Raw genomic sequence first — 129,111 nt, 5'->3', positions numbered from 1 at the left:
CAACCTGAGGAAGGCAGTAAGCACTCCTAAGGTTTACTCCAGAGAGGAGAGGCCCAGCCTGGCACCGCTCCTTCTCCCGCCACCCCGGGAGGCTCCGCAAGTGGCACCAGCCCAGGGCAGGCAGAGGGGCCCGGCTGCAGTTTACAACTGCCGCAGGAGCCGATGGAACCGTTTGGCCTAGCACCTTCCCAGCATCCCGGCTGTCGGTTTGTCGGTTACCCCCCAGTTTCTGTGAAAGGGCTGTGGGGAGCCTGTCTGAGTGGCCTGTGGGAAGCCCCGTTCCTCGGCCCATCAACGTCCCCACTCTAGAGCTCGCTGCTCTCTGTTGGGGGTCCTTTTGTGTCACATTGAGTAGTGTCGACGGGGAATTTTCCAGCGTTTGGCCCCTGGTTATTCTCCCCTTGGCATTGGGACAACCCTGACCTGTCTTTCCTCTTGACGGACCACCCTCTCTGGGGTTCCCAGAAAGGCTGTGCGGTTCTGCAGCCCTTGGGCTGTTCCCGTCATGGGCTCCACCATCTAACACTCGAGGCCCCTCGGTCCCCCAGTGCTGCATTCTGCAACACTTGGCTGTTCCCTCCCGCTGTTGCTATCATGGGCATCGTGTCCTGGGCTACAACGCCGCCTCCGCTAAGGACATCCCGGGCAGCCAGTCGGAAAGCTCGTCCAAAGGATTCCAGGGATGGGGAGGGTTAGAACCCCGTCTTCCTGGCAGCTGCCTAACAGCAGGGAGTATTGGGAGGGGGTCAGGGTGGCAGGAGCATTCCCTGGGGGGTGCTGGAGGCTCCCAAGGGGTTCCTGAGAGATGGGGCTGGGGAGTGGGCATCCCAGGATGCTTGGGGGGTTTCTCATGCTGCTGGAAATGGCTTCTAAAGCTAAGCAGAAACGGCAATTTTCCCATTAGCTTTGTATGATGGTAGGCACCTTAGGTGGGACCATCCCCCACGCATCCAGTGCTGTAATAAAGAGAATGCCTGCTTCTCGATGCTACATGGGTGTGAAGAGGTTGATTCCCCATTTCGGTGACAGTTTGGGCGACCCAGATGGGACTCTGCTTCTGAATCTCGATGGATCCGTGGGATCGCAGGACCCCCAGCCGGCACCGAGGGATTCTCGGGAAGAACCTCCGAAGCCCGGACCGAAGAGCTCTGAGCAGGACCTCTGGGAAGGTAAAAGCATCCCTTTTCTCATTAAAAGGGCAGTTGCCTGCCCGTCAGGCGCGGCGAAGGCCTCGCAGGGTTGGGCTGTAAAGGTACCTAAGGGAAGGATTGGATCCTATCGGGCCGAAGTCCCTAGGACACCTGTGTCTGGAAACCTTTGGCCGAAGGGGTGGGTTGGAGCCCCACTGAAGGTAATCTAGGGGTTCGAGTCCCCTTCTGGGGAATGCCTCTGACTATTTTGTGCAAAGTTATTGTTTCTCTGTTTGGTGTTGCTGTGTCTTTTGTGGTGGGTACTAAGCCCTCTGCGGAAGGGGGGATTCGGAAAAGATCTCCCCTAGGACGTATCGTGAAACGTTGGAGGAAATTGGGAGGGGAGCCAGGGATTTGGGAAAGATGTTAGAGGTAGCGTGGATGATTTTTCATAGGAGAGAGAAGGAAAAAGAGGCACGACAGGTTCAAAGGGAACACCTAAGAGAGGGGAGATGGATTGCTGCTTTAACAGGGGCTCCTAGAGGAACCGATAGAGAAGGGAGGCACAGGAAGGGGTTACCGGGAAGAAGCAGGGGAAGGGGAAAATCAGCTCCTTTCGCACAGCCCTGTGGCGCGCGGGGAAGGAGCCCACGGCTGCCGTGTGGCTCTTGCCCTGGGCAGGCGCGCTCCTGCAAAAGCAGCAAGAGCTTTTGGTCCTGGCACCTTTGGGGTGGGAGGAATCCCTGGACGTTCGCAGTTTTCTTTCTGGACTTTGGCTGTACTCAGCAGGCCAGGGAGAGAGACTCCATTCAACACTGGGAGGCTCCAGAAACAGAGAGTGTCTGTTCCCTTGCTCTGTGTCCCACTCTCTGCCCCTGCCTCTCCCCTTCCCTCTCCCCTTTCTTTTCCCTCTCACCCTTTGCCTTCTGGCCTTCTGTCCTGTTCCCTGCCCCACTTCTCTGTCACTCTGCCCTCCTGCTGACTCTTCTGTCTCTCCACCCCCTTGTCCCGTGCCCTTGCCCTTTCTGTGTCTGTCCATCCCTCTGTTCTCCCTCCTGCCCCTCTTCTCTCTCTGTCCCTCTGTCCTGCTGCTTAGCACTACTTTTCTTCCTGCGCCATGTTCTTCACTTGCCCTCCATCTCCTTCCTTCTCTGTCCCTGTTTCTGCTCCTCACCACTATTTTTCCTTTCTCCACTCCCTGCCCAGCTACCCCTTTTTCCCACCATCCCTCTGTCCATCTCCTGTCCCTCTGTCCTGCTCCTGTCCCTCTCCGGCCACCCCACCGCCCTGCCCCACCCTTCTCCGCCGCTCTGTCCCCCTCTCCCCCTCCTCCTCCCTCTCCACCGGGGCTCTGGGGCCAGCGCAGCCCCGCGCAGGCAGCCATGGGGCCTGCTCGTGGGGCAGGGCCCAGCCGGGGCGGGGGACGGTGGCCGCGCAGGGTCAGACAGCAGGGCAGTTGCGCCCCGTGGCATGCCGGGAGCTGTAGTCCTGGGGCACATGGCTGCCAGGTGGCCATGTTGGTTAGCACGGCATGCCGGGAGCTGTAGTCCTGAGACATGGGGCTGCCGGGCGGCCATGTTGGTTACCGGGGCATGCCCGGAGCCGTCATGGCCCCACGCTCACCTTCCCGGCAGCCGTGTTGGTCTCGGGAGGTGCAGCTCCAGCTGCGGCCCGGCTGAGGTGAGGCCTGGGGCTGCCCGTGAGGTGAGTGAGGCCCTTGGGCGGGCGCGGGGGTGTCTCCTGCCTGCTGGCCCCCCACGGGTGGCGGGGGGAGCTCCAAGCTGGAGCCGGGCCCGGCCGGGGCAGCCCCGGGAGTGACCCGAGAGCTGGGGAGGCGAAGGAGACGCAGACGGACCCCCCCGGGCACAGGCACCGGGCAGCCCGACTCCCAGAGCGCCCCCGGAGCCTCCCCAGCCCCGCTCAGCCCCTGCAGCTGCCCTGGCCCCAGCACCTCCCCTGAGGCTTGTCCCGCAGCCCCAGGCCCCCACGGCCTGTCCTGGCAGCAGCGAGCCGGGCCTGGGGCGCGCTCAATCCTCCGTCACCGCGGGTGCATCAGCGGCAGCGCGGGGAGGGAGCGGTGTCTGCAGGAGCTCCTGCAGCAGGAGCTTACAAGCTTCTTAAAATTGGTTAATTCCAGTGTCTCTTATGATACTTCTGTGGTAATAACTCCACAGCCATCTTCCAGCATTTCTAAGATGCTTTTGCATGCTTAAACGGTCAGTTATACTGTCAGTTGAGCAATGTAATACTTTGTATAGTTCCTCTTGATAACAGTCTGTTTCTTGAAATTCACTGCTAAGTCCTTTAAAGAGTAAGACAAATACCAGCGCACTGAATTGTTTCAGTTCATTTTACAGCGCCCAAGAAGGAAAGTGCCAGAGCCATGTGGTAGTAGGCAGGAATTGTGTTCTGTGCTGCAAGATGCAGTCTTGGTAAGGGCTTGTGGCTGCTGGCTTTTCCTTACCCATCAAAGAAGAACTTGAGCAGGTGCCAGGAAACAAGCTCATGGACACCGCTAAAACGTGCGGTTCAGCAGTAGCTCACTGATGATCAGTAGTTAGACATGCATGTTGGCCAGTCTTACTTTTCAAGGATGTTCAGCAGCCTGGAGTGAGGCTGCACCTAAACAGTGCGTGGCAGGTATGTGTGTCAATGGCAAAGCAATTGGTACTGTACCTAGGTCTAACATTAATCAGGGGTGTCATTTGCAACAAAAATAACTGACACAAGTTGAACAGTATAAAAGGCAGTTCCCTTGGTGTCTGGGATGGATCTGGTATCTCTTCTTAAAGTACCTGCACCGGTTGTGCCCCTGCCCACACTTACCTTCCGTGCTAAGTAGCAATTTGTGCTCTATCAGTGTCCTTCTTGTAGTGAGGGGCCCAACACTGAACACAGGATTCAAGGTGTGGCCTCACCAGTGCCCAGTATGGGGGGACAATCACTTCCCTAGTCCTGCTGGCCACGCTATTTCTGATACAAGCCAGGATGCTATTGGCCTCTTGGCCACCTGGGCACACTGCTGCCTCATATTCAGCTGGCTGTCCACCAATACCCCCTCCTTTTGCCCCGGGCAGCTCTCCAGCCCCTCTTCCCCCAGCCTGTAGCGTTGCATGGGGTTGTTGTGACCCAAGCGCAGGACCCGGCACTGAGCCTTGTTGAACCTCACACAGTTGGCCTTGGCCCATCAATCCAGCCTGGCCAGGTCCCTCCGTAGGGCCTTCCTGCCCTCCAGGAGACCAACGCTCCCACCCAACTTGGCGTCATCTGCAAACTTACTGAGGGTGTACTTGATCCCCTCATCCTGATCATTGAGAAAGACATTAAACAGGACTGGCCCCAATGCTGAGCCCTGGGGAACACCACTTGTGACCAGCCACCGGCTGCATTTAACTCCATTCACCACAACTCTTTGGGCCCGGCCATTCAGCCAGTTTTTTACCCAGCAAAGAGCACGCCCATCCAAGCCATAAGCAGCTTTTTTTTCTCCCTTCCTTTCAGTCTTTCCTGTGTGCCACTGAGCTATTTTCTCTGTTCATTTAAGACCTAGATCTCATCAAGTACTTCCCAGTTGTCAAGGCCTGAGCCAGTAAAGCACTGTAGGAATTTGGCACTCTTCCAGCTGGCAGAGGTAAAGTTCTACCTGTTAGCGTCACAATGGGAAGATGTGTGTATCTTTTCCCCCCAAAAGTATGAACTGTGTAAGGGTTGCGCTCGTATCAAATTTAGTATCCCTAGAGGCATATATTAGTAACTAATGGAATAGTAAGAGAATTAGGCAGTGGCAATGGCCGCAGGGACCTAGCTTTTCTTCATGTACTTGTTAATCTGCATAGTTTCTTGAAGACCACACCTGAAAAATATGCTTCTTTTTAGAAAAATTAGCCTTAGAACTATAATAAAAACAATGCTCAGGACAATAGCAAAATGTCCTGGTTTCAGCTGGGCTAGAGTTCATTTTCTTCCTAGTAGCTGGTGTAGTGCTGTGTTTTGGATTTCGTATGAGAATAATGTTGATAACACACTGATGTTTTAGTTCTTGCTAAGTAGTGCTTACACCAGTCAAGGACTGTTCAGCTTCCCCTACCCTGACAGTGAGAAGCTGGGAGGGAGCACAGCCAGGACAGGTGACCCCGACTGGCCAAAGGGCTCTTCCATACCGTATGGCGTCATGCTCAGTATATAAACTGAGGGGAGTTGGCTGGGGGGCAGCGATCGCTGCTCGAGGACAGGCTGGGCATCAGTCGGCAGGTGGTGAGCAGTTGTATCGTGCATCACTTGCTTTGTATATTACTATATTATTATTACTATTATTATTACTACTACTACTACTAGTACTACTACTACTTCTATTTTACTTTATTTCCATTATTGAAATGTTCTTATCACAACCCACGAGTTTTTCCCCCTTTTACCCTTCCGATTCTTTCCCTCATCACACTGGAGAGGGGGGAGTGAGTGAGCGGCTGCGTGGCGCTTAGTTGCTGACTGGGGTTAAACCATGACACAGGCCCACAAACACTGGGCCTCTGCGCTTGCCTGCCCTCCTAAAAGTCCAAAACTCTCTCTGTCTCCCGCTCATTGTAGCCAGAGCCCAGCTCTGAAGTTGCAAATAGACGGCAATTTCACCCACACCAAAGGTGCCAGGACTAAAAGCTGTTTCTGACCCTAACCTTCCCTTGGGAGCACTTCACAGCCCCACAGACACTGGGGCTCTAAACATGACTAGACGCTTAACGGTCCCAACACCCTCTCTCACTTCATTGCTCTCAGGTTCTGACTGAGGCCGCATGCCTCCCCCAGTGTGATGTCAGAGCCACCAGTGTGAGGTCAGAGCTGGCCGCCCGCACAGCCCTGTGGCGCGTGGGGAAGGAGCCCACAGCTGCCGTGTGGCTCTTACCTTGGGCAGGCGCGCTCCTGCTGTGGGGCAGCGTGGGGCTGCTGCCGGAGCTGTTTTTGCCTGGGCAGGCCACACTGCTGGGGCTGAGAGGGAAGAGCAGAGCGGGGAGCCTGCCTTTGCCCAGAGATGGCGAGGAGAAAGGCCCCCGAGAGAAGACGCCAAGGGCCCTCCCAAGGCTCCTTGGGGAACGAGGCTGGCCAACAGCCGGCAGGGGAGGCAGCGGGGCCGAGCCGCTGCCAGACGAGTAGGTACGAAGCCTGGCATGTGCCCGGGGCATCAGGTTGGGCTGGTAGCACGGACGTGGCCTAGCACGGTCAGTGGGGTGCGGAGCAGCCTGGGGAAGCCGACAGAAGTTTTCTGAAGAAGAGCCCCGTGGTTTGCGAAGCCCCCCTTCTGTGAGGACGGGTCTCGGTGGAAAGCCTGGCTCACTCTCGCAGCCAAAAGGCAGTGTGCAGCAGGGGCTTTTGGGGAGGCGGTAGCCTCGTGCTGCAGGGTCGGAGCCCAGCCCTGCTGCACGGGGCGGTTTTGCTGTACGGGGAGGCCAAGCCCCTGGGGCCTGAGACTGGTCCCCTCGGGACGCTGAGGCGCGATCCTGCCTGGCTGATGGGAGCAGCTGTGCGGGGCAGAGAGGGGTCGGGAGACCTGGGAGTGCCCAGGGAAGAGGTGGGGGGGCTGGGGGGGGGGGGCAGCAGCCTGTGCCCCCTCCCCAAATGGCCACTGGGAGGTGTCTGCCGTGGGGCAGGGTGGTGCCAGGGGCCAGGGAGGGACGGGCTGAGAATCGGGCTGTGCTGCCGGGTGGGCTTCCCGAGGCAGGGGTCTGCTGCTGCCAGCTTGCTCCCACTGCAGGCCTGTAAAGCAAAGGATGGGGAAGGGGGGGGGGGGGGGGGCCCGCTGGGAGCAGCCCAGCTGTGCTGGCCTCTGTCGCTGCTGCTGGGAAGGCCCGTCCTCTGGCAAGGGCCGCCGCTCAGGCTACTCCTGCCCGCCTCGGCTCCCACGGCGTGGGGATGGTGGGCAACGGGCATTTGTCTTTTTCCTCCGACAGGAACCTCCGCATGCAGGTGGAGCTGGGGATACTCTCTTCGATGTCAGCTCCCGGCTCAGCCACTCAAGGGCCTGCCAAGTGGCGTGACAAGGCCACGGAAATTGCAAGTAAGCTCAGCACTGCTGCTTGCTGTGACCTCCTCGGGGGTGAACTTGGAGAGCTGCGCTGCGCTGGAGCTCTGGCCAAACGTCACAGGCGGCAGGAGAAGTGCAGGCTGCCCTGCTCTTTGCCCCAGGGAGGGAGTGTGTAGGACACGGTGCCCGCCTCCCCGCAGGCAGCTGAGACACGTGGGGCTGGGCATCCTAGAGAGGAGACCTCAAGAGACAGGCCTAACTTTTCTCTGCTTTCCTTGCGCAGGGACAGTCTTCAGCCTTACGTGCTGTCCGGCAGGCGCCCTTGTCTCCCCGCGGAGACGTCTGCTGAGGACGTGCATCTCCGCCGTGTACGTATTACACCACGTTTCTGCTGTGGACGGGGGAGAGAAAGGGGATGTCTGAGGGCCGGTGCAAGCAAAGGGGAGAGCAGAGGGTGTTCCCCAGCCAGCAGCCCAGGGCTCCCAGTCGGGAGCCCAAGCTGGGGCGCTGCTCGTGCTGTGGCCATTCTCAGGGAGAGCCAAGAGCAAAGCCCCTCGGCAGTCTCACTCCCACGCGTTTGCCAGAGCCCCACACTTTGGCTACGGTAGGGCAAACTGCCGCGTAGCCAGACGCTCGGGTGCAGAGCCAAGCCTCCGCAGGGGAAGGCTTTTCCCCAGCTCTGGCAAGTGACCGCGCAGGTCTGGGAGGGCTCTGGGAGGAAAGGCAGACAAGGCTCCTGCGCTTCCCAGCTCTGCGGAAAAACACCCCTAAGAGATCTGTGTGATCGCAAGTGAGAACAGGCCTGCTTTCTCAGCCAAAGGGAGAGCAAGGTCCCCACCAGAAAGACGGCTGAAAAGCAGTCTTCGTTTGCTCGGCCTCTTTACTTCCCTGCATAATTTTCATTCCCTTTGGGATGGTGCTTCTGGAGGCCTTCCTCTGGGGAAGATCTGCCGGCAGTGTTGAACGGTGTGGACAGAAATCGTCTTCCTCCTGGGCGCTGCTCTGGCAGCTCTCTGGCAGCAGGAGGCTTCCAAAAGGCTGGCTTTCTGGCCTGAAAAGGGAACTCCACCGGTGGAGGGCTTTGCCCAAGACTTGGATCATGGGCAGCCACAGGACTCCCTCTTTTTCAGGCAAAAGGTGGCCCTGCAGAAGAAGAGGATCTTCCAAGCTGTCTTCTTGTTGCTCCCCGTGGCTCTTGGTGAGTTTGCATGAGCAGACACCTGAGAGCGACAGCCAGGCTGTGCTGGATGCCAGCTTTCAGCTGCCCGGCTTTCCTTTTGGGCCAGTATGGGCGGAAACTCCCATGACCCAAGCGCTTCCCGAGTACGTCCCGGACTGGGACTGCCTTTTGGCCTGCCAGTAAGACTGGGAGTCTCCCAGCCATGCTGCTGCTCTGGCCACTGGACCACATGGCTTGCTTCGTCTGCAAGTCCGCGAGAGAAGGGCGTAGCTACTTCCAAGCCTGAACTGGGCATTCCCAGAGGGGAGGGGCCGTGCAGGGGGACCCATGGGGAGGTACCTCTCCTAGCCCATGCAGCCTGGTCTCGGGGCTCCCTGAAGCAGCGAGGGGAAGCGGGGAATAGCTCTGGGGCACTGAGCACACCTGAGGCCCACGGCTGCGCAGTCCCCTCAAGCCTGGGCCGATGGCTTCTGGGCAGAGGCGCGTCCTCTCTCCGCACCCCACGTTCCCCACCTCCTCAGCTCACCTGCTGCCCCACCCCTAAGGCAACAGGCTGGAGACAACGCGACGGCAGGCATCGCTAGCGACCTCAGTAAAATAACTCTCTCTTGATGATGTGAATTGCAGCCGGTGTTTACTGCGGGACCTCACTGCCAGGGTGGACAATGCGGACAAAGGCACTGCTAGAGGTCGGTGACTCCTGTGGCACAGGCACCTCCTGCAACAGAGCATTGCTGAGAGCGGCTGGATAAATCACGGGCTCTCCTGCTGCCACGCAGGGTGACCCAAAGAAGCAGCAGCTTGTGCCGAGTCTTCCTAGGGAAGCCTCTCCTGGGAAGCCCCGGCGGCTCTGGTAGCGGATGCTCGAACCGAGCGTTTTTCCCTTTCAGGAGCTGGCACTTGTGTCTGCAGAAGACCTGAAGACCCTGCGGTAAGAGACGTTTCCTGAGCTGGCATTGGTTCTGTGCAGAAGCGTCAGCCGACCTCGTGCTACCTGCACTCGTTTTGCTAACAGCCAGGGCTCCCATACCTCCTACCTGCCTTTGCCTTCTGCTCAAACTGGTGTGGAAGGGAAGCACTCGCAAAGCAGGGAAAGCACACGTGTCTCTCCTTCTTGCCGAGCTGAGACGCTCCCCAGAGGGGACGGGCCGCTCTCTGACAAGATCTGCTTTCGTGCTTTCATGCAGGAACTTTCGCGTTTTGTTGGCGGAGCACAGCCAAAAGATGCAGCTTCTGATGGAGGAGGTGGCTCAACTGAGGGCAGAGATCAGCAGTGAAAAGGTGATGCTGCGTTTTGGGGAAGGAGGCTTGGCTGGGCAGAACCCCTGAGAAAGCACTCCTTGGGCTTGTTGGTGGGGTCGGACTGCTGACTGCAGCAAGCCAGCCTTTGCCCCAGGGGCTTGCTGGGTGAGCTTCTGCGCTGCACAGGCCCTTCTCCAGGCCCAGTTCAAGCAGGCTGCTTGAGGCAGCAGAGGACTCCTGAGAGCCTTCCCTTGGCACGCCGGCACTCTGGCTCCTCTGGCTGGGCTCCTGAGGCAGGGATGAGACCCAGGCACGCTCACGGGGCCAGCCGTCGCTTGCAGGGCCCGAGCCCATCTCCCCGCTTACCTGCAGAGCGTGGAGGGTGGGGACGAGGGTGTGGGGACCCTCGTCAACCCACCTCGCGGCCATGGCCGTCAGCACGTCAGCAGCAGAGAGTCTTGCAGCTCTGTGGACTAGGCTTGCCTTGCCTTTCTGACACTGACCCTTTGCCTCTGCCGGCGCTAGTAGCCATGCTGAACTGCCCGCTGATGTGGTCCTTTTCTGTGTTCGTTTATGGCGTTCCCAGGAAGTGAACCAGGCAGCGTCCCAGATGGCTTCGGAAGTCTACGTCGAGATGTCTGACTGGGCCCTGAAAAGCTCTGGTATGGACACGAGCAGCCCAGTCTCCTTGCCCTGCGCTTGTCTGCAGCACTCCCCAAAGAAGCCTGTGCTCCGGGCGCTGCTCTCCAAAGGGGGGGAGCTTCAATGCTTCATGGGGTCCAAGAGCAAGGCTGTGGCACAGTGGCTCTCCCAGACTCCCTCCCAGTCCTGCCCTCCGCCTCCGCACGGGGGCCTCCGCACGGGGGGCCTCCGCCGCTGCCCCCGCACGTGTTCCTGTGCTGTTGGAAGGGCTCTCTTCCTCTCCACTGCATTGGAAGAGGGAATGGCTGGGCCACCCTTTGCTGCCCATGCCGCAAGCCCTCAGTTTTGGTGTGCTGTCATTGACGTGGGCGCCTGCTGTCTCCCAGAACGCTCACACCTTCTCCTCGTGGCGCTGTGAGAGAAGCAGTCACCACCAGGCACGTGGCGGCCGTCATTCCCTTGTGCAGCTGGGCACCCCCAGCAGCGTGGGGAGGAGGAGAGGACTGACAGACGTGGAGCTGGCCGGCAGCATCAGAAATGCTGTCTGAGCACCGAGTCCTCCTAGAATGTGGCCTCTTCCAGTAGTCACCTGCTCTCCCTCCCTTCCAGGTGCCACCATCGACATGCAGAGAACTTCCGAGACCTACATCTGCAAAGAGAATTGGGGCTGCAGGCTTTTATGGCTCTTTCGCACTGCCAACCCTCCCGACACTATTTTGCAGGTATCGTAGCGGAACTCCTCCGGGAAGGTTGCCTGCCTCCCGCTGAAGTTGGGGACCGACCTCAGGGGCTCTCCCCTCGCTCCAGTGGCACTGCTCAAGCCCACAGTGTTGATCAGGTTCCTGAAAGCAAAGCTCGAACACAGGGCTGGGCTTGCTAGCAATCAGCGCTTCCCCTCAGGAGGGGAATGGAGCTGAACGGAGCCAAACTGCTGCATCTCGCCCACAGTGCTCTGCCCCAGCTGGGTGAAAGACTTTCTCCCTGGTGGGGGGTGCCCTGCAGAGCCACTGGGCAGAGAGGTGTTTCTGCTAGGCCCTGACTGGGACGGTTTCATAACTGCTAGTCTCCTCTGCCCCATAATCCTGAGAGCCCCCTTTCGGTCAGGCAGGGACGAAGGCCTCCTGCTTCTGTCCATTTCCTCCCACGCGCCTCATTTTCAAGCCAAAATAGACCCCGCGGACACAACGGCGCCTACGCTTCAAGCTACGCGGGCCGCTGTGTTGGCCCCAACACTCTCTCACTCTTCCTTGCTCTCGCGTTCTGCTTGCAGCCGGATGTTTCCCCAGGAAACTGCTGGCCTTTACAAGGGGATCAGGGCCAGGTGGTCATCAGGCTGCCAGCACGAGTCCATCTGACTGCCATCACTGTGCAGCACATCTTCAAAGAAGTCTCTCCATCTGGGACTGTCATCAGCGCCCCCAGAGACGTCGCTGTCTTTGTGAGTCTCTGCTGGGCGCTTCTGGCGGGGATCTGGCCCTGGGGGAAAGCCATGGCAGGGTCTTGCTTGCTTTTGTGCGTCCTCTGAGGTTTACGTCCTGCTCTCTCCTGAGCACCGCAGTGCCCTAGCGGGACACTTCAAGGGCTCTAGGGGTTTCATCCCTCTTGAGACTTGTTCGGGACACGCACCTCAGGGTTCCTGAGCACAAGTCAAGGCCGAGACTGAGCTCCACCATGGCGAGTGCTAGCCTACTGCTAGAGCCCCAGGAGAGGGTGGGGAGATAGCAGGGCTGATCCAGCACGTAGGTTCCCTCTTTGTGGGGACGAGTCTGAGCTGCTCTCCTTGTGCTTTGCCCCTGAGGGAGTGGGTGCGGACGGAGAAGAGGAAACTCTCCTTGGGACGTTCACGTACAACGTGGCAAAGGAGGCCATTCAGACCTTCCCTCTGAAGGTACGGTCCACGCGCAGGGGCAAGGTGCCGGGGAGCAAACCAGGTTTGCCTGCAAGTCCATGGCAGGAAGAGCGTGAATGCTTTCTCCCTGGGCCGAGGGGCCCGGACCACCGCCGAGAGAGACCTGGTGGGGTTGGGAGGGCTGAGTAGCACGCAGTGGTGGTAGCAAAAGGATAGCAAGACAGGGTCAGGCCTGTGGGAGCACAAGTCCCGAGAGATCCCTGGCTGCACGCACTGCCTTCAGCAGAGCCAGCCGCACACGCGGCCGCTCCACACAAGCAACGTCTTTGTGTTGTGGAGAAACAGGGATGCCCGGTGGCGAAAGGCGTCGGGCAGCACTGTCGCTCCGTCCTGTGGCCTGCTGGCAGGCTGGGCAGTGTCCTCTCCTCCCAGCACAGCGTGCCCCTTCTCTCCCCGTGCTCTCACGCCTGCCAGGAGGAAAGCAGGCAGAGCAGACAGCGGGAGCTTGGTGGGGTTGCACAGCAGCCGCCCCCCGCACAGGAGCACCTCCCCGGCCTCTCTGCCAGCACAGAGCAAGCAGCAGAGGGAAGGGGCAGGGGGGAGGGAGACTGAGCCCCAGCAGGGCCGGCATGCAGAGGATGCCAGCTGCCTTCCCCCTTCCCGTGTCCCCAGCCTCCCCAGCAGCCCCGGTACCAGCAGCGAGCCTCAGATTGCCACAGCCGCTCCCACCCACTTGCAGGAGCTCGCTCCTGAGCAGGAGCAGGGCTGGCAGGGGGAGACACCTTCCTTGCATTGTCGCTCCTAACACCCCCGCTTCCTTTTCCCGCTTTTCTTCCCAGAACGCGCCGCTTCCCAGAGCCTTTGCACGTGTCAAACTTCTGGTGAAGAGCAACTGGGGAAACCCAGCGTACACCTGCATTTATCGAGTGCAGGTTCACGGGAAGATGGCAAAACCAGAAAGCCTCGACTGAAACCAGAGGAAAAAGAGAAGGGCATACAGAAAAAGAGCAGCAGAAGGGGAAGGAACAAAAAAATAAAAAAGATGTGGCAATTGAGATTGGTGCAGAAGCTCTGTCTCCAAAGTGGGGTGCGCAAGAAGGCCCTTTGGGGGGAGGGCGGGAGCGTGCGGGAACCGTTAGGACCTCTCCTTAATTTTTTCTTCAACCTGAGGAAGGCAGTAAGCACTCCTAAGGTTTACTCCAGAGAGGAGAGGCCCAGCCTGGCACCGCTCCTTCTCCCGCCACCCCGGGAGGCTCCGCAAGTGGCACCAGCCCAGGGCAGGCAGAGGGGCCCGGCTGCAGTTTACAACTGCCGCAGGAGCCGATGGAACCGTTTGGCCTAGCACCTTCCCAGCATCCCGGCTGTCGGTTTGTCGGTTACCCCCCAGTTTCTGTGAAAGGGCTGTGGGGAGCCTGTCTGAGTGGCCTGTGGGAAGCCCCGTTCCTCGGCCCATCAACGTCCCCACTCTAGAGCTCGCTGCTCTCTGTTGGGGGTCCTTTTGTGTCACATTGAGTAGTGTCGACGGGGAATTTTCCAGCGTTTGGCCCCTGGTTATTCTCCCCTTGGCATTGGGACAACCCTGACCTGTCTTTCTTCTTGACGGACCACCCTCTCTGGGGTTCCCAGAAAGGCTGTGCGGTTCTGCAGCCCTTGGGCTGTTCCCGTCATGGGCTCCACCATCTAACACTCGAGGCCCCTCGGTCCCCCAGTGCTGCATTCTGCAACACTTGGCTGTTCCCTCCCGCTGTTGCTATCATGGGCATCGTGTCCTGGGCTACAACGCCGCCTCCGCTAAGGACATCCCGGGCAGCCAGTCGGAAAGCTCGTCCAAAGGATTCCAGGGATGGGGAGGGTTAGAACCCCGTCTTCCTGGCAGCTGCCTAACAGCAGGGAGTATTGGGAGGGGGTCAGGGTGGCAGGAGCATTCCCTGGGGGGTGCTGGAGGCTCCCAAGGGGTTCCTGAGAGATGGGGCTGGGGAGTGGGCATCCCAGGATGCTTGGGGGGTCTCTCATGCTGCTGGAAATGGCTTCTAAAGCTAAGCAGAAACGGCAATTTTCCCATTAGCTTTGTATGATGGTAGGCACCTTAGGTGGGACCATCCCCCACGCATCCAGTGCTGTAATAAAGAGAATGCCTGCTTCTCGATGCTACATGGGTGTGAAGAGGTTGATTCCCCATTTCGGTGACAGTTTGGGCGACCCAGATGGGACTCTGCTTCTGAATCTCGATGGATCCGTGGGATCGCAGGACCCCCAGCCGGCACCGAGGGATTCTCGGGAAGAACCTCCGAAGCCCGGACCGAAGAGCTCTGAGCAGGACCTCTGGGAAGGTAAAAGCATCCCTTTTCTCATTAAAAGGGCAGTTGCCTGCCCGTCAGGCGCGGCGAAGGCCTCGCAGGGTTGGGCTGTAAAGGTACCTAAGGGAAGGATTGGATCCTATCGGGCCGAAGTCCCTAGGACACCTGTGTCTGGAAACCTTTGGCCGAAGGGGTGGGTTGGAGCCCCACTGAAGGTAATCTAGGGGTTCGAGTCCCCTTCTGGGGAATGCCTCTGACTATTTTGTGCAAAGTTATTGTTTCTCTGTTTGGTGTTGCTGTGTCTTTTGTGGTGGGTACTAAGCCCTCTGCGGAAGGGGGGATTCGGAAAAGATCTCCCCTAGGACGTATCGTGAAACGTTGGAGGAAATTGGGAGGGGAGCCAGGGATTTGGGAAAGATGTTAGAGGTAGCGTGGATGATTTTTCATAGGAGAGAGAAGGAAAAAGAGGCACGACAGGTTCAAAGGGAACACCTAAGAGAGGGGAGATGGATTGCTGCTTTAACAGGGGCTCCTAGAGGAACCGATAGAGAAGGGAGGCACAGGAAGGGGTTACCGGGAAGAAGCAGGGGAAGGGGAAAATCAGCTCCTTTCGCACAGCCCTGTGGCGCGCGGGGAAGGAGCCCACGGCTGCCGTGTGGCTCTTGCCCTGGGCAGGCGCGCTCCTGCAAAAGCAGCAAGAGCTTTTGGTCCTGGCACCTTTGGGGTGGGAGGAATCCCTGGACGTTCGCAGTTTTCTTTCTGGACTTTGGCTGTACTCAGCAGGCCAGGGAGAGAGACTCCATTCAACACTGGGAGGCTCCAGAAACAGAGAGTGTCTGTTCCCTTGCTCTGTGTCCCACTCTCTGCCCCTGCCTCTCCCCTTCCCTCTCCCCTTTCTTTTCCCTCTCACCCTTTGCCTTCTGGCCTTCTGTCCTGTTCCCTGCCCCACTTCTCTGTCACTCTGCCCTCCTGCTGACTCTTCTGTCTCTCCACCCCCTTGTCCCGTGCCCTTGCCCTTTCTGTGTCTGTCCATCCCTCTGTTCTCCCTCCTGCCCCTCTTCTCTCTCTGTCCCTCTGTCCTGCTGCTTAGCACTACTTTTCTTCCTGCGCCATGTTCTTCACTTGCCCTCCATCTCCTTCCTTCTCTGTCCCTGTTTCTGCTCCTCACCACTATTTTTCCTTTCTCCACTCCCTGCCCAGCTACCCCTTTTTCCCACCATCCCTCTGTCCATCTCCTGTCCCTCTGTCCTGCTCCTGTCCCTCTCCGGCCACCCCACCGCCCTGCCCCACCCTTCTCCGCCGCTCTGTCCCCCTCTCCCCCTCCTCCTCCCTCTCCACCGGGGCTCTGGGGCCAGCGCAGCCCCGCGCAGGCAGCCATGGGGCCTGCTCGTGGGGCAGGGCCCAGCCGGGGCGGGGGACGGTGGCCGCGCAGGGTCAGGCAGCAGGGCAGTTGCGCCCCGTGGCATGCCGGGAGCTGTAGTCCTGGGGCACATGGCTGCCAGGTGGCCATGTTGGTTAGCACGGCATGCCGGGAGCTGTAGTCCTGAGACATGGGGCTGCCGGGCGGCCATGTTGGTTACCGGGGCATGCCCGGAGCCGTCATGGCCCCACGCTCACCTTCCCGGCAGCCGTGTTGGTCTCGGGAGGTGCAGCTCCAGCTGCGGCCCGGCTGAGGTGAGGCCTGGGGCTGCCCGTGAGGTGAGTGAGGCCCTTGGGCGGGCGCGGGGGTGTCTCCTGCCTGCTGGCCCCCCATGGGTGGCGGGGGGAGCTCCAAGCTGGAGCCGGGCCCGGCCGGGGCAGCCCCGGGAGTGACCCGAGAGCTGGGGAGGCGAAGGAGACGCAGACGGACCCCCCCGGGCACAGGCACCGGGCAGCCCGACTCCCAGAGCGCCCCCGGAGCCTCCCCAGCCCCGCTCAGCCCCTGCAGCTGCCCTGGCCCCAGCACCTCCCCTGAGGCTTGTCCCGCAGCCCCAGGCCCCCACGGCCTGTCCTGGCAGCAGCGAGCCGGGCCTGGGGCGCGCTCAATCCTCCGTCACCGCGGGTGCATCAGCGGCAGCGCGGGGAGGGAGCGGTGTCTGCAGGAGCTCCTGCAGCAGGAGCTTACAAGCTTCTTAAAATTGGTTAATTCCAGTGTCTCTTATGATACTTCTGTGGTAATAACTCCACAGCCATCTTCCAGCATTTCTAAGATGCTTTTGCATGCTTAAACGGTCAGTTATACTGTCAGTTGAGCAATGTAATACTTTGTATAGTTCCTCTTGATAACAGTCTGTTTCTTGAAATTCACTGCTAAGTCCTTTAAAGAGTAAGACAAATACCAGCGCACTGAATTGTTTCAGTTCATTTTACAGCGCCCAAGAAGGAAAGTGCCAGAGCCATGTGGTAGTAGGCAGGAATTGTGTTCTGTGCTGCAAGATGCAGTCTTGGTAAGGGCTTGTGGCTGCTGGCTTTTCCTTACCCATCAAAGAAGAACTTGAGTAGGTGCCAGGAAACAAGCTCATGGACACCGCTAAAATGTGCGGTTCAGCAGTAGCTCACTGATGATCAGTAGTTAGACATGCATGTTGGCCAGTCTTACTTTTCAAGGATGTTCAGCAGCCTGGAGTGAGGCTGCACCTAAACAGTGCGTGGCAGGTATGTGTGTCAATGGCAAAGCAATTGGTACTGTACCTAGGTCTAACATTAATCAGGGGTGTCATTTGCAACAAAAATAACTGACACAAGTTGAACAGTATAAAAGGCAGTTCCCTTGGTGTCTGGGATGGATCTGGTATCTCTTCTTAAAGTACCTGCACCGGTTGTGCCCCTGCCCACACTTACCTTCCGTGCTAAGTAGCAATTTGTGCTCTATCAGTGTCCTTCTTGTAGTGAGGGGCCCAACACTGAACACAGGATTCAAGGTGTGGCCTCACCAGTGCCCAGTATGGGGGGACGATCACTTCCCTAGTCCTGCTGGCCACGCTATTTCTGATACAAGCCAGGATGCTATTGGCCTCTTGGCCACCTGGGCACACTGCTGCCTCATATTCAGCTGGCTGTCCACCAATACCCCCTCCTTTTGCCCCGGGCAGCTCTCCAGCCCCTCTTCCCCCAGCCTGTAGCGTTGCATGGGGTTGTTGTGACCCAAGCGCAGGACCCGGCACTGAGCCTTGTTGAACCTCACACAGTTGGCCTTGGCCCATCAATCCAGCCTGGCCAGGTCCCTCCGTAGGGCCTTCCTGCCCTCCAGGAGACCAACGCTCCCACCCAACTTGGCGTCATCTGCAAACTTACTGAGGGTGTACTTGATCCCCTCATCCTGATCATTGAGAAAGACATTAAACAGGACTGGCCCCAATGCTGAGCCCTGGGGAACACCACTTGTGACCAGCCACCGGCTGCATTTAACTCCATTCACCACAACTCTTTGGGCCCGGCCATTCAGCCAGTTTTTTACCCAGCAAAGAGCACGCCCATCCAAGCCATAAGCAGCTTTTTTTTCTCCCTTCCTTTCAGTCTTTCCTGTGTGCCACTGAGCTATTTTCTCTGTTCATTTAAGACCTAGATCTCATCAAGTACTTCCCAGTTGTCAAGGCCTGAGCCAGTAAAGCACTGTAGGAATTTGGCACTCTTCCAGCTGGCAGAGGTAAAGTTCTACCTGTTAGCGTCACAATGGGAAGATGTGTGTATCTTTTCCCCCCAAAAGTATGAACTGTGTAAGGGTTGCGCTCGTATCAAATTTAGTATCCCTAGAGGCATATATTAGTAACTAATGGAATAGTAAGAGAATTAGGCAGTGGCAATGGCCGCAGGGACCTAGCTTTTCTTCATGTACTTGTTAATCTGCATAGTTTCTTGAAGACCACACCTGAAAAATATGCTTCTTTTTAGAAAAATTAGCCTTAGAACTATAATAAAAACAATGCTCAGGACAATAGCAAAATGTCCTGGTTTCAGCTGGGCTAGAGTTCATTTTCTTCCTAGTAGCTGGTGTAGTGCTGTGTTTTGGATTTCGTATGAGAATAATGTTGATAACACACTGATGTTTTAGTTCTTGCTAAGTAGTGCTTACACCAGTCAAGGACTGTTCAGCTTCCCCTACCCTGACAGTGAGAAGCTGGGAGGGAGCACAGCCAGGACAGGTGACCCCGACTGGCCAAAGGGCTCTTCCATACCGTATGGCGTCATGCTCAGTATATAAACTGAGGGGAGTTGGCTGGGGGGCAGCGATCGCTGCTCGAGGACAGGCTGGGCATCAGTCGGCAGGTGGTGAGCAGTTGTATCGTGCATCACTTGCTTTGTATATTACTATATTATTATTACTATTATTATTACTACTACTACTACTAGTACTACTACTACTTCTATTTTACTTTATTTCCATTATTGAAATGTTCTTATCACAACCCACGAGTTTTTCCCCCTTTTACCCTTCCGATTCTTTCCCTCATCACACTGGAGAGGGGGGAGTGAGTGAGCGGCTGCGTGGCGCTTAGTTGCTGACTGGGGTTAAACCATGACACAGGCCCACAAACACTGGGCCTCTGCGCTTGCCTGCCCTCCTAAAAGTCCAAAACTCTCTCTGTCTCCCGCTCATTGTAGCCAGAGCCCAGCTCTGAAGTTGCAAATAGACGGCAATTTCACCCACACCAAAGGTGCCAGGACTAAAAGCTGTTTCTGACCCTAACCTTCCCTTGGGAGCACTTCACAGCCCCACAGACACTGGGGCTCTAAACATGACTAGACGCTTAACGGTCCCAACACCCTCTCTCACTTCATTGCTCTCAGGTTCTGACTGAGGCCGCATGCCTCCCCCAGTGTGATGTCAGAGCCACCAGTGTGAGGTCAGAGCTGGCCGCCCGCACAGCCCTGTGGCGCGTGGGGAAGGAGCCCACAGCTGCCGTGTGGCTCTTACCTTGGGCAGGCGCGCTCCTGCTGTGGGGCAGCGTGGGGCTGCTGCCGGAGCTGTTTTTGCCTGGGCAGGCCACACTGCTGGGGCTGAGAGGGAAGAGCAGAGCGGGGAGCCTGCCTTTGCCCAGAGATGGCGAGGAGAAAGGCCCCCGAGAGAAGACGCCAAGGGCCCTCCCAAGGCTCCTTGGGGAACGAGGCTGGCCAACAGCCGGCAGGGGAGGCAGCGGGGCCGAGCCGCTGCCAGACGAGTAGGTACGAAGCCTGGCATGTGCCCGGGGCATCAGGTTGGGCTGGTAGCACGGACGTGGCCTAGCACGGTCAGTGGGGTGCGGAGCAGCCTGGGGAAGCCGACAGAAGTTTTCTGAAGAAGAGCCCCGTGGTTTGCGAAGCCCCCCTTCTGTGAGGACGGGTCTCGGTGGAAAGCCTGGCTCACTCTCGCAGCCAAAAGGCAGTGTGCAGCAGGGGCTTTTGGGGAGGCGGTAGCCTCGTGCTGCAGGGTCGGAGCCCAGCCCTGCTGCACGGGGCGGTTTTGCTGTACGGGGAGGCCAAGCCCCTGGGGCCTGAGACTGGTCCCCTCGGGACGCTGAGGCGCGATCCTGCCTGGCTGATGGGAGCAGCTGTGCGGGGCAGAGAGGGGTCGGGAGACCTGGGAGTGCCCAGGGAAGAGGTTGGGGGGCTGGGGGGGGGGGGCAGCAGCCTGTGCCCCCTCCCCAAATGGCCACTGGGAGGTGTCTGCCGTGGGGCAGGGTGGTGCCAGGGGCCAGGGAGGGACGGGCTGAGAATCGGGCTGTGCTGCCGGGTGGGCTTCCCGAGGCAGGGGTCTGCTGCTGCCAGCTTGCTCCCACTGCAGGCCTGTAAAGCAAAGGATGGGGAAGGGGGGGGGGGGGGGGGGGGCCCGCTGGGAGCAGCCCAGCTGTGCTGGCCTCTGTCGCTGCTGCTGGGAAGGCCCGTCCTCTGGCAAGGGCCGCCGCTCAGGCTACTCCTGCCCGCCTCGGCTCCCACGGCGTGGGGATGGTGGGCAACGGGCATTTGTCTTTTTCCTCCGACAGGAACCTCCGCATGCAGGTGGAGCTGGGGATACTCTCTTCGATGTCAGCTCCCGGCTCAGCCACTCAAGGGCCTGCCAAGTGGCGTGACAAGGCCACGGAAATTGCAAGTAAGCTCAGCACTGCTGCTTGCTGTGACCTCCTCGGGGGTGAACTTGGAGAGCTGCGCTGCGCTGGAGCTCTGGCCAAACGTCACAGGCGGCAGGAGAAGTGCAGGCTGCCCTGCTCTTTGCCCCAGGGAGGGAGTGTGTAGGACACGGTGCCCGCCTCCCCGCAGGCAGCTGAGACACGTGGGGCTGGGCATCCTAGAGAGGAGACCTCAAGAGACAGGCCTAACTTTTCTCTGCTTTCCTTGCGCAGGGACAGTCTTCAGCCTTACGTGCTGTCCGGCAGGCGCCCTTGTCTCCCCGCGGAGACGTCTGCTGAGGACGTGCATCTCCGCCGTGTACGTATTACACCACGTTTCTGCTGTGGACGGGGGAGAGAAAGGGGATGTCTGAGGGCCGGTGCAAGCAAAGGGGAGAGCAGAGGGTGTTCCCCAGCCAGCAGCCCAGGGCTCCCAGTCGGGAGCCCAAGCTGGGGCGCTGCTCGTGCTGTGGCCATTCTCAGGGAGAGCCAAGAGCAAAGCCCCTCGGCAGTCTCACTCCCACGCGTTTGCCAGAGCCCCACACTTTGGCTACGGTAGGGCAAACTGCCGCGTAGCCAGACGCTCGGGTGCAGAGCCAAGCCTCCGCAGGGGAAGGCTTTTCCCCAGCTCTGGCAAGTGACCGCGCAGGTCTGGGAGGGCTCTGGGAGGAAAGGCAGACAAGGCTCCTGCGCTTCCCAGCTCTGCGGAAAAACACCCCTAAGAGATCTGTGTGATCGCAAGTGAGAACAGGCCTGCTTTCTCAGCCAAAGGGAGAGCAAGGTCCCCACCAGAAAGACGGCTGAAAAGCAGTCTTCGTTTGCTCGGCCTCTTTACTTCCCTGCATAATTTTCATTCCCTTTGGGATGGTGCTTCTGGAGGCCTTCCTCTGGGGAAGATCTGCCGGCAGTGTTGAACGGTGTGGACAGAAATCGTCTTCCTCCTGGGCGCTGCTCTGGCAGCTCTCTGGCAGCAGGAGGCTTCCAAAAGGCTGGCTTTCTGGCCTGAAAAGGGAACTCCACCGGTGGAGGGCTTTGCCCAAGACTTGGATCATGGGCAGCCACAGGACTCCCTCTTTTTCAGGCAAAAGGTGGCCCTGCAGAAGAAGAGGATCTTCCAAGCTGTCTTCTTGTTGCTCCCCGTGGCTCTTGGTGAGTTTGCATGAGCAGACACCTGAGAGCGACAGCCAGGCTGTGCTGGATGCCAGCTTTCAGCTGCCCGGCTTTCCTTTTGGGCCAGTATGGGCGGAAACTCCCATGACCCAAGCGCTTCCCGAGTACGTCCCGGACTGGGCCTGCCTTTTGGCCTGCCAGTAAGACTGGGAGTCTCCCAGCCATGCTGCTGCTCTGGCCACTGGACCACATGGCTTGCTTCGTCTGCAAGTCCGCGAGAGAAGGGCGTAGCTACTTCCAAGCCTGAACTGGGCATTCCCAGAGGGGAGGGGCCGTGCAGGGGGACCCATGGGGAGGTACCTCTCCTAGCCCATGCAGCCTGGTGTCGGGGCTCCCTGAAGCAGCGAGGGGAAGCGGGGAATAGCTCTGGGGCACTGAGCACACCTGAGGCCCACGGCTGCGCAGTCCCCTCAAGCCTGGGCCGATGGCTTCTGGGCAGAGGCGCGTCCTCTCTCCGCACCCCACGTTCCCCACCTCCTCAGCTCACCTGCTGCCCCACCCCTAAGGCAACAGGCTGGAGACAACGCGACGGCAGGCATCGCTAGCGACCTCAGTAAAATAACTCTCTCTTGATGATGTGAATTGCAGCCGGTGTTTACTGCGGGACCTCACTGCCAGGGTGGACAATGCGGACAAAGGCACTGCTAGAGGTCGGTGACTCCTGTGGCACAGGCACCTCCTGCAACAGAGCATTGCTGAGAGCGGCTGGATAAATCACGGGCTCTCCTGCTGCCACGCAGGGTGACCCAAAGAAGCAGCAGCTTGTGCCGAGTCTTCCTAGGGAAGCCTCTCCTGGGAAGCCCCGGCGGCTCTGGTAGCGGATGCTCGAACCGAGCGTTTTTCCCTTTCAGGAGCTGGCACTTGTGTCTGCAGAAGACCTGAAGACCCTGCGGTAAGAGACGTTTCCTGAGCTGGCATTGGTTCTGTGCAGAAGCGTCAGCCGACCTCGTGCTACCTGCACTCGTTTTGCTAACAGCCAGGGCTCCCATACCTCCTACCTGCCTTTGCCTTCTGCTCAAACTGGTGTGGAAGGGAAGCACTCGCAAAGCAGGGAAAGCACACGTGTCTCTCCTTCTTGCCGAGCTGAGACGCTCCCCAGAGGGGACGGGCCGCTCTCTGACAAGATCTGCTTTCGTGCTTTCATGCAGGAACTTTCGCGTTTTGTTGGCGGAGCACAGCCAAAAGATGCAGCTTCTGATGGAGGAGGTGGCTCAACTGAGGGCAGAGATCAGCAGTGAAAAGGTGATGCTGCGTTTTGGGGAAGGAGGCTTGGCTGGGCAGAACCCCTGAGAAAGCACTCCTTGGGCTTGTTGGTGGGGTCGGACTGCTGACTGCAGCAAGCCAGCCTTTGCCCCAGGGGCTTGCTGGGTGAGCTTCTGCGCTGCACAGGCCCTTCTCCAGGCCCAGTTCAAGCAGGCTGCTTGAGGCAGCAGAGGACTCCTGAGAGCCTTCCCTTGGCACGCCGGCACTCTGGCTCCTCTGGCTGGGCTCCTGAGGCAGGGATGAGACCCAGGCACGCTCACGGGGCCAGCCGTCGCTTGCAGGGCCCGAGCCCATCTCCCCGCTTACCTGCAGAGCGTGGAGGGTGGGGACGAGGGTGTGGGGACCCTCGTCAACCCACCTCGCGGCCATGGCCGTCAGCACGTCAGCAGCAGAGAGTCTTGCAGCTCTGTGGACTAGGCTTGCCTTGCCTTTCTGACACTGACCCTTTGCCTCTGCCGGCGCTAGTAGCCATGCTGAACTGCCCGCTGATGTGGTCCTTTTCTGTGTTCGTTTATGGCGTTCCCAGGAAGTGAACCAGGCAGCGTCCCAGATGGCTTCGGAAGTCTACGTCGAGATGTCTGACTGGGCCCTGAAAAGCTCTGGTATGGACACGAGCAGCCCAGTCTCCTTGCCCTGCGCTTGTCTGCAGCACTCCCCAAAGAAGCCTGTGCTCCGGGCGCTGCTCTCCAAAGGGGGGGAGCTTCAATGCTTCATGGGGTCCAAGAGCAAGGCTGTGGCACAGTGGCTCTCCCAGACTCCCTCCCAGTCCTGCCCTCCGCCTCCGCACGGGGGCCTCCGCACGGGGGGCCTCCGCCGCTGCCCCCGCACGTGTTCCTGTGCTGTTGGAAGGGCTCTCTTCCTCTCCACTGCATTGGAAGAGGGAATGGCTGGGCCACCCTTTGCTGCCCATGCCGCAAGCCCTCAGTTTTGGTGTGCTGTCATTGACGTGGGCGCCTGCTGTCTCCCAGAACGCTCACACCTTCTCCTCGTGGCGCTGTGAGAGAAGCAGTCACCACCAGGCACGTGGCGGCCGTCATTCCCTTGTGCAGCTGGGCACCCCCAGCAGCGTGGGGAGGAGGAGAGGACTGACAGACGTGGAGCTGGCCGGCAGCATCAGAAATGCTGTCTGAGCACCGAGTCCTCCTAGAATGTGGCCTCTTCCAGTAGTCACCTGCTCTCCCTCCCTTCCAGGTGCCACCATCGACATGCAGAGAACTTCCGAGACCTACATCTGCAAAGAGAATTGGGGCTGCAGGCTTTTATGGCTCTTTCGCACTGCCAACCCTCCCGACACTATTTTGCAGGTATCGTAGCGGAACTCCTCCGGGAAGGTTGCCTGCCTCCCGCTGAAGTTGGGGACCGACCTCAGGGGCTCTCCCCTCGCTCCAGTGGCACTGCTCAAGCCCACAGTGTTGATCAGGTTCCTGAAAGCAAAGCTCGAACACAGGGCTGGGCTTGCTAGCAATCAGCGCTTCCCCTCAGGAGGGGAATGGAGCTGAACGGAGCCAAACTGCTGCATCTCGCCCACAGTGCTCTGCCCCAGCTGGGTGAAAGACTTTCTCCCTGGTGGGGGGTGCCCTGCAGAGCCACTGGGCAGAGAGGTGTTTCTGCTAGGCCCTGACTGGGACGGTTTCATAACTGCTAGTCTCCTCTGCCCCATAATCCTGAGAGCCCCCTTTCGGTCAGGCAGGGACGAAGGCCTCCTGCTTCTGTCCATTTCCTCCCACGCGCCTCATTTTCAAGCCAAAATAGACCCCGCGGACACAACGGCGCCTACGCTTCAAGCTACGCGGGCCGCTGTGTTGGCCCCAACACTCTCTCACTCTTCCTTGCTCTCGCGTTCTGCTTGCAGCCGGATGTTTCCCCAGGAAACTGCTGGCCTTTACAAGGGGATCAGGGCCAGGTGGTCATCAGGCTGCCAGCACGAGTCCATCTGACTGCCATCACTGTGCAGCACATCTTCAAAGAAGTCTCTCCATCTGGGACTGTCATCAGCGCCCCCAGAGACGTCGCTGTCTTTGTGAGTCTCTGCTGGGCGCTTCTGGCGGGGATCTGGCCCTGGGGGAAAGCCATGGCAGGGTCTTGCTTGCTTTTGTGCGTCCTCTGAGGTTTACGTCCTGCTCTCTCCTGAGCACCGCAGTGCCCTAGCGGGACACTTCAAGGGCTCTAGGGGTTTCATCCCTCTTGAGACTTGTTCGGGACACGCACCTCAGGGTTCCTGAGCACAAGTCAAGGCCGAGACTGAGCTCCACCATGGCGAGTGCTAGCCTACTGCTAGAGCCCCAGGAGAGGGTGGGGAGACAGCAGGGCTGATCCAGCACGTAGGTTCCCTCTTTGTGGGGACGAGTCTGAGCTGCTCTCCTTGTGCTTTGCCCCTGAGGGAGTGGGTGCGGACGGAGAAGAGGAAACTCTCCTTGGGACGTTCACGTACAACGTGGCAAAGGAGGCCATTCAGACCTTCCCTCTGAAGGTACGGTCCACGCGCAGGGGCAAGGTGCCGGGGAGCAAACCAGGTTTGCCTGCAAGTCCATGGCAGGAAGAGCGTGAATGCTTTCTCCCTGGGCCGAGGGGCCCGGACCACCGCCGAGAGAGACCTGGTGGGGTTGGGAGGGCTGAGTAGCACGCAGTGGTGGTAGCAAAAGGATAGCAAGACAGGGTCAGGCCTGTGGGAGCACAAGTCCCGAGAGATCCCTGGCTGCACGCACTGCCTTCAGCAGAGCCAGCCGCACACGCGGCCGCTCCACACAAGCAACGTCTTTGTGTTGTGGAGAAACAGGGATGCCCGGTGGCGAAAGGCGTCGGGCAGCACTGTCGCTCCGTCCTGTGGCCTGCTGGCAGGCTGGGCAGTGTCCTCTCCTCCCAGCACAGCGTGCCCCTTCTCTCCCCGTGCTCTCACGCCTGCCAGGAGGAAAGCAGGCAGAGCAGACAGCGGGAGCTTGGTGGGGTTGCACAGCAGCCGCCCCCCGCACAGGAGCACCTCCCCGGCCTCTCTGCCAGCACAGAGCAAGCAGCAGAGGGAAGGGGCAGAGGGGAGGGAGACTGAGCCCCAGCAGGGCCGGCATGCAGAGGATGCCAGCTGCCTTCCCCCTTCCCGTGTCCCCAGCCTCCCCAGCAGCCCCGGTACCAGCAGCGAGCCTCAGATTGCCACAGCCGCTCCCACCCACTTGCAGGAGCTCGCTCCTGAGCAGGAGCAGGGCTGGCAGGGGGAGACACCTTCCTTGCATTGTCGCTCCTAACACCCCCGCTTCCTTTTCCCGCTTTTCTTCCCAGAACGCGCCGCTTCCCAGAGCCTTTGCACGTGTCAAACTTCTGGTGAAGAGCAACTGGGGAAACCCAGCGTACACCTGCATTTATCGAGTGCAGGTTCACGGGAAGATGGCAAAACCAGAAAGCCTCGACTGAAACCAGAGGAAAAAGAGAAGGGCATACAGAAAAAGAGCAGCAGAAGGGGAAGGAACAAAAAAATAAAAAAGATGTGGCAATTGAGATTGGTGCAGAAGCTCTGTCTCCAAAGTGGGGTGCGCAAGAAGGCCCTTTGGGGGGAGGGCGGGAGCGTGCGGGAACCGTTAGGACCTCTCCTTAATTTTTTCTGCAACCTGAGGAAGGCAGTAAGCACTCCTAAGGTTTACTCCAGAGAGGAGAGGCCCAGCCTGGCACCGCTCCTTCTCCCGCCACCCCGGGAGGCTCCGCAAGTGGCACCAGCCCAGGGCAGGCAGAGGGGCCCGGCTGCAGTTTACAACTGCCGCAGGAGCCGATGGAACCGTTTGGCCTAGCACCTTCCCAGCATCCCGGCTGTCGGTTTGTCGGTTACCCCCCAGTTTCTGTGAAAGGGGGGTGGGGAGCCTGTCTGAGTGGCCTGTGGGAAGCCCCGTTCCTCGGCCCATCAACGTCCCCACTCTAGAGCTCGCTGCTCTCTGTTGGGGGTCCTTTTGTGTCACATTGAGTAGTGTCGACGGGGAATTTTCCAGCGTTTGGCCCCTGGTTATTCTCCCCTTGGCATTGGGACAACCCTGACCTGTCTTTCTTCTTGACGGACCACCCTCTCTGGGGTTCCCAGAAAGGCTGTGCGGTTCTGCAGCCCTTGGGCTGTTCCCGTCATGGGCTCCACCATCTAACACTCGAGGCCCCTCGGTCCCCCAGTGCTGCATTCTGCAACACTTGGCTGTTCCCTCCCGCTGTTGCTATCATGGGCATCGTGTCCTGGGCTACAACGCCGCCTCCGCTAAGGACATCCCGGGCAGCCAGTCGGAAAGCTCGTCCAAAGGATTCCAGGGATGGGGAGGGTTAGAACCCCGTCTTCCTGGCAGCTGCCTAACAGCAGGGAGTATTGGGAGGGGGTCAGGGTGGCAGGAGCATTCCCTGGGGGGTGCTGGAGGCTCCCAAGGGGTTCCTGAGAGATGGGGCTGGGGAGTGGGCATCCCAGGATGCTTGGGGGGTTTCTCATGCTGCTGGAAATGGCTTCTAAAGCTAAGCAGAAACGGCAATTTTCCCATTAGCTTTGTATGATGGTAGGCACCTTAGGTGGGACCATCCCCCACGCATCCAGTGCTGTAATAAAGAGAATGCCTGCTTCTCGATGCTACATGGGTGTGAAGAGGTTGATTCCCCATTTCGGTGACAGTTTGGGCGACCCAGATGGGACTCTGCTTCTGAATCTCGATGGATCCGTGGGATCGCAGGACCCCCAGCCGGCACCGAGGGATTCTCGGGAAGAACCTCCGAAGCCCGGACCGAAGAGCTCTGAGCAGGACCTCTGGGAAGGTAAAAGCATCCCTTTTCTCATTAAAAGGGCAGTTGCCTGCCCGTCAGGCGCGGCGAAGGCCTCGCAGGGTTGGGCTGTAAAGGTACCTAAGGGAAGGATTGGATCCTATCGGGCCAAAGTCCCTAGGACACCTGTGTCTGGAAACCTTTGGCCGAAGGGGTGGGTTGGAGCCCCACTGAAGGTAATCTAGGGGTTCGAGTCCCCTTCTGGGGAATGCCTCTGACTATTTTGTGCAAAGTTATTGTTTCTCTGTTTGGTGTTGCTGTGTCTTTTGTGGTGGGTACTAAGCCCTCTGCGGAAGGGGGGATTCGGAAAAGATCTCCCCTAGGACGTATCGTGAAACGTTGGAGGAAATTGGGAGGGGAGCCAGGGATTTGGGAAAGATGTTAGAGGTAGCGTGGATGATTTTTCATAGGAGAGAGAAGGAAAAAGAGGCACGACAGGTTCAAAGGGAACACCTAAGAGAGGGGAGATGGATTGCTGCTTTAACAGGGGCTCCTAGAGGAACCGATAGAGAAGGGAGGCACAGGAAGGGGTTACCGGGAAGAAGCAGGGGAAGGGGAAAATCAGCTCCTTTCGCACAGCCCTGTGGCGCGCGGGGAAGGAGCCCACGGCTGCCGTGTGGCTCTTGCCCTGGGCAGGCGCGCTCCTGCAAAAGCAGCAAGAGCTTTTGGTCCTGGCACCTTTGGGGTGGGAGGAATCCCTGGACGTTCGCAGTTTTCTTTCTGGACTTTGGCTGTACTCAGCAGGCCAGGGAGAGAGACTCCATTCAACACTGGGAGGCTCCAGAAACAGAGAGTGTCTGTTCCCTTGCTCTGTGTCCCACTCTCTGCCCCTGCCTCTCCCCTTCCCTCTCCCCTTTCTTTTCCCTCTCACCCTTTGCCTTCTGGCCTTCTGTCCTGTTCCCTGCCCCACTTCTCTGTCACTCTGCCCTCCTGCTGACTCTTCTGTCTCTCCACCCCCTTGTCCCGTGCCCTTGCCCTTTCTGTGTCTGTCCATCCCTCTGTTCTCCCTCCTGCCCCTCTTCTCTCTCTGTCCCTCTGTCCTGCTGCTTAGCACTACTTTTCTTCCTGCGCCATGTTCTTCACTTGCCCTCCATCTCCTTCCTTCTCTGTCCCTGTTTCTGCTCCTCACCACTATTTTTCCTTTCTCCACTCCCTGCCCAGCTACCCCTTTTTCCCACCATCCCTCTGTCCATCTCCTGTCCCTCTGTCCTGCTCCTGTCCCTCTCCGGCCACCCCACCGCCCTGCCCCACCCTTCTCCGCCGCTCTGTCCCCCTCTCCCCCTCCTCCTCCCTCTCCACCGGGGCTCTGGGGCCAGCGCAGCCCCGCGCAGGCAGCCATGGGGCCTGCTCGTGGGGCAGGGCCCAGCCGGGGCGGGGGACGGTGGCCGCGCAGGGTCAGGCAGCAGGGCAGTTGCGCCCCGTGGCATGCCGGGAGCTGTAGTCCTGGGGCACATGGCTGCCAGGTGGCCATGTTGGTTAGCACGGCATGCCGGGAGCTGTAGTCCTGAGACATGGGGCTGCCGGGCGGCCATGTTGGTTACCGGGGCATGCCCGGAGCCGTCATGGCCCCACGCTCACCTTCCCGGCAGCCGTGTTGGTCTCGGGAGGTGCAGCTCCAGCTGCGGCCCGGCTGAGGTGAGGCCTGGGGCTGCCCGTGAGGTGAGTGAGGCCCTTGGGCGGGCGCGGGGGTGTCTCCTGCCTGCTGGCCCCCCACGGGTGGCGGGGGGAGCTCCAAGCTGGAGCCGGGCCCGGCCGGGGCAGCCCCGGGAGTGACCCGAGAGCTGGGGAGGCGAAGGAGACGCAGACGGACCCCCCCGGGCACAGGCACCGGGCAGCCCGACTCCCAGAGCGCCCCCGGAGCCTCCCCAGCCCCGCTCAGCCCCTGCAGCTGCCCTGGCCCCAGCACCTCCCCTGAGGCTTGTCCCGCAGCCCCAGGCCCCCACGGCCTGTCCTGGCAGCAGCGAGCCGGGCCTGGGGCGCGCTCAATCCTCCGTCACCGCGGGTGCATCAGCGGCAGCGCGGGGAGGGAGCGGTGTCTGCAGGAGCTCCTGCAGCAGGAGCTTACAAGCTTCTTAAAATTGGTTAATTCCAGTGTCTCTTATGATACTTCTGTGGTAATAACTCCACAGCCATCTTCCAGCATTTCTAAGATGCTTTTGCATGCTTAAACGGTCAGTTATACTGTCAGTTGAGCAATGTAATACTTTGTATAGTTCCTCTTGATAACAGTCTGTTTCTTGAAATTCACTGCTAAGTCCTTTAAAGAGTAAGACAAATACCAGCGCACTGAATTGTTTCAGTTCATTTTACAGCGCCCAAGAAGGAAAGTGCCAGAGCCATGTGGTAGTAGGCAGGAATTGTGTTCTGTGCTGCAAGATGCAGTCTTGGTAAGGGCTTGTGGCTGCTGGCTTTTCCTTACCCATCAAAGAAGAACTTGAGCAGGTGCCAGGAAACAAGCTCATGGACACCGCTAAAACGTGCGGTTCAGCAGTAGCTCACTGATGATCAGTAGTTAGACATGCATGTTGGCCAGTCTTACTTTTCAAGGATGTTCAGCAGCCTGGAGTGAGGCTGCACCTAAACAGTGCGTGGCAGGTATGTGTGTCAATGGCAAAGCAATTGGTACTGTACCTAGGTCTAACATTAATCAGGGGTGTCATTTGCAACAAAAATAACTGACACAAGTTGAACAGTATAAAAGGCAGTTCCCTTGGTGTCTGGGATGGATCTGGTATCTCTTCTTAAAGTACCTGCACCGGTTGTGCCCCTGCCCACACTTACCTTCCGTGCTAAGTAGCAATTTGTGCTCTATCAGTGTCCTTCTTGTAGTGAGGGGCCCAACACTGAACACAGGATTCAAGGTGTGGCCTCACCAGTGCCCAGTATGGGGGGACGATCACTTCCCTAGTCCTGCTGGCCACGCTATTTCTGATACAAGCCAGGATGCTATTGGCCTCTTGGCCACCTGGGCACACTGCTGCCTCATATTCAGCTGGCTGTCCACCAATACCCCCTCCTTTTGCCCCGGGCAGCTCTCCAGCCCCTCTTCCCCCAGCCTGTAGCGTTGCATGGGGTTGTTGTGACCCAAGCGCAGGACCCGGCACTGAGCCTTGTTGAACCTCACACAGTTGGCCTTGGCCCATCAATCCAGCCTGGCCAGGTCCCTCCGTAGGGCCTTCCTGCCCTCCAGGAGACCAACGCTCCCACCCAACTTGGCGTCATCTGCAAACTTACTGAGGGTGTACTTGATCCCCTCATCCTGATCATTGAGAAAGACATTAAACAGGACTGGCCCCAATGCTGAGCCCTGGGGAACACCACTTGTGACCAGCCACCGGCTGCATTTAACTCCATTCACCACAACTCTTTGGGCCCGGCCATTCAGCCAGTTTTTTACCCAGCAAAGAGCACGCCCATCCAAGCCATAAGCAGCTTTTTTTTCTCCCTTCCTTTCAGTCTTTCCTGTGTGCCACTGAGCTATTTTCTCTGTTCATTTAAGACCTAGATCTCATCAAGTACTTCCCAGTTGTCAAGGCCTGAGCCAGTAAAGCACTGTAGGAATTTGGCACTCTTCCAGCTGGCAGAGGTAAAGTTCTACCTGTTAGCGTCACAATGGGAAGATGTGTGTATCTTTTCCCCCCAAAAGTATGAACTGTGTAAGGGTTGCGCTCGTATCAAATTTAGTATCCCTAGAGGCATATATTAGTAACTAATGGAATAGTAAGAGAATTAGGCAGTGGCAATGGCCGCAGGGACCTAGCTTTTCTTCATGTACTTGTTAATCTGCATAGTTTCTTGAAGACCACACCTGAAAAATATGCTTCTTTTTAGAAAAATTAGCCTTAGAACTATAATAAAAACAATGCTCAGGACAATAGCAAAATGTCCTGGTTTCAGCTGGGCTAGAGTTCATTTTCTTCCTAGTAGCTGGTGTAGTGCTGTGTTTTGGATTTCGTATGAGAATAATGTTGATAACACACTGATGTTTTAGTTCTTGCTAAGTAGTGCTTACACCAGTCAAGGACTGTTCAGCTTCCCCTACCCTGACAGTGAGAAGCTGGGAGGGAGCACAGCCAGGACAGGTGACCCCGACTGGCCAAAGGGCTCTTCCATACCGTATGGCGTCATGCTCAGTATATAAACTGAGGGGAGTTGGCTGGGGGGCAGCGATCGCTGCTCGAGGACAGGCTGGGCATCAGTCGGCAGGTGGTGAGCAGTTGTATCGTGCATCACTTGCTTTGTATATTACTATATTATTATTACTATTATTATTACTACTACTACTACTAGTACTACTACTACTTCTATTTTACTTTATTTCCATTATTGAAATGTTCTTATCACAACCCACGAGTTTTTCCCCCTTTTACCCTTCCGATTCTTTCCCTCATCACACTGGAGAGGGGGGAGTGAGTGAGCGGCTGCGTGGCGCTTAGTTGCTGACTGGGGTTAAACCATGACACAGGCCCACAAACACTGGGCCTCTGCGCTTGCCTGCCCTCCTAAAAGTCCAAAACTCTCTCTGTCTCCCGCTCATTGTAGCCAGAGCCCAGCTCTGAAGTTGCAAATAGACGGCAATTTCACCCACACCAAAGGTGCCAGGACTAAAAGCTGTTTCTGACCCTAACCTTCCCTTGGGAGCACTTCACAGCCCCACAGACACTGGGGCTCTAAACATGACTAGACGCTTAACGGTCCCAACACCCTCTCTCACTTCATTGCTCTCAGGTTCTGACTGAGGCCGCATGCCTCCCCCAGTGTGATGTCAGAGCCACCAGTGTGAGGTCAGAGCTGGCCGCCCGCACAGCCCTGTGGCGCGTGGGGAAGGAGCCCACAGCTGCCGTGTGGCTCTTACCTTGGGCAGGCGCGCTCCTGCTGTGGGGCAGCGTGGGGCTGCTGCCGGAGCTGTTTTTGCCTGGGCAGGCCACACTGCTGGGGCTGAGAGGGAAGAGCAGAGCGGGGAGCCTGCCTTTGCCCAGAGATGGCGAGGAGAAAGGCCCCCGAGAGAAGACGCCAAGGGCCCTCCCAAGGCTCCTTGGGGAACGAGGCTGGCCAACAGCCGGCAGGGGAGGCAGCGGGGCCGAGCCGCTGCCAGACGAGTAGGTACGAAGCCTGGCATGTGCCCGGGGCATCAGGTTGGGCTGGTAGCACGGACGTGGCCTAGCACGGTCAGTGGGGTGCGGAGCAGCCTGGGGAAGCCGACAGAAGTTTTCTGAAGAAGAGCCCCGTGGTTTGCGAAGCCCCCCTTCTGTGAGGACGGGTCTCGGTGGAAAGCCTGGCTCACTCTCGCAGCCAAAAGGCAGTGTGCAGCAGGGGCTTTTGGGGAGGCGGTAGCCTCGTGCTGCAGGGTCGGAGCCCAGCCCTGCTGCACGGGGCGGTTTTGCTGTACGGGGAGGCCAAGCCCCTGGGGCCTGAGACTGGTCCCCTCGGGACGCTGAGGCGCGATCCTGCCTGGCTGATGGGAGCAGCTGTGCGGGGCAGAGAGGGGTCGGGAGACCTGGGAGTGCCCAGGGAAGAGGTTGGGGGGCTGGGGGGGGGGGCAGCAGCCTGTGCCCCCTCCCCAAATGGCCACTGGGAGGTGTCTGCCGTGGGGCAGGGTGGTGCCAGGGGCCAGGGAGGGACGGGCTGAGAATCGGGCTGTGCTGCCGGGTGGGCTTCCCGAGGCAGGGGTCTGCTGCTGCCAGCTTGCTCCCACTGCAGGCCTGTAAAGCAAAGGATGGGGAAGGGGGGGGGGGGGGGGGGGGGCCCGCTGGGAGCAGCCCAGCTGTGCTGGCCTCTGTCGCTGCTGCTGGGAAGGCCCGTCCTCTGGCAAGGGCCGCCGCTCAGGCTACTCCTGCCCGCCTCGGCTCCCACGGCGTGGGGATGGTGGGCAACGGGCATTTGTCTTTTTCCTCCGACAGGAACCTCCGCATGCAGGTGGAGCTGGGGATACTCTCTTCGATGTCAGCTCCCGGCTCAGCCACTCAAGGGCCTGCCAAGTGGCGTGACAAGGCCACGGAAATTGCAAGTAAGCTCAGCACTGCTGCTTGCTGTGACCTCCTCGGGGGTGAACTTGGAGAGCTGCGCTGCGCTGGAGCTCTGGCCAAACGTCACAGGCGGCAGGAGAAGTGCAGGCTGCCCTGCTCTTTGCCCCAGGGAGGGAGTGTGTAGGACACGGTGCCCGCCTCCCCGCAGGCAGCTGAGACACGTGGGGCTGGGCATCCTAGAGAGGAGACCTCAAGAGACAGGCCTAACTTTTCTCTGCTTTCCTTGCGCAGGGACAGTCTTCAGCCTTACGTGCTGTCCGGCAGGCGCCCTTGTCTCCCCGCGGAGACGTCTGCTGAGGACGTGCATCTCCGCCGTGTACGTATTACACCACGTTTCTGCTGTGGACGGGGGAAAGAAAGGGGATGTCTGAGGGCCGGTGCAAGCAAAGGGGAGAGCAGAGGGTGTTCCCCAGCCAGCAGCCCAGGGCTCCCAGTCGGGAGCCCAAGCTGGGGCGCTGCTCGTGCTGTGGCCATTCTCAGGGAGAGCCAAGAGCAAAGCCCCTCGGCAGTCTCACTCCCACGCGTTTGCCAGAGCCCCACACTTTGGCTACGGTAGGGCAAACTGCCGCGTAGCCAGACGCTCGGGTGCAGAGCCAAGCCTCCGCAGGGGAAGGCTTTTCCCCAGCTCTGGCAAGTGACCGCGCAGGTCTGGGAGGGCTCTGGGAGGAAAGGCAGACAAGGCTCCTGCGCTTCCCAGCTCTGCGGAAAAACACCCCTAAGAGATCTGTGTGATCGCAAGTGAGAACAGGCCTGCTTTCTCAGCCAAAGGGAGAGCAAGGTCCCCACCAGAAAGACGGCTGAAAAGCAGTCTTCGTTTGCTCGGCCTCTTTACTTCCCTGCATAATTTTCATTCCCTTTGGGATGGTGCTTCTGGAGGCCTTCCTCTGGGGAAGATCTGCCGGCAGTGTTGAACGGTGTGGACAGAAATCGTCTTCCTCCTGGGCGCTGCTCTGGCAGCTCTCTGGCAGCAGGAGGCTTCCAAAAGGCTGGCTTTCTGGCCTGAAAAGGGAACTCCACCGGTGGAGGGCTTTGCCCAAGACTTGGATCATGGGCAGCCACAGGACTCCCTCTTTTTCAGGCAAAAGGTGGCCCTGCAGAAGAAGAGGATCTTCCAAGCTGTCTTCTTGTTGCTCCCCGTGGCTCTTGGTGAGTTTGCATGAGCAGACACCTGAGAGCGACAGCCAGGCTGTGCTGGATGCCAGCTTTCAGCTGCCCGGCTTTCCTTTTGGGCCAGTATGGGCGGAAACTCCCATGACCCAAGCGCTTCCCGAGTACGTCCCGGACTGGGCCTGCCTTTTGGCCTGCCAGTAAGACTGGGAGTCTCCCAGCCATGCTGCTGCTCTGGCCACTGGACCACATGGCTTGCTTCGTCTGCAAGTCCGCGAGAGAAGGGCGTAGCTACTTCCAAGCCTGAACTGGGCATTCCCAGAGGGGAGGGGCCGTGCAGGGGGACCCATGGGGAGGTACCTCTCCTAGCCCATGCAGCCTGGTCTCGGGGCTCCCTGAAGCAGCGAGGGGAAGCGGGGAATAGCTCTGGGGCACTGAGCACACCTGAGGCCCACGGCTGCGCAGTCCCCTCAAGCCTGGGCCGATGGCTTCTGGGCAGAGGCGCGTCCTCTCTCCGCACCCCACGTTCCCCACCTCCTCAGCTCACCTGCTGCCCCACCCCTAAGGCAACAGGCTGGAGACAACGCGACGGCAGGCATCGCTAGCGACCTCAGTAAAATAACTCTCTCTTGATGATGTGAATTGCAGCCGGTGTTTACTGCGGGACCTCACTGCCAGGGTGGACAATGCGGACAAAGGCACTGCTAGAGGTCGGTGACTCCTGTGGCACAGGCACCTCCTGCAACAGAGCATTGCTGAGAGCGGCTGGATAAATCACGGGCTCTCCTGCTGCCACGCAGGGTGACCCAAAGAAGCAGCAGCTTGTGCCGAGTCTTCCTAGGGAAGCCTCTCCTGGGAAGCCCCGGCGGCTCTGGTAGCGGATGCTCGAACCGAGCGTTTTTCCCTTTCAGGAGCTGGCACTTGTGTCTGCAGAAGACCTGAAGACCCTGCGGTAAGAGACGTTTCCTGAGCTGGCATTGGTTCTGTGCAGAAGCGTCAGCCGACCTCGTGCTACCTGCACTCGTTTTGCTAACAGCCAGGGCTCCCATACCTCCTACCTGCCTTTGCCTTCTGCTCAAACTGGTGTGGAAGGGAAGCACTCGCAAAGCAGGGAAAGCACACGTGTCTCTCCTTCTTGCCGAGCTGAGACGCTCCCCAGAGGGGACGGGCCGCTCTCTGACAAGATCTGCTTTCGTGCTTTCATGCAGGAACTTTCGCGTTTTGTTGGCGGAGCACAGCCAAAAGATGCAGCTTCTGATGGAGGAGGTGGCTCAACTGAGGGCAGAGATCAGCAGTGCAAAGGTGATGCTGCGTTTTGGGGAAGGAGGCTTGGCTGGGCAGAACCCCTGAGAAAGCACTCCTTGGGCTTGTTGGTGGGGTCGGACTGCTGACTGCAGCAAGCCAGCCTTTGCCCCAGGGGCTTGCTGGGTGAGCTTCTGCGCTGCACAGGCCCTTCTCCAGGCCCAGTTCAAGCAGGCTGCTTGAGGCAGCAGAGGACTCCTGAGAGCCTTCCCTTGGCACGCCGGCACTCTGGCTCCTCTGGCTGGGCTCCTGAGGCAGGGATGAGACCCAGGCACGCTCACGGGGCCAGCCGTCGCTTGCAGGGCCCGAGCCCATCTCCCCGCTTACCTGCAGAGCGTGGAGGGTGGGGACGAGGGTGTGGGGACCCTCGTCAACCCACCTCGCGGCCATGGCCGTCAGCACGTCAGCAGCAGAGAGTCTTGCAGCTCTGTGGACTAGGCTTGCCTTGCCTTTCTGACACTGACCCTTTGCCTCTGCCGGCGCTAGTAGCCATGCTGAACTGCCCGCTGATGTGGTCCTTTTCTGTGTTCGTTTATGGCGTTCCCAGGAAGTGAACCAGGCAGCGTCCCAGATGGCTTCGGAAGTCTACGTCGAGATGTCTGACTGGGCCCTGAAAAGCTCTGGTATGGACACGAGCAGCCCAGTCTCCTTGCCCTGCGCTTGTCTGCAGCACTCCCCAAAGAAGCCTGTGCTCCGGGCGCTGCTCTCCAAAGGGGGGGAGCTTCAATGCTTCATGGGGTCCAAGAGCAAGGCTGTGGCACAGTGGCTCTCCCAGACTCCCTCCCAGTCCTGCCCTCCGCCTCCGCACGGGGGCCTCCGCACGGGGGGCCTCCGCCGCTGCCCCCGCACGTGTTCCTGTGCTGTTGGAAGGGCTCTCTTCCTCTCCACTGCATTGGAAGAGGGAATGGCTGGGCCACCCTTTGCTGCCCATGCCGCAAGCCCTCAGTTTTGGTGTGCTGTCATTGACGTGGGCGCCTGCTGTCTCCCAGAACGCTCACACCTTCTCCTCGTGGCGCTGTGAGAGAAGCAGTCACCACCAGGCACGTGGCGGCCGTCATTCCCTTGTGCAGCTGGGCACCCCCAGCAGCGTGGGGAGGAGGAGAGGACTGACAGACGTGGAGCTGGCCGGCAGCATCAGAAATGCTGTCTGAGCACCGAGTCCTCCTAGAATGTGGCCTCTTCCAGTAGTCACCTGCTCTCCCTCCCTTCCAGGTGCCACCATCGACATGCAGAGAACTTCCGAGACCTACATCTGCAAAGAGAATTGGGGCTGCAGGCTTTTATGGCTCTTTCGCACTGCCAACCCTCCCGACACTATTTTGCAGGTATCGTAGCGGAACTCCTCCGGGAAGGTTGCCTGCCTCCCGCTGAAGTTGGGGACCGACCTCAGGGGCTCTCCCCTCGCTCCAGTGGCACTGCTCAAGCCCACAGTGTTGATCAGGTTCCTGAAAGCAAAGCTCGAACACAGGGCTGGGCTTGCTAGCAATCAGCGCTTCCCCTCAGGAGGGGAATGGAGCTGAACGGAGCCAAACTGCTGCATCTCGCCCACAGTGCTCTGCCCCAGCTGGGTGAAAGACTTTCTCCCTGGTGGGGGGTGCCCTGCAGAGCCACTGGGCAGAGAGGTGTTTCTGCTAGGCCCTGACTGGGACGGTTTCATAACTGCTAGTCTCCTCTGCCCCATAATCCTGAGAGCCCCCTTTCGGTCAGGCAGGGACGAAGGCCTCCTGCTTCTGTCCATTTCCTCCCACGCGCCTCATTTTCAAGCCAAAATAGACCCCGCGGACACAACGGCGCCTACGCTTCAAGCTACGCGGGCCGCTGTGTTGGCCCCAACACTCTCTCACTCTTCCTTGCTCTCGCGTTCTGCTTGCAGCCGGATGTTTCCCCAGGAAACTGCTGGCCTTTACAAGGGGATCAGGGCCAGGTGGTCATCAGGCTGCCAGCACGAGTCCATCTGACTGCCATCACTGTGCAGCACATCTTCAAAGAAGTCTCTCCATCTGGGACTGTCATCAGCGCCCCCAGAGACGTCGCTGTCTTTGTGAGTCTCTGCTGGGCGCTTCTGGCGGGGATCTGGCCCTGGGGGAAAGCCATGGCAGGGTCTTGCTTGCTTTTGTGCGTCCTCTGAGGTTTACGTCCTGCTCTCTCCTGAGCACCGCAGTGCCCTAGCGGGACACTTCAAGGGCTCTAGGGGTTTCATCCCTCTTGAGACTTGTTCGGGACACGCACCTCAGGGTTCCTGAGCACAAGTCAAGGCCGAGACTGAGCTCCACCATGGCGAGTGCTAGCCTACTGCTAGAGCCCCAGGAGAGGGTGGGGAGACAGCAGGGCTGATCCAGCACGTAGGTTCCCTCTTTGTGGGGACGAGTCTGAGCTGCTCTCCTTGTGCTTTGCCCCTGAGGGAGTGGGTGCGGACGGAGAAGAGGAAACTCTCCTTGGGAGAGTTCACGTACAACGTGGCAAAGGAGGCCATTCAGACCTTCCCTCTGAAGGTACGGTCCACGCGCAGGGGCAAGGTGCCGGGGAGCAAACCAGGTTTGCCTGCAAGTCCATGGCAGGAAGAGCGTGAATGCTTTCTCCCTGGGCCGAGGGGCCCGGACCACCGCCGAGAGAGACCTGGTGGGGTTGGGAGGGCTGAGTAGCACGCAGTGGTGGTAGCAAAAGGATAGCAAGACAGGGTCAGGCCTGTGGGAGCACAAGTCCCGAGAGATCCCTGGCTGCACGCACTGCCTTCAGCAGAGCCAGCCGCACACGCGGCCGCTCCACACAAGCAACGTCTTTGTGTTGTGGAGAAACAGGGATGCCCGGTGGCGAAAGGCGTCGGGCAGCACTGTCGCTCCGTCCTGTGGCCTGCTGGCAGGCTGGGCAGTGTCCTCTCCTCCCAGCACAGCGTGCCCCTTCTCTCCCCGTGCTCTCACGCCTGCCAGGAGGAAAGCAGGCAGAGCAGACAGCGGGAGCTTGGTGGGGTTGCACAGCAGCCGCCCCCCGCACAGGAGCACCTCCCCGGCCTCTCTGCCAGCACAGAGCAAGCAGCAGAGGGAAGGGGCAGAGGGGAGGGAGACTGAGCCCCAGCAGGGCCGGCATGCAGAGGATGCCAGCTGCCTTCCCCCTTCCCGTGTCCCCAGCCTCCCCAGCAGCCCCGGTACCAGCAGCGAGCCTCAGATTGCCACAGCCGCTCCCACCCACTTGCAGGAGCTCGCTCCTGAGCAGGAGCAGGGCTGGCAGGGGGAGACACCTTCCTTGCATTGTCGCTCCTAACACCCCCGCTTCCTTTTCCCGCTTTTCTTCCCAGAACGCGCCGCTTCCCAGAGCCTTTGCACGTGTCAAACTTCTGGTGAAGAGCAACTGGGGAAACCCAGCGTACACCTGCATTTATCGAGTGCAGGTTCACGGGAAGATGGCAAAACCAGAAAGCCTCGACTGAAACCAGAGGAAAAAGAGAAGGGCATACAGAAAAAGAGCAGCAGAAGGGGAAGGAACAAAAAAATAAAAAAGATGTGGCAATTGAGATTGGTGCAGAAGCTCTGTCTCCAAAGTGGGGTGCGCAAGAAGGCCCTTTGGGGGGAGGGCGGGAGCGTGCGGGAACCGTTAGGACCTCTCCTTAATTTTTTCTTCAACCTGAGGAAGGCAGTAAGCACTCCTAAGGTTTACTCCAGAGAGGAGAGGCCCAGCCTGGCACCGCTCCTTCTCCCGCCACCCTGGGAGGCTCCGCAAGTGGCACCAGCCCAGGGCAGGCAGAGGGGCCCGGCTGCAGTTTACAACTGCCGCAGGAGCCGATGGAACCGTTTGGCCTAGCACCTTCCCAGCATCCCGGCTGTCGGTTTGTCGGTTACCCCCCAGTTTCTGTGAAAGGGGGGTGGGGAGCCTGTCTGAGTGGCCTGTGGGAAGCCCCGTTCCTCGGCCCATCAACGTCCCCACTCTAGAGCTCGCTGCTCTCTGTTGGGGGTCCTTTTGTGTCACATTGAGTAGTGTCGACGGGGAATTTTCCAGCGTTTGGCCCCTGGTTATTCTCCCCTTGGCATTGGGACAACCCTGACCTGTCTTTCTTCTTGACGGACCACCCTCTCTGGGGTTCCCAGAAAGGCTGTGCGGTTCTGCAGCCCTTGGGCTGTTCCCGTCATGGGCTCCACCATCTAACACTCGAGGCCCCTCGGTCCCCCAGTGCTGCATTCTGCAACACTTGGCTGTTCCCTCCCGCTGTTGCTATCATGGGCATCGTGTCCTGGGCTACAACGCCGCCTCCGCTAAGGACATCCCGGGCAGCCAGTCGGAAAGCTCGTCCAAAGGATTCCAGGGATGGGGAGGGTTAGAACCCCGTCTTCCTGGCAGCTGCCTAACAGCAGGGAGTATTGGGAGGGGGTCAGGGTGGCAGGAGCATTCCCTGGGGGGTGCTGGAGGCTCCCAAGGGGTTCCTGAGAGATGGGGCTGGGGAGTGGGCATCCCAGGATGCTTGGGGGGTTTCTCATGCTGCTGGAAATGGCTTCTAAAGCTAAGCAGAAACGGCAATTTTCCCATTAGCTTTGTATGATGGTAGGCACCTTAGGTGGGACCATCCCCCACGCATCCAGTGCTGTAATAAAGAGAATGCCTGCTTCTCGATGCTACATGGGTGTGAAGAGGTTGATTCCCCATTTCGGTGACAGTTTGGGCGACCCAGATGGGACTCTGCTTCTGAATCTCGATGGATCCGTGGGATCGCAGGACCCCCAGCCGGCACCGAGGGATTCTCGGGAAGAACCTCCGAAGCCCGGACCGAAGAGCTCTGAGCAGGACCTCTGGGAAGGTAAAAGCATCCCTTTTCTCATTAAAAGGGCAGTTGCCTGCCCGTCAGGCGCGGCGAAGGCCTCGCAGGGTTGGGCTGTAAAGGTACCTAAGGGAAGGATTGGATCCTATCGGGCCAAAGTCCCTAGGACACCTGTGTCTGGAAACCTTTGGCCGAAGGGGTGGGTTGGAGCCCCACTGAAGGTAATCTAGGGGTTCGAGTCCCCTTCTGGGGAATGCCTCTGACTATTTTGTGCAAAGTTATTGTTTCTCTGTTTGGTGTTGCTGTGTCTTTTGTGGTGGGTACTAAGCCCTCTGCGGAAGGGGGGATTCGGAAAAGATCTCCCCTAGGACGTATCGTGAAACGTTGGAGGAAATTGGGAGGGGAGCCAGGGATTTGGGAAAGATGTTAGAGGTAGCGTGGATGATTTTTCATAGGAGAGAGAAGGAAAAAGAGGCACGACAGGTTCAAAGGGAACACCTAAGAGAGGGGAGATGGATTGCTGCTTTAACAGGGGCTCCTAGAGGAACCGATAGAGAAGGGAGGCACAGGAAGGGGTTACCGGGAAGAAGCAGGGGAAGGGGAAAATCAGCTCCTTTCGCACAGCCCTGTGGCGCGCGGGGAAGGAGCCCACGGCTGCCGTGTGGCTCTTGCCCTGGGCAGGCGCGCTCCTGCAAAAGCAGCAAGAGCTTTTGGTCCTGGCACCTTTGGGGTGGGAGGAATCCCTGGACGTTCGCAGTTTTCTTTCTGGACTTTGGCTGTACTCAGCAGGCCAGGGAGAGAGACTCCATTCAACACTGGGAGGCTCCAGAAACAAAGAGTGTCTGTTCCCTTGCTCTGTGTCCCACTCTCTGCCCCTGCCTCTCCCCTTCCCTCTCCCCTTTCTTTTCCCTCTCACCCTTTGCCTTCTGGCCTTCTGTCCTGTTCCCTGCCCCACTTCTCTGTCACTCTGCCCTCCTGCTGACTCTTCTGTCTCTCCACCCCCTTGTCCCGTGCCCTTGCCCTTTCTGTGTCTGTCCATCCCTCTGTTCTCCCTCCTGCCCCTCTTCTCTCTCTGTCCCTCTGTCCTGCTGCTTAGCACTACTTTTCTTCCTGCGCCATGTTCTTCACTTGCCCTCCATCTCCTTCCTTCTCTGTCCCTGTTTCTGCTCCTCACCACTATTTTTCCTTTCTCCACTCCCTGCCCAGCTACCCCTTTTTCCCACCATCCCTCTGTCCATCTCCTGTCCCTCTGTCCTGCTCCTGTCCCTCTCCGGCCACCCCACCGCCCTGCCCCACCCTTCTCCGCCGCTCTGTCCCCCTCTCCCCCTCCTCCTCCCTCTCCACCGGGGCTCTGGGGCCAGCGCAGCCCCGCGCAGGCAGCCATGGGGCCTGCTCGTGGGGCAGGGCCCAGCCGGGGCGGGGGACGGTGGCCGCGCAGGGTCAGGCAGCAGGGCAGTTGCGCCCCGTGGCATGCCGGGAGCTGTAGTCCTGGGGCACATGGCTGCCAGGTGGCCATGTTGGTTAGCACGGCATGCCGGGAGCTGTAGTCCTGAGACATGGGGCTGCCGGGCGGCCATGTTGGTTACCGGGGCATGCCCGGAGCCGTCATGGCCCCACGCTCACCTTCCCGGCAGCCGTGTTGGTCTCGGGAGGTGCAGCTCCAGCTGCGGCCCGGCTGAGGTGAGGCCTGGGGCTGCCCGTGAGGTGAGTGAGGCCCTTGGGCGGGCGCGGGGGTGTCTCCTGCCTGCTGGCCCCCCACGGGTGGCGGGGGGAGCTCCAAGCTGGAGCCGGGCCCGGCCGGGGCAGCCCCGGGAGTGACCCGAGAGCTGGGGAGGCGAAGGAGACGCAGACGGACCCCCCCGGGCACAGGCACCGGGCAGCCCGACTCCCAGAGCGCCCCCGGAGCCTCCCCAGCCCCGCTCAGCCCCTGCAGCTGCCCTGGCCCCAGCACCTCCCCTGAGGCTTGTCCCGCAGCCCCAGGCCCCCACGGCCTGTCCTGGCAGCAGCGAGCCGGGCCTGGGGCGCGCTCAATCCTCCGTCACCGCGGGTGCATCAGCGGCAGCGCGGGGAGGGAGCGGTGTCTGCAGGAGCTCCTGCAGCAGGAGCTTACAAGCTTCTTAAAATTGGTTAATTCCAGTGTCTCTTATGATACTTCTGTGGTAATAACTCCACAGCCATCTTCCAGCATTTCTAAGATGCTTTTGCATGCTTAAACGGTCAGTTATACTGTCAGTTGAGCAATGTAATACTTTGTATAGTTCCTCTTGATAACAGTCTGTTTCTTGAAATTCACTGCTAAGTCCTTTAAAGAGTAAGACAAATACCAGCGCACTGAATTGTTTCAGTTCATTTTACAGCGCCCAAGAAGGAAAGTGCCAGAGCCATGTGGTAGTAGGCAGGAATTGTGTTCTGTGCTGCAAGATGCAGTCTTGGTAAGGGCTTGTGGCTGCTGGCTTTTCCTTACCCATCAAAGAAGAACTTGAGCAGGTGCCAGGAAACAAGCTCATGGACACCGCTAAAACGTGCGGTTCAGCAGTAGCTCACTGATGATCAGTAGTTAGACATGCATGTTGGCCAGTCTTACTTTTCAAGGATGTTCAGCAGCCTGGAGTGAGGCTGCACCTAAACAGTGCGTGGCAGGTATGTGTGTCAATGGCAAAGCAATTGGTACTGTACCTAGGTCTAACATTAATCAGGGGTGTCATTTGCAACAAAAATAACTGACACAAGTTGAACAGTATAAAAGGCAGTTCCCTTGGTGTCTGGGATGGATCTGGTATCTCTTCTTAAAGTACCTGCACCGGTTGTGCCCCTGCCCACACTTACCTTCCGTGCTAAGTAGCAATTTGTGCTCTATCAGTGTCCTTCTTGTAGTGAGGGGCCCAACACTGAACACAGGATTCAAGGTGTGGCCTCACCAGTGCCCAGTATGGGGGGACGATCACTTCCCTAGTCCTGCTGGCCACGCTATTTCTGATACAAGCCAGGATGCTATTGGCCTCTTGGCCACCTGGGCACACTGCTGCCTCATATTCAGCTGGCTGTCCACCAATACCCCCTCCTTTTGCCCCGGGCAGCTCTCCAGCCCCTCTTCCCCCAGCCTGTAGCGTTGCATGGGGTTGTTGTGACCCAAGCGCAGGACCCGGCACTGAGCCTTGTTGAACCTCACACAGTTGGCCTTGGCCCATCAATCCAGCCTGGCCAGGTCCCTCCGTAGGGCCTTCCTGCCCTCCAGGAGACCAACGCTCCCACCCAACTTGGCGTCATCTGCAAACTTACTGAGGGTGTACTTGATCCCCTCATCCTGATCATTGAGAAAGACATTAAACAGGACTGGCCCCAATGCTGAGCCCTGGGGAACACCACTTGTGACCAGCCACCGGCTGCATTTAACTCCATTCACCACAACTCTTTGGGCCCGGCCATTCAGCCAGTTTTTTACCCAGCAAAGAGCACGCCCATCCAAGCCATAAGCAGCTTTTTTTTCTCCCTTCCTTTCAGTCTTTCCTGTGTGCCACTGAGCTATTTTCTCTGTTCATTTAAGACCTAGATCTCATCAAGTACTTCCCAGTTGTCAAGGCCTGAGCCAGTAAAGCACTGTAGGAATTTGGCACTCTTCCAGCTGGCAGAGGTAAAGTTCTACCTGTTAGCGTCACAATGGGAAGATGTGTGTATCTTTTCCCCCCAAAAGTATGAACTGTGTAAGGGTTGCGCTCGTATCAAATTTAGTATCCCTAGAGGCATATATTAGTAACTAATGGAATAGTAAGAGAATTAGGCAGTGGCAATGGCCGCAGGGACCTAGCTTTTCTTCATGTACTTGTTAATCTGCATAGTTTCTTGAAGACCACACCTGAAAAATATGCTTCTTTTTAGAAAAATTAGCCTTAGAACTATAATAAAAACAATGCTCAGGACAATAGCAAAATGTCCTGGTTTCAGCTGGGCTAGAGTTCATTTTCTTCCTAGTAGCTGGTGTAGTGCTGTGTTTTGGATTTCGTATGAGAATAATGTTGATAACACACTGATGTTTTAGTTCTTGCTAAGTAGTGCTTACACCAGTCAAGGACTGTTCAGCTTCCCCTACCCTGACAGTGAGAAGCTGGGAGGGAGCACAGCCAGGACAGGTGACCCCGACTGGCCAAAGGGCTCTTCCATACCGTATGGCGTCATGCTCAGTATATAAACTGAGGGGAGTTGGCTGGGGGGCAGCGATCGCTGCTCGAGGACAGGCTGGGCATCAGTCGGCAGGTGGTGAGCAGTTGTATCGTGCATCACTTGCTTTGTATATTACTATATTATTATTACTATTATTATTACTACTACTACTACTAGTACTACTACTACTTCTATTTTACTTTATTTCCATTATTGAAATGTTCTTATCACAACCCACGAGTTTTTCCCCCTTTTACCCTTCCGATTCTTTCCCTCATCACACTGGAGAGGGGGGAGTGAGTGAGCGGCTGCGTGGCGCTTAGTTGCTGACTGGGGTTAAACCATGACACAGGCCCACAAACACTGGGCCTCTGCGCTTGCCTGCCCTCCTAAAAGTCCAAAACTCTCTCTGTCTCCCGCTCATTGTAGCCAGAGCCCAGCTCTGAAGTTGCAAATAGACGGCAATTTCACCCACACCAAAGGTGCCAGGACTAAAAGCTGTTTCTGACCCTAACCTTCCCTTGGGAGCACTTCACAGCCCCACAGACACTGGGGCTCTAAACATGACTAGACGCTTAACGGTCCCAACACCCTCTCTCACTTCATTGCTCTCAGGTTCTGACTGAGGCCGCATGCCTCCCCCAGTGTGATGTCAGAGCCACCAGTGTGAGGTCAGAGCTGGCCGCCCGCACAGCCCTGTGGCGCGTGGGGAAGGAGCCCACAGCTGCCGTGTGGCTCTTACCTTGGGCAGGCGCGCTCCTGCTGTGGGGCAGCGTGGGGCTGCTGCCGGAGCTGTTTTTGCCTGGGCAGGCCACACTGCTGGGGCTGAGAGGGAAGAGCAGAGCGGGGAGCCTGCCTTTGCCCAGAGATGGCGAGGAGAAAGGCCCCCGAGAGAAGACGCCAAGGGCCCTCCCAAGGCTCCTTGGGGAACGAGGCTGGCCAACAGCCGGCAGGGGAGGCAGCGGGGCCGAGCCGCTGCCAGACGAGTAGGTACGAAGCCTGGCATGTGCCCGGGGCATCAGGTTGGGCTGGTAGCACGGACGTGGCCTAGCACGGTCAGTGGGGTGCGGAGCAGCCTGGGGAAGCCGACAGAAGTTTTCTGAAGAAGAGCCCCGTGGTTTGCGAAGCCCCCCTTCTGTGAGGACGGGTCTCGGTGGAAAGCCTGGCTCACTCTCGCAGCCAAAAGGCAGTGTGCAGCAGGGGCTTTTGGGGAGGCGGTAGCCTCGTGCTGCAGGGTCGGAGCCCAGCCCTGCTGCACGGGGCGGTTTTGCTGTACGGGGAGGCCAAGCCCCTGGGGCCTGAGACTGGTCCCCTCGGGACGCTGAGGCGCGATCCTGCCTGGCTGATGGGAGCAGCTGTGCGGGGCAGAGAGGGGTCGGGAGACCTGGGAGTGCCCAGGGAAGAGGTGGCGGGGCTGGGGGGGAGGCAGCAGCCTGTGCCCCCTCCCCAAATGGCCACTGGGAGGTGTCTGCCGTGGGGCAGGGTGGTGCCAGGGGCCAGGGAGGGACGGGCTGAGAATCGGGCTGTGCTGCCGGGTGGGCTTCCCGAGGCAGGGGTCTGCTGCTGCCAGCTTGCTCCCACTGCAGGCCTGTAAAGCAAAGGATGGGGAAGGGGGGGGGGGGGGGGGCGCCCGCTGGGAGCAGCCCAGCTGTGCTGGCCTCTGTCGCTGCTGCTGGGAAGGCCCGTCCTCTGGCAAGGGCCGCCGCTCAGGCTACTCCTGCCCGCCTCGGCTCCCACGGCGTGGGGATGGTGGGCAACGGGCATTTGTCTTTTTCCTCCGACAGGAACCTCCGCATGCAGGTGGAGCTGGGGATACTCTCTTCGATGTCAGCTCCCGGCTCAGCCACTCAAGGGCCTGCCAAGTGGCGTGACAAGGCCACGGAAATTGCAAGTAAGCTCAGCACTGCTGCTTGCTGTGACCTCCTCGGGGGTGAACTTGGAGAGCTGCGCTGCGCTGGAGCTCTGGCCAAACGTCACAGGCGGCAGGAGAAGTGCAGGCTGCCCTGCTCTTTGCCCCAGGGAGGGAGTGTGTAGGACACGGTGCCCGCCTCCCCGCAGGCAGCTGAGACACGTGGGGCTGGGCATCCTAGAGAGGAGACCTCAAGAGACAGGCCTAACTTTTCTCTGCTTTCCTTGCGCAGGGACAGTCTTCAGCCTTACGTGCTGTCCGGCAGGCGCCCTTGTCTCCCCGCGGAGACGTCTGCTGAGGACGTGCATCTCCGCCGTGTACGTATTACACCACGTTTCTGCTGTGGACGGGGGAGAGAAAGGGGATGTCTGAGGGCCGGTGCAAGCAAAGGGGAGAGCAGAGGGTGTTCCCCAGCCAGCAGCCCAGGGCTCCCAGTCGGGAGCCCAAGCTGGGGCGCTGCTCGTGCTGTGGCCATTCTCAGGGAGAGCCAAGAGCAAAGCCCCTCGGCAGTCTCACTCCCACGCGTTTGCCAGAGCCCCACACTTTGGCTACGGTAGGGCAAACTGCCGCGTAGCCAGACGCTCGGGTGCAGAGCCAAGCCTCCGCAGGGGAAGGCTTTTCCCCAGCTCTGGCAAGTGACCGCGCAGGTCTGGGAGGGCTCTGGGAGGAAAGGCAGACAAGGCTCCTGCGCTTCCCAGCTCTGCGGAAAAACACCCCTAAGAGATCTGTGTGATCGCAAGTGAGAACAGGCCTGCTTTCTCAGCCAAAGGGAGAGCAAGGTCCCCACCAGAAAGACGGCTGAAAAGCAGTCTTCGTTTGCTCGGCCTCTTTACTTCCCTGCATAATTTTCATTCCCTTTGGGATGGTGCTTCTGGAGGCCTTCCTCTGGGGAAGATCTGCCGGCAGTGTTGAACGGTGTGGACAGAAATCGTCTTCCTCCTGGGCGCTGCTCTGGCAGCTCTCTGGCAGCAGGAGGCTTCCAAAAGGCTGGCTTTCTGGCCTGAAAAGGGAACTCCACCGGTGGAGGGCTTTGCCCAAGACTTGGATCATGGGCAGCCACAGGACTCCCTCTTTTTCAGGCAAAAGGTGGCCCTGCAGAAGAAGAGGATCTTCCAAGCTGTCTTCTTGTTGCTCCCCGTGGCTCTTGGTGAGTTTGCATGAGCAGACACCTGAGAGCGACAGCCAGGCTGTGCTGGATGCCAGCTTTCAGCTGCCCGGCTTTCCTTTTGGGCCAGTATGGGCGGAAACTCCCATGACCCAAGCGCTTCCCGAGTACGTCCCGGACTGGGCCTGCCTTTTGGCCTGCCAGTAAGACTGGGAGTCTCCCAGCCATGCTGCTGCTCTGGCCACTGGACCACATGGCTTGCTTCGTCTGCAAGTCCGCGAGAGAAGGGCGTAGCTACTTCCAAGCCTGAACTGGGCATTCCCAGAGGGGAGGGGCCGTGCAGGGGGACCCATGGGGAGGTACCTCTCCTAGCCCATGCAGCCTGGTGTCGGGGCTCCCTGAAGCAGCGAGGGGAAGCGGGGAATAGCTCTGGGGCACTGAGCACACCTGAGGCCCACGGCTGCGCAGTCCCCTCAAGCCTGGGCCGATGGCTTCTGGGCAGAGGCGCGTCCTCTCTCCGCACCCCACGTTCCCCACCTCCTCAGCTCACCTGCTGCCCCACCCCTAAGGCAACAGGCTGGAGACAACGCGACGGCAGGCATCGCTAGCGACCTCAGTAAAATAACTCTCTCTTGATGATGTGAATTGCAGCCGGTGTTTACTGCGGGACCTCACTGCCAGGGTGGACAATGCGGACAAAGGCACTGCTAGAGGTCGGTGACTCCTGTGGCACAGGCACCTCCTGCAACAGAGCATTGCTGAGAGCGGCTGGATAAATCACGGGCTCTCCTGCTGCCACGCAGGGTGACCCAAAGAAGCAGCAGCTTGTGCCGAGTCTTCCTAGGGAAGCCTCTCCTGGGAAGCCCCGGCGGCTCTGGTAGCGGATGCTCGAACCGAGCGTTTTTCCCTTTCAGGAGCTGGCACTTGTGTCTGCAGAAGACCTGAAGACCCTGCGGTAAGAGACGTTTCCTGAGCTGGCATTGGTTCTGTGCAGAAGCGTCAGCCGACCTCGTGCTACCTGCACTCGTTTTGCTAACAGCCAGGGCTCCCATACCTCCTACCTGCCTTTGCCTTCTGCTCAAACTGGTGTGGAAGGGAAGCACTCGCAAAGCAGGGAAAGCACACGTGTCTCTCCTTCTTGCCGAGCTGAGACGCTCCCCAGAGGGGACGGGCCGCTCTCTGACAAGATCTGCTTTCGTGCTTTCATGCAGGAACTTTCGCGTTTTGTTGGCGGAGCACAGCCAAAAGATGCAGCTTCTGATGGAGGAGGTGGCTCAACTGAGGGCAGAGATCAGCAGTGAAAAGGTGATGCTGCGTTTTGGGGAAGGAGGCTTGGCTGGGCAGAACCCCTGAGAAAGCACTCCTTGGGCTTGTTGGTGGGGTCGGACTGCTGACTGCAGCAAGCCAGCCTTTGCCCCAGGGGCTTGCTGGGTGAGCTTCTGCGCTGCACAGGCCCTTCTCCAGGCCCAGTTCAAGCAGGCTGCTTGAGGCAGCAGAGGACTCCTGAGAGCCTTCCCTTGGCACGCCGGCACTCTGGCTCCTCTGGCTGGGCTCCTGAGGCAGGGATGAGACCCAGGCACGCTGACGGGGCCAGCCGTCGCTTGCAGGGCCCGAGCCCATCTCCCCGCTTACCTGCAGAGCGTGGAGGGTGGGGACGAGGGTGTGGGGACCCTCGTCAACCCACCTCGCGGCCATGGCCGTCAGCACGTCAGCAGCAGAGAGTCTTGCAGCTCTGTGGACTAGGCTTGCCTTGCCTTTCTGACACTGACCCTTTGCCTCTGCCGGCGCTAGTAGCCATGCTGAACTGCCCGCTGATGTGGTCCTTTTCTGTGTTCGTTTATGGCGTTCCCAGGAAGTGAACCAGGCAGCGTCCCAGATGGCTTCGGAAGTCTACGTCGAGATGTCTGACTGGGCCCTGAAAAGCTCTGGTATGGACACGAGCAGCCCAGTCTCCTTGCCCTGCGCTTGTCTGCAGCACTCCCCAAAGAAGCCTGTGCTCCGGGCGCTGCTCTCCAAAGGGGGGGAGCTTCAATGCTTCATGGGGTCCAAGAGCAAGGCTGTGGCACAGTGGCTCTCCCAGACTCCCTCCCAGTCCTGCCCTCCGCCTCCGCACGGGGGCCTCCGCACGGGGGCCTCCGCCGCTGCCCCCGCACGTGTTCCTGTGCTGTTGGAAGGGCTCTCTTCCTCTCCACTGCATTGGAAGAGGGAATGGCTGGGCCATCCTTTGCTGCCCATGCCGCAAGCCCTCAGTTTTGGTGTGCTGTCATTGACGTGGGCGCCTGCTGTCTCCCAGAACGCTCACACCTTCTCCTCGTGGCGCTGTGAGAGAAGCAGTCACCACCAGGCACGTGGCGGCCGTCATTCCCTTGTGCAGCTGGGCACCCCCAGCAGCGTGGGGAGGAGGAGAGGACTGACAGACGTGGAGCTGGCCGGCAGCATCAGAAATGCTGTCTGAGCACCGAGTCCTCCTAGAATGTGGCCTCTTCCAGTAGTCACCTGCTCTCCCTCCCTTCCAGGTGCCACCATCGACATGCAGAGAACTTCCGAGACCTACATCTGCAAAGAGAATTGGGGCTGCAGGCTTTTATGGCTCTTTCGCACTGCCAACCCTCCCGACACTATTTTGCAGGTATCGTAGCGGAACTCCTCCGGGAAGGTTGCCTGCCTCCCGCTGAAGTTGGGGACCGACCTCAGGGGCTCTCCCCTCGCTCCAGTGGCACTGCTCAAGCCCACAGTGTTGATCAGGTTCCTGAAAGCAAAGCTCGAACACAGGGCTGGGCTTGCTAGCAATCAGCGCTTCCCCTCAGGAGGGGAATGGAGCTGAACGGAGCCAAACTGCTGCATCTCGCCCACAGTGCTCTGCCCCAGCTGGGTGAAAGACTTTCTCCCTGGTGGGGGGTGCCCTGCAGAGCCACTGGGCAGAGAGGTGTTTCTGCTAGGCCCTGACTGGGACGGTTTCATAACTGCTAGTCTCCTCTGCCCCATAATCCTGAGAGCCCCCTTTCGGTCAGGCAGGGACGAAGGCCTCCTGCTTCTGTCCATTTCCTCCCACGCGCCTCATTTTCAAGCCAAAATAGACCCCGCGGACACAACGGCGCCTACGCTTCAAGCTACGCGGGCCGCTGTGTTGGCCCCAACACTCTCTCACTCTTCCTTGCTCTCGCGTTCTGCTTGCAGCCGGATATTTCCCCAGGAAACTGCTGGCCTTTACAAGGGGATCAGGGCCAGGTGGTCATCAGGCTGCCAGCACGAGTCCATCTGACTGCCATCACTGTGCAGCACATCTTCAAAGAAGTCTCTCCATCTGGGACTGTCATCAGCGCCCCCAGAGACGTCGCTGTCTTTGTGAGTCTCTGCTGGGCGCTTCTGGCGGGGATCTGGCCCTGGGGGAAAGCCATGGCAGGGTCTTGCTTGCTTTTGTGCGTCCTCTGAGGTTTACGTCCTGCTCTCTCCTGAGCACCGCAGTGCCCTAGCGGGACACTTCAAGGGCTCTAGGGGTTTCATCCCTCTTGAGACTTGTTCGGGACACGCACCTCAGGGTTCCTGAGCACAAGTCAAGGCTGAGACTGAGCTCCACCATGGCGAGTGCTAGCCTACTGCTAGAGCCCCAGGAGAGGGTGGGGAGATAGCAGGGCTGATCCAGCACGTAGGTTCCCTCTTTGTGGGGACGAGTCTGAGCTGCTCTCCTTGTGCTTTGCCCCTGAGGGAGTGGGTGCGGACGGAGAAGAGGAAACTCTCCTTGGGACGTTCACGTACAACGTGGCAAAGGAGGCCATTCAGACCTTCCCTCTGAAGGTACGGTCCACGCGCAGGGGCAAGGTGCCGGGGAGCAAACCAGGTTTGCCTGCAAGTCCATGGCAGGAAGAGCGTGAATGCTTTCTCCCTGGGCCGAGGGGCCCGGACCACCGCCGAGAGAGACCTGGTGGGGTTGGGAGGGCTGAGTAGCACGCAGTGGTGGTAGCAAAAGGATAGCAAGACAGGGTCAGGCCTGTGGGAGCACAAGTCCCGAGAGATCCCTGGCTGCACGCACTGCCTTCAGCAGAGCCAGCCGCACACACGGCCGCTCCACACAAGCAACGTCTTTGTGTTGTGGAGAAACAGGGATGCCCGGTGGCGAAAGGCGTCGGGCAGCACTGTCGCTCCGTCCTGTGGCCTGCTGGCAGGCTGGGCAGTGTCCTCTCCTCCCAGCACAGCGTGCCCCTTCTCTCCCCGTGCTCTCACGCCTGCCAGGAGGAAAGCAGGCAGAGCAGACAGCGGGAGCTTGGTGGGGTTGCACAGCAGCCGCCCCCCGCACAGGAGCACCTCCCCGGCCTCTCTGCCAGCACAGAGCAAGCAGCAGAGGGAAGGGGCAGAGGGGAGGGAGACTGAGCCCCAGCAGGGCCGGCATGCAGAGGATGCCAGCTGCCTTCCCCCTTCCCGTGTCCCCAGCCTCCCCAGCAGCCCCGGTACCAGCAGCGAGCCTCAGATTGCCACAGCCGCTCCCACCCACTTGCAGGAGCTCGCTCCTGAGCAGGAGCAGGGCTGGCAGGGGGAGACACCTTCCTTGCATTGTCGCTCCTAACACCCCCGCTTCCTTTTCCCGCTTTTCTTCCCAGAACGCGCCGCTTCCCAGAGCCTTTGCACGTGTCAAACTTCTGGTGAAGAGCAACTGGGGAAACCCAGCGTACACCTGCATTTATCGAGTGCAGGTTCACGGGAAGATGGCAAAACCAGAAAGCCTCGACTGAAACCAGAGGAAAAAGAGAAGGGCATACAGAAAAAGAGCAGCAGAAGGGGAAGGAACAAAAAAATAAAAAAGATGTGGCAATTGAGATTGGTGCAGAAGCTCTGTCTCCAAAGTGGGGTGCGCAAGAAGGCCCTTTGGGGGGAGGGCGGGAGCGTGCGGGAACCGTTAGGACCTCTCCTTAATTTTTTCTTCAACCTGAGGAAGGCAGTAAGCACTCCTAAGGTTTACTCCAGAGAGGAGAGGCCCAGCCTGGCACCGCTCCTTCTCCCGCCACCCCGGGAGGCTCCGCAAGTGGCACCAGCCCAGGGCAGGCAGAGGGGCCCGGCTGCAGTTTACAACTGCCGCAGGAGCCGATGGAACCGTTTGGCCTAGCACCTTCCCAGCATCCCGGCTGTCGGTTTGTCGGTTACCCCCCAGTTTCTGTGAAAGGGCTGTGGGGAGCCTGTCTGAGTGGCCTGTGGGAAGCCCCGTTCCTCGGCCCATCAACGTCCCCACTCTAGAGCTCGCTGCTCTCTGTTGGGGGTCCTTTTGTGTCACATTGAGTAGTGTCGACGGGGAATTTTCCAGCGTTTGGCCCCTGGTTATTCTCCCCTTGGCATTGGGACAACCCTGACCTGTCTTTCCTCTTGACGGACCACCCTCTCTGGGGTTCCCAGAAAGGCTGTGCGGTTCTGCAGCCCTTGGGCTGTTCCCGTCATGGGCTCCACCATCTAACACTCGAGGCCCCTCGGTCCCCCAGTGCTGCATTCTGCAACACTTGGCTGTTCCCTCCCGCTGTTGCTATCATGGGCATCGTGTCCTGGGCTACAACGCCGCCTCCGCTAAGGACATCCCGGGCAGCCAGTCGGAAAGCTCGTCCAAAGGATTCCAGGGATGGGGAGGGTTAGAACCCCGTCTTCCTGGCAGCTGCCTAACAGCAGGGAGTATTGGGAGGGGGTCAGGGTGGCAGGAGCATTCCCTGGGGGGTGCTGGAGGCTCCCAAGGGGTTCCTGAGAGATGGGGCTGGGGAGTGGGCATCCCAGGATGCTTGGGGGGTTTCTCATGCTGCTGGAAATGGCTTCTAAAGCTAAGCAGAAACGGCAATTTTCCCATTAGCTTTGTATGATGGTAGGCACCTTAGGTGGGACCATCCCCCACGCATCCAGTGCTGTAATAAAGAGAATGCCTGCTTCTCGATGCTACATGGGTGTGAAGAGGTTGATTCCCCATTTCGGTGACAGTTTGGGCGACCCAGATGGGACTCTGCTTCTGAATCTCGATGGATCCGTGGGATCGCAGGACCCCCAGCCGGCACCGAGGGATTCTCGGGAAGAACCTCCGAAGCCCGGACCGAAGAGCTCTGAGCAGGACCTCTGGGAAGGTAAAAGCATCCCTTTTCTCATTAAAAGGGCAGTTGCCTGCCCGTCAGGCGCGGCGAAGGCCTCGCAGGGTTGGGCTGTAAAGGTACCTAAGGGAAGGATTGGATCCTATCGGGCCGAAGTCCCTAGGACACCTGTGTCTGGAAACCTTTGGCCGAAGGGGTGGGTTGGAGCCCCACTGAAGGTAATCTAGGGGTTCGAGTCCCCTTCTGGGGAATGCCTCTGACTATTTTGTGCAAAGTTATTGTTTCTCTGTTTGGTGTTGCTGTGTCTTTTGTGGTGGGTACTAAGCCCTCTGCGGAAGGGGGGATTCGGAAAAGATCTCCCCTAGGACGTATCGTGAAACGTTGGAGGAAATTGGGAGGGGAGCCAGGGATTTGGGAAAGATGTTAGAGGTAGCGTGGATGATTTTTCATAGGAGAGAGAAGGAAAAAGAGGCACGACAGGTTCAAAGGGAACACCTAAGAGAGGGGAGATGGATTGCTGCTTTAACAGGGGCTCCTAGAGGAACCGATAGAGAAGGGAGGCACAGGAAGGGGTTACCGGGAAGAAGCAGGGGAAGGGGAAAATCAGCTCCTTTCGCACAGCCCTGTGGCGCGCGGGGAAGGAGCCCACGGCTGCCGTGTGGCTCTTGCCCTGGGCAGGCGCGCTCCTGCAAAAGCAGCAAGAGCTTTTGGTCCTGGCACCTTTGGGGTGGGAGGAATCCCTGGACGTTCGCAGTTTTCTTTCTGGACTTTGGCTGTACTCAGCAGGCCAGGGAGAGAGACTCCATTCAACACTGGGAGGCTCCAGAAACAGAGAGTGTCTGTTCCCTTGCTCTGTGTCCCACTCTCTGCCCCTGCCTCTCCCCTTCCCTCTCCCCTTTCTTTTCCCTCTCACCCTTTGCCTTCTGGCCTTCTGTCCTGTTCCCTGCCCCACTTCTCTGTCACTCTGCCCTCCTGCTGACTCTTCTGTCTCTCCACCCCCTTGTCCCGTGCCCTTGCCCTTTCTGTGTCTGTCCATCCCTCTGTTCTCCCTCCTGCCCCTCTTCTCTCTCTGTCCCTCTGTCCTGCTGCTTAGCACTACTTTTCTTCCTGCGCCATGTTCTTCACTTGCCCTCCATCTCCTTCCTTCTCTGTCCCTGTTTCTGCTCCTCACCACTATTTTTCCTTTCTCCACTCCCTGCCCAGCTACCCCTTTTTCCCACCATCCCTCTGTCCATCTCCTGTCCCTCTGTCCTGCTCCTGTCCCTCTCCGGCCACCCCACCGCCCTGCCCCACCCTTCTCCGCCGCTCTGTCCCCCTCTCCCCCTCCTCCTCCCTCTCCACCGGGGCTCTGGGGCCAGCGCAGCCCCGCGCAGGCAGCCATGGGGCCTGCTCGTGGGGCAGGGCCCAGCCGGGGCGGGGGACGGTGGCCGCGCAGGGTCAGACAGCAGGGCAGTTGCGCCCCGTGGCATGCCGGGAGCTGTAGTCCTGGGGCACATGGCTGCCAGGTGGCCATGTTGGTTAGCACGGCATGCCGGGAGCTGTAGTCCTGAGACATGGGGCTGCCGGGCGGCCATGTTGGTTACCGGGGCATGCCCGGAGCCGTCATGGCCCCACGCTCACCTTCCCGGCAGCCGTGTTGGTCTCGGGAGGTGCAGCTCCAGCTGCGGCCCGGCTGAGGTGAGGCCTGGGGCTGCCCGTGAGGTGAGTGAGGCCCTTGGGCGGGCGCGGGGGTGTCTCCTGCCTGCTGGCCCCCCACGGGTGGCGGGGGGAGCTCCAAGCTGGAGCCGGGCCCGGCCGGGGCAGCCCCGGGAGTGACCCGAGAGCTGGGGAGGCGAAGGAGACGCAGACGGACCCCCCCGGGCACAGGCACCGGGCAGCCCGACTCCCAGAGCGCCCCCGGAGCCTCCCCAGCCCCGCTCAGCCCCTGCAGCTGCCCTGGCCCCAGCACCTCCCCTGAGGCTTGTCCCGCAGCCCCAGGCCCCCACGGCCTGTCCTGGCAGCAGCGAGCCGGGCCTGGGGCGCGCTCAATCCTCCGTCACCGCGGGTGCATCAGCGGCAGCGCGGGGAGGGAGCGGTGTCTGCAGGAGCTCCTGCAGCAGGAGCTTACAAGCTTCTTAAAATTGGTTAATTCCAGTGTCTCTTATGATACTTCTGTGGTAATAACTCCACAGCCATCTTCCAGCATTTCTAAGATGCTTTTGCATGCTTAAACGGTCAGTTATACTGTCAGTTGAGCAATGTAATACTTTGTATAGTTCCTCTTGATAACAGTCTGTTTCTTGAAATTCACTGCTAAGTCCTTTAAAGAGTAAGACAAATACCAGCGCACTGAATTGTTTCAGTTCATTTTACAGCGCCCAAGAAGGAAAGTGCCAGAGCCATGTGGTAGTAGGCAGGAATTGTGTTCTGTGCTGCAAGATGCAGTCTTGGTAAGGGCTTGTGGCTGCTGGCTTTTCCTTACCCATCAAAGAAGAACTTGAGCAGGTGCCAGGAAACAAGCTCATGGACACCGCTAAAACGTGCGGTTCAGCAGTAGCTCACTGATGATCAGTAGTTAGACATGCATGTTGGCCAGTCTTACTTTTCAAGGATGTTCAGCAGCCTGGAGTGAGGCTGCACCTAAACAGTGCGTGGCAGGTATGTGTGTCAATGGCAAAGCAATTGGTACTGTACCTAGGTCTAACATTAATCAGGGGTGTCATTTGCAACAAAAATAACTGACACAAGTTGAACAGTATAAAAGGCAGTTCCCTTGGTGTCTGGGATGGATCTGGTATCTCTTCTTAAAGTACCTGCACCGGTTGTGCCCCTGCCCACACTTACCTTCCGTGCTAAGTAGCAATTTGTGCTCTATCAGTGTCCTTCTTGTAGTGAGGGGCCCAACACTGAACACAGGATTCAAGGTGTGGCCTCACCAGTGCCCAGTATGGGGGGACGATCACTTCCCTAGTCCTGCTGGCCACGCTATTTCTGATACAAGCCAGGATGCTATTGGCCTCTTGGCCACCTGGGCACACTGCTGCCTCATATTCAGCTGGCTGTCCACCAATACCCCCTCCTTTTGCCCCGGGCAGCTCTCCAGCCCCTCTTCCCCCAGCCTGTAGCGTTGCATGGGGTTGTTGTGACCCAAGCGCAGGACCCGGCACTGAGCCTTGTTGAACCTCACACAGTTGGCCTTGGCCCATCAATCCAGCCTGGCCAGGTCCCTCCGTAGGGCCTTCCTGCCCTCCAGGAGACCAACGCTCCCACCCAACTTGGCGTCATCTGCAAACTTACTGAGGGTGTACTTGATCCCCTCATCCTGATCATTGAGAAAGACATTAAACAGGACTGGCCCCAATGCTGAGCCCTGGGGAACACCACTTGTGACCAGCCACCGGCTGCATTTAACTCCATTCACCACAACTCTTTGGGCCCGGCCATTCAGCCAGTTTTTTACCCAGCAAAGAGCACGCCCATCCAAGCCATAAGCAGCTTTTTTTTCTCCCTTCCTTTCAGTCTTTCCTGTGTGCCACTGAGCTATTTTCTCTGTTCATTTAAGACCTAGATCTCATCAAGTACTTCCCAGTTGTCAAGGCCTGAGCCAGTAAAGCACTGTAGGAATTTGGCACTCTTCCAGCTGGCAGAGGTAAAGTTCTACCTGTTAGCGTCACAATGGGAAGATGTGTGTATCTTTTCCCCCCAAAAGTATGAACTGTGTAAGGGTTGCGCTCGTATCAAATTTAGTATCCCTAGAGGCATATATTAGTAACTAATGGAATAGTAAGAGAATTAGGCAGTGGCAATGGCCGCAGGGACCTAGCTTTTCTTCATGTACTTGTTAATCTGCATAGTTTCTTGAAGACCACACCTGAAAAATATGCTTCTTTTTAGAAAAATTAGCCTTAGAACTATAATAAAAACAATGCTCAGGACAATAGCAAAATGTCCTGGTTTCAGCTGGGCTAGAGTTCATTTTCTTCCTAGTAGCTGGTGTAGTGCTGTGTTTTGGATTTCGTATGAGAATAATGTTGATAACACACTGATGTTTTAGTTCTTGCTAAGTAGTGCTTACACCAGTCAAGGACTGTTCAGCTTCCCCTACCCTGACAGTGAGAAGCTGGGAGGGAGCACAGCCAGGACAGGTGACCCCGACTGGCCAAAGGGCTCTTCCATACCGTATGGCGTCATGCTCAGTATATAAACTGAGGGGAGTTGGCTGGGGGGCAGCGATCGCTGCTCGAGGACAGGCTGGGCATCAGTCGGCAGGTGGTGAGCAGTTGTATCGTGCATCACTTGCTTTGTATATTACTATATTATTATTACTATTATTATTACTACTACTACTACTAGTACTACTACTACTTCTATTTTACTTTATTTCCATTATTGAAATGTTCTTATCACAACCCACGAGTTTTTCCCCCTTTTACCCTTCCGATTCTTTCCCTCATCACACTGGAGAGGGGGGAGTGAGTGAGCGGCTGCGTGGCGCTTAGTTGCTGACTGGGGTTAAACCATGACACAGGCCCACAAACACTGGGCCTCTGCGCTTGCCTGCCCTCCTAAAAGTCCAAAACTCTCTCTGTCTCCCGCTCATTGTAGCCAGAGCCCAGCTCTGAAGTTGCAAATAGACGGCAATTTCACCCACACCAAAGGTGCCAGGACTAAAAGCTGTTTCTGACCCTAACCTTCCCTTGGGAGCACTTCACAGCCCCACAGACACTGGGGCTCTAAACATGACTAGACGCTTAACGGTCCCAACACCCTCTCTCACTTCATTGCTCTCAGGTTCTGACTGAGGCCGCATGCCTCCCCCAGTGTGATGTCAGAGCCACCAGTGTGAGGTCAGAGCTGGCCGCCCGCACAGCCCTGTGGCGCGTGGGGAAGGAGCCCACAGCTGCCGTGTGGCTCTTACCTTGGGCAGGCGCGCTCCTGCTGTGGGGCAGCGTGGGGCTGCTGCCGGAGCTGTTTTTGCCTGGGCAGGCCACACTGCTGGGGCTGAGAGGGAAGAGCAGAGCGGGGAGCCTGCCTTTGCCCAGAGATGGCGAGGAGAAAGGCCCCCGAGAGAAGACGCCAAGGGCCCTCCCAAGGCTCCTTGGGGAACGAGGCTGGCCAACAGCCGGCAGGGGAGGCAGCGGGGCCGAGCCGCTGCCAGACGAGTAGGTACGAAGCCTGGCATGTGCCCGGGGCATCAGGTTGGGCTGGTAGCACGGACGTGGCCTAGCACGGTCAGTGGGGTGCGGAGCAGCCTGGGGAAGCCGACAGAAGTTTTCTGAAGAAGAGCCCCGTGGTTTGCGAAGCCCCCCTTCTGTGAGGACGGGTCTCGGTGGAAAGCCTGGCTCACTCTCGCAGCCAAAAGGCAGTGTGCAGCAGGGGCTTTTGGGGAGGCGGTAGCCTCGTGCTGCAGGGTCGGAGCCCAGCCCTGCTGCACGGGGCGGTTTTGCTGTACGGGGAGGCCAAGCCCCTGGGGCCTGAGACTGGTCCCCTCGGGACGCTGAGGCGCGATCCTGCCTGGCTGATGGGAGCAGCTGTGCGGGGCAGAGAGGGGTCGGGAGACCTGGGAGTGCCCAGGGAAGAGGTGGCGGGGCTGGGGGGGAGGCAGCAGCCTGTGCCCCCTCCCCAAATGGCCACTGGGAGGTGTCTGCCGTGGGGCAGGGTGGTGCCAGGGGCCAGGGAGGGACGGGCTGAGAATCGGGCTGTGCTGCCGGGTGGGCTTCCCGAGGCAGGGGTCTGCTGCTGCCAGCTTGCTCCCACTGCAGGCCTGTAAAGCAAAGGATGGGGAAGGGGGGGGGGGGGGGGGCGCCCGCTGGGAGCAGCCCAGCTGTGCTGGCCTCTCTCGCTGCTGCTGGGAAGGCCCGTCCTCTGGCAAGGGCCGCCGCTCAGGCTACTCCTGCCCGCCTCGGCTCCCACGGCGTGGGGATGGTGGGCAACGGGCATTTGTCTTTTTCCTCCGACAGGAACCTCCGCATGCAGGTGGAGCTGGGGATACTCTCTTCGATGTCAGCTCCCGGCTCAGCCACTCAAGGGCCTGCCAAGTGGCGTGACAAGGCCACGGAAATTGCAAGTAAGCTCAGCACTGCTGCTTGCTGTGACCTCCTCGGGGGTGAACTTGGAGAGCTGCGCTGCGCTGGAGCTCTGGCCAAACGTCACAGGCGGCAGGAGAAGTGCAGGCTGCCCTGCTCTTTGCCCCAGGGAGGGAGTGTGTAGGACACGGTGCCCGCCTCCCCGCAGGCAGCTGAGACACGTGGGGCTGGGCATCCTAGAGAGGAGACCTCAAGAGACAGGCCTAACTTTTCTCTGCTTTCCTTGCGCAGGGACAGTCTTCAGCCTTACGTGCTGTCCGGCAGGCGCCCTTGTCTCCCCGCGGAGACGTCTGCTGAGGACGTGCATCTCCGCCGTGTACGTATTACACCACGTTTCTGCTGTGGACGGGGGAGAGAAAGGGGATGTCTGAGGGCCGGTGCAAGCAAAGGGGAGAGCAGAGGGTGTTCCCCAGCCAGCAGCCCAGGGCTCCCAGTCGGGAGCCCAAGCTGGGGCGCTGCTCGTGCTGTGGCCATTCTCAGGGAGAGCCAAGAGCAAAGCCCCTCGGCAGTCTCACTCCCACGCGTTTGCCAGAGCCCCACACTTTGGCTACGGTAGGGCAAACTGCCGCGTAGCCAGACGCTCGGGTGCAGAGCCAAGCCTCCGCAGGGGAAGGCTTTTCCCCAGCTCTGGCAAGTGACCGCGCAGGTCTGGGAGGGCTCTGGGAGGAAAGGCAGACAAGGCTCCTGCGCTTCCCAGCTCTGCGGAAAAACACCCCTAAGAGATCTGTGTGATCGCAAGTGAGAACAGGCCTGCTTTCTCAGCCAAAGGGAGAGCAAGGTCCCCACCAGAAAGACGGCTGAAAAGCAGTCTTCGTTTGCTCGGCCTCTTTACTTCCCTGCATAATTTTCATTCCCTTTGGGATGGTGCTTCTGGAGGCCTTCCTCTGGGGAAGATCTGCCGGCAGTGTTGAACGGTGTGGACAGAAATCGTCTTCCTCCTGGGCGCTGCTCTGGCAGCTCTCTGGCAGCAGGAGGCTTCCAAAAGGCTGGCTTTCTGGCCTGAAAAGGGAACTCCACCGGTGGAGGGCTTTGCCCAAGACTTGGATCATGGGCAGCCACAGGACTCCCTCTTTTTCAGGCAAAAGGTGGCCCTGCAGAAGAAGAGGATCTTCCAAGCTGTCTTCTTGTTGCTCCCCGTGGCTCTTGGTGAGTTTGCATGAGCAGACACCTGAGAGCGACAGCCAGGCTGTGCTGGATGCCAGCTTTCAGCTGCCCGGCTTTCCTTTTGGGCCAGTATGGGCGGAAACTCCCATGACCCAAGCGCTTCCCGAGTACGTCCCGGACTGGGCCTGCCTTTTGGCCTGCCAGTAAGACTGGGAGTCTCCCAGCCATGCTGCTGCTCTGGCCACTGGACCACATGGCTTGCTTCGTCTGCAAGTCCGCGAGAGAAGGGCGTAGCTACTTCCAAGCCTGAACTGGGCATTCCCAGAGGGGAGGGGCCGTGCAGGGGGACCCATGGGGAGGTACCTCTCCTAGCCCATGCAGCCTGGTCTCGGGGCTCCCTGAAGCAGCGAGGGGAAGCGGGGAATAGCTCTGGGGCACTGAGCACACCTGAGGCCCACGGCTGCGCAGTCCCCTCAAGCCTGGGCCGATGGCTTCTGGGCAGAGGCGCGTCCTCTCTCCGCACCCCACGTTCCCCACCTCCTCAGCTCACCTGCTGCCCCACCCCTAAGGCAACAGGCTGGAGACAACGCGACGGCAGGCATCGCTAGCGACCTCAGTAAAATAACTCTCTCTTGATGATGTGAATTGCAGCCGGTGTTTACTGCGGGACCTCACTGCCAGGGTGGACAATGCGGACAAAGGCACTGCTAGAGGTCGGTGACTCCTGTGGCACAGGCACCTCCTGCAACAGAGCATTGCTGAGAGCGGCTGGATAAATCACGGGCTCTCCTGCTGCCACGCAGGGTGACCCAAAGAAGCAGCAGCTTGTGCCGAGTCTTCCTAGGGAAGCCTCTCCTGGGAAGCCCCGGCGGCTCTGGTAGCGGATGCTCGAACCGAGCGTTTTTCCCTTTCAGGAGCTGGCACTTGTGTCTGCAGAAGACCTGAAGACCCTGCGGTAAGAGACGTTTCCTGAGCTGGCATTGGTTCTGTGCAGAAGCGTCAGCCGACCTCGTGCTACCTGCACTCGTTTTGCTAACAGCCAGGGCTCCCATACCTCCTACCTGCCTTTGCCTTCTGCTCAAACTGGTGTGGAAGGGAAGCACTCGCAAAGCAGGGAAAGCACACGTGTCTCTCCTTCTTGCCGAGCTGAGACGCTCCCCAGAGGGGACGGGCCGCTCTCTGACAAGATCTGCTTTCGTGCTTTCATGCAGGAACTTTCGCGTTTTGTTGGCGGAGCACAGCCAAAAGATGCAGCTTCTGATGGAGGAGGTGGCTCAACTGAGGGCAGAGATCAGCAGTGCAAAGGTGATGCTGCGTTTTGGGGAAGGAGGCTTGGCTGGGCAGAACCCCTGAGAAAGCACTCCTTGGGCTTGTTGGTGGGGTCGGACTGCTGACTGCAGCAAGCCAGCCTTTGCCCCAGGGGCTTGCTGGGTGAGCTTCTGCGCTGCACAGGCCCTTCTCCAGGCCCAGTTCAAGCAGGCTGCTTGAGGCAGCAGAGGACTCCTGAGAGCCTTCCCTTGGCACGCCGGCACTCTGGCTCCTCTGGCTGGGCTCCTGAGGCAGGGATGAGACCCAGGCACGCTGACGGGGCCAGCCGTCGCTTGCAGGGCCCGAGCCCATCTCCCCGCTTACCTGCAGAGCGTGGAGGGTGGGGACGAGGGTGTGGGGACCCTCGTCAACCCACCTCGCGGCCATGGCCGTCAGCACGTCAGCAGCAGAGAGTCTTGCAGCTCTGTGGACTAGGCTTGCCTTGCCTTTCTGACACTGACCCTTTGCCTCTGCCGGCGCTAGTAGCCATGCTGAACTGCCCGCTGATGTGGTCCTTTTCTGTGTTCGTTTATGGCGTTCCCAGGAAGTGAACCAGGCAGCGTCCCAGATGGCTTCGGAAGTCTACGTCGAGATGTCTGACTGGGCCCTGAAAAGCTCTGGTATGGACACGAGCAGCCCAGTCTCCTTGCCCTGCGCTTGTCTGCAGCACTCCCCAAAGAAGCCTGTGCTCCGGGCGCTGCTCTCCAAAGGGGGGGAGCTTCAATGCTTCATGGGGTCCAAGAGCAAGGCTGTGGCACAGTGGCTCTCCCAGACTCCCTCCCAGTCCTGCCCTCCGCCTCCGCACGGGGGCCTCCGCACGGGGGCCTCCGCCGCTGCCCCCGCACGTGTTCCTGTGCTGTTGGAAGGGCTCTCTTCCTCTCCACTGCATTGGAAGAGGGAATGGCTGGGCCATCCTTTGCTGCCCATGCCGCAAGCCCTCAGTTTTGGTGTGCTGTCATTGACGTGGGCGCCTGCTGTCTCCCAGAACGCTCACACCTTCTCCTCGTGGCGCTGTGAGAGAAGCAGTCACCACCAGGCACGTGGCGGCCGTCATTCCCTTGTGCAGCTGGGCACCCCCAGCAGCGTGGGGAGGAGGAGAGGACTGACAGACGTGGAGCTGGCCGGCAGCATCAGAAATGCTGTCTGAGCACCGAGTCCTCCTAGAATGTGGCCTCTTCCAGTAGTCACCTGCTCTCCCTCCCTTCCAGGTGCCACCATCGACATGCAGAGAACTTCCGAGACCTACATCTGCAAACAGAATTGGGGCTGCAGGCTTTTATGGCTCTTTCGCACTGCCAACCCTCCCGACACTATTTTGCAGGTATCGTAGCGGAACTCCTCCGGGAAGGTTGCCTGCCTCCCGCTGAAGTTGGGGACCGACCTCAGGGGCTCTCCCCTCGCTCCAGTGGCACTGCTCAAGCCCACAGTGTTGATCAGGTTCCTGAAAGCAAAGCTCGAACACAGGGCTGGGCTTGCTAGCAATCAGCGCTTCCCCTCAGGAGGGGAATGGAGCTGAACGGAGCCAAACTGCTGCATCTCGCCCACAGTGCTCTGCCCCAGCTGGGTGAAAGACTTTCTCCCTGGTGGGGGGTGCCCTGCAGAGCCACTGGGCAGAGAGGTGTTTCTGCTAGGCCCTGACTGGGACGGTTTCATAACTGCTAGTCTCCTCTGCCCCATAATCCTGAGAGCCCCCTTTCGGTCAGGCAGGGACGAAGGCCTCCTGCTTCTGTCCATTTCCTCCCACGCGCCTCATTTTCAAGCCAAAATAGACCCCGCGGACACAACGGCGCCTACGCTTCAAGCTACGCGGGCCGCTGTGTTGGCCCCAACACTCTCTCACTCTTCCTTGCTCTCGCGTTCTGCTTGCAGCCGGATGTTTCCCCAGGAAACTGCTGGCCTTTACAAGGGGATCAGGGCCAGGTGGTCATCAGGCTGCCAGCACGAGTCCATCTGACTGCCATCACTGTGCAGCACATCTTCAAAGAAGTCTCTCCATCTGGGACTGTCATCAGCGCCCCCAGAGACGTCGCTGTCTTTGTGAGTCTCTGCTGGGCGCTTCTGGCGGGGATCTGGCCCTGGGGGAAAGCCATGGCAGGGTCTTGCTTGCTTTTGTGCGTCCTCTGAGGTTTACGTCCTGCTCTCTCCTGAGCACCGCAGTGCCCTAGCGGGACACTTCAAGGGCTCTAGGGGTTTCATCCCTCTTGAGACTTGTTCGGGACACGCACCTCAGGGTTCCTGAGCACAAGTCAAGGCCGAGACTGAGCTCCACCATGGCGAGTGCTAGCCTACTGCTAGAGCCCCAGGAGAGGGTGGGGAGATAGCAGGGCTGATCCAGCACGTAGGTTCCCTCTTTGTGGGGACGAGTCTGAGCTGCTCTCCTTGTGCTTTGCCCCTGAGGGAGTGGGTGCGGACGGAGAAGAGGAAACTCTCCTTGGGACGTTCACGTACAACGTGGCAAAGGAGGCCATTCAGACCTTCCCTCTGAAGGTGCGGTCCACGCGCAGGGGCAAGGTGCCGGGGAGCAAACCAGGTTTGCCTGCAAGTCCATGGCAGGAAGAGCGTGAATGCTTTCTCCCTGGGCCGAGGGGCCCGGACCACCGCCGAGAGAGACCTGGTGGGGTTGGGAGGGCTGAGTAGCACGCAGTGGTGGTAGCAAAAGGATAGCAAGACAGGGTCAGGCCTGTGGGAGCACAAGTCCCGAGAGATCCCTGGCTGCACGCACTGCCTTCAGCAGAGCCAGCCGCACACGCGGCCGCTCCACACAAGCAACGTCTTTGTGTTGTGGAGAAACAGGGATGCCCGGTGGCGAAAGGCGTCGGGCAGCACTGTCGCTCCGTCCTGTGGCCTGCTGGCAGGCTGGGCAGTGTCCTCTCCTCCCAGCACAGCGTGCCCCTTCTCTCCCCGTGCTCTCACGCCTGCCAGGAGGAAAGCAGGCAGAGCAGACAGCGGGAGCTTGGTGGGGTTGCACAGCAGCCGCCCCCCGCACAGGAGCACCTCCCCGGCCTCTCTGCCAGCACAGAGCAAGCAGCAGAGGGAAGGGGCAGAGGGGAGGGAGACTGAGCCCCAGCAGGGCCGGCATGCAGAGGATGCCAGCTGCCTTCCCCCTTCCCGTGTCCCCAGCCTCCCCAGCAGCCCCGGTACCAGCAGCGAGCCTCAGATTGCCACAGCCGCTCCCACCCACTTGCAGGAGCTCGCTCCTGAGCAGGAGCAGGGCTGGCAGGGGGAGACACCTTCCTTGCATTGTCGCTCCTAACACCCCCGCTTCCTTTTCCCGCTTTTCTTCCCAGAACGCGCCGCTTCCCAGAGCCTTTGCACGTGTCAAACTTCTGGTGAAGAGCAACTGGGGAAACCCAGCGTACACCTGCATTTATCGAGTGCAGGTTCACGGGAAGATGGCAAAACCAGAAAGCCTCGACTGAAACCAGAGGAAAAAGAGAAGGGCATACAGAAAAAGAGCAGCAGAAGGGGAAGGAACAAAAAAATAAAAAAGATGTGGCAATTGAGATTGGTGCAGAAGCTCTGTCTCCAAAGTGGGGTGCGCAAGAAGGCCCTTTGGGGGGAGGGCGGGAGCGTGCGGGAACCGTTAGGACCTCTCCTTAATTTTTTCTTCAACCTGAGGAAGGCAGTAAGCACTCCTAAGGTTTACTCCAGAGAGGAGAGGCCCAGCCTGGCACCGCTCCTTCTCCCGCCACCCCGGGAGGCTCCGCAAGTGGCACCAGCCCAGGGCAGGCAGAGGGGCCCGGCTGCAGTTTACAACTGCCGCAGGAGCCGATGGAACCGTTTGGCCTAGCACCTTCCCAGCATCCCGGCTGTCAGTTTGTCGGTTACCCCCCAGTTTCTGTGAAAGGGGGGTGGGGAGCCTGTCTGAGTGGCCTGTGGGAAGCCCCGTTCCTCGGCCCATCAACGTCCCCACTCTAGAGCTCGCTGCTCTCTGTTGGGGGTCCTTTTGTGTCACATTGAGTAGTGTCGACGGGGAATTTTCCAGCGTTTGGCCCCTGGTTATTCTCCCCTTGGCATTGGGACAACCCTGACCTGTCTTTCTTCTTGACGGACCACCCTCTCTGGGGTTCCCAGAAAGACTGTGCAGTTCTGCAGCCCTTGGGCTGTTCCCGTCATGGGCTCCACCATCTAACACTCGAGGCCCCTCGGTCCCCCAGTGCTGCATTCTGCAACACTTGGCTGTTCCCTCCCGCTGTTGCTATCATGGGCATCGTGTCCTGGGCTACAACGCCGCCTCCGCTAAGGACATCCCGGGCAGCCAGTCGGAAAGCTCGTCCAAAGGATTCCAGGGATGGGGAGGGTTAGAACCCCGTCTTCCTGGCAGCTGCCTAACAGCAGGGAGTATTGGGAGGGGGTCAGGGTGGCAGGAGCATTCCCTGGGGGGTGCTGGAGGCTCCCAAGGGGTTCCTGAGAGATGGGGCTGGGGAGTGGGCATCCCAGGATGCTTGGGGGGTTTCTCATGCTGCTGGAAATGGCTTCTAAAGCTAAGCAGAAACGGCAATTTTCCCATTAGCTTTGTATGATGGTAGGCACCTTAGGTGGGACCATCCCCCACGCATCCAGTGCTGTAATAAAGAGAATGCCTGCTTCTCGATGCTACATGGGTGTGAAGAGGTTGATTCCCCATTTCGGTGACAGTTTGGGCGACCCAGATGGGACTCTGCTTCTGAATCTCGATGGATCCGTGGGATCGCAGGACCCCCAGCCGGCACCGAGGGATTCTCGGGAAGAACCTCCGAAGCCCGGACCGAAGAGCTCTGAGCAGGACCTCTGGGAAGGTAAAAGCATCCCTTTTCTCATTAAAAGGGCAGTTGCCTGCCCGTCAGGCGCGGCGAAGGCCTCGCAGGGTTGGGCTGTAAAGGTACCTAAGGGAAGGATTGGATCCTATCGGGCCAAAGTCCCTAGGACACCTGTGTCTGGAAACCTTTGGCCGAAGGGGTGGGTTGGAGCCCCACTGAAGGTAATCTAGGGGTTCGAGTCCCCTTCTGGGGAATGCCTCTGACTATTTTGTGCAAAGTTATTGTTTCTCTGTTTGGTGTTGCTGTGTCTTTTGTGGTGGGTACTAAGCCCTCTGCGGAAGGGGGGATTCGGAAAAGATCTCCCCTAGGACGTATCGTGAAACGTTGGAGGAAATTGGGAGGGGAGCCAGGGATTTGGGAAAGATGTTAGAGGTAGCGTGGATGATTTTTCATAGGAGAGAGAAGGAAAAAGAGGCACGACAGGTTCAAAGGGAACACCTAAGAGAGGGGAGATGGATTGCTGCTTTAACAGGGGCTCCTAGAGGAACCGATAGAGAAGGGAGGCACAGGAAGGGGTTACCGGGAAGAAGCAGGGGAAGGGGAAAATCAGCTCCTTTCGCACAGCCCTGTGGCGCGCGGGGAAGGAGCCCACGGCTGCCGTGTGGCTCTTGCCCTGGGCAGGCGCGCTCCTGCAAAAGCAGCAAGAGCTTTTGGTCCTGGCACCTTTGGGGTGGGAGGAATCCCTGGACGTTCGCAGTTTTCTTTCTGGACTTTGGCTGTACTCAGCAGGCCAGGGAGAGAGACTCCATTCAACACTGGGAGGCTCCAGAAACAGAGAGTGTCTGTTCCCTTGCTCTGTGTCCCACTCTCTGCCCCTGCCTCTCCCCTTCCCTCTCCCCTTTCTTTTCCCTCTCACCCTTTGCCTTCTGGCCTTCTGTCCTGTTCCCTGCCCCACTTCTCTGTCACTCTGCCCTCCTGCTGACTCTTCTGTCTCTCCACCCCCTTGTCCCGTGCCCTTGCCCTTTCTGTGTCTGTCCATCCCTCTGTTCTCCCTCCTGCCCCTCTTCTCTCTCTGTCCCTCTGTCCTGCTGCTTAGCACTACTTTTCTTCCTGCGCCATGTTCTTCACTTGCCCTCCATCTCCTTCCTTCTCTGTCCCTGTTTCTGCTCCTCACCACTATTTTTCCTTTCTCCACTCCCTGCCCAGCTACCCCTTTTTCCCACCATCCCTCTGTCCATCTCCTGTCCCTCTGTCCTGCTCCTGTCCCTCTCCGGCCACCCCACCGCCCTGCCCCACCCTTCTCCGCCGCTCTGTCCCCCTCTCCCCCTCCTCCTCCCTCTCCACCGGGGCTCTGGGGCCAGCGCAGCCCCGCGCAGGCAGCCATGGGGCCTGCTCGTGGGGCAGGGCCCAGCCAGGGCGGGGGACGGTGGCCGCGCAGGGTCAGGCAGCAGGGCAGTTGCGCCCCGTGGCATGCCGGGAGCTGTAGTCCTGGGGCACATGGCTGCCAGGTGGCCATGTTGGTTAGCACGGCATGCCGGGAGCTGTAGTCCTGAGACATGGGGCTGCCGGGCGGCCATGTTGGTTACCGGGGCATGCCCGGAGCCGTCATGGCCCCACGCTCACCTTCCCGGCAGCCGTGTTGGTCTCGGGAGGTGCAGCTCCAGCTGCGGCCCGGCTGAGGTGAGGCCTGGGGCTGCCCGTGAGGTGAGTGAGGCCCTTGGGCGGGCGCGGGGGTGTCTCCTGCCTGCTGGCCCCCCACGGGTGGCGGGGGGAGCTCCAAGCTGGAGCCGGGCCCGGCCGGGGCAGCCCCGGGAGTGACCCGAGAGCTGGGGAGGCGAAGGAGACGCAGACGGACCCCCCCGGGCACAGGCACCGGGCAGCCCGACTCCCAGAGCGCCCCCGGAGCCTCCCCAGCCCCGCTCAGCCCCTGCAGCTGCCCTGGCCCCAGCACCTCCCCTGAGGCTTGTCCCGCAGCCCCAGGCCCCCACGGCCTGTCCTGGCAGCAGCGAGCCGGGCCTGGGGCGCGCTCAATCCTCCGTCACCGCGGGTGCATCAGCGGCAGCACGGGGAGGGAGCGGTGTCTGCAGGAGCTCCTGCAGCAGGAGCTTACAAGCTTCTTAAAATTGGTTAATTCCAGTGTCTCTTATGATACTTCTGTGGTAATAACTCCACAGCCATCTTCCAGCATTTCTAAGATGCTTTTGCATGCTTAAACGGTCAGTTATACTGTCAGTTGAGCAATGTAATACTTTGTATAGTTCCTCTTGATAACAGTCTGTTTCTTGAAATTCACTGCTAAGTCCTTTAAAGAGTAAGACAAATACCAGCGCACTGAATTGTTTCAGTTCATTTTACAGCGCCCAAGAAGGAAAGTGCCAGAGCCATGTGGTAGTAGGCAGGAATTGTGTTCTGTGCTGCAAGATGCAGTCTTGGTAAGGGCTTGTGGCTGCTGGCTTTTCCTTACCCATCAAAGAAGAACTTGAGCAGGTGCCAGGAAACAAGCTCATGGACACCGCTAAAACGTGCGGTTCAGCAGTAGCTCACTGATGATCAGTAGTTAGACATGCATGTTGGCCAGTCTTACTTTTCAAGGATGTTCAGCAGCCTGGAGTGAGGCTGCACCTAAACAGTGCGTGGCAGGTATGTGTGTCAATGGCAAAGCAATTGGTACTGTACCTAGGTCTAACATTAATCAGGGGTGTCATTTGCAACAAAAATAACTGACACAAGTTGAACAGTATAAAAGGCAGTTCCCTTGGTGTCTGGGATGGATCTGGTATCTCTTCTTAAAGTACCTGCACCGGTTGTGCCCCTGCCCACACTTACCTTCCGTGCTAAGTAGCAATTTGTGCTCTATCAGTGTCCTTCTTGTAGTGAGGGGCCCAACACTGAACACAGGATTCAAGGTGTGGCCTCACCAGTGCCCAGTATGGGGGGACGATCACTTCCCTAGTCCTGCTGGCCACGCTATTTCTGATACAAGCCAGGATGCTATTGGCCTCTTGGCCACCTGGGCACACTGCTGCCTCATATTCAGCTGGCTGTCCACCAATACCCCCTCCTTTTGCCCCGGGCAGCTCTCCAGCCCCTCTTCCCCCAGCCTGTAGCGTTGCATGGGGTTGTTGTGACCCAAGCGCAGGACCCGGCACTGAGCCTTGTTGAACCTCACACAGTTGGCCTTGGCCCATCAATCCAGCCTGGCCAGGTCCCTCCGTAGGGCCTTCCTGCCCTCCAGGAGACCAACGCTCCCACCCAACTTGGCGTCATCTGCAAACTTACTGAGGGTGTACTTGATCCCCTCATCCTGATCATTGAGAAAGACATTAAACAGGACTGGCCCCAATGCTGAGCCCTGGGGAACACCACTTGTGACCAGCCACCGGCTGCATTTAACTCCATTCACCACAACTCTTTGGGCCCGGCCATTCAGCCAGTTTTTTACCCAGCAAAGAGCACGCCCATCCAAGCCATAAGCAGCTTTTTTTTCTCCCTTCCTTTCAGTCTTTCCTGTGTGCCACTGAGCTATTTTCTCTGTTCATTTAAGACCTAGATCTCATCAAGTACTTCCCAGTTGTCAAGGCCTGAGCCAGTAAAGCACTGTAGGAATTTGGCACTCTTCCAGCTGGCAGAGGTAAAGTTCTACCTGTTAGCGTCACAATGGGAAGATGTGTGTATCTTTTCCCCCCAAAAGTATGAACTGTGTAAGGGTTGCGCTCGTATCAAATTTAGTATCCCTAGAGGCATATATTAGTAACTAATGGAATAGTAAGAGAATTAGGCAGTGGCAATGGCCGCAGGGACCTAGCTTTTCTTCATGTACTTGTTAATCTGCATAGTTTCTTGAAGACCACACCTGAAAAATATGCTTCTTTTTAGAAAAATTAGCCTTAGAACTATAATAAAAACAATGCTCAGGACAATAGCAAAATGTCCTGGTTTCAGCTGGGCTAGAGTTCATTTTCTTCCTAGTAGCTGGTGTAGTGCTGTGTTTTGGATTTCGTATGAGAATAATGTTGATAACACACTGATGTTTTAGTTCTTGCTAAGTAGTGCTTACACCAGTCAAGGACTGTTCAGCTTCCCCTACCCTGACAGTGAGAAGCTGGGAGGGAGCACAGCCAGGACAGGTGACCCCGACTGGCCAAAGGGCTCTTCCATACCGTATGGCGTCATGCTCAGTATATAAACTGAGGGGAGTTGGCTGGGGGGCAGCGATCGCTGCTCGAGGACAGGCTGGGCATCAGTCGGCAGGTGGTGAGCAGTTGTATCGTGCATCACTTGCTTTGTATATTACTATATTATTATTACTATTATTATTACTACTACTACTACTAGTACTACTACTACTTCTATTTTACTTTATTTCCATTATTGAAATGTTCTTATCACAACCCACGAGTTTTTCCCCCTTTTACCCTTCCGATTCTTTCCCTCATCACACTGGAGAGGGGGGAGTGAGTGAGCGGCTGCGTGGCGCTTAGTTGCTGACTGGGGTTAAACCATGACACAGGCCCACAAACACTGGGCCTCTGCGCTTGCCTGCCCTCCTAAAAGTCCAAAACTCTCTCTGTCTCCCGCTCATTGTAGCCAGAGCCCAGCTCTGAAGTTGCAAATAGACGGCAATTTCACCCACACCAAAGGTGCCAGGACTAAAAGCTGTTTCTGACCCTAACCTTCCCTTGGGAGCACTTCACAGCCCCACAGACACTGGGGCTCTAAACATGACTAGACGCTTAACGGTCCCAACACCCTCTCTCACTTCATTGCTCTCAGGTTCTGACTGAGGCCGCATGCCTCCCCCAGTGTGATGTCAGAGCCACCAGTGTGAGGTCAGAGCTGGCCGCCCGCACAGCCCTGTGGCGCGTGGGGAAGGAGCCCACAGCTGCCGTGTGGCTCTTACCTTGGGCAGGCGCGCTCCTGCTGTGGGGCAGCGTGGGGCTGCTGCCGGAGCTGTTTTTGCCTGGGCAGGCCACACTGCTGGGGCTGAGAGGGAAGAGCAGAGCGGGGAGCCTGCCTTTGCCCAGAGATGGCGAGGAGAAAGGCCCCCGAGAGAAGACGCCAAGGGCCCTCCCAAGGCTCCTTGGGGAACGAGGCTGGCCAACAGCCGGCAGGGGAGGCAGCGGGGCCGAGCCGCTGCCAGACGAGTAGGTACGAAGCCTGGCATGTGCCCGGGGCATCAGGTTGGGCTGGTAGCACGGACGTGGCCTAGCACGGTCAGTGGGGTGCGGAGCAGCCTGGGGAAGCCGACAGAAGTTTTCTGAAGAAGAGCCCCGTGGTTTGCGAAGCCCCCCTTCTGTGAGGACGGGTCTCGGTGGAAAGCCTGGCTCACTCTCGCAGCCAAAAGGCAGTGTGCAGCAGGGGCTTTTGGGGAGGCGGTAGCCTCGTGCTGCAGGGTCGGAGCCCAGCCCTGCTGCACGGGGCGGTTTTGCTGTACGGGGAGGCCAAGCCCCTGGGGCCTGAGACTGGTCCCCTCGGGACGCTGAGGCGCGATCCTGCCTGGCTGATGGGAGCAGCTGTGCGGGGCAGAGAGGGGTCGGGAGACCTGGGAGTGCCCAGGGAAGAGGTTGGGGGGCTGGGGGGGGGGGCAGCAGCCTGTGCCCCCTCCCCAAATGGCCACTGGGAGGTGTCTGCCGTGGGGCAGGGTGGTGCCAGGGGCCAGGGAGGGACGGGCTGAGAATCGGGCTGTGCTGCCGGGTGGGCTTCCCGAGGCAGGGGTCTGCTGCTGCCAGCTTGCTCCCACTGCAGGCCTGTAAAGCAAAGGATGGGGAAGGGGGGGGGGGGGGGGGGGGCCCGCTGGGAGCAGCCCAGCTGTGCTGGCCTCTGTCGCTGCTGCTGGGAAGGCCCGTCCTCTGGCAAGGGCCGCCGCTCAGGCTACTCCTGCCCGCCTCGGCTCCCACGGCGTGGGGATGGTGGGCAACGGGCATTTGTCTTTTTCCTCCGACAGGAACCTCCGCATGCAGGTGGAGCTGGGGATACTCTCTTCGATGTCAGCTCCCGGCTCAGCCACTCAAGGGCCTGCGAAGTGGCGTGACAAGGCCACGGAAATTGCAAGTAAGCTCAGCACTGCTGCTTGCTGTGACCTCCTCGGGGGTGAACTTGGAGAGCTGCGCTGCGCTGGAGCTCTGGCCAAACGTCACAGGCGGCAGGAGAAGTGCAGGCTGCCCTGCTCTTTGCCCCAGGGAGGGAGTGTGTAGGACACGGTGCCCGCCTCCCCGCAGGCAGCTGAGACACGTGGGGCTGGGCATCCTAGAGAGGAGACCTCAAGAGACAGGCCTAACTTTTCTCTGCTTTCCTTGCGCAGGGACAGTCTTCAGCCTTACGTGCTGTCCGGCAGGCGCCCTTGTCTCCCCGCGGAGACGTCTGCTGAGGACGTGCATCTCCGCCGTGTACGTATTACACCACGTTTCTGCTGTGGACGGGGGAGAGAAAGGGGATGTCTGAGGGCCGGTGCAAGCAAAGGGGAGAGCAGAGGGTGTTCCCCAGCCAGCAGCCCAGGGCTCCCAGTCGGGAGCCCAAGCTGGGGCGCTGCTCGTGCTGTGGCCATTCTCAGGGAGAGCCAAGAGCAAAGCCCCTCGGCAGTCTCACTCCCACGCGTTTGCCAGAGCCCCACACTTTGGCTACGGTAGGGCAAACTGCCGCGTAGCCAGACGCTCGGGTGCAGAGCCAAGCCTCCGCAGGGGAAGGCTTTTCCCCAGCTCTGGCAAGTGACCGCGCAGGTCTGGGAGGGCTCTGGGAGGAAAGGCAGACAAGGCTCCTGCGCTTCCCAGCTGTGCAGAAAAACACCCCTAAGAGATCTGTGTGATCGCAAGTGAGAACAGGCCTGCTTTCTCAGCCAAAGGGAGAGCAAGGTCCCCACCAGAAAGACGGCTGAAAAGCAGTCTTCGTTTGCTCGGCCTCTTTACTTCCCTGCATAATTTTCATTCCCTTTGGGATGGTGCTTCTGGAGGCCTTCCTCTGGGGAAGATCTGCCGGCAGTGTTGAACGGTGTGGACAGAAATCGTCTTCCTCCTGGGCGCTGCTCTGGCAGCTCTCTGGCAGCAGGAGGCTTCCAAAAGGCTGGCTTTCTGGCCTGAAAAGGGAACTCCACCGGTGGAGGGCTTTGCCCAAGACTTGGATCATGGGCAGCCACAGGACTCCCTCTTTTTCAGGCAAAAGGTGGCCCTGCAGAAGAAGAGGATCTTCCAAGCTGTCTTCTTGTTGCTCCCCGTGGCTCTTGGTGAGTTTGCATGAGCAGACACCTGAGAGCGACAGCCAGGCTGTGCTGGATGCCAGCTTTCAGCTGCCCGGCTTTCCTTTTGGGCCAGTATGGGCGGAAACTCCCATGACCCAAGCGCTTCCCGAGTACGTCCCGGACTGGGACTGCCTTTTGGCCTGCCAGTAAGACTGGGAGTCTCCCAGCCATGCTGCTGCTCTGGCCACTGGACCACATGGCTTGCTTCGTCTGCAAGTCCGCGAGAGAAGGGCGTAGCTACTTCCAAGCCTGAACTGGGCATTCCCAGAGGGGAGGGGCCGTGCAGGGGGACCCATGGGGAGGTACCTCTCCTAGCCCATGCAGCCTGGTCTCGGGGCTCCCTGAAGCAGCGAGGGGAAGCGGGGAATAGCTCTGGGGCACTGAGCACACCTGAGGCCCACGGCTGCGCAGTCCCCTCAAGCCTGGGCCGATGGCTTCTGGGCAGAGGCGCGTCCTCTCTCCGCACCCCACGTTCCCCACCTCCTCAGCTCACCTGCTGCCCCACCCCTAAGGCAACAGGCTGGAGACAACGCGACGGCAGGCATCGCTAGCGACCTCAGTAAAATAACTCTCTCTTGATGATGTGAATTGCAGCCGGTGTTTACTGCGGGACCTCACTGCCAGGGTGGACAATGCGGACAAAGGCACTGCTAGAGGTCGGTGACTCCTGTGGCACAGGCACCTCCTGCAACAGAGCATTGCTGAGAGCGGCTGGATAAATCACGGGCTCTCCTGCTGCCACGCAGGGTGACCCAAAGAAGCAGCAGCTTGTGCCGAGTCTTCCTAGGGAAGCCTCTCCTGGGAAGCCCCGGCGGCTCTGGTAGCGGATGCTCGAACCGAGCGTTTTTCCCTTTCAGGAGCTGGCACTTGTGTCTGCAGAAGACCTGAAGACCCTGCGGTAAGAGACGTTTCCTGAGCTGGCATTGGTTCTGTGCAGAAGCGTCAGCCGACCTCGTGCTACCTGCACTCGTTTTGCTAACAGCCAGGGCTCCCATACCTCCTACCTGCCTTTGCCTTCTGCTCAAACTGGTGTGGAAGGGAAGCACTCGCAAAGCAGGGAAAGCACACGTGTCTCTCCTTCTTGCCGAGCTGAGACGCTCCCCAGAGGGGACGGGCCGCTCTCTGACAAGATCTGCTTTCGTGCTTTCATGCAGGAACTTTCGCGTTTTGTTGGCGGAGCACAGCCAAAAGATGCAGCTTCTGATGGAGGAGGTGGCTCAACTGAGGGCAGAGATCAGCAGTGCAAAGGTGATGCTGCGTTTTGGGGAAGGAGGCTTGGCTGGGCAGAACCCCTGAGAAAGCACTCCTTGGGCTTGTTGGTGGGGTCGGACTGCTGACTGCAGCAAGCCAGCCTTTGCCCCAGGGGCTTGCTGGGTGAGCTTCTGCGCTGCACAGGCCCTTCTCCAGGCCCAGTTCAAGCAGGCTGCTTGAGGCAGCAGAGGACTCCTGAGAGCCTTCCCTTGGCACGCCGGCACTCTGGCTCCTCTGGCTGGGCTCCTGAGGCAGGGATGAGACCCAGGCACGCTGACGGGGCCAGCCGTCGCTTGCAGGGCCCGAGCCCATCTCCCCGCTTACCTGCAGAGCGTGGAGGGTGGGGACGAGGGTGTGGGGACCCTCGTCAACCCACCTCGCGGCCATGGCCGTCAGCACGTCAGCAGCAGAGAGTCTTGCAGCTCTGTGGACTAGGCTTGCCTTGCCTTTCTGACACTGACCCTTTGCCTCTGCCGGCGCTAGTAGCCATGCTGAACTGCCCGCTGATGTGGTCCTTTTCTGTGTTCGTTTATGGCGTTCCCAGGAAGTGAACCAGGCAGCATCCCAGATGGCTTCGGAAGTCTACGTCGAGATGTCTGACTGGGCCCTGAAAAGCTCTGGTATGGACACGAGCAGCCCAGTCTCCTTGCCCTGCGCTTGTCTGCAGCACTCCCCAAAGAAGCCTGTGCTCCGGGCGCTGCTCTCCAAAGGGGGGGAGCTTCAATGCTTCATGGGGTCCAAGAGCAAGGCTGTGGCACAGTGGCTCTCCCAGACTCCCTCCCAGTCCTGCCCTCCGCCTCCGCACGGGGGCCTCCGCACGGGGGCCTCCGCCGCTGCCCCCGCACGTGTTCCTGTGCTGTTGGAAGGGCTCTCTTCCTCTCCACTGCATTGGAAGAGGGAATGGCTGGGCCATCCTTTGCTGCCCATGCCGCAAGCCCTCAGTTTTGGTGTGCTGTCATTGACGTGGGCGCCTGCTGTCTCCCAGAACGCTCACACCTTCTCCTCGTGGCGCTGTGAGAGAAGCAGTCACCACCAGGCACGTGGCGGCCGTCATTCCCTTGTGCAGCTGGGCACCCCCAGCAGCGTGGGGAGGAGGAGAGGACTGACAGACGTGGAGCTGGCCGGCAGCATCAGAAATGCTGTCTGAGCACCGAGTCCTCCTAGAATGTGGCCTCTTCCAGTAGTCACCTGCTCTCCCTCCCTTCCAGGTGCCACCATCGACATGCAGAGAACTTCCGAGACCTACATCTGCAAAGAGAATTGGGGCTGCAGGCTTTTATGGCTCTTTCGCACTGCCAACCCTCCCGACACTATTTTGCAGGTATCGTAGCGGAACTCCTCCGGGAAGGTTGCCTGCCTCCCGCTGAAGTTGGGGACCGACCTCAGGGGCTCTCCCCTCGCTCCAGTGGCACTGCTCAAGCCCACAGTGTTGATCAGGTTCCTGAAAGCAAAGCTCGAACACAGGGCTGGGCTTGCTAGCAATCAGCGCTTCCCCTCAGGAGGGGAATGGAGCTGAACGGAGCCAAACTGCTGCATCTCGCCCACAGTGCTCTGCCCCAGCTGGGTGAAAGACTTTCTCCCTGGTGGGGGGTGCCCTGCAGAGCCACTGGGCAGAGAGGTGTTTCTGCTAGGCCCTGACTGGGACGGTTTCATAACTGCTAGTCTCCTCTGCCCCATAATCCTGAGAGCCCCCTTTCGGTCAGGCAGGGACGAAGGCCTCCTGCTTCTGTCCATTTCCTCCCACGCGCCTCATTTTCAAGCCAAAATAGACCCCGCGGACACAACGGCGCCTACGCTTCAAGCTACGCGGGCCGCTGTGTTGGCCCCAACACTCTCTCACTCTTCCTTGCTCTCGCGTTCTGCTTGCAGCCGGATGTTTCCCCAGGAAACTGCTGGCCTTTACAAGGGGATCAGGGCCAGGTGGTCATCAGGCTGCCAGCACGAGTCCATCTGACTGCCATCACTGTGCAGCACATCTTCAAAGAAGTCTCTCCATCTGGGACTGTCATCAGCGCCCCCAGAGACGTCGCTGTCTTTGTGAGTCTCTGCTGGGCGCTTCTGGCGGGGATCTGGCCCTGGGGGAAAGCCATGGCAGGGTCTTGCTTGCTTTTGTGCGTCCTCTGAGGTTTACGTCCTGCTCTCTCCTGAGCACCGCAGTGCCCTAGCGGGACACTTCAAGGGCTCTAGGGGTTTCATCCCTCTTGAGACTTGTTCGGGACACGCACCTCAGGGTTCCTGAGCACAAGTCAAGGCCGAGACTGAGCTCCACCATGGCGAGTGCTAGCCTACTGCTAGAGCCCCAGGAGAGGGTGGGGAGATAGCAGGGCTGATCCAGCACGTAGGTTCCCTCTTTGTGGGGACGAGTCTGAGCTGCTCTCCTTGTGCTTTGCCCCTGAGGGAGTGGGTGCGGACGGAGAAGAGGAAACTCTCCTTGGGACGTTCACGTACAACGTGGCAAAGGAGGCCATTCAGACCTTCCCTCTGAAGGTGCGGTCCACGCGCAGGGGCAAGGTGCCGGGGAGCAAACCAGGTTTGCCTGCAAGTCCATGGCAGGAAGAGCGTGAATGCTTTCTCCCTGGGCCGAGGGGCCCGGACCACCGCCGAGAGAGACCTGGTGGGGTTGGGAGGGCTGAGTAGCACGCAGTGGTGGTAGCAAAAGGATAGCAAGACAGGGTCAGGCCTGTGGGAGCACAAGTCCCGAGAGATCCCTGGCTGCACGCACTGCCTTCAGCAGAGCCAGCCGCACACGCGGCCGCTCCACACAAGCAACGTCTTTGTGTTGTGGAGAAACAGGGATGCCCGGTGGCGAAAGGCGTCGGGCAGCACTGTCGCTCCGTCCTGTGGCCTGCTGGCAGGCTGGGCAGTGTCCTCTCCTCCCAGCACAGCGTGCCCCTTCTCTCCCCGTGCTCTCACGCCTGCCAGGAGGAAAGCAGGCAGAGCAGACAGCGGGAGCTTGGTGGGGTTGCACAGCAGCCGCCCCCCGCACAGGAGCACCTCCCCGGCCTCTCTGCCAGCACAGAGCAAGCAGCAGAGGGAAGGGGCAGAGGGGAGGGAGACTGAGCCCCAGCAGGGCCGGCATGCAGAGGATGCCAGCTGCCTTCCCCCTTCCCGTGTCCCCAGCCTCCCCAGCAGCCCCGGTACCAGCAGCGAGCCTCAGATTGCCACAGCCGCTCCCACCCACTTGCAGGAGCTCGCTCCTGAGCAGGAGCAGGGCTGGCAGGGGGAGACACCTTCCTTGCATTGTCGCTCCTAACACCCCCGCTTCCTTTTCCCGCTTTTCTTCCCAGAACGCGCCGCTTCCCAGAGCCTTTGCACGTGTCAAACTTCTGGTGAAGAGCAACTGGGGAAACCCAGCGTACACCTGCATTTATCGAGTGCAGGTTCACGGGAAGATGGCAAAACCAGAAAGCCTCGACTGAAACCAGAGGAAAAAGAGAAGGGCATACAGAAAAAGAGCAGCAGAAGGGGAAGGAACAAAAAAATAAAAAAGATGTGGCAATTGAGATTGGTGCAGAAGCTCTGTCTCCAAAGTGGGGTGCGCAAGAAGGCCCTTTGGGGGGAGGGCGGGAGCGTGCGGGAACCGTTAGGACCTCTCCTTAATTTTTTCTTCAACCTGAGGAAGGCAGTAAGCACTCCTAAGGTTTACTCCAGAGAGGAGAGGCCCAGCCTGGCACCGCTCCTTCTCCCGCCACCCCGGGAGGCTCCGCAAGTGGCACCAGCCCAGGGCAGGCAGAGGGGCCCGGCTGCAGTTTACAACTGCCGCAGGAGCCGATGGAACCGTTTGGCCTAGCACCTTCCCAGCATCCCGGCTGTCGGTTTGTCGGTTACCCCCCAGTTTCTGTGAAAGGGGGGTGGGGAGCCTGTCTGAGTGGCCTGTGGGAAGCCCCGTTCCTCGGCCCATCAACGTCCCCACTCTAGAGCTCGCTGCTCTCTGTTGGGGGTCCTTTTGTGTCACATTGAGTAGTGTCGACGGGGAATTTTCCAGCGTTTGGCCCCTGGTTATTCTCCCCTTGGCATTGGGACAACCCTGACCTGTCTTTCTTCTTGACGGACCACCCTCTCTGGGGTTCCCAGAAAGGCTGTGCGGTTCTGCAGCCCTTGGGCTGTTCCCGTCATGGGCTCCACCATCTAACACTCGAGGCCCCTCGGTCCCCCAGTGCTGCATTCTGCAACACTTGGCTGTTCCCTCCCGCTGTTGCTATCATGGGCATCGTGTCCTGGGCTACAACGCCGCCTCCGCTAAGGACATCCCGGGCAGCCAGTCGGAAAGCTCGTCCAAAGGATTCCAGGGATGGGGAGGGTTAGAACCCCGTCTTCCTGGCAGCTGCCTAACAGCAGGGAGTATTGGGAGGGGGTCAGGGTGGCAGGAGCATTCCCTGGGGGGTGCTGGAGGCTCCCAAGGGGTTCCTGAGAGATGGGGCTGGGGAGTGGGCATCCCAGGATGCTTGGGGGGTTTCTCATGCTGCTGGAAATGGCTTCTAAAGCTAAGCAGAAACGGCAATTTTCCCATTAGCTTTGTATGATGGTAGGCACCTTAGGTGGGACCATCCCCCACGCATCCAGTGCTGTAATAAAGAGAATGCCTGCTTCTCGATGCTACATGGGTGTGAAGAGGTTGATTCCCCATTTCGGTGACAGTTTGGGCGACCCAGATGGGACTCTGCTTCTGAATCTCGATGGATCCGTGGGATCGCAGGACCCCCAGCCGGCACCGAGGGATTCTCGGGAAGAACCTCCGAAGCCCGGACCGAAGAGCTCTGAGCAGGACCTCTGGGAAGGTAAAAGCATCCCTTTTCTCATTAAAAGGGCAGTTGCCTGCCCGTCAGGCGCGGCGAAGGCCTCGCAGGGTTGGGCTGTAAAGGTACCTAAGGGAAGGATTGGATCCTATCGGGCCAAAGTCCCTAGGACACCTGTGTCTGGAAACCTTTGGCCGAAGGGGTGGGTTGGAGCCCCACTGAAGGTAATCTAGGGGTTCGAGTCCCCTTCTGGGGAATGCCTCTGACTATTTTGTGCAAAGTTATTGTTTCTCTGTTTGGTGTTGCTGTGTCTTTTGTGGTGGGTACTAAGCCCTCTGCGGAAGGGGGGATTCGGAAAAGATCTCCCCTAGGACGTATCGTGAAACGTTGGAGGAAATTGGGAGGGGAGCCAGGGATTTGGGAAAGATGTTAGAGGTAGCGTGGATGATTTTTCATAGGAGAGAGACGGAAAAAGAGGCACGACAGGTTCAAAGGGAACACCTAAGAGAGGGGAGATGGATTGCTGCTTTAACAGGGGCTCCTAGAGGAACCGATAGAGAAGGGAGGCACAGGAAGGGGTTACCGGGAAGAAGCAGGGGAAGGGGAAAATCAGCTCCTTTCGCACAGCCCTGTGGCGCGCGGGGAAGGAGCCCACGGCTGCCGTGTGGCTCTTGCCCTGGGCAGGCGCGCTCCTGCAAAAGCAGCAAGAGCTTTTGGTCCTGGCACCTTTGGGGTGGGAGGAATCCCTGGACGTTCGCAGTTTTCTTTCTGGACTTTGGCTGTACTCAGCAGGCCAGGGAGAGAGACTCCATTCAACACTGGGAGGCTCCAGAAACAGAGAGTGTCTGTTCCCTTGCTCTGTGTCCCACTCTCTGCCCCTGCCTCTCCCCTTCCCTCTCCCCTTTCTTTTCCCTCTCACCCTTTGCCTTCTGGCCTTCTGTCCTGTTCCCTGCCCCACTTCTCTGTCACTCTGCCCTCCTGCTGACTCTTCTGTCTCTCCACCCCCTTGTCCCGTGCCCTTGCCCTTTCTGTGTCTGTCCATCCCTCTGTTCTCCCTCCTGCCCCTCTTCTCTCTCTGTCCCTCTGTCCTGCTGCTTAGCACTACTTTTCTTCCTGCGCCATGTTCTTCACTTGCCCTCCATCTCCTTCCTTCTCTGTCCCTGTTTCTGCTCCTCACCACTATTTTTCCTTTCTCCACTCCCTGCCCAGCTACCCCTTTTTCCCACCATCCCTCTGTCCATCTCCTGTCCCTCTGTCCTGCTCCTGTCCCTCTCCGGCCACCCCACCGCCCTGCCCCACCCTTCTCCGCCGCTCTGTCCCCCTCTCCCCCTCCTCCTCCCTCTCCACCGGGGCTCTGGGGCCAGCGCAGCCCCGCGCAGGCAGCCATGGGGCCTGCTCGTGGGGCAGGGCCCAGCCGGGGCGGGGGACGGTGGCCGCGCAGGGTCAGGCAGCAGGGCAGTTGCGCCCCGTGGCATGCCGGGAGCTGTAGTCCTGGGGCACATGGCTGCCAGGTGGCCATGTTGGTTAGCACGGCATGCCGGGAGCTGTAGTCCTGAGACATGGGGCTGCCGGGCGGCCATGTTGGTTACCGGGGCATGCCCGGAGCCGTCATGGCCCCACGCTCACCTTCCCGGCAGCCGTGTTGGTCTCGGGAGGTGCAGCTCCAGCTGCGGCCCGGCTGAGGTGAGGCCTGGGGCTGCCCGTGAGGTGAGTGAGGCCCTTGGGCGGGCGCGGGGGTGTCTCCTGCCTGCTGGCCCCCCACGGGTGGCGGGGGGAGCTCCAAGCTGGAGCCGGGCCCGGCCGGGGCAGCCCCGGGAGTGACCCGAGAGCTGGGGAGGCGAAGGAGACGCAGACGGACCCCCCCGGGCACAGGCACCGGGCAGCCCGACTCCCAGAGCGCCCCCGGAGCCTCCCCAGCCCCGCTCAGCCCCTGCAGCTGCCCTGGCCCCAGCACCTCCCCTGAGGCTTGTCCCGCAGCCCCAGGCCCCCACGGCCTGTCCTGGCAGCAGCGAGCCGGGCCTGGGGCGCGCTCAATCCTCCGTCACCGCGGGTGCATCAGCGGCAGCGCGGGGAGGGAGCGGTGTCTGCAGGAGCTCCTGCAGCAGGAGCTTACAAGCTTCTTAAAATTGGTTAATTCCAGTGTCTCTTATGATACTTCTGTGGTAATAACTCCACAGCCATCTTCCAGCATTTCTAAGATGCTTTTGCATGCTTAAACGGTCAGTTATACTGTCAGTTGAGCAATGTAATACTTTGTATAGTTCCTCTTGATAACAGTCTGTTTCTTGAAATTCACTGCTAAGTCCTTTAAAGAGTAAGACAAATACCAGCGCACTGAATTGTTTCAGTTCATTTTACAGCGCCCAAGAAGGAAAGTGCCAGAGCCATGTGGTAGTAGGCAGGAATTGTGTTCTGTGCTGCAAGATGCAGTCTTGGTAAGGGCTTGTGGCTGCTGGCTTTTCCTTACCCATCAAAGAAGAACTTGAGCAGGTGCCAGGAAACGAGCTCATGGACACCGCTAAAACGTGCGGTTCAGCAGTAGCTCACTGATGATCAGTAGTTAGACATGCATGTTGGCCAGTCTTACTTTTCAAGGATGTTCAGCAGCCTGGAGTGAGGCTGCACCTAAACAGTGCGTGGCAGGTATGTGTGTCAATGGCAAAGCAATTGGTACTGTACCTAGGTCTAACATTAATCAGGGGTGTCATTTGCAACAAAAATAACTGACACAAGTTGAACAGTATAAAAGGCAGTTCCCTTGGTGTCTGGGATGGATCTGGTATCTCTTCTTAAAGTACCTGCACCGGTTGTGCCCCTGCCCACACTTACCTTCCGTGCTAAGTAGCAATTTGTGCTCTATCAGTGTCCTTCTTGTAGTGAGGGGCCCAACACTGAACACAGGATTCAAGGTGTGGCCTCACCAGTGCCCAGTATGGGGGGACGATCACTTCCCTAGTCCTGCTGGCCACGCTATTTCTGATACAAGCCAGGATGCTATTGGCCTCTTGGCCACCTGGGCACACTGCTGCCTCATATTCAGCTGGCTGTCCACCAATACCCCCTCCTTTTGCCCCGGGCAGCTCTCCAGCCCCTCTTCCCCCAGCCTGTAGCGTTGCATGGGGTTGTTGTGACCCAAGCGCAGGACCCGGCACTGAGCCTTGTTGAACCTCACACAGTTGGCCTTGGCCCATCAATCCAGCCTGGCCAGGTCCCTCCGTAGGGCCTTCCTGCCCTCCAGGAGACCAACGCTCCCACCCAACTTGGCGTCATCTGCAAACTTACTGAGGGTGTACTTGATCCCCTCATCCTGATCATTGAGAAAGACATTAAACAGGACTGGCCCCAATGCTGAGCCCTGGGGAACACCACTTGTGACCAGCCACCGGCTGCATTTAACTCCATTCACCACAACTCTTTGGGCCCGGCCATTCAGCCAGTTTTTTACCCAGCAAAGAGCACGCCCATCCAAGCCATAAGCAGCTTTTTTTTCTCCCTTCCTTTCAGTCTTTCCTGTGTGCCACTGAGCTATTTTCTCTGTTCATTTAAGACCTAGATCTCATCAAGTACTTCCCAGTTGTCAAGGCCTGAGCCAGTAAAGCACTGTAGGAATTTGGCACTCTTCCAGCTGGCAGAGGTAAAGTTCTACCTGTTAGCGTCACAATGGGAAGATGTGTGTATCTTTTCCCCCCAAAAGTATGAACTGTGTAAGGGTTGCGCTCGTATCAAATTTAGTATCCCTAGAGGCATATATTAGTAACTAATGGAATAGTAAGAGAATTAGGCAGTGGCAATGGCCGCAGGGACCTAGCTTTTCTTCATGTACTTGTTAATCTGCATAGTTTCTTGAAGACCACACCTGAAAAATATGCTTCTTTTTAGAAAAATTAGCCTTAGAACTATAATAAAAACAATGCTCAGGACAATAGCAAAATGTCCTGGTTTCAGCTGGGCTAGAGTTCATTTTCTTCCTAGTAGCTGGTGTAGTGCTGTGTTTTGGATTTCGTATGAGAATAATGTTGATAACACACTGATGTTTTAGTTCTTGCTAAGTAGTGCTTACACCAGTCAAGGACTGTTCAGCTTCCCCTACCCTGACAGTGAGAAGCTGGGAGGGAGCACAGCCAGGACAGGTGACCCCGACTGGCCAAAGGGCTCTTCCATACCGTATGGCGTCATGCTCAGTATATAAACTGAGGGGAGTTGGCTGGGGGGCAGCGATCGCTGCTCGAGGACAGGCTGGGCATCAGTCGGCAGGTGGTGAGCAGTTGTATCGTGCATCACTTGCTTTGTATATTACTATATTATTATTACTATTATTATTACTACTACTACTACTAGTACTACTACTACTTCTATTTTACTTTATTTCCATTATTGAAATGTTCTTATCACAACCCACGAGTTTTTCCCCCTTTTACCCTTCCGATTCTTTCCCTCATCACACTGGAGAGGGGGGAGTGAGTGAGCGGCTGCGTGGCGCTTAGTTGCTGACTGGGGTTAAACCATGACACAGGCCCACAAACACTGGGCCTCTGCGCTTGCCTGCCCTCCTAAAAGTCCAAAACTCTCTCTGTCTCCCGCTCATTGTAGCCAGAGCCCAGCTCTGAAGTTGCAAATAGACGGCAATTTCACCCACACCAAAGGTGCCAGGACTAAAAGCTGTTTCTGACCCTAACCTTCCCTTGGGAGCACTTCACAGCCCCACAGACACTGGGGCTCTAAACATGACTAGACGCTTAACGGTCCCAACACCCTCTCTCACTTCATTGCTCTCAGGTTCTGACTGAGGCCGCATGCCTCCCCCAGTGTGATGTCAGAGCCACCAGTGTGAGGTCAGAGCTGGCCGCCCGCACAGCCCTGTGGCGCGTGGGGAAGGAGCCCACAGCTGCCGTGTGGCTCTTACCTTGGGCAGGTGCGCTCCTGCTGTGGGGCAGCGTGGGGCTGCTGCCGGAGCTGTTTTTGCCTGGGCAGGCCACACTGCTGGGGCTGAGAGGGAAGAGCAGAGCGGGGAGCCTGCCTTTGCCCAGAGATGGCGAGGAGAAAGGCCCCCGAGAGAAGACGCCAAGGGCCCTCCCAAGGCTCCTTGGGGAACGAGGCTGGCCAACAGCCGGCAGGGGAGGCAGCGGGGCCGAGCCGCTGCCAGACGAGTAGGTACGAAGCCTGGCATGTGCCCGGGGCATCAGGTTGGGCTGGTAGCACGGACGTGGCCTAGCACGGTCAGTGGGGTGCGGAGCAGCCTGGGGAAGCCGACAGAAGTTTTCTGAAGAAGAGCCCCGTGGTTTGCGAAGCCCCCCTTCTGTGAGGACGGGTCTCGGTGGAAAGCCTGGCTCACTCTCGCAGCCAAAAGGCAGTGTGCAGCAGGGGCTTTTGGGGAGGCGGTAGCCTCGTGCTGCAGGGTCGGAGCCCAGCCCTGCTGCACGGGGCGGTTTTGCTGTACGGGGAGGCCAAGCCCCTGGGGCCTGAGACTGGTCCCCTCGGGACGCTGAGGCGCGATCCTGCCTGGCTGATGGGAGCAGCTGTGCGGGGCAGAGAGGGGTCGGGAGACCTGGGAGTGCCCAGGGAAGAGGTGGGGGGGCTGGGGGGGGGGGGCAGCAGCCTGTGCCCCCTCCCCAAATGGCCACTGGGAGGTGTCTGCCGTGGGGCAGGGTGGTGCCAGGGGCCAGGGAGGGACGGGCTGAGAATCGGGCTGTGCTGCCGGGTGGGCTTCCCGAGGCAGGGGTCTGCTGCTGCCAGCTTGCTCCCACTGCAGGCCTGTAAAGCAAAGGATGGGGAAGCGGGGGGTGGGGGGGGGCCCGCTGGGAGCAGCCCAGCTGTGCTGGCCTCTCTCGCTGCTGCTGGGAAGGCCCGTCCTCTGGCAAGGGCCGCCGCTCAGGCTACTCCTGCCCGCCTCGGCTCCCACGGCGTGGGGATGGTGGGCAACGGGCATTTGTCTTTTTCCTCCGACAGGAACCTCCGCATGCAGGTGGAGCTGGGGATACTCTCTTCAATGTCAGCTCCCGGCTCAGCCACTCAAGGGCCTGCCAAGTGGCGTGACAAGGCCACGGAAATTGCAAGTAAGCTCAGCACTGCTGCTTGCTGTGACCTCCTCGGGGGTGAACTTGGAGAGCTGCGCTGCGCTGGAGCTCTGGCCAAACGTCACAGGCGGCAGGAGAAGTGCAGGCTGCCCTGCTCTTTGCCCCAGGGAGGGAGTGTGTAGGACACGGTGCCCGCCTCCCCGCAGGCAGCTGAGACACGTGGGGCTGGGCATCCTAGAGAGGAGACCTCAAGAGACAGGCCTAACTTTTCTCTGCTTTCCTTGCGCAGGGACAGTCTTCAGCCTTACGTGCTGTCCGGCAGGCGCCCTTGTCTCCCCGCGGAGACGTCTGCTGAGGACGTGCATCTCCGCCGTGTACGTATTACACCACGTTTCTGCTGTGGACGGGGGAGAGAAAGGGGATGTCTGAGGGCCGGTGCAAGCAAAGGGGAGAGCAGAGGGTGTTCCCCAGCCAGCAGCCCAGGGCTCCCAGTCGGGAGCCCAAGCTGGGGCGCTGCTCGTGCTGTGGCCATTCTCAGGGAGAGCCAAGAGCAAAGCCCCTCGGCAGTCTCACTCCCACGCGTTTGCCAGAGCCCCACACTTTGGCTACGGTAGGGCAAACTGCCGCGTAGCCAGACGCTCGGGTGCAGAGCCAAGCCTCCGCAGGGGAAGGCTTTTCCCCAGCTCTGGCAAGTGACCGCGCAGGTCTGGGAGGGCTCTGGGAGGAAAGGCAGACAAGGCTCCTGCGCTTCCCAGCTGTGCAGAAAAACACCCCTAAGAGATCTGTGTGATCGCAAGTGAGAACAGGCCTGCTTTCTCAGCCAAAGGGAGAGCAAGGTCCCCACCAGAAAGACGGCTGAAAAGCAGTCTTCGTTTGCTCGGCCTCTTTACTTCCCTGCATAATTTTCATTCCCTTTGGGATGGTGCTTCTGGAGGCCTTCCTCTGGGGAAGATCTGCCGGCAGTGTTGAACGGTGTGGACAGAAATCGTCTTCCTCCTGGGCGCTGCTCTGGCAGCTCTCTGGCAGCAGGAGGCTTCCAAAAGGCTGGCTTTCTGGCCTGAAAAGGGAACTCCACCGGTGGAGGGCTTTGCCCAAGACTTGGATCATGGGCAGCCACAGGACTCCCTCTTTTTCAGGCAAAAGGTGGCCCTGCAGAAGAAGAGGATCTTCCAAGCTGTCTTCTTGTTGCTCCCCGTGGCTCTTGGTGAGTTTGCATGAGCAGACACCTGAGAGCGACAGCCAGGCTGTGCTGGATGCCAGCTTTCAGCTGCCCGGCTTTCCTTTTGGGCCAGTATGGGCGGAAACTCCCATGACCCAAGCGCTTCCCGAGTACGTCCCGGACTGGGACTGCCTTTTGGCCTGCCAGTAAGACTGGGAGTCTCCCAGCCATGCTGCTGCTCTGGCCACTGGACCACATGGCTTGCTTCGTCTGCAAGTCCGCGAGAGAAGGGCGTAGCTACTTCCAAGCCTGAACTGGGCATTCCCAGAGGGGAGGGGCCGTGCAGGGGGACCCATGGGGAGGTACCTCTCCTAGCCCATGCAGCCTGGTGTCGGGGCTCCCTGAAGCAGCGAGGGGAAGCGGGGAATAGCTCTGGGGCACTGAGCACACCTGAGGCCCACGGCTGCGCAGTCCCCTCAAGCCTGGGCCGATGGCTTCTGGGCAGAGGCGCGTCCTCTCTCCGCACCCCACGTTCCCCACCTCCTCAGCTCACCTGCTGCCCCACCCCTAAGGCAACAGGCTGGAGACAACGCGACGGCAGGCATCGCTAGCGACCTCAGTAAAATAACTCTCTCTTGATGATGTGAATTGCAGCCGGTGTTTACTGCGGGACCTCACTGCCAGGGTGGACAATGCGGACAAAGGCACTGCTAGAGGTCGGTGACTCCTGTGGCACAGGCACCTCCTGCAACAGAGCATTGCTGAGAGCGGCTGGATAAATCACGGGCTCTCCTGCTGCCACGCAGGGTGACCCAAAGAAGCAGCAGCTTGTGCCGAGTCTTCCTAGGGAAGCCTCTCCTGGGAAGCCCCGGCGGCTCTGGTAGCGGATGCTCGAACCGAGCGTTTTTCCCTTTCAGGAGCTGGCACTTGTGTCTGCAGAAGACCTGAAGACCCTGCGGTAAGAGACGTTTCCTGAGCTGGCATTGGTTCTGTGCAGAAGCGTCAGCCGACCTCGTGCTACCTGCACTCGTTTTGCTAACAGCCAGGGCTCCCATACCTCCTACCTGCCTTTGCCTTCTGCTCAAACTGGTGTGGAAGGGAAGCACTCGCAAAGCAGGGAAAGCACACGTGTCTCTCCTTCTTGCCGAGCTGAGACGCTCCCCAGAGGGGACGGGCCGCTCTCTGACAAGATCTGCTTTCGTGCTTTCATGCAGGAACTTTCGCGTTTTGTTGGCGGAGCACAGCCAAAAGATGCAGCTTCTGATGGAGGAGGTGGCTCAACTGAGGGCAGAGATCAGCAGTGCAAAGGTGATGCTGCGTTTTGGGGAAGGAGGCTTGGCTGGGCAGAACCCCTGAGAAAGCACTCCTTGGGCTTGTTGGTGGGGTCGGACTGCTGACTGCAGCAAGCCAGCCTTTGCCCCAGGGGCTTGCTGGGTGAGCTTCTGCGCTGCACAGGCCCTTCTCCAGGCCCAGTTCAAGCAGGCTGCTTGAGGCAGCAGAGGACTCCTGAGAGCCTTCCCTTGGCACGCCGGCACTCTGGCTCCTCTGGCTGGGCTCCTGAGGCAGGGATGAGACCCAGGCACGCTGACGGGGCCAGCCGTCGCTTGCAGGGCCCGAGCCCATCTCCCCGCTTACCTGCAGAGCGTGGAGGGTGGGGACGAGGGTGTGGGGACCCTCGTCAACCCACCTCGCGGCCATGGCCGTCAGCACGTCAGCAGCAGAGAGTCTTGCAGCTCTGTGGACTAGGCTTGCCTTGCCTTTCTGACACTGACCCTTTGCCTCTGCCGGCGCTAGTAGCCATGCTGAACTGCCCGCTGATGTGGTCCTTTTCTGTGTTCGTTTATGGCGTTCCCAGGAAGTGAACCAGGCAGCGTCCCAGATGGCTTCGGAAGTCTACGTCGAGATGTCTGACTGGGCCCTGAAAAGCTCTGGTATGGACACGAGCAGCCCAGTCTCCTTGCCCTGCGCTTGTCTGCAGCACTCCCCAAAGAAGCCTGTGCTCCGGGCGCTGCTCTCCAAAGGGGGGGAGCTTCAATGCTTCATGGGGTCCAAGAGCAAGGCTGTGGCACAGTGGCCCTCCCAGACTCCCTCCCAGTCCTGCCCTCCGCCTCCGCACGGGGGCCTCCGCACGGGGGCCTCCGCCGCTGCCCCCGCACGTGTTCCTGTGCTGTTGGAAGGGCTCTCTTCCTCTCCACTGCATTGGAAGAGGGAATGGCTGGGCCATCCTTTGCTGCCCATGCCGCAAGCCCTCAGTTTTGGTGTGCTGTCATTGACGTGGGCGCCTGCTGTCTCCCAGAACGCTCACACCTTCTCCTCGTGGCGCTGTGAGAGAAGCAGTCACCACCAGGCACGTGGCGGCCGTCATTCCCTTGTGCAGCTGGGCACCCCCAGCAGCGTGGGGAGGAGGAGAGGACTGACAGACGTGGAGCTGGCCGGCAGCATCAGAAATGCTGTCTGAGCACCGAGTCCTCCTAGAATGTGGCCTCTTCCAGTAGTCACCTGCTCTCCCTCCCTTCCAGGTGCCACCATCGACATGCAGAGAACTTCCGAGACCTACATCTGCAAAGAGAATTGGGGCTGCAGGCTTTTATGGCTCTTTCGCACTGCCAACCCTCCCGACACTATTTTGCAGGTATCGTAGCGGAACTCCTCCGGGAAGGTTGCCTGCCTCCCGCTGAAGTTGGGGACCGACCTCAGGGGCTCTCCCCTCGCTCCAGTGGCACTGCTCAAGCCCACAGTGTTGATCAGGTTCCTGAAAGCAAAGCTCGAACACAGGGCTGGGCTTGCTAGCAATCAGCGCTTCCCCTCAGGAGGGGAATGGAGCTGAACGGAGCCAAACTGCTGCATCTCGCCCACAGTGCTCTGCCCCAGCTGGGTGAAAGACTTTCTCCCTGGTGGGGGGTGCCCTGCAGAGCCACTGGGCAGAGAGGTGTTTCTGCTAGGCCCTGACTGGGACGGTTTCATAACTGCTAGTCTCCTCTGCCCCATAATCCTGAGAGCCCCCTTTCGGTCAGGCAGGGACGAAGGCCTCCTGCTTCTGTCCATTTCCTCCCACGCGCCTCATTTTCAAGCCAAAATAGACCCCGCGGACACAACGGCGCCTACGCTTCAAGCTACGCGGGCCGCTGTGTTGGCCCCAACACTCTCTCACTCTTCCTTGCTCTCGCGTTCTGCTTGCAGCCGGATATTTCCCCAGGAAACTGCTGGCCTTTACAAGGGGATCAGGGCCAGGTGGTCATCAGGCTGCCAGCACGAGTCCATCTGACTGCCATCACTGTGCAGCACATCTTCAAAGAAGTCTCTCCATCTGGGACTGTCATCAGCGCCCCCAGAGACGTCGCTGTCTTTGTGAGTCTCTGCTGGGCGCTTCTGGCGGGGATCTGGCCCTGGGGGAAAGCCATGGCAGGGTCTTGCTTGCTTTTGTGCGTCCTCTGAGGTTTACGTCCTGCTCTCTCCTGAGCACCGCAGTGCCCTAGCGGGACACTTCAAGGGCTCTAGGGGTTTCATCCCTCTTGAGACTTGTTCGGGACACGCACCTCAGGGTTCCTGAGCACAAGTCAAGGCCGAGACTGAGCTCCACCATGGCGAGTGCTAGCCTACTGCTAGAGCCCCAGGAGAGGGTGGGGAGACAGCAGGGCTGATCCAGCACGTAGGTTCCCTCTTTGTGGGGACGAGTCTGAGCTGCTCTCCTTGTGCTTTGCCCCTGAGGGAGTGGGTGCGGACGGAGAAGAGGAAACTCTCCTTGGGACGTTCACGTACAACGTGGCAAAGGAGGCCATTCAGACCTTCCCTCTGAAGGTACGGTCCACGCGCAGGGGCAAGGTGCCGGGGAGCAAACCAGGTTTGCCTGCAAGTCCATGGCAGGAAGAGCGTGAATGCTTTCTCCCTGGGCCGAGGGGCCCGGACCACCGCCGAGAGAGACCTGGTGGGGTTGGGAGGGCTGAGTAGCACGCAGTGGTGGTAGCAAAAGGATAGCAAGACAGGGTCAGGCCTGTGGGAGCACAAGTCCCGAGAGATCCCTGGCTGCACGCACTGCCTTCAGCAGAGCCAGCCGCACACGCGGCCGCTCCACACAAGCAACGTCTTTGTGTTGTGGAGAAACAGGGATGCCCGGTGGCGAAAGGCGTCGGGCAGCACTGTCGCTCCGTCCTGTGGCCTGCTGGCAGGCTGGGCAGTGTCCTCTCCTCCCAGCACAGCGTGCCCCTTCTCTCCCCGTGCTCTCACGCCTGCCAGGAGGAAAGCAGGCAGAGCAGACAGCGGGAGCTTGGTGGGGTTGCACAGCAGCCGCCCCCCGCACAGGAGCACCTCCCCGGCCTCTCTGCCAGCACAGAGCAAGCAGCAGAGGGAAGGGGCAGAGGGGAGGGAGACTGAGCCCCAGCAGGGCCGGCATGCAGAGGATGCCAGCTGCCTTCCCCCTTCCCGTGTCCCCAGCCTCCCCAGCAGCCCCGGTACCAGCAGCGAGCCTCAGATTGCCACAGCCGCTCCCACCCACTTGCAGGAGCTCGCTCCTGAGCAGGAGCAGGGCTGGCAGGGGGAGACACCTTCCTTGCATTGTCGCTCCTAACACCCCCGCTTCCTTTTCCCGCTTTTCTTCCCAGAACGCGCCGCTTCCCAGAGCCTTTGCACGTGTCAAACTTCTGGTGAAGAGCAACTGGGGAAACCCAGCGTACACCTGCATTTATCGAGTGCAGGTTCACGGGAAGATGGCAAAACCAGAAAGCCTCGACTGAAACCAGAGGAAAAAGAGAAGGGCATACAGAAAAAGAGCAGCAGAAGGGGAAGGAACAAAAAAATAAAAAAGATGTGGCAATTGAGATTGGTGCAGAAGCTCTGTCTCCAAAGTGGGGTGCGCAAGAAGGCCCTTTGGGGGGAGGGCGGGAGCGTGCGGGAACCGTTAGGACCTCTCCTTAATTTTTTCTTCAACCTGAGGAAGGCAGTAAGCACTCCTAAGGTTTACTCCAGAGAGGAGAGGCCCAGCCTGGCACCGCTCCTTCTCCCGCCACCCCGGGAGGCTCCGCAAGTGGCACCAGCCCAGGGCAGGCAGAGGGGCCCGGCTGCAGTTTACAACTGCCGCAGGAGCCGATGGAACCGTTTGGCCTAGCACCTTCCCAGCATCCCGGCTGTCGGTTTGTCGGTTACCCCCCAGTTTCTGTGAAAGGGGGGTGGGGAGCCTGTCTGAGTGGCCTGTGGGAAGCCCCGTTCCTCGGCCCATCAACGTCCCCACTCTAGAGCTCGCTGCTCTCTGTTGGGGGTCCTTTTGTGTCACATTGAGTAGTGTCGACGGGGAATTTTCCAGCGTTTGGCCCCTGGTTATTCTCCCCTTGGCATTGGGACAACCCTGACCTGTCTTTCTTCTTGACGGACCACCCTCTCTGGGGTTCCCAGAAAGGCTGTGCGGTTCTGCAGCCCTTGGGCTGTTCCCGTCATGGGCTCCACCATCTAACACTCGAGGCCCCTCGGTCCCCCAGTGCTGCATTCTGCAACACTTGGCTGTTCCCTCCCGCTGTTGCTATCATGGGCATCGTGTCCTGGGCTACAACGCCGCCTCCGCTAAGGACATCCCGGGCAGCCAGTCGGAAAGCTCGTCCAAAGGATTCCAGGGATGGGGAGGGTTAGAACCCCGTCTTCCTGGCAGCTGCCTAACAGCAGGGAGTATTGGGAGGGGGTCAGGGTGGCAGGAGCATTCCCTGGGGGGTGCTGGAGGCTCCCAAGGGGTTCCTGAGAGATGGGGCTGGGGAGTGGGCATCCCAGGATGCTTGGGGGGTTTCTCATGCTGCTGGAAATGGCTTCTAAAGCTAAGCAGAAACGGCAATTTTCCCATTAGCTTTGTATGATGGTAGGCACCTTAGGTGGGACCATCCCCCACGCATCCAGTGCTGTAATAAAGAGAATGCCTGCTTCTCGATGCTACATGGGTGTGAAGAGGTTGATTCCCCATTTCGGTGACAGTTTGGGCGACCCAGATGGGACTCTGCTTCTGAATCTCGATGGATCCGTGGGATCGCAGGACCCCCAGCCGGCACTGAGGGATTCTCGGGAAGAACCTCCGAAGCCCGGACCGAAGAGCTCTGAGCAGGACCTCTGGGAAGGTAAAAGCATCCCTTTTCTCATTAAAAGGGCAGTTGCCTGCCCGTCAGGCGCGGCGAAGGCCTCGCAGGGTTGGGCTGTAAAGGTACCTAAGGGAAGGATTGGATCCTATCGGGCCGAAGTCCCTAGGACACCTGTGTCTGGAAACCTTTGGCCGAAGGGGTGGGTTGGAGCCCCACTGAAGGTAATCTAGGGGTTCGAGTCCCCTTCTGGGGAATGCCTCTGACTATTTTGTGCAAAGTTATTGTTTCTCTGTTTGGTGTTGCTGTGTCTTTTGTGGTGGGTACTAAGCCCTCTGCGGAAGGGGGGATTCGGAAAAGATCTCCCCTAGGACGTATCGTGAAACGTTGGAGGAAATTGGGAGGGGAGCCAGGGATTTGGGAAAGATGTTAGAGGTAGCGTGGATGATTTTTCATAGGAGAGAGAAGGAAAAAGAGGCACGACAGGTTCAAAGGGAACACCTAAGAGAGGGGAGATGGATTGCTGCTTTAACAGGGGCTCCTAGAGGAACCGATAGAGAAGGGAGGCACAGGAAGGGGTTACCGGGAAGAAGCAGGGGAAGGGGAAAATCAGCTCCTTTCGCACAGCCCTGTGGCGCGCGGGGAAGGAGCCCACGGCTGCCGTGTGGCTCTTGCCCTGGGCAGGCGCGCTCCTGCAAAAGCAGCAAGAGCTTTTGGTCCTGGCACCTTTGGGGTGGGAGGAATCCCTGGACGTTCGCAGTTTTCTTTCTGGACTTTGGCTGTACTCAGCAGGCCAGGGAGAGAGACTCCATTCAACACTGGGAGGCTCCAGAAACAGAGAGTGTCTGTTCCCTTGCTCTGTGTCCCACTCTCTGCCCCTGCCTCTCCCCTTCCCTCTCCCCTTTCTTTTCCCTCTCACCCTTTGCCTTCTGGCCTTCTGTCCTGTTCCCTGCCCCACTTCTCTGTCACTCTGCCCTCCTGCTGACTCTTCTGTCTCTCCACCCCCTTGTCCCGTGCCCTTGCCCTTTCTGTGTCTGTCCATCCCTCTGTTCTCCCTCCTGCCCCTCTTCTCTCTCTGTCCCTCTGTCCTGCTGCTTAGCACTACTTTTCTTCCTGCGCCATGTTCTTCACTTGCCCTCCATCTCCTTCCTTCTCTGTCCCTGTTTCTGCTCCTCACCACTATTTTTCCTTTCTCCACTCCCTGCCCAGCTACCCCTTTTTCCCACCATCCCTCTGTCCATCTCCTGTCCCTCTGTCCTGCTCCTGTCCCTCTCCGGCCACCCCACCGCCCTGCCCCACCCTTCTCCGCCGCTCTGTCCCCCTCTCCCCCTCCTCCTCCCTCTCCACCGGGGCTCTGGGGCCAGCGCAGCCCCGCGCAGGCAGCCATGGGGCCTGCTCGTGGGGCAGGGCCCAGCCGGGGCGGGGGACGGTGGCCGCGCAGGGTCAGACAGCAGGGCAGTTGCGCCCCGTGGCATGCCGGGAGCTGTAGTCCTGGGGCACATGGCTGCCAGGTGGCCATGTTGGTTAGCACGGCATGCCGGGAGCTGTAGTCCTGAGACATGGGGCTGCCGGGCGGCCATGTTGGTTACCGGGGCATGCCCGGAGCCGTCATGGCCCCACGCTCACCTTCCCGGCAGCCGTGTTGGTCTCGGGAGGTGCAGCTCCAGCTGCGGCCCGGCTGAGGTGAGGCCTGGGGCTGCCCGTGAGGTGAGTGAGGCCCTTGGGCGGGCGCGGGGGTGTCTCCTGCCTGCTGGCCCCCCACGGGTGGCGGGGGGAGCTCCAAGCTGGAGCCGGGCCCGGCCGGGGCAGCCCCGGGAGTGACCCGAGAGCTGGGGAGGCGAAGGAGACGCAGACGGACCCCCCCGGGCACAGGCACCGGGCAGCCCGACTCCCAGAGCGCCCCCGGAGCCTCCCCAGCCCCGCTCAGCCCCTGCAGCTGCCCTGGCCCCAGCACCTCCCCTGAGGCTTGTCCCGCAGCCCCAGGCCCCCACGGCCTGTCCTGGCAGCAGCGAGCCGGGCCTGGGGCGCGCTCAATCCTCCGTCACCGCGGGTGCATCAGCGGCAGCGCGGGGAGGGAGCGGTGTCTGCAGGAGCTCCTGCAGCAGGAGCTTACAAGCTTCTTAAAATTGGTTAATTCCAGTGTCTCTTATGATACTTCTGTGGTAATAACTCCACAGCCATCTTCCAGCATTTCTAAGATGCTTTTGCATGCTTAAACGGTCAGTTATACTGTCAGTTGAGCAATGTAATACTTTGTATAGTTCCTCTTGATAACAGTCTGTTTCTTGAAATTCACTGCTAAGTCCTTTAAAGAGTAAGACAAATACCAGCGCACTGAATTGTTTCAGTTCATTTTACAGCGCCCAAGAAGGAAAGTGCCAGAGCCATGTGGTAGTAGGCAGGAATTGTGTTCTGTGCTGCAAGATGCAGTCTTGGTAAGGGCTTGTGGCTGCTGGCTTTTCCTTACCCATCAAAGAAGAACTTGAGTAGGTGCCAGGAAACAAGCTCATGGACACCGCTAAAACGTGCGGTTCAGCAGTAGCTCACTGATGATCAGTAGTTAGACATGCATGTTGGCCAGTCTTACTTTTCAAGGATGTTCAGCAGCCTGGAGTGAGGCTGCACCTAAACAGTGCGTGGCAGGTATGTGTGTCAATGGCAAAGCAATTGGTACTGTACCTAGGTCTAACATTAATCAGGGGTGTCATTTGCAACAAAAATAACTGACACAAGTTGAACAGTATAAAAGGCAGTTCCCTTGGTGTCTGGGATGGATCTGGTATCTCTTCTTAAAGTACCTGCACCGGTTGTGCCCCTGCCCACACTTACCTTCCGTGCTAAGTAGCAATTTGTGCTCTATCAGTGTCCTTCTTGTAGTGAGGGGCCCAACACTGAACACAGGATTCAAGGTGTGGCCTCACCAGTGCCCAGTATGGGGGGACGATCACTTCCCTAGTCCTGCTGGCCACGCTATTTCTGATACAAGCCAGGATGCTATTGGCCTCTTGGCCACCTGGGCACACTGCTGCCTCATATTCAGCTGGCTGTCCACCAATACCCCCTCCTTTTGCCCCGGGCAGCTCTCCAGCCCCTCTTCCCCCAGCCTGTAGCGTTGCATGGGGTTGTTGTGACCCAAGCGCAGGACCCGGCACTGAGCCTTGTTGAACCTCACACAGTTGGCCTTGGCCCATCAATCCAGCCTGGCCAGGTCCCTCCGTAGGGCCTTCCTGCCCTCCAGGAGACCAACGCTCCCACCCAACTTGGCGTCATCTGCAAACTTACTGAGGGTGTACTTGATCCCCTCATCCTGATCATTGAGAAAGACATTAAACAGGACTGGCCCCAATGCTGAGCCCTGGGGAACACCACTTGTGACCAGCCACCGGCTGCATTTAACTCCATTCACCACAACTCTTTGGGCCCGGCCATTCAGCCAGTTTTTTACCCAGCAAAGAGCACGCCCATCCAAGCCATAAGCAGCTTTTTTTTCTCCCTTCCTTTCAGTCTTTCCTGTGTGCCACTGAGCTATTTTCTCTGTTCATTTAAGACCTAGATCTCATCAAGTACTTCCCAGTTGTCAAGGCCTGAGCCAGTAAAGCACTGTAGGAATTTGGCACTCTTCCAGCTGGCAGAGGTAAAGTTCTACCTGTTAGCGTCACAATGGGAAGATGTGTGTATCTTTTCCCCCCAAAAGTATGAACTGTGTAAGGGTTGCGCTCGTATCAAATTTAGTATCCCTAGAGGCATATATTAGTAACTAATGGAATAGTAAGAGAATTAGGCAGTGGCAATGGCCGCAGGGACCTAGCTTTTCTTCATGTACTTGTTAATCTGCATAGTTTCTTGAAGACCACACCTGAAAAATATGCTTCTTTTTAGAAAAATTAGCCTTAGAACTATAATAAAAACAATGCTCAGGACAATAGCAAAATGTCCTGGTTTCAGCTGGGCTAGAGTTCATTTTCTTCCTAGTAGCTGGTGTAGTGCTGTGTTTTGGATTTCGTATGAGAATAATGTTGATAACACACTGATGTTTTAGTTCTTGCTAAGTAGTGCTTACACCAGTCAAGGACTGTTCAGCTTCCCCTACCCTGACAGTGAGAAGCTGGGAGGGAGCACAGCCAGGACAGGTGACCCCGACTGGCCAAAGGGCTCTTCCATACCGTATGGCGTCATGCTCAGTATATAAACTGAGGGGAGTTGGCTGGGGGGCAGCGATCGCTGCTCGAGGACAGGCTGGGCATCAGTCGGCAGGTGGTGAGCAGTTGTATCGTGCATCACTTGCTTTGTATATTACTATATTATTATTACTATTATTATTACTACTACTACTACTAGTACTACTACTACTTCTATTTTACTTTATTTCCATTATTGAAATGTTCTTATCACAACCCACGAGTTTTTCCCCCTTTTACCCTTCCGATTCTTTCCCTCATCACACTGGAGAGGGGGGAGTGAGTGAGCGGCTGCGTGGCGCTTAGTTGCTGACTGGGGTTAAACCATGACACAGGCCCACAAACACTGGGCCTCTGCGCTTGCCTGCCCTCCTAAAAGTCCAAAACTCTCTCTGTCTCCCGCTCATTGTAGCCAGAGCCCAGCTCTGAAGTTGCAAATAGACGGCAATTTCACCCACACCAAAGGTGCCAGGACTAAAAGCTGTTTCTGACCCTAACCTTCCCTTGGGAGCACTTCACAGCCCCACAGACACTGGGGCTCTAAACATGACTAGACGCTTAACGGTCCCAACACCCTCTCTCACTTCATTGCTCTCAGGTTCTGACTGAGGCCGCATGCCTCCCCCAGTGTGATGTCAGAGCCACCAGTGTGAGGTCAGAGCTGGCCGCCCGCACAGCCCTGTGGCGCGTGGGGAAGGAGCCCACAGCTGCCGTGTGGCTCTTACCTTGGGCAGGCGCGCTCCTGCTGTGGGGCAGCGTGGGGCTGCTGCCGGAGCTGTTTTTGCCTGGGCAGGCCACACTGCTGGGGCTGAGAGGGAAGAGCAGAGCGGGGAGCCTGCCTTTGCCCAGAGATGGCGAGGAGAAAGGCCCCCGAGAGAAGACGCCAAGGGCCCTCCCAAGGCTCCTTGGGGAACGAGGCTGGCCAACAGCCGGCAGGGGAGGCAGCGGGGCCGAGCCGCTGCCAGACGAGTAGGTACGAAGCCTGGCATGTGCCCGGGGCATCAGGTTGGGCTGGTAGCACGGACGTGGCCTAGCACGGTCAGTGGGGTGCGGAGCAGCCTGGGGAAGCCGACAGAAGTTTTCTGAAGAAGAGCCCCGTGGTTTGCGAAGCCCCCCTTCTGTGAGGACGGGTCTCGGTGGAAAGCCTGGCTCACTCTCGCAGCCAAAAGGCAGTGTGCAGCAGGGGCTTTTGGGGAGGCGGTAGCCTCGTGCTGCAGGGTCGGAGCCCAGCCCTGCTGCACGGGGCGGTTTTGCTGTACGGGGAGGCCAAGCCCCTGGGGCCTGAGACTGGTCCCCTCGGGACGCTGAGGCGCGATCCTGCCTGGCTGATGGGAGCAGCTGTGCGGGGCAGAGAGGGGTCGGGAGACCTGGGAGTGCCCAGGGAAGAGGTGGGGGGGCTGGGGGGGGGGGCAGCAGCCTGTGCCCCCTCCCCAAATGGCCACTGGGAGGTGTCTGCCGTGGGGCAGGGTGGTGCCAGGGGCCAGGGAGGGACGGGCTGAGAATCGGGCTGTGCTGCCGGGTGGGCTTCCCGAGGCAGGGGTCTGCTGCTGCCAGCTTGCTCCCACTGCAGGCCTGTAAAGCAAAGGATGGGGAAGCGGGGGGTGGGGGGGGGGCCCGCTGGGAGCAGCCCAGCTGTGCTGGCCTCTGTCGCTGCTGCTGGGAAGGCCCGTCCTCTGGCAAGGGCCGCCGCTCAGGCTACTCCTGCCCGCCTCGGCTCCCACAGCGTGGGGATGGTGGGCAACGGGCATTTGTCTTTTTCCTCCGACAGGAACCTCCGCATGCAGGTGGAGCTGGGGATACTCTCTTCGATGTCAGCTCCCGGCTCAGCCACTCAAGGGCCTGCCAAGTGGCGTGACAAGGCCACGGAAATTGCAAGTAAGCTCAGCACTGCTGCTTGCTGTGACCTCCTCGGGGGTGAACTTGGAGAGCTGCGCTGCGCTGGAGCTCTGGCCAAACGTCACAGGCGGCAGGAGAAGTGCAGGCTGCCCTGCTCTTTGCCCCAGGGAGGGAGTGTGTAGGACACGGTGCCCGCCTCCCCGCAGGCAGCTGAGACACGTGGGGCTGGGCATCCTAGAGAGGAGACCTCAAGAGACAGGCCTAACTTTTCTCTGCTTTCCTTGCGCAGGGACAGTCTTCAGCCTTACGTGCTGTCCGGCAGGCGCCCTTGTCTCCCCGCGGAGACGTCTGCTGAGGACGTGCATCTCCGCCGTGTACGTATTACACCACGTTTCTGCTGTGGACGGGGGAAAGAAAGGGGATGTCTGAGGGCCGGTGCAAGCAAAGGGGAGAGCAGAGGGTGTTCCCCAGCCAGCAGCCCAGGGCTCCCAGTCGGGAGCCCAAGCTGGGGCGCTGCTCGTGCTGTGGCCATTCTCAGGGAGAGCCAAGAGCAAAGCCCCTCGGCAGTCTCACTCCCACGCGTTTGCCAGAGCCCCACACTTTGGCTACGGTAGGGCAAACTGCCGCGTAGCCAGACGCTCGGGTGCAGAGCCAAGCCTCCGCAGGGGAAGGCTTTTCCCCAGCTCTGGCAAGTGACCGCGCAGGTCTGGGAGGGCTCTGGGAGGAAAGGCAGACAAGGCTCCTGCGCTTCCCAGCTGTGCAGAAAAACACCCCTAAAGAGATCTGTGTGATCGCAAGTGAGAACAGGCCTGCTTTCTCAGCCAAAGGGAGAGCAAGGTCCCCACCAGAAAGACGGCTGAAAAGCAGTCTTCGTTTGCTCGGCCTCTTTACTTCCCTGCATAATTTTCATTCCCTTTGGGATGGTGCTTCTGGAGGCCTTCCTCTGGGGAAGATCTGCCGGCAGTGTTGAACGGTGTGGACAGAAATCGTCTTCCTCCTGGGCGCTGCTCTGGCAGCTCTCTGGCAGCAGGAGGCTTCCAAAAGGCTGGCTTTCTGGCCTGAAAAGGGAACTCCACCGGTGGAGGGCTTTGCCCAAGACTTGGATCATGGGCAGCCACAGGACTCCCTCTTTTTCAGGCAAAAGGTGGCCCTGCAGAAGAAGAGGATCTTCCAAGCTGTCTTCTTGTTGCTCCCCGTGGCTCTTGGTGAGTTTGCATGAGCAGACACCTGAGAGCGACAGCCAGGCTGTGCTGGATGCCAGCTTTCAGCTGCCCGGCTTTCCTTTTGGGCCAGTATGGGCGGAAACTCCCATGACCCAAGCGCTTCCCGAGTACGTCCCGGACTGGGCCTGCCTTTTGGCCTGCCAGTAAGACTGGGAGTCTCCCAGCCATGCTGCTGCTCTGGCCACTGGACCACATGGCTTGCTTCGTCTGCAAGTCCGCGAGAGAAGGGCGTAGCTACTTCCAAGCCTGAACTGGGCATTCCCAGAGGGGAGGGGCCGTGCAGGGGGACCCATGGGGAGGTACCTCTCCTAGCCCATGCAGCCTGGTCTCGGGGCTCCCTGAAGCAGCGAGGGGAAGCGGGGAATAGCTCTGGGGCACTGAGCACACCTGAGGCCCACGGCTGCGCAGTCCCCTCAAGCCTGGGCCGATGGCTTCTGGGCAGAGGCGCGTCCTCTCTCCGCACCCCACGTTCCCCACCTCCTCAGCTCACCTGCTGCCCCACCCCTAAGGCAACAGGCTGGAGACAACGCGACGGCAGGCATCGCTAGCGACCTCAGTAAAATAACTCTCTCTTGATGATGTGAATTGCAGCCGGTGTTTACTGCGGGACCTCACTGCCAGGGTGGACAATGCGGACAAAGGCACTGCTAGAGGTCGGTGACTCCTGTGGCACAGGCACCTCCTGCAACAGAGCATTGCTGAGAGCGGCTGGATAAATCACGGGCTCTCCTGCTGCCACGCAGGGTGACCCAAAGAAGCAGCAGCTTGTGCCGAGTCTTCCTAGGGAAGCCTCTCCTGGGAAGCCCCGGCGGCTCTGGTAGCGGATGCTCGAACCGAGCGTTTTTCCCTTTCAGGAGCTGGCACTTGTGTCTGCAGAAGACCTGAAGACCCTGCGGTAAGAGACGTTTCCTGAGCTGGCATTGGTTCTGTGCAGAAGCGTCAGCCGACCTCGTGCTACCTGCACTCGTTTTGCTAACAGCCAGGGCTCCCATACCTCCTACCTGCCTTTGCCTTCTGCTCAAACTGGTGTGGAAGGGAAGCACTCGCAAAGCAGGGAAAGCACACGTGTCTCTCCTTCTTGCCGAGCTGAGACGCTCCCCAGAGGGGACGGGCCGCTCTCTGACAAGATCTGCTTTCGTGCTTTCATGCAGGAACTTTCGCGTTTTGTTGGCGGAGCACAGCCAAAAGATGCAGCTTCTGATGGAGGAGGTGGCTCAACTGAGGGCAGAGATCAGCAGTGAAAAGGTGATGCTGCGTTTTGGGGAAGGAGGCTTGGCTGGGCAGAACCCCTGAGAAAGCACTCCTTGGGCTTGTTGGTGGGGTCGGACTGCTGACTGCAGCAAGCCAGCCTTTGCCCCAGGGGCTTGCTGGGTGAGCTTCTGCGCTGCACAGGCCCTTCTCCAGGCCCAGTTCAAGCAGGCTGCTTGAGGCAGCAGAGGACTCCTGAGAGCCTTCCCTTGGCACGCCGGCACTCTGGCTCCTCTGGCTGGGCTCCTGAGGCAGGGATGAGACCCAGGCACGCTCACGGGGCCAGCCGTCGCTTGCAGGGCCCGAGCCCATCTCCCCGCTTACCTGCAGAGCGTGGAGGGTGGGGACGAGGGTGTGGGGACCCTCGTCAACCCACCTCGCGGCCATGGCCGTCAGCACGTCAGCAGCAGAGAGTCTTGCAGCTCTGTGGACTAGGCTTGCCTTGCCTTTCTGACACTGACCCTTTGCCTCTGCCGGCGCTAGTAGCCATGCTGAACTGCCCGCTGATGTGGTCCTTTTCTGTGTTCGTTTATGGCGTTCCCAGGAAGTGAACCAGGCAGCGTCCCAGATGGCTTCGGAAGTCTACGTCGAGATGTCTGACTGGGCCCTGAAAAGCTCTGGTATGGACACGAGCAGCCCAGTCTCCTTGCCCTGCGCTTGTCTGCAGCACTCCCCAAAGAAGCCTGTGCTCCGGGCGCTGCTCTCCAAAGGGGGGGAGCTTCAATGCTTCATGGGGTCCAAGAGCAAGGCTGTGGCACAGTGGCCCTCCCAGACTCCCTCCCAGTCCTGCCCTCCGCCTCCGCACGGGGGCCTCCGCACGGGGGCCTCCGCCGCTGCCCCCGCACGTGTTCCTGTGCTGTTGGAAGGGCTCTCTTCCTCTCCACTGCATTGGAAGAGGGAATGGCTGGGCCATCCTTTGCTGCCCATGCCGCAAGCCCTCAGTTTTGGTGTGCTGTCATTGACGTGGGCGCCTGCTGTCTCCCAGAACGCTCACACCTTCTCCTCGTGGCGCTGTGAGAGAAGCAGTCACCACCAGGCACGTGGCGGCCGTCATTCCCTTGTGCAGCTGGGCACCCCCAGCAGCGTGGGGAGGAGGAGAGGACTGACAGACGTGGAGCTGGCCGGCAGCATCAGAAATGCTGTCTGAGCACCGAGTCCTCCTAGAATGTGGCCTCTTCCAGTAGTCACCTGCTCTCCCTCCCTTCCAGGTGCCACCATCGACATGCAGAGAACTTCCGAGACCTACATCTGCAAAGAGAATTGGGGCTGCAGGCTTTTATGGCTCTTTCGCACTGCCAACCCTCCCGACACTATTTTGCAGGTATCGTAGCGGAACTCCTCCGGGAAGGTTGCCTGCCTCCCGCTGAAGTTGGGGACCGACCTCAGGGGCTCTCCCCTCGCTCCAGTGGCACTGCTCAAGCCCACAGTGTTGATCAGGTTCCTGAAAGCAAAGCTCGAACACAGGGCTGGGCTTGCTAGCAATCAGCGCTTCCCCTCAGGAGGGGAATGGAGCTGAACGGAGCCAAACTGCTGCATCTCGCCCACAGTGCTCTGCCCCAGCTGGGTGAAAGACTTTCTCCCTGGTGGGGGGTGCCCTGCAGAGCCACTGGGCAGAGAGGTGTTTCTGCTAGGCCCTGACTGGGACGGTTTCATAACTGCTAGTCTCCTCTGCCCCATAATCCTGAGAGCCCCCTTTCGGTCAGGCAGGGACGAAGGCCTCCTGCTTCTGTCCATTTCCTCCCACGCGCCTCATTTTCAAGCCAAAATAGACCCCGCGGACACAACGGCGCCTACGCTTCAAGCTACGCGGGCCGCTGTGTTGGCCCCAACACTCTCTCACTCTTCCTTGCTCTCGCGTTCTGCTTGCAGCCGGATGTTTCCCCAGGAAACTGCTGGCCTTTACAAGGGGATCAGGGCCAGGTGGTCATCAGGCTGCCAGCACGAGTCCATCTGACTGCCATCACTGTGCAGCACATCTTCAAAGAAGTCTCTCCATCTGGGACTGTCATCAGCGCCCCCAGAGACGTCGCTGTCTTTGTGAGTCTCTGCTGGGCGCTTCTGGCGGGGATCTGGCCCTGGGGGAAAGCCATGGCAGGGTCTTGCTTGCTTTTGTGCGTCCTCTGAGGTTTACGTCCTGCTCTCTCCTGAGCACCGCAGTGCCCTAGCGGGACACTTCAAGGGCTCTAGGGGTTTCATCCCTCTTGAGACTTGTTCGGGACACGCACCTCAGGGTTCCTGAGCACAAGTCAAGGCCGAGACTGAGCTCCACCATGGCGAGTGCTAGCCTACTGCTAGAGCCCCAGGAGAGGGTGGGGAGATAGCAGGGCTGATCCAGCACGTAGGTTCCCTCTTTGTGGGGACGAGTCTGAGCTGCTCTCCTTGTGCTTTGCCCCTGAGGGAGTGGGTGCGGACGGAGAAGAGGAAACTCTCCTTGGGACGTTCACGTACAACGTGGCAAAGGAGGCCATTCAGACCTTCCCTCTGAAGGTACGGTCCACGCGCAGGGGCAAGGTGCCGGGGAGCAAACCAGGTTTGCCTGCAAGTCCATGGCAGGAAGAGCGTGAATGCTTTCTCCCTGGGCCGAGGGGCCCGGACCACCGCCGAGAGAGACCTGGTGGGGTTGGGAGGGCTGAGTAGCACGCAGTGGTGGTAGCAAAAGGATAGCAAGACAGGGTCAGGCCTGTGGGAGCACAAGTCCCGAGAGATCCCTGGCTGCACGCACTGCCTTCAGCAGAGCCAGCCGCACACGCGGCCGCTCCACACAAGCAACGTCTTTGTGTTGTGGAGAAACAGGGATGCCCGGTGGCGAAAGGCGTCGGGCAGCACTGTCGCTCCGTCCTGTGGCCTGCTGGCAGGCTGGGCAGTGTCCTCTCCTCCCAGCACAGCGTGCCCCTTCTCTCCCCGTGCTCTCACGCCTGCCAGGAGGAAAGCAGGCAGAGCAGACAGCGGGAGCTTGGTGGGGTTGCACAGCAGCCGCCCCCCGCACAGGAGCACCTCCCCGGCCTCTCTGCCAGCACAGAGCAAGCAGCAGAGGGAAGGGGCAGAGGGGAGGGAGACTGAGCCCCAGCAGGGCCGGCATGCAGAGGATGCCAGCTGCCTTCCCCCTTCCCGTGTCCCCAGCCTCCCCAGCAGCCCCGGTACCAGCAGCGAGCCTCAGATTGCCACAGCCGCTCCCACCCACTTGCAGGAGCTCGCTCCTGAGCAGGAGCAGGGCTGGCAGGGGGAGACACCTTCCTTGCATTGTCGCTCCTAACACCCCCGCTTCCTTTTCCCGCTTTTCTTCCCAGAACGCGCCGCTTCCCAGAGCCTTTGCACGTGTCAAACTTCTGGTGAAGAGCAACTGGGGAAACCCAGCGTACACCTGCATTTATCGAGTGCAGGTTCACGGGAAGATGGCAAAACCAGAAAGCCTCGACTGAAACCAGAGGAAAAAGAGAAGGGCATACAGAAAAAGAGCAGCAGAAGGGGAAGGAACAAAAAAATAAAAAAGATGTGGCAATTGAGATTGGTGCAGAAGCTCTGTCTCCAAAGTGGGGTGCGCAAGAAGGCCCTTTGGGGGGAGGGCGGGAGCGTGCGGGAACCGTTAGGACCTCTCCTTAATTTTTTCTTCAACCTGAGGAAGGCAGTAAGCACTCCTAAGGTTTACTCCAGAGAGGAGAGGCCCAGCCTGGCACCGCTCCTTCTCCCGCCACCCCGGGAGGCTCCGCAAGTGGCACCAGCCCAGGGCAGGCAGAGGGGCCCGGCTGCAGTTTACAACTGCCGCAGGAGCCGATGGAACCGTTTGGCCTAGCACCTTCCCAGCATCCCGGCTGTCGGTTTGTCGGTTACCCCCCAGTTTCTGTGAAAGGGCTGTGGGGAGCCTGTCTGAGTGGCCTGTGGGAAGCCCCGTTCCTCGGCCCATCAACGTCCCCACTCTAGAGCTCGCTGCTCTCTGTTGGGGGTCCTTTTGTGTCACATTGAGTAGTGTCGACGGGGAATTTTCCAGCGTTTGGCCCCTGGTTATTCTCCCCTTGGCATTGGGACAACCCTGACCTGTCTTTCTTCTTGACGGACCACCCTCTCTGGGGTTCCCAGAAAGGCTGTGCGGTTCTGCAGCCCTTGGGCTGTTCCCGTCATGGGCTCCACCATCTAACACTCGAGGCCCCTCGGTCCCCCAGTGCTGCATTCTGCAACACTTGGCTGTTCCCTCCCGCTGTTGCTATCATGGGCATCGTGTCCTGGGCTACAACGCCGCCTCCGCTAAGGACATCCCGGGCAGCCAGTCGGAAAGCTCGTCCAAAGGATTCCAGGGATGGGGAGGGTTAGAACCCCGTCTTCCTGGCAGCTGCCTAACAGCAGGGAGTATTGGGAGGGGGTCAGGGTGGCAGGAGCATTCCCTGGGGGGTGCTGGAGGCTCCCAAGGGGTTCCTGAGAGATGGGGCTGGGGAGTGGGCATCCCAGGATGCTTGGGGGGTTTCTCATGCTGCTGGAAATGGCTTCTAAAGCTAAGCAGAAACGGCAATTTTCCCATTAGCTTTGTATGATGGTAGGCACCTTAGGTGGGACCATCCCCCACGCATCCAGTGCTGTAATAAAGAGAATGCCTGCTTCTCGATGCTACATGGGTGTGAAGAGGTTGATTCCCCATTTCGGTGACAGTTTGGGCGACCCAGATGGGACTCTGCTTCTGAATCTCGATGGATCCGTGGGATCGCAGGACCCCCAGCCGGCACCGAGGGATTCTCGGGAAGAACCTCCGAAGCCCGGACCGAAGAGCTCTGAGCAGGACCTCTGGGAAGGTAAAAGCATCCCTTTTCTCATTAAAAGGGCAGTTGCCTGCCCGTCAGGCGCGGCGAAGGCCTCGCAGGGTTGGGCTGTAAAGGTACCTAAGGGAAGGATTGGATCCTATCGGGCCAAAGTCCCTAGGACACCTGTGTCTGGAAACCTTTGGCCGAAGGGGTGGGTTGGAGCCCCACTGAAGGTAATCTAGGGGTTCGAGTCCCCTTCTGGGGAATGCCTCTGACTATTTTGTGCAAAGTTATTGTTTCTCTGTTTGGTGTTGCTGTGTCTTTTGTGGTGGGTACTAAGCCCTCTGCGGAAGGGGGGATTCGGAAAAGATCTCCCCTAGGACGTATCGTGAAACGTTGGAGGAAATTGGGAGGGGAGCCAGGGATTTGGGAAAGATGTTAGAGGTAGCGTGGATGATTTTTCATAGGAGAGAGAAGGAAAAAGAGGCACGACAGGTTCAAAGGGAACACCTAAGAGAGGGGAGATGGATTGCTGCTTTAACAGGGGCTCCTAGAGGAACCGATAGAGAAGGGAGGCACAGGAAGGGGTTACCGGGAAGAAGCAGGGGAAGGGGAAAATCAGCTCCTTTCGCACAGCCCTGTGGCGCACGGGGAAGGAGCCCACGGCTGCCGTGTGGCTCTTGCCCTGGGCAGGCGCGCTCCTGCAAAAGCAGCAAGAGCTTTTGGTCCTGGCACCTTTGGGGTGGGAGGAATCCCTGGACGTTCGCAGTTTTCTTTCTGGACTTTGGCTGTACTCAGCAGGCCAGGGAGAGAGACTCCATTCAACACTGGGAGGCTCCAGAAACAGAGAGTGTCTGTTCCCTTGCTCTGTGTCCCACTCTCTGCCCCTGCCTCTCCCCTTCCCTCTCCCCTTTCTTTTCCCTCTCACCCTTTGCCTTCTGGCCTTCTGTCCTGTTCCCTGCCCCACTTCTCTGTCACTCTGCCCTCCTGCTGACTCTTCTGTCTCTCCACCCCCTTGTCCCGTGCCCTTGCCCTTTCTGTGTCTGTCCATCCCTCTGTTCTCCCTCCTGCCCCTCTTCTCTCTCTGTCCCTCTGTCCTGCTGCTTAGCACTACTTTTCTTCCTGCGCCATGTTCTTCACTTGCCCTCCATCTCCTTCCTTCTCTGTCCCTGTTTCTGCTCCTCACCACTATTTTTCCTTTCTCCACTCCCTGCCCAGCTACCCCTTTTTCCCACCATCCCTCTGTCCATCTCCTGTCCCTCTGTCCTGCTCCTGTCCCTCTCCGGCCACCCCACCGCCCTGCCCCACCCTTCTCCGCCGCTCTGTCCCCCTCTCCCCCTCCTCCTCCCTCTCCACCGGGGCTCTGGGGCCAGCGCAGCCCCGCGCAGGCAGCCATGGGGCCTGCTCGTGGGGCAGGGCCCAGCCGGGGCGGGGGACGGTGGCCGCGCAGGGTCAGACAGCAGGGCAGTTGCGCCCCGTGGCATGCCGGGAGCTGTAGTCCTGGGGCACATGGCTGCCAGGTGGCCATGTTGGTTAGCACGGCATGCCGGGAGCTGTAGTCCTGAGACATGGGGCTGCCGGGCGGCCATGTTGGTTACCGGGGCATGCCCGGAGCCGTCATGGCCCCACGCTCACCTTCCCGGCAGCCGTGTTGGTCTCGGGAGGTGCAGCTCCAGCTGCGGCCCGGCTGAGGTGAGGCCGGGGGCTGCCCGTGAGGTGAGTGAGGCCCTTGGGCGGGCGCGGGGGTGTCTCCTGCCTGCTGGCCCCCCACGGGTGGCGGGGGGAGCTCCAAGCTGGAGCCGGGCCCGGCCGGGGCAGCCCCGGGAGTGACCCGAGAGCTGGGGAGGCGAAGGAGACGCAGACGGACCCCCCCGGGCACAGGCACCGGGCAGCCCGACTCCCAGAGCGCCCCCGGAGCCTCCCCAGCCCCGCTCAGCCCCTGCAGCTGCCCTGGCCCCAGCACCTCCCCTGAGGCTTGTCCCGCAGCCCCAGGCCCCCACGGCCTGTCCTGGCAGCAGCGAGCCGGGCCTGGGGCGCGCTCAATCCTCCGTCACCGCGGGTGCATCAGCGGCAGCGCGGGGAGGGAGCGGTGTCTGCAGGAGCTCCTGCAGCAGGAGCTTACAAGCTTCTTAAAATTGGTTAATTCCAGTGTCTCTTATGATACTTCTGTGGTAATAACTCCACAGCCATCTTCCAGCATTTCTAAGATGCTTTTGCATGCTTAAACGGTCAGTTATACTGTCAGTTGAGCAATGTAATACTTTGTATAGTTCCTCTTGATAACAGTCTGTTTCTTGAAATTCACTGCTAAGTCCTTTAAAGAGTAAGACAAATACCAGCGCACTGAATTGTTTCAGTTCATTTTACAGCGCCCAAGAAGGAAAGTGCCAGAGCCATGTGGTAGTAGGCAGGAATTGTGTTCTGTGCTGCAAGATGCAGTCTTGGTAAGGGCTTGTGGCTGCTGGCTTTTCCTTACCCATCAAAGAAGAACTTGAGTAGGTGCCAGGAAACAAGCTCATGGACACCGCTAAAACGTGCGGTTCAGCAGTAGCTCACTGATGATCAGTAGTTAGACATGCATGTTGGCCAGTCTTACTTTTCAAGGATGTTCAGCAGCCTGGAGTGAGGCTGCACCTAAACAGTGCGTGGCAGGTATGTGTGTCAATGGCAAAGCAATTGGTACTGTACCTAGGTCTAACATTAATCAGGGGTGTCATTTGCAACAAAAATAACTGACACAAGTTGAACAGTATAAAAGGCAGTTCCCTTGGTGTCTGGGATGGATCTGGTATCTCTTCTTAAAGTACCTGCACCGGTTGTGCCCCTGCCCACACTTACCTTCCGTGCTAAGTAGCAATTTGTGCTCTATCAGTGTCCTTCTTGTAGTGAGGGGCCCAACACTGAACACAGGATTCAAGGTGTGGCCTCACCAGTGCCCAGTATGGGGGGACGATCACTTCCCTAGTCCTGCTGGCCACGCTATTTCTGATACAAGCCAGGATGCTATTGGCCTCTTGGCCACCTGGGCACACTGCTGCCTCATATTCAGCTGGCTGTCCACCAATACCCCCTCCTTTTGCCCCGGGCAGCTCTCCAGCCCCTCTTCCCCCAGCCTGTAGCGTTGCATGGGGTTGTTGTGACCCAAGCGCAGGACCCGGCACTGAGCCTTGTTGAACCTCACACAGTTGGCCTTGGCCCATCAATCCAGCCTGGCCAGGTCCCTCCGTAGGGCCTTCCTGCCCTCCAGGAGACCAACGCTCCCACCCAACTTGGCGTCATCTGCAAACTTACTGAGGGTGTACTTGATCCCCTCATCCTGATCATTGAGAAAGACATTAAACAGGACTGGCCCCAATGCTGAGCCCTGGGGAACACCACTTGTGACCAGCCACCGGCTGCATTTAACTCCATTCACCACAACTCTTTGGGCCCGGCCATTCAGCCAGTTTTTTACCCAGCAAAGAGCACGCCCATCCAAGCCATAAGCAGCTTTTTTTTCTCCCTTCCTTTCAGTCTTTCCTGTGTGCCACTGAGCTATTTTCTCTGTTCATTTAAGACCTAGATCTCATCAAGTACTTCCCAGTTGTCAAGGCCTGAGCCAGTAAAGCACTGTAGGAATTTGGCACTCTTCCAGCTGGCAGAGGTAAAGTTCTACCTGTTAGCGTCACAATGGGAAGATGTGTGTATCTTTTCCCCCCAAAAGTATGAACTGTGTAAGGGTTGCGCTCGTATCAAATTTAGTATCCCTAGAGGCATATATTAGTAACTAATGGAATAGTAAGAGAATTCGGCAGTGGCAATGGCCGCAGGGACCTAGCTTTTCTTCATGTACTTGTTAATCTGCATAGTTTCTTGAAGACCACACCTGAAAAATATGCTTCTTTTTAGAAAAATTAGCCTTAGAACTATAATAAAAACAATGCTCAGGACAATAGCAAAATGTCCTGGTTTCAGCTGGGCTAGAGTTCATTTTCTTCCTAGTAGCTGGTGTAGTGCTGTGTTTTGGATTTCGTATGAGAATAATGTTGATAACACACGGATGTTTTAGTTCTTGCTAAGTAGTGCTTACACCAGTCAAGGACTGTTCAGCTTCCCCTACCCTGACAGTGAGAAGCTGGGAGGGAGCACAGCCAGGACAGGTGACCCCGACTGGCCAAAGGGCTCTTCCATACCGTATGGCGTCATGCTCAGTATATAAACTGAGGGGAGTTGGCTGGGGGGCAGCGATCGCTGCTCGAGGACAGGCTGGGCATCAGTCGGCAGGTGGTGAGCAGTTGTATCGTGCATCACTTGCTTTGTATATTACTATATTATTATTACTATTATTATTATTATTACTACTACTACTACTACTTCTATTTTACTTTATTTCCATTATTGAAATGTTCTTATCACAACCCACGAGTTTTTCCCCCTTTTACCCTTCCGATTCTTTCCCTCATCACACTGGAGAGGGGGGAGTGAGTGAGCGGCTGCGTGGCGCTTAGTTGCTGACTGGGGTTAAACCATGACACAGGCCCACAAACACTGGGCCTCTGCGCTTGCCTGCCCTCCTAAAAGTCCAAAACTCTCTCTGTCTCCCGCTCATTGTAGCCAGAGCCCAGCTCTGAAGTTGCAAATAGACGGCAATTTCACCCACACCAAAGGTGCCAGGACTAAAAGCTGTTTCTGACCCTAACCTTCCCTTGGGAGCACTTCACAGCCCCACAGACACTGGGGCTCTAAACATGACTAGACGCTTAACGGTCCCAACACCCTCTCTCACTTCATTGCTCTCAGGTTCTGACTGAGGCCGCATGCCTCCCCCAGTGTGATGTCAGAGCCACCAGTGTGAGGTCAGAGCTGGCCGCCCGCACAGCCCTGTGGCGCGTGGGGAAGGAGCCCACAGCTGCCGTGTGGCTCTTACCTTGGGCAGGCGCGCTCCTGCTGTGGGGCAGCGTGGGGCTGCTGCCGGAGCTGTTTTTGCCTGGGCAGGCCACACTGCTGGGGCTGAGAGGGAAGAGCAGAGCGGGGAGCCTGCCTTTGCCCAGAGATGGCGAGGAGAAAGGCCCCCGAGAGAAGACGCCAAGGGCCCTCCCAAGGCTCCTTGGGGAACGAGGCTGGCCAACAGCCGGCAGGGGAGGCAGCGGGGCCGAGCCGCTGCCAGACGAGTAGGTACGAAGCCTGGCATGTGCCCGGGGCATCAGGTTGGGCTGGTAGCACGGACGTGGCCTAGCACGGTCAGTGGGGTGCGGAGCAGCCTGGGGAAGCCGACAGAAGTTTTCTGAAGAAGAGCCCCGTGGTTTGCGAAGCCCCCCTTCTGTGAGGACGGGTCTCGGTGGAAAGCCTGGCTCACTCTCGCAGCCAAAAGGCAGTGTGCAGCAGGGGCTTTTGGGGAGGCGGTAGCCTCGTGCTGCAGGGTCGGAGCCCAGCCCTGCTGCACGGGGCGGTTTTGCTGTACGGGGAGGCCAAGCCCCTGGGGCCTGAGACTGGTCCCCTCGGGACGCTGAGGCGCGATCCTGCCTGGCTGATGGGAGCAGCTGTGCGGGGCAGAGAGGGGTCGGGAGACCTGGGAGTGCCCAGGGAAGAGGTGGCGGGGCTGGGGGGGGGGGCAGCAGCCTATGCCCCCTCCCCAAATGGCCACTGGGAGGTGTCTGCCGTGGGGCAGGGTGGTGCCAGGGGCCAGGGAGGGACGGGCTGAGAATCGGGCTGTGCTGCCGGGTGGGCTTCCCGAGGCAGGGGTCTGCTGCTGCCAGCTTGCTCCCACTGCAGGCCTGTAAAGCAAAGGATGGGGAAGGGGGGGTGGGGGGGGGCCCGCTGGGAGCAGCCCAGCTGTGCTGGCCTCTCTCGCTGCTGCTGGGAAGGCCCGTCCTCTGGCAAGGGCCGCCGCTCAGGCTACTCCTGCCCGCCTCGGCTCCCACGGCGTGGGGATGGTGGGCAACGGGCATTTGTCTTTTTCCTCCGACAGGAACCTCCGCATGCAGGTGGAGCTGGGGATACTCTCTTCGATGTCAGCTCCCGGCTCAGCCACTCAAGGGCCTGCCAAGTGGCGTGACAAGGCCACGGAAATTGCAAGTAAGCTCAGCACTGCTGCTTGCTGTGACCTCCTCGGGGGTGAACTTGGAGAGCTGCGCTGCGCTGGAGCTCTGGCCAAACGTCACAGGCGGCAGGAGAAGTGCAGGCTGCCCTGCTCTTTGCCCCAGGGAGGGAGTGTGTAGGACACGGTGCCCGCCTCCCCGCAGGCAGCTGAGACACGTGGGGCTGGGCATCCTAGAGAGGAGACCTCAAGAGACAGGCCTAACTTTTCTCTGCTTTCCTTGCGCAGGGACAGTCTTCAGCCTTACGTGCTGTCCGGCAGGCGCCCTTGTCTCCCCGCGGAGACGTCTGCTGAGGACGTGCATCTCCGCCGTGTACGTATTACACCACGTTTCTGCTGTGGACGGGGGAAAGAAAGGGGATGTCTGAGGGCCGGTGCAAGCAAAGGGGAGAGCAGAGGGTGTTCCCCAGCCAGCAGCCCAGGGCTCCCAGTCGGGAGCCCAAGCTGGGGCGCTGCTCGTGCTGTGGCCATTCTCAGGGAGAGCCAAGAGCAAAGCCCCTCGGCAGTCTCACTCCCACGCGTTTGCCAGAGCCCCACACTTTGGCTACGGTAGGGCAAACTGCCGCGTAGCCAGACGCTCGGGTGCAGAGCCAAGCCTCCGCAGGGGAAGGCTTTTCCCCAGCTCTGGCAAGTGACCGCGCAGGTCTGGGAGGGCTCTGGGAGGAAAGGCAGACAAGGCTCCTGCGCTTCCCAGCTGTGCAGAAAAACACCCCTAAAGAGATCTGTGTGATCGCAAGTGAGAACAGGCCTGCTTTCTCAGCCAAAGGGAGAGCAAGGTCCCCACCAGAAAGACGGCTGAAAAGCAGTCTTCGTTTGCTCGGCCTCTTTACTTCCCTGCATAATTTTCATTCCCTTTGGGATGGTGCTTCTGGAGGCCTTCCTCTGGGGAAGATCTGCCGGCAGTGTTGAACGGTGTGGACAGAAATCGTCTTCCTCCTGGGCGCTGCTCTGGCAGCTCTCTGGCAGCAGGAGGCTTCCAAAAGGCTGGCTTTCTGGCCTGAAAAGGGAACTCCACCGGTGGAGGGCTTTGCCCAAGACTTGGATCATGGGCAGCCACAGGACTCCCTCTTTTTCAGGCAAAAGGTGGCCCTGCAGAAGAAGAGGATCTTCCAAGCTGTCTTCTTGTTGCTCCCCGTGGCTCTTGGTGAGTTTGCATGAGCAGACACCTGAGAGCGACAGCCAGGCTGTGCTGGATGCCAGCTTTCAGCTGCCCGGCTTTCCTTTTGGGCCAGTATGGGCGGAAACTCCCATGACCCAAGCGCTTCCCGAGTACGTCCCGGACTGGGCCTGCCTTTTGGCCTGCCAGTAAGACTGGGAGTCTCCCAGCCATGCTGCTGCTCTGGCCACTGGACCACATGGCTTGCTTCGTCTGCAAGTCCGCGAGAGAAGGGCGTAGCTACTTCCAAGCCTGAACTGGGCATTCCCAGAGGGGAGGGGCCGTGCAGGGGGACCCATGGGGAGGTACCTCTCCTAGCCCATGCAGCCTGGTCTCGGGGCTCCCTGAAGCAGCGAGGGGAAGCGGGGAATAGCTCTGGGGCACTGAGCACACCTGAGGCCCACGGCTGCGCAGTCCCCTCAAGCCTGGGCCGATGGCTTCTGGGCAGAGGCGCGTCCTCTCTCCGCACCCCACGTTCCCCACCTCCTCAGCTCACCTGCTGCCCCACCCCTAAGGCAACAGGCTGGAGACAACGCGACGGCAGGCATCGCTAGCGACCTCAGTAAAATAACTCTCTCTTGATGATGTGAATTGCAGCCGGTGTTTACTGCGGGACCTCACTGCCAGGGTGGACAATGCGGACAAAGGCACTGCTAGAGGTCGGTGACTCCTGTGGCACAGGCACCTCCTGCAACAGAGCATTGCTGAGAGCGGCTGGATAAATCACGGGCTCTCCTGCTGCCACGCAGGGTGACCCAAAGAAGCAGCAGCTTGTGCCGAGTCTTCCTAGGGAAGCCTCTCCTGGGAAGCCCCGGCGGCTCTGGTAGCGGATGCTCGAACCGAGCGTTTTTCCCTTTCAGGAGCTGGCACTTGTGTCTGCAGAAGACCTGAAGACCCTGCGGTAAGAGACGTTTCCTGAGCTGGCATTGGTTCTGTGCAGAAGCGTCAGCCGACCTCGTGCTACCTGCACTCGTTTTGCTAACAGCCAGGGCTCCCATACCTCCTACCTGCCTTTGCCTTCTGCTCAAACTGGTGTGGAAGGGAAGCACTCGCAAAGCAGGGAAAGCACACGTGTCTCTCCTTCTTGCCGAGCTGAGACGCTCCCCAGAGGGGACGGGCCGCTCTCTGACAAGATCTGCTTTCGTGCTTTCATGCAGGAACTTTCGCGTTTTGTTGGCGGAGCACAGCCAAAAGATGCAGCTTCTGATGGAGGAGGTGGCTCAACTGAGGGCAGAGATCAGCAGTGCAAAGGTGATGCTGCGTTTTGGGGAAGGAGGCTTGGCTGGGCAGAACCCCTGAGAAAGCACTCCTTGGGCTTGTTGGTGGGGTCGGACTGCTGACTGCAGCAAGCCAGCCTTTGCCCCAGGGGCTTGCTGGGTGAGCTTCTGCGCTGCACAGGCCCTTCTCCAGGCCCAGTTCAAGCAGGCTGCTTGAGGCAGCAGAGGACTCCTGAGAGCCTTCCCTTGGCACGCCGGCACTCTGGCTCCTCTGGCTGGGCTCCTGAGGCAGGGATGAGACCCAGGCACGCTGACGGGGCCAGCCGTCGCTTGCAGGGCCCGAGCCCATCTCCCCGCTTACCTGCAGAGCGTGGAGGGTGGGGACGAGGGTGTGGGGACCCTCGTCAACCCACCTCGCGGCCATGGCCGTCAGCACGTCAGCAGCAGAGAGTCTTGCAGCTCTGTGGACTAGGCTTGCCTTGCCTTTCTGACACTGACCCTTTGCCTCTGCCGGCGCTAGTAGCCATGCTGAACTGCCCGCTGATGTGGTCCTTTTCTGTGTTCGTTTATGGCGTTCCCAGGAAGTGAACCAGGCAGCGTCCCAGATGGCTTCGGAAGTCTACGTCGAGATGTCTGACTGGGCCCTGAAAAGCTCTGGTATGGACACGAGCAGCCCAGTCTCCTTGCCCTGCGCTTGTCTGCAGCACTCCCCAAAGAAGCCTGTGCTCCGGGCGCTGCTCTCCAAAGGGGGGGAGCTTCAATGCTTCATGGGGTCCAAGAGCAAGGCTGTGGCACAGTGGCTCTCCCAGACTCCCTCCCAGTCCTGCCCTCCGCCTCCGCACGGGGGCCTCCGCACGGGGGCCTCTGCCGCTGCCCCCGCACGTGTTCCTGTGCTGTTGGAAGGGCTCTCTTCCTCTCCACTGCATTGGAAGAGGGAATGGCTGGGCCACCCTTTGCTGCCCATGCCGCAAGCCCTCAGTTTTGGTGTGCTGTCATTGACGTGGGCGCCTGCTGTCTCCCAGAACGCTCACACCTTCTCCTCGTGGCGCTGTGAGAGAAGCAGTCACCACCAGGCACGTGGCGGCCGTCATTCCCTTGTGCAGCTGGGCACCCCCAGCAGCGTGGGGAGGAGGAGAGGACTGACAGACGTGGAGCTGGCCGGCAGCATCAGAAATGCTGTCTGAGCACCGAGTCCTCCTAGAATGTGGCCTCTTCCAGTAGTCACCTGCTCTCCCTCCCTTCCAGGTGCCACCATCGACATGCAGAGAACTTCCGAGACCTACATCTGCAAAGAGAATTGGGGCTGCAGGCTTTTATGGCTCTTTTGCACTGCCAACCCTCCCGACACTATTTTGCAGGTATCGTAGCGGAACTCCTCCGGGAAGGTTGCCTGCCTCCCGCTGAAGTTGGGGACCGACCTCAGGGGCTCTCCCCTCGCTCCAGTGGCACTGCTCAAGCCCACAGTGTTGATCAGGTTCCTGAAAGCAAAGCTCGAACACAGGGCTGGGCTTGCTAGCAATCAGCGCTTCCCCTCAGGAGGGGAATGGAGCTGAACGGAGCCAAACTGCTGCATCTCGCCCACAGTGCTCTGCCCCAGCTGGGTGAAAGACTTTCTCCCTGGTGGGGGGTGCCCTGCAGAGCCACTGGGCAGAGAGGTGTTTCTGCTAGGCCCTGACTGGGACGGTTTCATAACTGCTAGTCTCCTCTGCCCCATAATCCTGAGAGCCCCCTTTCGGTCAGGCAGGGACGAAGGCCTCCTGCTTCTGTCCATTTCCTCCCACGCGCCTCATTTTCAAGCCAAAATAGACCCCGCGGACACAACGGCGCCTACGCTTCAAGCTACGCGGGCCGCTGTGTTGGCCCCAACACTCTCTCACTCTTCCTTGCTCTCGCGTTCTGCTTGCAGCCGGATGTTTCCCCAGGAAACTGCTGGCCTTTACAAGGGGATCAGGGCCAGGTGGTCATCAGGCTGCCAGCACGAGTCCATCTGACTGCCATCACTGTGCAGCACATCTTCAAAGAAGTCTCTCCATCTGGGACTGTCATCAGCGCCCCCAGAGACGTCGCTGTCTTTGTGAGTCTCTGCTGGGCGCTTCTGGCGGGGATCTGGCCCTGGGGGAAAGCCATGGCAGGGTCTTGCTTGCTTTTGTGCGTCCTCTGAGGTTTACGTCCTGCTCTCTCCTGAGCACCGCAGTGCCCTAGCGGGACACTTCAAGGGCTCTAGGGGTTTCATCCCTCTTGAGACTTGTTCGGGACACGCACCTCAGGGTTCCTGAGCACAAGTCAAGGCCGAGACTGAGCTCCACCATGGCGAGTGCTAGCCTACTGCTAGAGCCCCAGGAGAGGGTGGGGAGATAGCAGGGCTGATCCAGCACGTAGGTTCCCTCTTTGTGGGGACGAGTCTGAGCTGCTCTCCTTGTGCTTTGCCCCTGAGGGAGTGGGTGCGGACGGAGAAGAGGAAACTCTCCTTGGGACGTTCACGTACAACGTGGCAAAGGAGGCCATTCAGACCTTCCCTCTGAAGGTACGGTCCACGCGCAGGGGCAAGGTGCCGGGGAGCAAACCAGGTTTGCCTGCAAGTCCATGGCAGGAAGAGCGTGAATGCTTTCTCCCTGGGCCGAGGGGCCCGGACCACCGCCGAGAGAGACCTGGTGGGGTTGGGAGGGCTGAGTAGCACGCAGTGGTGGTAGCAAAAGGATAGCAAGACAGGGTCAGGCCTGTGGGAGCACAAGTCCCGAGAGATCCCTGGCTGCACGCACTGCCTTCAGCAGAGCCAGCCGCACACGCGGCCGCTCCACACAAGCAACGTCTTTGTGTTGTGGAGAAACAGGGATGCCCGGTGGCGAAAGGCGTCGGGCAGCACTGTCGCTCCGTCCTGTGGCCTGCTGGCAGGCTGGGCAGTGTCCTCTCCTCCCAGCACAGCGTGCCCCTTCTCTCCCCGTGCTCTCACGCCTGCCAGGAGGAAAGCAGGCAGAGCAGACAGCGGGAGCTTGGTGGGGTTGCACAGCAGCCGCCCCCCGCACAGGAGCACCTCCCCGGCCTCTCTGCCAGCACAGAGCAAGCAGCAGAGGGAAGGGGCAGAGGGGAGGGAGACTGAGCCCCAGCAGGGCCGGCATGCAGAGGATGCCAGCTGCCTTCCCCCTTCCCGTGTCCCCAGCCTCCCCAGCAGCCCCGGTACCAGCAGCGAGCCTCAGATTGCCACAGCCGCTCCCACCCACTTGCAGGAGCTCGCTCCTGAGCAGGAGCAGGGCTGGCAGGGGGAGACACCTTCCTTGCATTGTCGCTCCTAACACCCCCGCTTCCTTTTCCCGCTTTTCTTCCCAGAACGCGCCGCTTCCCAGAGCCTTTGCACGTGTCAAACTTCTGGTGAAGAGCAACTGGGGAAACCCAGCGTACACCTGCATTTATCGAGTGCAGGTTCACGGGAAGATGGCAAAACCAGAAAGCCTCGACTGAAACCAGAGGAAAAAGAGAAGGGCATACAGAAAAAGAGCAGCAGAAGGGGAAGGAACAAAAAAATAAAAAAGATGTGGCAATTGAGATTGGTGCAGAAGCTCTGTCTCCAAAGTGGGGTGCGCAAGAAGGCCCTTTGGGGGGAGGGCGGGAGCGTGCGGGAACCGTTAGGACCTCTCCTTAATTTTTTCTTCAACCTGAGGAAGGCAGTAAGCACTCCTAAGGTTTACTCCAGAGAGGAGAGGCCCAGCCTGGCACCGCTCCTTCTCCCGCCACCCCGGGAGGCTCCGCAAGTGGCACCAGCCCAGGGCAGGCAGAGGGGCCCGGCTGCAGTTTACAACTGCCGCAGGAGCCGATGGAACCGTTTGGCCTAGCACCTTCCCAGCATCCCGGCTGTCGGTTTGTCGGTTACCCCCCAGTTTCTGTGAAAGGGGGGTGGGGAGCCTGTCTGAGTGGCCTGTGGGAAGCCCCGTTCCTCGGCCCATCAACGTCCCCACTCTAGAGCTCGCTGCTCTCTGTTGGGGGTCCTTTTGTGTCACATTGAGTAGTGTCGACGGGGAATTTTCCAGCGTTTGGCCCCTGGTTATTCTCCCCTTGGCATTGGGACAACCCTGACCTGTCTTTCTTCTTGACGGACCACCCTCTCTGGGGTTCCCAGAAAGGCTGTGCGGTTCTGCAGCCCTTGGGCTGTTCCCGTCATGGGCTCCACCATCTAACACTCGAGGCCCCTCGGTCCCCCAGTGCTGCATTCTGCAACACTTGGCTGTTCCCTCCCGCTGTTGCTATCATGGGCATCGTGTCCTGGGCTACAACGCCGCCTCCGCTAAGGACATCCCGGGCAGCCAGTCGGAAAGCTCGTCCAAAGGATTCCAGGGATGGGGAGGGTTAGAACCCCGTCTTCCTGGCAGCTGCCTAACAGCAGGGAGTATTGGGAGGGGGTCAGGGTGGCAGGAGCATTCCCTGGGGGGTGCTGGAGGCTCCCAAGGGGTTCCTGAGAGATGGGGCTGGGGAGTGGGCATCCCAGGATGCTTGGGGGGTTTCTCATGCTGCTGGAAATGGCTTCTAAAGCTAAGCAGAAACGGCAATTTTCCCATTAGCTTTGTATGATGGTAGGCACCTTAGGTGGGACCATCCCCCACGCATCCAGTGCTGTAATAAAGAGAATGCCTGCTTCTCGATGCTACATGGGTGTGAAGAGGTTGATTCCCCATTTCGGTGACAGTTTGGGCGACCCAGATGGGACTCTGCTTCTGAATCTCGATGGATCCGTGGGATCGCAGGACCCCCAGCCGGCACCGAGGGATTCTCGGGAAGAACCTCCGAAGCCCGGACCGAAGAGCTCTGAGCAGGACCTCTGGGAAGGTAAAAGCATCCCTTTTCTCATTAAAAGGGCAGTTGCCTGCCCGTCAGGCGCGGCGAAGGCCTCGCAGGGTTGGGCTGTAAAGGTACCTAAGGGAAGGATTGGATCCTATCGGGCCGAAGTCCCTAGGACACCTGTGTCTGGAAACCTTTGGCCGAAGGGGTGGGTTGGAGCCCCACTGAAGGTAATCTAGGGGTTCGAGTCCCCTTCTGGGGAATGCCTCTGACTATTTTGTGCAAAGTTATTGTTTCTCTGTTTGGTGTTGCTGTGTCTTTTGTGGTGGGTACTAAGCCCTCTGCGGAAGGGGGGATTCGGAAAAGATCTCCCCTAGGACGTATCGTGAAACGTTGGAGGAAATTGGGAGGGGAGCCAGGGATTTGGGAAAGATGTTAGAGGTAGCGTGGATGATTTTTCATAGGAGAGAGAAGGAAAAAGAGGCACGACAGGTTCAAAGGGAACACCTAAGAGAGGGGAGATGGATTGCTGCTTTAACAGGGGCTCCTAGAGGAACCGATAGAGAAGGGAGGCACAGGAAGGGGTTACCGGGAAGAAGCAGGGGAAGGGGAAAATCAGCTCCTTTCGCACAGCCCTGTGGCGCGCGGGGAAGGAGCCCACGGCTGCCGTGTGGCTCTTGCCCTGGGCAGGCGCGCTCCTGCAAAAGCAGCAAGAGCTTTTGGTCCTGGCACCTTTGGGGTGGGAGGAATCCCTGGACGTTCGCAGTTTTCTTTCTGGACTTTGGCTGTACTCAGCAGGCCAGGGAGAGAGACTCCATTCAACACTGGGAGGCTCCAGAAACAGAGAGTGTCTGTTCCCTTGCTCTGTGTCCCACTCTCTGCCCCTGCCTCTCCCCTTCCCTCTCCCCTTTCTTTTCCCTCTCACCCTTTGCCTTCTGGCCTTCTGTCCTGTTCCCTGCCCCACTTCTCTGTCACTCTGCCCTCCTGCTGACTCTTCTGTCTCTCCACCCCCTTGTCCCGTGCCCTTGCCCTTTCTGTGTCTGTCCATCCCTCTGTTCTCCCTCCTGCCCCTCTTCTCTCTCTGTCCCTCTGTCCTGCTGCTTAGCACTACTTTTCTTCCTGCGCCATGTTCTTCACTTGCCCTCCATCTCCTTCCTTCTCTGTCCCTGTTTCTGCTCCTCACCACTATTTTTCCTTTCTCCACTCCCTGCCCAGCTACCCCTTTTTCCCACCATCCCTCTGTCCATCTCCTGTCCCTCTGTCCTGCTCCTGTCCCTCTCCGGCCACCCCACTGCCCTGCCCCACCCTTCTCCGCCGCTCTGTCCCCCTCTCCCCCTCCTCCTCCCTCTCCACCGGGGCTCTGGGGCCAGCGCAGCCCCGCGCAGGCAGCCATGGGGCCTGCTCGTGGGGCAGGGCCCAGCCGGGGCGGGGGACGGTGGCCGCGCAGGGTCAGGCAGCAGGGCAGTTGCGCCCCGTGGCATGCCGGGAGCTGTAGTCCTGGGGCACATGGCTGCCAGGTGGCCATGTTGGTTAGCACGGCATGCCGGGAGCTGTAGTCCTGAGACATGGGGCTGCCGGGCGGCCATGTTGGTTACTGGGGCATGCCCGGAGCCGTCATGGCCCCACGCTCACCTTCCCGGCAGCCGTGTTGGTCTCGGGAGGTGCAGCTCCAGCTGCGGCCCGGCTGAGGTGAGGCCGGGGGCTGCCCGTGAGGTGAGTGAGGCCCTTGGGCGGGCGCGGGGGTGTCTCCTGCCTGCTGGCCCCCCACGGGTGGCGGGGGGAGCTCCAAGCTGGAGCCGGGCCCGGCCGGGGCAGCCCCGGGAGTGACCCGAGAGCTGGGGAGGCGAAGGAGACGCAGACGGACCCCCCCGGGCACAGGCACCGGGCAGCCCGACTCCCAGAGCGCCCCCGGAGCCTCCCCAGCCCCGCTCAGCCCCTGCAGCTGCCCTGGCCCCAGCACCTCCCCTGAGGCTTGTCCCGCAGCCCCAGGCCCCCACGGCCTGTCCTGGCAGCAGCGAGCCGGGCCTGGGGCGCGCTCAATCCTCCGTCACCGCGGGTGCATCAGCGGCAGCGCGGGGAGGGAGCGGTGTCTGCAGGAGCTCCTGCAGCAGGAGCTTACAAGCTTCTTAAAATTGGTTAATTCCAGTGTCTCTTATGATACTTCTGTGGTAATAACTCCACAGCCATCTTCCAGCATTTCTAAGATGCTTTTGCATGCTTAAACGGTCAGTTATACTGTCAGTTGAGCAATGTAATACTTTGTATAGTTCCTCTTGATAACAGTCTGTTTCTTGAAATTCACTGCTAAGTCCTTTAAAGAGTAAGACAAATACCAGCGCACTGAATTGTTTCAGTTCATTTTACAGCGCCCAAGAAGGAAAGTGCCAGAGCCATGTGGTAGTAGGCAGGAATTGTGTTCTGTGCTGCAAGATGCAGTCTTGGTAAGGGCTTGTGGCTGCTGGCTTTTCCTTACCCATCAAAGAAGAACTTGAGCAGGTGCCAGGAAACAAGCTCATGGACACCGCTAAAACGTGCGGTTCAGCAGTAGCTCACTGATGATCAGTAGTTAGACATGCATGTTGGCCAGTCTTACTTTTCAAGGATGTTCAGCAGCCTGGAGTGAGGCTGCACCTAAACAGTGCGTGGCAGGTATGTGTGTCAATGGCAAAGCAATTGGTACTGTACCTAGGTCTAACATTAATCAGGGGTGTCATTTGCAACAAAAATAACTGACACAAGTTGAACAGTATAAAAGGCAGTTCCCTTGGTGTCTGGGATGGATCTGGTATCTCTTCTTAAAGTACCTGCACCGGTTGTGCCCCTGCCCACACTTACCTTCCGTGCTAAGTAGCAATTTGTGCTCTATCAGTGTCCTTCTTGTAGTGAGGGGCCCAACACTGAACACAGGATTCAAGGTGTGGCCTCACCAGTGCCCAGTATGGGGGGACGATCACTTCCCTAGTCCTGCTGGCCACGCTATTTCTGATACAAGCCAGGATGCTATTGGCCTCTTGGCCACCTGGGCACACTGCTGCCTCATATTCAGCTGGCTGTCCACCAATACCCCCTCCTTTTGCCCCGGGCAGCTCTCCAGCCCCTCTTCCCCCAGCCTGTAGCGTTGCATGGGGTTGTTGTGACCCAAGCGCAGGACCCGGCACTGAGCCTTGTTGAACCTCACACAGTTGGCCTTGGCCCATCAATCCAGCCTGGCCAGGTCCCTCCGTAGGGCCTTCCTGCCCTCCAGGAGACCAACGCTCCCACCCAACTTGGCGTCATCTGCAAACTTACTGAGGGTGTACTTGATCCCCTCATCCTGATCATTGAGAAAGACATTAAACAGGACTGGCCCCAATGCTGAGCCCTGGGGAACACCACTTGTGACCAGCCACCGGCTGCATTTAACTCCATTCACCACAACTCTTTGGGCCCGGCCATTCAGCCAGTTTTTTACCCAGCAAAGAGCACGCCCATCCAAGCCATAAGCAGCTTTTTTTTCTCCCTTCCTTTCAGTCTTTCCTGTGTGCCACTGAGCTATTTTCTCTGTTCATTTAAGACCTAGATCTCATCAAGTACTTCCCAGTTGTCAAGGCCTGAGCCAGTAAAGCACTGTAGGAATTTGGCACTCTTCCAGCTGGCAGAGGTAAAGTTCTACCTGTTAGCGTCACAATGGGAAGATGTGTGTATCTTTTCCCCCCAAAAGTATGAACTGTGTAAGGGTTGCGCTCGTATCAAATTTAGTATCCCTAGAGGCATATATTAGTAACTAATGGAATAGTAAGAGAATTAGGCAGTGGCAATGGCCGCAGGGACCTAGCTTTTCTTCATGTACTTGTTAATCTGCATAGTTTCTTGAAGACCACACCTGAAAAATATGCTTCTTTTTAGAAAAATTAGCCTTAGAACTATAATAAAAACAATGCTCAGGACAATAGCAAAATGTCCTGGTTTCAGCTGGGCTAGAGTTCATTTTCTTCCTAGTAGCTGGTGTAGTGCTGTGTTTTGGATTTCGTATGAGAATAATGTTGATAACACACTGATGTTTTAGTTCTTGCTAAGTAGTGCTTACACCAGTCAAGGACTGTTCAGCTTCCCCTACCCTGACAGTGAGAAGCTGGGAGGGAGCACAGCCAGGACAGGTGACCCCGACTGGCCAAAGGGCTCTTCCATACCGTATGGCGTCATGCTCAGTATATAAACTGAGGGGAGTTGGCTGGGGGGCAGCGATCGCTGCTCGAGGACAGGCTGGGCATCAGTCGGCAGGTGGTGAGCAGTTGTATCGTGCATCACTTGCTTTGTATATTACTATATTATTATTACTATTATTATTACTACTACTACTACTAGTACTACTACTACTTCTATTTTACTTTATTTCCATTATTGAAATGTTCTTATCACAACCCACGAGTTTTTCCCCCTTTTACCCTTCCGATTCTTTCCCTCATCACACTGGAGAGGGGGGAGTGAGTGAGCAGCTGCGTGGCGCTTAGTTGCTGACTGGGGTTAAACCATGACACAGGCCCACAAACACTGGGCCTCTGCGCTTGCCTGCCCTCCTAAAAGTCCAAAACTCTCTCTGTCTCCCGCTCATTGTAGCCAGAGCCCAGCTCTGAAGTTGCAAATAGACGGCAATTTCACCCACACCAAAGGTGCCAGGACTAAAAGCTGTTTCTGACCCTAACCTTCCCTTGGGAGCACTTCACAGCCCCACAGACACTGGGGCTCTAAACATGACTAGACGCTTAACGGTCCCAACACCCTCTCTCACTTCATTGCTCTCAGGTTCTGACTGAGGCCGCATGCCTCCCCCAGTGTGATGTCAGAGCCACCAGTGTGAGGTCAGAGCTGGCCGCCCGCACAGCCCTGTGGCGCGTGGGGAAGGAGCCCACAGCTGCCGTGTGGCTCTTACCTTGGGCAGGCGCGCTCCTGCTGTGGGGCAGCGTGGGGCTGCTGCCGGAGCTGTTTTTGCCTGGGCAGGCCACACTGCTGGGGCTGAGAGGGAAGAGCAGAGCGGGGAGCCTGCCTTTGCCCAGAGATGGCGAGGAGAAAGGCCCCCGAGAGAAGACGCCAAGGGCCCTCCCAAGGCTCCTTGGGGAACGAGGCTGGCCAACAGCCGGCAGGGGAGGCAGCGGGGCCGAGCCGCTGCCAGACGAGTAGGTACGAAGCCTGGCATGTGCCCGGGGCATCAGGTTGGGCTGGTAGCACGGACGTGGCCTAGCACGGTCAGTGGGGTGCGGAGCAGCCTGGGGAAGCCGACAGAAGTTTTCTGAAGAAGAGCCCCGTGGTTTGCGAAGCCCCCCTTCTGTGAGGACGGGTCTCGGTGGAAAGCCTGGCTCACTCTCGCAGCCAAAAGGCAGTGTGCAGCAGGGGCTTTTGGGGAGGCGGTAGCCTCGTGCTGCAGGGTCGGAGCCCAGCCCTGCTGCACGGGGCGGTTTTGCTGTACGGGGAGGCCAAGCCCCTGGGGCCTGAGACTGGTCCCCTCGGGACGCTGAGGCGCGATCCTGCCTGGCTGATGGGAGCAGCTGTGCGGGGCAGAGAGGGGTCGGGAGACCTGGGAGTGCCCAGGGAAGAGGTGGCAGGGCTGGGGGGGAGGCAGCAGCCTGTGCCCCCTCCCCAAATGGCCACTGGGAGGTGTCTGCCGTGGGGCAGGGTGGTGCCAGGGGCCAGGGAGGGACGGGCTGAGAATCGGGCTGTGCTGCCGGGTGGGCTTCCCGAGGCAGGGGTCTGCTGCTGCCAGCTTGCTCCCACTGCAGGCCTGTAAAGCAAAGGATGGGGAAGGGGGGAGGGGGGGGCGCCCGCTGGGAGCAGCCCAGCTGTGCTGGCCTCTCTCGCTGCTGCTGGGAAGGCCCGTCCTCTGGCAAGGGCCGCCGCTCAGGCTACTCCTGCCCGCCTCGGCTCCCACGGCGTGGGGATGGTGGGCAACGGGCATTTGTCTTTTTCCTCCGACAGGAACCTCCGCATGCAGGTGGAGCTGGGGATACTCTCTTCGATGTCAGCTCCCGGCTCAGCCACTCAAGGGCCTGCCAAGTGGCGTGACAAGGCCACGGAAATTGCAAGTAAGCTCAGCACTGCTGCTTGCTGTGACCTCCTCGGGGGTGAACTTGGAGAGCTGCGCTGCGCTGGAGCTCTGGCCAAACGTCACAGGCGGCAGGAGAAGTGCAGGCTGCCCTGCTCTTTGCCCCAGGGAGGGAGTGTGTAGGACACGGTGCCCGCCTCCCCGCAGGCAGCTGAGACACGTGGGGCTGGGCATCCTAGAGAGGAGACCTCAAGAGACAGGCCTAACTTTTCTCTGCTTTCCTTGCGCAGGGACAGTCTTCAGCCTTACGTGCTGTCCGGCAGGCGCCCTTGTCTCCCCGCGGAGACGTCTGCTGAGGACATGCATCTCCGCCGTGTACGTATTACACCACGTTTCTGCTGTGGACGGGGGAAAGAAAGGGGATGTCTGAGGGCCGGTGCAAGCAAAGGGGAGAGCAGAGGGTGTTCCCCAGCCAGCAGCCCAGGGCTCCCAGTCGGGAGCCCAAGCTGGGGCGCTGCTCGTGCTGTGGCCATTCTCAGGGAGAGCCAAGAGCAAAGCCCCTCGGCAGTCTCACTCCCACGCGTTTGCCAGAGCCCCACACTTTGGCTACGGTAGGGCAAACTGCCGCGTAGCCAGACGCTCGGGTGCAGAGCCAAGCCTCCGCAGGGGAAGGCTTTTCCCCAGCTCTGGCAAGTGACCGCGCAGGTCTGGGAGGGCTCTGGGAGGAAAGGCAGACAAGGCTCCTGCGCTTCCCAGCTGTGCAGAAAAACACCCCTAAAGAGATCTGTGTGATCGCAAGTGAGAACAGGCCTGCTTTCTCAGCCAAAGGGAGAGCAAGGTCCCCACCAGAAAGACGGCTGAAAAGCAGTCTTCGTTTGCTCGGCCTCTTTACTTCCCTGCATAATTTTCATTCCCTTTGGGATGGTGCTTCTGGAGGCCTTCCTCTGGGGAAGATCTGCCGGCAGTGTTGAACGGTGTGGACAGAAATCGTCTTCCTCCTGGGCGCTGCTCTGGCAGCTCTCTGGCAGCAGGAGGCTTCCAAAAGGCTGGCTTTCTGGCCTGAAAAGGGAACTCCACCGGTGGAGGGCTTTGCCCAAGACTTGGATCATGGGCAGCCACAGGACTCCCTCTTTTTCAGGCAAAAGGTGGCCCTGCAGAAGAAGAGGATCTTCCAAGCTGTCTTCTTGTTGCTCCCCGTGGCTCTTGGTGAGTTTGCATGAGCAGACACCTGAGAGCGACAGCCAGGCTGTGCTGGATGCCAGCTTTCAGCTGCCCGGCTTTCCTTTTGGGCCAGTATGGGCGGAAACTCCCATGACCCAAGCGCTTCCCGAGTACGTCCCGGACTGGGACTGCCTTTTGGCCTGCCAGTAAGACTGGGAGTCTCCCAGCCATGCTGCTGCTCTGGCCACTGGACCACATGGCTTGCTTCGTCTGCAAGTCCGCGAGAGAAGGGCGTAGCTACTTCCAAGCCTGAACTGGGCATTCCCAGAGGGGAGGGGCCGTGCAGGGGGACCCATGGGGAGGTACCTCTCCTAGCCCATGCAGCCTGGTCTCGGGGCTCCCTGAAGCAGCGAGGGGAAGCGGGGAATAGCTCTGGGGCACTGAGCACACCTGAGGCCCACGGCTGCGCAGTCCCCTCAAGCCTGGGCCGATGGCTTCTGGGCAGAGGCGCGTCCTCTCTCCGCACCCCACGTTCCCCACCTCCTCAGCTCACCTGCTGCCCCACCCCTAAGGCAACAGGCTGGAGACAACGCGACGGCAGGCATCGCTAGCGACCTCAGTAAAATAACTCTCTCTTGATGATGTGAATTGCAGCCGGTGTTTACTGCGGGACCTCACTGCCAGGGTGGACAATGCGGACAAAGGCACTGCTAGAGGTCGGTGACTCCTGTGGCACAGGCACCTCCTGCAACAGAGCATTGCTGAGAGCGGCTGGATAAATCACGGGCTCTCCTGCTGCCACGCAGGGTGACCCAAAGAAGCAGCAGCTTGTGCCGAGTCTTCCTAGGGAAGCCTCTCCTGGGAAGCCCCGGCGGCTCTGGTAGCGGATGCTCGAACCGAGCGTTTTTCCCTTTCAGGAGCTGGCACTTGTGTCTGCAGAAGACCTGAAGACCCTGCGGTAAGAGACGTTTCCTGAGCTGGCATTGGTTCTGTGCAGAAGCGTCAGCCGACCTCGTGCTACCTGCACTCGTTTTGCTAACAGCCAGGGCTCCCATACCTCCTACCTGCCTTTGCCTTCTGCTCAAACTGGTGTGGAAGGGAAGCACTCGCAAAGCAGGGAAAGCACACGTGTCTCTCCTTCTTGCCGAGCTGAGACGCTCCCCAGAGGGGACGGGCCGCTCTCTGACAAGATCTGCTTTCGTGCTTTCATGCAGGAACTTTCGCGTTTTGTTGGCGGAGCACAGCCAAAAGATGCAGCTTCTGATGGAGGAGGTGGCTCAACTGAGGGCAGAGATCAGCAGTGCAAAGGTGATGCTGCGTTTTGGGGAAGGAGGCTTGGCTGGGCAGAACCCCTGAGAAAGCACTCCTTGGGCTTGTTGGTGGGGTCGGACTGCTGACTGCAGCAAGCCAGCCTTTGCCCCAGGGGCTTGCTGGGTGAGCTTCTGCGCTGCACAGGCCCTTCTCCAGGCCCAGTTCAAGCAGGCTGCTTGAGGCAGCAGAGGACTCCTGAGAGCCTTCCCTTGGCACGCCGGCACTCTGGCTCCTCTGGCTGGGCTCCTGAGGCAGGGATGAGACCCAGGCACGCTGACGGGGCCAGCCGTCGCTTGCAGGGCCCGAGCCCATCTCCCCGCTTACCTGCAGAGCGTGGAGGGTGGGGACGAGGGTGTGGGGACCCTCGTCAACCCACCTCGCGGCCATGGCCGTCAGCACGTCAGCAGCAGAGAGTCTTGCAGCTCTGTGGACTAGGCTTGCCTTGCCTTTCTGACACTGACCCTTTGCCTCTGCCGGCGCTAGTAGCCATGCTGAACTGCCCGCTGATGTGGTCCTTTTCTG

General features: G+C 59.0%; 6 protein-coding genes across 6 annotated transcripts in view; all 6 read left to right on the top strand.

Moving 5' to 3' along the window:
* Nucleotides 1-9,513: 9,513 nt before the first annotated feature.
* On the top strand, nt 9,514-13,030 carry LOC309598935 (SUN domain-containing protein 5-like; the record flags this gene model as incomplete). The annotated part of the gene is made up of 6 exons (XM_082329963.1): nt 9,514-9,607; nt 10,155-10,230; nt 10,820-10,932; nt 11,481-11,648; nt 12,009-12,098; nt 12,899-13,030. Coding segments are annotated over 6 exons (673 nt in total), but the record flags the coding sequence as incomplete, so codon positions are not given.
* Nucleotides 13,031-16,855: 3,825 nt separating this feature from the next.
* LOC309598934 (sperm-associated antigen 4 protein-like) lies at nt 16,856-65,915 on the top strand (the record flags this gene model as incomplete). The annotated part of the gene is made up of 7 exons (XM_082329962.1): nt 16,856-16,872; nt 62,400-62,493; nt 63,041-63,116; nt 63,705-63,817; nt 64,366-64,533; nt 64,894-64,983; nt 65,784-65,915. 7 exons carry the CDS (start codon nt 16,856-16,858, stop codon nt 65,913-65,915), a joined length of 690 nt encoding a protein of 229 aa, XP_082186088.1.
* A 9,703-nt stretch (nt 65,916-75,618) lies between these two features.
* On the top strand, nt 75,619-79,136 carry LOC309598933 (sperm-associated antigen 4 protein-like; the record flags this gene model as incomplete). Its single annotated transcript, XM_082329961.1, has 6 exons — nt 75,619-75,714; nt 76,262-76,337; nt 76,926-77,038; nt 77,587-77,754; nt 78,115-78,204; nt 79,005-79,136. Coding segments are annotated over 6 exons (675 nt in total), but the record flags the coding sequence as incomplete, so codon positions are not given.
* Nucleotides 79,137-82,961: 3,825 nt separating this feature from the next.
* On the top strand, nt 82,962-92,356 carry LOC309598932 (sperm-associated antigen 4 protein-like; the record flags this gene model as incomplete). Its single annotated transcript, XM_082329960.1, has 7 exons — nt 82,962-82,978; nt 88,841-88,934; nt 89,482-89,557; nt 90,146-90,258; nt 90,807-90,974; nt 91,335-91,424; nt 92,225-92,356. The coding sequence occupies 7 exons, from the start codon at nt 82,962-82,964 to the stop codon at nt 92,354-92,356; spliced, it is 690 nt and encodes a 229-aa protein (XP_082186086.1).
* Nucleotides 92,357-115,272: 22,916 nt separating this feature from the next.
* LOC309598931 (sperm-associated antigen 4 protein-like) lies at nt 115,273-118,790 on the top strand (the record flags this gene model as incomplete). The annotated part of the gene is made up of 6 exons (XM_082329959.1): nt 115,273-115,368; nt 115,916-115,991; nt 116,580-116,692; nt 117,241-117,408; nt 117,769-117,858; nt 118,659-118,790. Coding segments are annotated over 6 exons (675 nt in total), but the record flags the coding sequence as incomplete, so codon positions are not given.
* A 9,700-nt stretch (nt 118,791-128,490) lies between these two features.
* The window catches only part of LOC309598930 (sperm-associated antigen 4 protein-like), a gene marked incomplete at both ends in the record, with an annotated part of 3,519 nt that continues 2,898 nt past the window's right edge, over nt 128,491-129,111 (top strand). Inside the window, one exon of the mRNA XM_082329958.1 lies at nt 128,491-128,586. Coding sequence (XP_082186084.1) covers nt 128,491-128,586 — 96 coding nt within the window. The remainder of the gene's footprint in view (nt 128,587-129,111) is intronic.

The sequence above is a fragment of the Platalea leucorodia genome, assembly GCF_965183815.1.
Source record: "Platalea leucorodia genome assembly, chromosome: 19".
Lineage (NCBI taxonomy): Eukaryota > Metazoa > Chordata > Aves > Pelecaniformes > Threskiornithidae > Platalea > Platalea leucorodia.
The sequence above is the reverse complement of the archived record's forward strand: the minus strand, read 5'-3'. Positions and strand labels throughout refer to the sequence as shown.